This window comes from Gastrolobium bilobum, unplaced genomic scaffold, assembly GCF_033153095.1.
Source record: "Gastrolobium bilobum isolate Gb01-03AN ecotype WA unplaced genomic scaffold, APGP_CSIRO_Gbil_v1 utg26896, whole genome shotgun sequence".
NCBI classification, from domain to species: Eukaryota; Viridiplantae; Streptophyta; class Magnoliopsida; order Fabales; family Fabaceae; genus Gastrolobium; species Gastrolobium bilobum.
In genome coordinates, this window is record NW_026896222.1 from 32,854 (window position 1) to 177,032 (window position 144,179).

The following is a 144,179-nucleotide window of genomic DNA, read 5'->3' on the forward strand; positions in this document are numbered from 1 at the left end:
AATTTATTATGTATTAAGGGTTAATATGAGCATAAAATTGATTTAAAAATAATTAAAAGGTATGAGAATTATAAATAAAGTGTTATTTTATTCTCAGCAATATTTTCATAAAAATTCTTATATTTTGCAGTAATTTTCAGCTCAATAAAAAGATAAATTGGAGAGCTTAAGTGGATTTGTTTTTCTGAATCATATAATTGATTGAAAATCTTATTGAAGATTCTCTTGAATATTTTTAAGGAAATTGTTTCCTTTAAATATAAAACAGAAGATTTTAAAGATTTGGTTGGAGATTATAGTAAAGATTCCATTGAAGATATTATGGGAAATTAAAAGATATGATTTCATCACTATAAAAATGTGGCACATTCAGAAAGAAGGGAGCTTTTGATAGTTAGAGCTTTTGAACATTTAAGAAGAGCAAATCCTACTTTAGAGAGAGAAACACATTTTTCATGCTTTGGAGCATCGAGAGCGGTTTGAATTCAAGAACAAGCTGGGGGTTTTGAGAATTCTTCACGCCATCACACCCATAGAGTTTGGGGGATTTTCTTTACTTTCTCTTGTCTTTGATTTCGCTATGTTAGGCTAGATTTTTATGTAGTTAAAAGTAGATGGAACCCAATTGAATTATTATGTTTATGGATTAAATTGTCTCTGTATTTTTTCTTTTTATAATTGAATGAATTTATCAATGTTTAGTGCTTTCTATGAGTTTTCTCCTTGTAAATTGATTTAGGAAAATTGTATGATAATAGGGATGTTGGTGCATGAACCCTGATTTGATAAATTTATCATAATCCTTGTGATCTAAGGATAGACTTAGGGTAATTATGCAATCTTTAGATTCTTGTTGTTAATGCATGTTTTCTTGGGAAACAACCGGTGAACTAGGATTCTTTCAAGATTACATAGAATTAAGGTAACAAGGGATTGGACCTTAATTACTTTAGAGGAATCGATTGGCATTATATTAAGGGCGGTTATTTGATTGTTTAATCCATCACACAAGAAGATATTGGGGGAATCAAAACCTTGACTATGCTCTTTCTTGATTTTCAAAACCAAATTCTTTTTCTTTGCTTGCTTTAAATTATGGATTTGTATGTTCTTGATTTTCTTTCTTTTCATCTCAAATTCGATTGTCCAACTAAATCGTTGTTAGCGAACTAGTGCTTGAAAACCAATCATCGTGGGAACGATCTCATACTCAGTACACTATTATTACTTTTTTGGCCGGTGCACTTGTCGAAGCTGCAACAAGTTTTTTGCGCCAAAAATTATTACCAAGTGAGCTTTAAGGCGATCCACTTGACCATCAGGACCAACCTTAACAGAATAAATCCAGCAGTAGCCAACAACAAAATTTCTAGACGCGAGAAGGACCAGATCCCAAGTACCATTTTGATGAAGGGCACTCATTTCAAACATTTGTTAGCAATATTCTGAGCCATAAGAAATTAAGGAAAAAGGGAATAATTAGAAGAAGCCCATATCTGAGCCCAAAACTCCACTTATAAATAGATGCCTAGATTAACCAAACCAAATCACTTCCAATCCTCGACATTTCTCTTCTTCTCCTCTTCTCATCTGCTACTCTTTCTTCTTACTTCAAATTTTATATTTTTATTTTATTTTATTATTATATTTCTTTAGCTACCAACCGGGCTTCTCTCTTCCCAAATCGCTTTTCTTCTTGAAGTTAGCAAACACGGAGACCAGGTGTTCCTAGTTCTTAGAAATAGGTTAATTATATGATTGAGAACATCATTTGGTTTAATTTTTGGAACAGTGACAAAAATGCCAAGTTTTGCCAAATATTATGTGTGGCAAGAACATCATTGGGTTAATTATATGAATATTATTGAGAACATCATTGGGTTTATTCATACATCATTGGGTTTAATTATTGAGAATATTATGTGTGGTTGTAATTAATTAATAGTAATCTTAATCCCTAGGTAATCGTAGGTTATCTTTTATATGAAATTCGGGTGTAATCATTATCTTTAGGTAGTAATATATATTTGTTTTATTTAATCTTAACCCTAGAAAATAATAGGAATATTTGTAAAAATAATTATATTATTTGGGAACTTTATTGGGTTTTAATTCCTATGGAAAATTGATTATGTGCAATATGGTTGGTAAAAATCTTAATACTTTGATGGTAAAAATTAACTATGTGCGATATATATATGCAATATGAGTCTTCTTGAATAAATTATGATACCCTTGAGTAATCTGATATAGAGGATATATTAAAGAAGAAACTTTCTAAATAAGGATTGAATGTTTCTGATTATGTATAAATAAATTAATAGTGGGAGAATAGCTTTGGGATGATACCTCCTAAAGTGATGAACACAACTTTTAGGCTTTATGCCTCGATATTTATTTGATGTGAAAAGATATTATCCGTTCTTCTCAAAGTGGTATCTGGCAGGATATCCGGGATACTAGAAGCAACTTTAGGAAGAGGTGTGCATACTAGGAAGACATGTTTTGATAATGGCCAATTTTGTTTATATGTGACCGTCAGGATATCCGGCTCTCATGGTAGATTGGCAGGATCTCTAGGTCTACCATGATTCTGTTCCTACTAAATGAACTTAAGATAATAAATAATATTTGATTCAATATTGATATTTAATTATGTGATTATTATATTTGAATTATATAAATTATGTTTTGATTAGGATTACCAGCTTAGCTGACTGTTTGTGTTTGTCTTTATTTGGATGCAATGATCCTTCGGGGGAGCATATTTTTAGTAAGTCAGGTTGCAAAGAATGGGGCTAGCAGTGGGCAGTGAAGATAACAACTCAGAGATTTATAGCTAGCTCGATATTTCACATATTTTTATTTATGCATAAGACATGTTTCTTTTGGGTTAAAATTTAGTTTTTGGTTTTATTTTTAATAAAATAAAGCTAGTCTTGCACTTGTCTCTGTACAGGTGCGGTGGTAACATTTCCCTAAATCAATTTTAGATTAGCTTCCGCAGTATTTATGAGATCAAATAAAAATAATTATATGCAAATTTTGGCAATTATATAATTATAAGTATATTTTAAAATTGTTAGAAATTTGAGGGTGTCACACCGAGGGAGGAGATGCAGTCGGATGTGAGCCCATAAAAATATCTGGAGAACCATGTTGTAACTCATCAAGAGAAGAGATGAATGAAAGAGAGTCAGAAACATGGACTAGTAAAGGCGGAAGGTATTCAAAGGTGTCTGCAGGGAGAAATGACTGAACAGAATCAGTGTCCATAAGAGTAGTATAAGAGCCCAAAAAAGGAACTGATTCAAAAAAAAAGAAACATCTGCCGAGATAAAGTATCAACGTAAAGTCAGAGAGTAGCAACGATAACCCTTTTGAGACCGAGGATAACCCAGAAAAACACATTGATTAGACTTGGGAGCTAGTTAATCCAAGCCTGAACCGAGATGGTGAACAAAACATGTAGAACCAAACACATGTGGGGTTAGAGGATATAAAACTTGATGGGGAAACAAAATAGAGTGAGGTACCTGGTGATGAAGAACAGATGAGAGCATCGATTAATAAGATAGCATGCAGTGAGAACAACTTCACCCTAGAATTTATAGGGAACATTGTCATCAATTAACAAAGCACGAGTAGTCTCAAAAAATGGCAGTTCTTGCGCTCGGCTAAACCATTTTGTTGGGGTGTATAAGGGCAAGATGTTTGATGAAGAATGACATGAGATGAAAAAAATTGTTGAAACTGATTAGATGAATACTCACATGCATTATCACTATGAAAAGTACGAATAGGAATACCAAACTGAATTTTTATTTCATTAAAAAATAACTGAAAAACAGAAAAATAACTCAGAACGATTTTTCATTAAAAATAACCAAGTACATATGGAATAATCATCAATAAAAGTGACAAAATACTTAAACCGTAAAGTAGAAGAATGACGACTTGGTCCCCAATATCAGAATGGACCATAGATAAAGGAGATAAAGCTTGACAACTAAGACAGCTTGGGAACGTACTACGAGTATGTTTCCCAAACTGACAAGACTCACAATTTAAACTAGAAAGAGACAATAAATGTGGAACCATCTTTCGAAGCTTGACAAGACTTGGATGACCCAAAAGAGCATGTATAATGAGAGGAGAATCCACGTTGGAGCAGGCTGAAGAAGAAGAAGGAAACAATTGATATAGGCCATGAGACTCGCATCTTTGGTAATATCCTTCCCTTAACTACGATCCTAGAAGATGACAGATGTAACACCCCGTGTATACTCGGAATATTAACATTACATCGTATTAAACGGTGCTTAATTAAAAATTGCGGAATATTCTTTTTCTTTTCAATTATGACGTCATTATCAATTACCAACTTGATTACTTAATCAATTTCATAAAATATCGCCTGTATGTAAATTGCAATAAGACATCTACTGAAATACCTCAATATATAAATAAAGTGTGTATCTAAATCACGGTATTACATCTCGTAATCCGGACAATATCCTGATACATTATTACAACTCCAAAAGACTCAAAACATAAACAAGACATAACAATACTATGTGTCATGGACAATCCCCATGCTCACCAAATAAACATAGTAAACAACAAGTCTCAACATAAAACTCCAAAGCATAAACTGAAGCTATAAGCATAAAAGCAGCATACAAATCCAGCATCCAATCATGGCAGCATAATATAACAGCAATCTAACTCAGCTCCGGCCTCCTGCCGCCTGAGGTCTCAACATTACCTGACCCTGAAATAAGCATTCCCCAAACGTGGGGTGAGATCTCTAAACTATAAATCTCAGTAAGACAAGGGGTCCTCAAGGATCTTCCACCCCAAGCTCACTTACATGTGCAATATAAGTTCAAAAAGCATTTATATCATTATCAGTTCCAAAACTATGTAGTGCAACAGATATCTATGGCATGTGTGTAATCACTATCTACTGGCCAGAGAAATGTAGGAATACGTCTATTCCCTACATGTAGTACAAGGAACACCGCTTGCACCTCACCCACAGCCTCACCCTATTGTATGTTCTACATACTCAGGCTTACCGTATAGGTGGAACACCTCCATGCATATCAACAAGGCACTAACATACAATAGCTCAACAGCATTTCCAAAACATCAAAAGTATGTAACACAGCATGCATATACCATATCCCCATGGAACATGGTGGAACCACAACATGGCTAAACCGAGGACACGAAAGCTTACCTGTACCCGTATGCCCCTCCGACTCGAACTCGGTATCACAAGGGTCCACACCACAAATAGAATCCAATGCACTCACAGATCTGGTTCAATGACCATCATAGTATCAATATACATATTCTAAAATTCCAAGGAAATCGGATATTATTTTCTTTTTCATTTCGAACCAGAGATCCTTTTTAAAACATACCATTTAACTTATTTAATTTTAGATCATTATTATTTTATATATATATATATATATATATATATATATATATATATATATATATAACCACAAAATATATATTTATATATATATATATATATATATATATATATATATATATATATATAACGTCCCCTGTAACAATCATATAGGCATAAGCATAAGCATGCCTTTTGTTTATTAGCTTTCATTGCCTTTTCTTTATTAGCTTTCGTACTTCCGTTTCATTCACAGCTTTCGTTGTAACAATGTATAAGCATAAGCATGCCTTTTCTTTATTAGCTTTTGACTATATATATATATATATATATATATATATATATATATATATGTATATGTATTAAACTAATGCTTTCAAAGACCCATTTCTAAAATATGCTTTCTTTCAAGTTGGACCAAAGCCTGACCGATTGCTACAAAAGATTCAGACTTTCAATTTAAAAACTCACGCAACCGGAAGCAAATAGAAAAAGGTAGCGCACAGTGAAGCTATTGTAACAGTAACATATAACAAATATTATACTCAAAATTAAGGATTCATAAAGGGATAATTAAGTTTACCTGGGTTCTTTTTAGAACAGAAAAATGAAAACTTGAGAGGTTTAGAAAGCACTCAAATCTTCAACAAAGGGTTCTCCTTCAACACAACTAAAGCTTTAATGGATGGGTGGTGTTTCAATAGAAGAGAGGAAGAAAAAAATGGAAACTTTAGAGAAGAAGGCTAGGACTCCAAGAAACTCTAAAGAGAAGCCACACTCAGCCGCTGAGTTTATTTCAAAAAACACACCTTGGGTTTTGTGCCCAACTATTGTATTTATAGGCCACTTAAGGGTTAAAACACACAGTATTAGCTTTAATTGCTACGCTTAGCATTTTAATCCCAAACTCTGGATTCATAACCTACTCAATTTTACAAGAATTTTCATATTTTTATTATATTTTTCTGAGCACCTTTCCGGTACGTGCTTTTCATAGCCAGTATCAGTTTCTGGCATCAGTTCTCATTATTTGGACTTGAAACTCATTTTGCAAGTCCTATATATTATTCTAGTAATTATCATGCACTTACATTAATTTTCCGGGATACTTTTTCGGTACGCATTTATACCGACTAGCAGAACCGGTATCTGCACTTTTCTTCCGAAAAGCGACTTTCACCATTCTTAATCACTTACCAAAATTATTAAAGCCTCTTAATAAATATTAGGGTCAATTATGGAATCATTTCCTATTTTTACATAATTAATTAATTAAATACCTTAATTAACGGTGCAGGTTCTTACAACAGAGGTTTTAGTAAAGGAAATAACCAATCAATGGATTTTGTCAAACGACTAATAGAAAGTAAGTTAAAAGGAGAATCTGGAACATCAAGAACATGGTCCAAAGATAAATGAGGTAAAAGAAGAATCATGTTGATCCCACGGGATTAGACCAGAAACCCATTTGCTATAATAATAATAGGAAATGAACCAGTGGTACAATGAGTAAGGACTTATTACCGTAAATGTGATCAGAAGTCCCACAACCAAGAGTCCAAAGGCCTAGAGAGAGTAATGTAACACCCCGTGTGCACCCGATGTATTATCATACAATCGTAATGGCGTAGCTAAATTAAATGCGGAAGCTAACTTTTTCTTTTCAATTATGATGTCATTATTATTAACCGAGTTGATTACTTAATCCTTTTTTCAAAATATTTTATGTATGTAAATTGCAATAAATAACTAACTGGAATACCTCATATATAAATGTGTATCTAGTCACGGAACCACAACACGTAGTCCGGACAAAATCCTGATTCATTAAACAACACGAGTCTAAAAAAACAAAGCATAATCAATGTGGCATGGACAATCCTCATGCTCACAAAATAAGGTAACAAAGCCCAACATAGTCTAAACTCAAACAAAAACATAATGGCAATAAATCATGGTAAACAGCCAGGCATAAAAGCACAACATCATATATCTTAACTCAGCTTCGGCCTCCTGCCGCCAGAGGTATCAACCCCCAAGGTACCTGAACCTGAAAATGTGTCCCAAACGTGGGGTGAGATCTCTAAAAAGAAATCTCAGTAAGACAAGGGCTCCTTAAGGACTCTTCCGCCCCAAGCTCACTTACAAGTATATAATAAGTTCAAAAAGCTAAGTACAATGCATGAACATGTTGAAACAATATAATAATGACTATATATCCAAATACTCCAAAAGTCATGTACCACAGTTCATATCTCATGTGATGTATGCAAGTGCGGTTCAACTGGTCAGGGAACAAGATAGGATTTATGCACGTCTACGACCTATCTAAACATAAGGGTCGCAGCCTTATGCCTTACACACCAGGGTCGCAGCCTGATCATGTAAGTAATCAACATCACATCCATACATTACATCAACAGTTAAATCAACATATCTCAGGCATATATCAATACATATTTCATCTTTCTTAAAAGTATACATGCATATAAACCACCCTCCCATGGAGGTCGGTGGAACAAGCAACAGATCAATCCGAGGACACGAGTGCTTACCTGTCAAGCTAAACCCTCCCTCACGACTCGATGTCCAAAGGATCACAAGTAATAATAGTGTCCAGCAAGGTTATAAATCTGTTTTCATAACATTCATACTATCAATAAACATATCATTGTTTTTCAAATTTAAAAGGAACATTATTTTTTTTTCGTTCCGCTTACTGCAGGCTCTTTCCAAAGCCACAAGCACTAAACTGTCTTTACCATTTTCAAGACTAAAATTTCATATCTTTACCAAATATTCTAATATTTTCTATATTAAACTAGACATCCTAAGCTTTCCAACGATATACTTTATGTCTCAATCGGACTTATATAACTCCGGTTATGTTTTTCGCAAGGTGACTGCTGCAAACTGAATTTCTAGCAACCAAGTCGCGATTTCAAACTACCACTGCGACCAATCCACTTATCCAATGACTATGAAATTTTATAGGATTGTATTCCTATGTGTTAGCTTAACATAGGTTCAAACCTCACTCAACTTGGAGATATGTAGCTCGAGCTATCGCAATTTTACTAAACTAGGTCGTTGTTGTCACATTTGCACTACGTAATCGATTACCAAACAATGGGTAATCGATTACTCAACATGGTAACCGATTACCAAAACCGTGTAATCGATTACTGCGCATGGTAACCGATTACCAACAAAAATTAAGCGATTACCACGTGGGCAGAACAGAATTCTGCAGAATGTTTCTGCATAATCCGAAGTGGTAATGGTTTCTCATGATCCAAGGTTCGGTTTTTCATCAAAACAGATATTCCAAAGCATTAAACATGCATAGATTAACAACTTTTACCTTGATTAACCAAAGTTCCCTCATTTATTGACTTAAACAAGCTAAAACCATGGTTTTCAAGAGGAATGATCATGGTATACCTATGGGGGCTCAAACACAGCAGAACAATGTGCTCTTAGAGCTCTCAGATCTGTCCCAAGAAGTCAGATTACACAAGCCACGAATTGGTGACCAAAGCTTGGTCCTTTCTCTACCAAAATGGCACCTTGAAGCTTCAAATGCTAAGTAAATAGCCTCCTCCCCAAGAACTCAGAACACAGCCCTCGCACACTCAAGAAAAGAGGCTACCAAACTCAGAAATGCCAAGACTTCCACCCTCCCAAGGCTAGAGCACACTCATACAAGGAACTTTTGGGAAGAAAGCAAGAGAAAAGGTAGTCTCTTTGTGCTTCAATGGAGGGAAGAAGGTGGAGGAGGGTGGCTGCCACTCAAAAACTCAGAAAACCAACGTAAAGGGGTGGGAATTCTGACCTAGGGCCTTATGCCCATGTATTTATAGGTGCACTTAAGTTTAATCCCACTGTATTAGGACCAATAGCTACGCTTATCATTTTAATCTCAAACTTCATATTCTCAACCTAGCCATTTTTCTATGATTTTTCATATTTTTATTTTATTTTTTGCAGCACTTTTCCGGTACGTATTTTAACGCTGTCGCTATTAGTTTCGACACTTATTCTCATTATTTTGACTCTAAACTTGACATACTAGTCCTAGATATTATTCTAGTAATATATACATACTTTTTATTATATTTCGGGATACTTCATTGGTACGCATTTATATCGTGAAGCAGAACCAGTATCTGCACTTTTCGTCAGAAAGGCGACTTTCAACATTATTAAGTCCTTATATTAATTATCCAAGTCTTCTCATAATTATTCTAGGTCAATTATGGAATTATTTCATAAATTCATATTTAATTACTTAAATTCCTAATTTAACGGTGCGGGTTTTTACATGTAACTGAGAGGTCGCAGTAAAAAAATTACGAGTGGAAATAATGGATGCAGTAGGACCAGATGCTTGCTTCTCGGACCACCAAGTCACGAATTCATTAAGAAGAGCGGCAGAAGGTTGCGCAACAGAAGGTAATCCTGGAGAAGGAGCAATAGCCTAAGCCTGAGCAACATAAGCATTTCAAGGAGGCTTAAATGGAATCCTAAGCAAGGTAGACATCACATAATCCAGTGCAGGAACTATAGCAGACCCCAAAATTTGATCCCGATTGGCAGACAAATGGGAAGGTAAACCATATAAAATGAACAACATAAAAAGGGTATTGCGTTGTTATTGCTCCTTAGTAACATCACCAGTAAGGGGCAGAAGTACAATAAGATCATGAAGCAAATTCTGAGCTTTCCTCAAATACTCAGACATAGGACAATTGAAATTCCGAGGGGCAAAGGTAGTTATCAATTTCTGACACACACCATAGAGTCATTGTGTATCGTTGGTGTACAATGCCTTTGCCTGACTCCAAATAGCTTCACAGGTATTGGCAAGTCAAAAAATCTGCTTAATTGAAGGATGAAAAGTTGCTTGAATGAGACTGCACAACTGAGCATCAATCATCTTCCATCGTGTGCGTTCATTAGCCGCGATAAAGTCAGCCTTAGCAGTGAGATGGGATGTATAATATTGCCCATCCTACCAAAATCAAACATCTGACGACCAAGAATTATAGTTCGACCCATCCAATTTATCCACACTCAGCGGAGCAAGGATATAATTGAAAAAAATAGTAGACTCCGACTTGGGGGCAGTCGGAGACCCAGAAATAGAATAGATAAGGGAATCTATAATCACCCAACAAAAGAAAGATCAGAAAAATCAGAAAGACATATCACAAAACTAACCGATAGGAGGGATCTTTGCGTAAAAAAAATAATGTCAAAACACCAAAATAGAACCAGATCCAGAATCGTCATGGTGAGACGAGAAGAACGCCATGATGGGCCGAAAATCTGTGCCCATCTAAGCCCATTTTGATGGCAAAATACCATTCGTTCCCTCACCTGATGAGCAACTTCAGCACTAAAAACACATGTTTTGTATCTTTATGACAAAAAGACAGTGGGGAACGGAAGGTGACGTAATTCTTGGAATATATATAAAAAGGGGAATGGATTTGGGGCATTAAATACACCTGCTTCCCTCACTCAATCTTTCTGACCACTTTTCAGGAAATGGTGAAAAGAAATTTCCAATTAAGCACAAGTGGGCAACACTCAACCAAGGAGAAAGGTGCACAGCAGGGAATAAAAGGCTCCTATTGACCGAAAAAGAAAGCAAGGCGTGGGAGGTTCAGAAGTAAAGACAAATCTTTGCAAAAATTGTCCCATCCAGCCACGTGCGCCCCACAAAGCACTGTTCACACCGCCCCTTTCATGCAGTCAAGAAACCAACTCCAAGGAATTTACAAGTTTGTCATTCACTCTTCTACCTATAAATAGGGCGTTCCAGCACGAAGACAATCATCGAATTCCTAAGGGGCCGTTCCAGCACGAAGACAATCATCGAATTTACAAGTTTGCCATTCACTTTGTTTATTTTTGTAGTTTTTATTTGTACAGTTTTAACTTTAGTTAAGTGACAACACTTCTTCTTCTTTCTGTATCACCCACTTGAGACTCTTCACGAGCAAGAACCACCTTCTCCACTTTTCATTTTGTTGTAAGCAACTTGTTTTTATTTAAATACAAGTGTTATTTCTATCATTTCCACTCGTTATCTCCAAACTGAATCTCGGGTCTAAGGGACTTCAGTTTGGAATAATTATGTTTAAATTAGTAGCCATGGGCTAAACTATCTGTGGAATGGGAAAACTACAAAGTTCTTAAAAATTTATTTTTGAAACTCTTGTATTACAGCTTTTGTGTTTCTCTGGTTAAGTGTGCTATCTTCATTGTGTATCTTTGGAAATCGAACACATACTGAGAAAGGATCTTCCGTAAGGAAGGGATTTCAGACAGCTTAACCAGAGGGGGAAGGCAGTACTGTGGAAACAGTATTGTTGGTTGCCTTAGGAATAAGGGGCCACTTCGTTCACTTTAAGGTTCTGCACTAAGTACCTGTTGGAGTCAAGGGAGCAATAGGAATATGGAAACTTGTGAGCCATCTAGTCCATAAGCTGAGGAATCAGACGTTGGCAGAAAAGGAACTGGAACAAATACTTAAGTGTTGGGTCCTGAGTAGAGAAAATAATTATTTATGAATGGAGCAGTTGATCTGTTCCTTCTGTTATTATTATTTTTAAACCATCCACCATGTTTTCTCTTGACTATTGTTATTACTTTTTGTATCTTCTTTATTTAATTTTGTATCTATAAACCTCTCATGAATACTGATGTTCCTTCCCTAAACAAGAAGGTTGACATATATAACGAAGTGATGAGTTGTTTGTTGTCTGATTGAACCTACTGTCCTTGAGGAACGTTGTCAAGACAGTAGGGAACGTTTGACCAAACAGGTCAATTACTAACTTTTCTTTTCATTTTCATTCCTTATAAAACAGTATAAGACATTAATTAGAGTTCTATCCTCGTGGAAACGATAATCTGGGCATAATACTCCTATTTATTACTTGATATGTGCACTTGCGCACTTGGGTTGAACTAAGAGAACACTGGAGTTCTTTCTTTGTAAACTGAGGAACGTTTTCACCATACTATATTTTCATCCAACAGCCTCTAAGCACCCAACAAGTTTTTGGCGTCGTTGCCGGGGATAGATACACTAAATTTTGTCCATATTATTGTTTTAAAGTACATACATACACTGTATATTTCATTTTCATTTTTTTTTCTGTTGTCACATATTCTGTTGATCAATATTATCTTTTTTACGGTTTATGAGTGGAGAGTCTGAAACAGATTCTCCCCACTCCACTTAGATACTTGAGTTCTTCTTTGACCCTGAGCTAGAATGCACCTTACATAGAAGAAGGAGAAATCTCAGGGAAAATATTTTTGAAAACATGGCTGATCATAACAACAACAATGGTGACATCCCTCTTGAACAGAATTTCAGAACCGTGGCTGCTCCTTTCAGAGCAGACCAGAAAGGGGAGTAATCCTTCCTCCTATAGCCCCCAATTTTGAATTGAAACCCATCATGTTCCACATGATAAGGGAAGCTGGAGTCTTTCATAGACTCCCTGCAGAAGATCCTTACACACACCTCACAAACTTTCAAGATATCTCTGATAATTTTAAAGCTGAGGGTGTGACAAAAGAAAGTATGAGAATGAGGCTGTTTCCTCACTCCCTAGGCTCAAAAGAAAAGACATGGATGAAAACTCTCACCCCTGGATCCATACACTCTTGGGAGGAACTTTCTAACAAGTTCATAGAAAGGTTTCTCCCTATGTCTCGACAAGCTGATGTTAGGGCAGAACACTCTAACTTTAGAATGTTTCATGGAGAAAATATTTATGAAGCTTGGGAGAGATACAAGGACATCATCAAAAAATGTCCAAACTATGGGGTAGAGAGTTGGGAAGTTTTGCAGTCTTTCTATGAAGGCATTGATCATACTTCTCAATCACATTTAGACTTTGCTGCAGGAGGATATTTTTTTCACAAGTACCCTCGAATCCAGGTAAGAGATCATAGAAGGCACTACAGAAAGATGTCTCCAGTGGCCACTGGACAGGGTGAGTCCAGTAAGGAAGCCAGGCATGCTCGAACTAGACAAACAAACTGCCATGGAGTCTCAACTGGCCACACTGATGAATGAGGTGAAGAACCTGAAAGCTGATCAAGAATAACCAAGGATGGAAGTCTTACAACTCATAGCAACTGAGAGTGAACCATGCTCAGCCTGTGGTGACCTTCATGATTCAACAGACTGTCCATCTACTGCCTTGGTGTGTTATGCAGAAAACTTCGAGAACAGAAACTTCAACCAGGCTAGAGATAACCAAACTGCAGGTAGCAACAATAATCAAGACCCTGGAGGAACCATAGTGAAGGATCAGAACCATAATCTGCAATGGAGACCACCCATGAACCAAAGGCCATACAACAATCAGCAGCAGCAGTATCAACAAGGCAAAAGCAGTGGGAACGGAGCATATGAACCACAGAGAAAAACCAATTATGCTCCATTCCAAAGAGATGACCAACGTATCAACACCCTAGAAAGCTATGTCAAAGAATATGTCACCAGGAACGATGCTGTGGTCAGAAACATTGAGTCTCACCTGAGACAGATAGTTGCTAGCCTTAACACCAGGACACCAGAACATTTACCAGGGGATACTGAAGTTCCCTCAACAACCTCCCCAGAAACCTGAGAGGTTAGTAATATGTCTAGCTAAAGACATTAAACTAAGCGCTGACTGGGAGGCAACCCAGTGGATACCTTTGCCCTCTAACAATGAGCAAAGTTTTGGGGTGGTTAAACTTAACCACATAGCTCCCAAAATGGAGGGAACTTCTGATGTTCAACTCCAAGTCCAACTAAAATATGTTCCATTTCAGGAACGTAGTTTTGGGGTGGTTCAATAACCACATATTTCTATCAAATAAAAATTTAATTGCACACACCTTCATTCGCAATTTTTAAATAATTAGTATTTCTTTACCATGCAAATTCTGTTTAGAGTTCTTTTATTAAGTAGGTTTGTATTTATTAGGAATTAATTTATTATTATAGTATAGGTAAAAGACAAAGGGAACGTTCTCTGGCTTAGGAGATAAGAGTGACAAGGACACCTGTCCATGCTGAGTCACTTACATACACACAACCGTTATTAAATCTGCATTCATTGCAAATTTTGAAAACGTGCCCTGAAAAAGAAACTGTCTCCTCAGCCATTAATGCAACTTCTCCTACCCTATTCCCCTCTCTCCCACGTTTCTAACCTAAAACTGTTCCACCTCCTTACCACCATAAGAAGCAGTTGAATACCACTCACCCTGACCTTTCGTTCCATAACGTCCCCATTCCACCACCTCCTCAACTCCATGTCTTTAACCTTCATGTCCTGAAAAACCTCTCATTTTTTCCTCCCCTGCATGCTTATTTAAACTCGTCCCTTGTACTCTTCCATATTTTTCATTCTTTGCTAACCTTAGAAAATTTTGCTCGTATTCTCATTCCCCTCTGCATTGTGCCCTAACCTTCTTTTTATTCAACCATGACTAAACTCTCAGTGACAGTTACTCCTGTGGCCAGCCGTGATCAGGAGCCCGAAATCACTGAGGAGGTTGTTCATCTCTATCCAGAGAGGAACATCTCCATGAAAGACAAGGCTCATCTTCCTTCATTTGTGAAGAAAGCCTTGAACAGCCTGAAGTGGCTTCGGTTTGCCACTGACGAACGAGAAGTCAACATCTCGTTGGTAGGAGAGTTCTTGTACCATGCCAAGAGACTCCTTAAGGATAACACCCAGGATGAGGTAACTGTCAGGGGGAAGAAAGTGTCATTCTCCCCTTTTGCCATCAAGGAAGTACTCGACCTCTCCACCATTTCCAAATGCCCATACTAGGAATATATAGACAGCAAAGACATCTTGAAGTTCACAAGGGACGTTAAAAGCCTGATAGCTATCGAGAAACTTATCTACTCCAAAGGATCCCTCTGCAAGGCAAGCATGAGAGACGAAGCCAGATTCTAGGCTTTGTTTGCCAATTCTAACCTCACTCCCTCCACCCATAAAGCTATTGTCAAGTGGGCACTCCGGCTACAAATCTACTGCATTATGAGGAACATTTCTTTTGATGCAGTACCCCTTATCTATGGCAGTCTGAAGAGGGAGATAAAGAAGACCACTGTTTGTCTTCCCTGCCATATTACAGAGCTCTATCGAAGAGCTGGAGTGGAGACTTACAAGGATGATGAGCTGGTGACAGCCTTTGTCATCGATTCAAAGACCTGGAGTGGTCTGAGAAGCACCTACAATGAGACCAGCGAACCAGTCCCTGAGGCATTTAGGCATACTGATGCTGGTGATTTTGATGAAGAAGAGGGCTTTGAGGCCACAGAGAAGACAACCACGAAGGCCACCCCTTCAAAATCATCCACTTCTGCCTACACTCAGGCAAGAAGAACTATTCCACCTCCCACCAAGGTGAAGAAGGAAGCCCCTGCTGCTACTGAGAGAAAGCAGGGCAAAAATAAGTCCCCTTCCAAAGCTCCCCCAAGAAAGGGAGAACGTTCCAGTCAGAGGCTGCAGAGAACCTTCAGCAGCACCAAACGGTCAGAGGGAGCATCCTCTGAAAAACCTATCACCCTCTCTGACAAGGATGGGGACAGTGAAGACAATGAGCCTGTCTCAAAAAGGCTGAAGACTGGAGGAACGTCTAATCCACACCAGCTGCTAGGGAGCCATCCCCAAGTAGCTCTGCTACTCCATCTCCTGACATTCTGTCCCCTCCACCATCACCTGCTCATTCTTCACCACCACCAGTGATGCAACAATCCTCTCTTAGGCAACAAGAAGGAGAGGGAACAAAGAAACAGATGCAGCACCTGTTGCAGAAGAACAGGTGGCTGAGCAAGAGGCTCAGCCACAAAAGAACCTTGATAAAGGAAAAGGGATTTTGGTTGAATCCCCTAAAAAGAAAAAGCCAGTTGGTCCCAGATAACTCAGTCTGGGAGGGCCCCTCTCTTGTCCCATCATCCGTCCCGACACTTCTGGGGACAAGGCCATAGCAAGGGCTCTGGTAGAAGAGGAGGGCGTAGAAGTCCCTCTACTGATGAAGGAACAAACAACAACCGCCCCTTCTTCCTCAAAAACACAGGAGGTTGCTGTCAGGCAAGCACCTGAAGGACCTCAAGCTTCTGGCAACATCAACCAGAAGAAAAAGAAGCCATCCTCCCCCATTCCAGCAATCCCCATTGGCTCAAGGAGAAAATCCCAGATAGGGATTGCTGAACTATTTGAAATGTTGGGGAAGAAGATGGAGAAGTTGCTGCCTGAGATTCCATCCGTTCCTCAGATCAACATGATTGATACCACTGAAGAGCTGAAGGCTCCTGGGAACGAAATGGATCAACCCTCTTCTGCTGTCAATAAATTCCAGGAACAGCAGAGAACAAAAAGAGGGCATCTCCTTCACACCATCAGAGACAGCATCAGCAGCATCAGGACTGCACCATCTGCACCAACCTTGCAAGCTGTCAGGGACGAAATCAGGAAAGCATCAGAATCCCTGCAACTTGATTACTCCCTGCACAACACCAGAGCTGAAGAAACTCCTCTTTAAGAACACACAAGAACGAACAGAAACCAAAGAAGCTCTCAAAGCTTTTGGTACATATCTGGAGGGGAAAATCACTCAGTTGGAGAACAGAGTGCTGGATATGGAAGGGCAGCTGGTGCACATCCACAATGGTAGGATAATGATGAGATCCACCATTGTGCACCTCACTGCTGTAATCAGCGACTGATGAGTCTCCAATTTACTATGTATTAAGGGTCAATATGAGTGTGAAATTGATTTAAAAGTAATTAAAAAGTATGAGAATTATAATTAAATTGTTATTTTATTCTCAATAATATTCTCATGAGATTTATGATATTTTGCAGTAATTTCAACTCAATAAAGAGATAAATTGGAGATATCAAGTAGAGTTGCTTTGGATTTCTGAATCATTGAAGACATTATCAAATCTTCGTTTGAATATTTTTAAGGAAAGTTTTCCATTAAATTAAAAAGAGGAAGATTTGAAGGATTGATTCAAAGATATGATTAGAAATTCTATTGAAGATTTGATCAAGATTTCTAAACAAGGCATAAACTCTATAAATAGAGACCCAGACCTCATGGCAAACAATCTTTGGCTGGAGAGAATTCTTGAAGGCTCATGCTGGAGATCAGGATTTCGACAGAGTGGAAGACCGGAGATCATTGATTCTTCTTCTTCTTCATCTTCTTCTTCTTCTTTATTGCTTTTATGAATTCTTTTTATTTGAATTTGTTTAAGCCAGCTATGTCTGGCTAGTGTATTTTTGTAGTTAGGAATCATGGACCCAATGTGAATCCTTTATAATTTCTGTATTGATATTTTATAAGTTAATTAGTTAGTTTGTTTTATTCTACGTGGTTTAATTTTTCATATCCTGTTTAGAACTGATCACTCTAAATTATAGGGCTTTGAATGTTAGAATTCACAATAGACATATTGGGGTTTTAATCTGGACAAGGGTAGAATAACAATTTGTGTATGATCTTGACATAGGCTTACATAAATTGCAGACTCATAATTCATTTGTTTAATGCTTAATTCAAGAGGGATTACTAAGACATTAGGATTCTAATTGGATTAAAGGGTTAAAATCACTAAGACATTAAGGTTCAACTATTTTATAGAGAAATAATGAATTGTCTGAACAAACGAATTAATTAATTATAAAATACAATACAGGAATATAAGGGAGGAACGGAGGTGAAGTGCATCCTGGTTACATAATTTTTATAAATTTTTTCATCAATATTTTCTCACGTTCTTGATATCTTCTTGCATGCGTTCAACCTTAATTGTTTTTAAATTCTGTTTTTAAATATTATTTTATTTTAAAATTCTGTTTTAAAATTCCAAATCAATTACTCATCCAAATTTTCTCTTCCCACTTAAGGGGAATAGTTAAACTAGTACTTGGTGCATTAATCCTCGTGGAAACGATACTCTACTTAGCACTTTATTAATTGAAACGAACGGTATACTTGTCGATTTCGCAACAAGTTTTTGGCGCCGTTGCCGGGGATTAATTACGCCAATATTAAATTAACTTTCGATCTTTAAGATTGGACTTTTTTATTTTTTATTTTTTATTTAATTTTATATTTTTTACTTTTGACTTTAAAAAAAAGTTATCTTTTTTTTATCATTTTTTTATTTTTATTTTTTATTTTTTTTGAATTTTTTTTGAAATTTGAAATTTTTTATTTTTATCTCATTTTTTTATTTTGTTTCGGTTTTTTTTTAATAAAAAAAATTGTTCTTTATGATGTACTATTACCATCTAGCAGATGGAATATCACTTTACACTAGTAGTTTTGATGAAGTTCTTGCGTTGATCGCGAGAGTGGTTTACGACGAATACCAAGCACTCAAGGACCAGCCAATAGTTGAGCAAGAAGCTGAGGAGAAGTCATCCATTCTAGCTCAAGAGAATTATATAGAAAATGATGCACCTCTTCTCAAGCAACTCACTGAAGACGTTGAGGGAAATTCACACTTGAAGGATCAGGATGTGACAATAGCTACTAAAGAATTCAAAACCGAGGAGAAATCTACTATAGAAGAAGAACCTAAAGTTGAAGAATATTTTGAAGTAAGAGAAGAGCAAGAAGATGGAACATATAGGGAAGAGACCCCATCTTCAATGCAATTACCCTCCTACATTCTCATGACGAAACACTTGAATTGAAGGAGTATAAAACTGACGAAGATGCAGACTATGAGGAGCTAGAGATAAGATCTTCAAATGAGGAAGAATACGAGGAAGCTAATCTTGTGAATTCAATTGAGGCATGCAGTGAAAGAAGCACTAACACCTCTAGCCCCATGGTAGACATATAAGTTGAGCAAGCCTATTGTGATGTTGAGACTAATGCGAATCAAGTGCCAATGACCTTATTAGAGAAAATGGGAATAAGGCATATAAGATCCACAAAGATGACTCTACAATTGCCCGATCGCTTTGTTCAAGTGTTGGTTAATATTGCTGAAAATGTACTGGTGAAGATGGGAAACTTTGGGTACAGAGAAAATTTTGCAATCGCTGATATGGACATGGACCCTGCTTTTGCTCACCTTCTTGAAGAACCATTTTTGGCCACCACAGATGTAGTGGTAGATGAGCTAAAAGATGAGGCAACTCACAAGGTGGATGAAGACCAGGTAAGTATTAGTGCCTGTTTGGATCCTCTCTTTTTTAAGCTACAAGCTACTTATAAGCATAAGCTAGGCCAAACAGGTTTTGGGAAAAGCTCTTATAACGAAAAGCTCTTTTTTTTATAATGAAGAAAAAAGCTGAAAATTAAAAGCTCCTAGGAGGAGCTTTTTTTTAAGCTCTTATCTGTTTTTCTTGAATTGTGTGCTTTTTTTTAAAATAAAGAGTGATAAAGATAGAAAGAGATAATTTTCTTGAAATATGTGCTTTTAAGTAATTTTTAAGCTAAAACTTTTATGTAATTTCCAAACAGCTTTTAGCTTATTTTTTTAAGCTCTTTTTTTTAGCTTTAGCTTATAAGTAGCTTCTAGCTTAAAAATAAGAGGATCCAAACAGGCTTTTATTCAATTTAAAATTAATTCCTCATCACTTACAATTTTCCCTCAGATGTACAAGCACAATTTGTTGAAGACAAGGGAGATGGAAGAACAAAGCTTAAGAATCCTCATCTATTAAGAAACAAAAGCAAACCCGAGGTTAAGATAAAGAAATCCAAAAAGATGACTATGACCAAGGGAAAAAAGCCAGCTTTGGTTCTTTGCTACAAGCCACCTTGATCATCTGTCAACGTCAGGCTCATGATGTTAAACAAGCGCTAGTTTTAGGCAACCCAATAGTCAATTTTCTGTTTTATTCAATTTATCTTTAATGTTTTCTTTTTTCTGTTTTTAGATTATGGTTTGTGTATATCTCTTTTTTACTGATTAGTTGATGATTAATCTTTTTACTGTTTAACAAGTGTGTGTGTGTGTGTGTGTGTGTGTGTTCCACCTGCGCAGAATTAGCTTCACTCGACTAGTTTAGTTTGTTGTTGAGGACATCAACGTTCTAAATCTGGGAATTGGGGGCATAATATATGCGAGACCTGCTAACTGCGGAATCACACAACCGAGACATCTAACAGAAATTTTTTTGTTAAAAAGGGGAGATATTTTAACCTTCATTTTTTTATATATTTAATGTTTGCTGTTTTAATTCAATTATTCTTTTAATTTAAATTTTTAGAAAAAATTAAAAAACCCAAAAATAGTGAATTCCTGAACAAGCATTCCTAGATTTTACAAAGCTTACTCAGTGATTAAATAGATTAAATTATAAGAAGCATGATATCTATGGAGCATTTAATTGTTTTTATAATCTAAGGATGATGACTGCTCGTTTGTATAACTATTTTGGTGAAGATTCTTAGATAATGCTTGATGTGAAATTTTGAAATTAGATTCTAATTTGAATTATAACTGTGAGGATTTGAGCCTAAACAGAAATATTTTTTTTCGGAGAGGCCTCACTGTAGTAGTTTTCTAGAACTTGAAATATTTCTCTGGCTTGTATGCATTACTGACATGATATAGGCATGTTTATTCTTGTTAACTTAGAGCCAAATAGCTTATCTAGAAAGAATTCCATTGATAGCCCCTTTTGAGCCTTAGACCAAATTATTCAAAAACCTGATGAAAAATTACTTAACCATTTCTCCATTGACACACCTTGAAAGAGATTGAAATGCTGATCAAAGGAAAAATTCAATGTACTTTTCAAAAGAAAAGTTAAGTAAGTTGAAAAAGGAAACAGGAGAATGGTCTGCAAAAATACTGGAAAAAAATGCAGCTCAAAAGAGAAAAAGAAAGAAAATATCTGCAAATAAGGAAAGAAAAGAAAAATGTAGTGAAAAAGGGAAAAGAATCCCAAATTGATGAAATGTGGCAGAATTAAAAGACTGAGAAGGATTTACAAAAAAAAAAAAAAAAAAAGACTGAGAAGGAAGTAATGTCAAAAATCTCAGGATTTCAGTCTCTCAAATTAATCAGCCTCTGACCAAAAGATTCTTACCCCCAAACCAGGCCAAGTTATAACCTATCAAAGACCTTTTGATTAGTCTATGCATGTCAAATGAGTTCCTCAATCTAAGGAATTGAGAATATGATCAAGCCTATGGAATTACTGCTACACTGATGGAATAAGTGTGAAACCCTCAAACACTAGAGTGATGAGAGTTATATATATTTATCTAGTGAAGAACATTCAAGTTATGATCTGAATTTCTTGATAAAACTGAAAAGCATTGTTTAGAATTTTCAACAAGAAAGTTATAAATGCATAGCAGTCTGATCTCTTAAGATAATTGTGTTTCATGTTTTCTCTCCACAGAATTCATCATTGTTTATATTTTGATCTAGTACATTGCTGAGGACAGCAACGTTTAAATCTGGAAATTGTTTGATGAGTCTCCAATTTACTATATATTAAGGGTCAATATGAGTGTGAAATTGATTTAAAAGTAATTAAAAAGTATGAGAATTATAATTAAATTATTATTTTATTCTCAATAATATTCTCATAAGATTTATGATATTTTGCAGTAATTTCAGCTCAATAAAGAGATAAATTGGAGATATCAAGTAGAGTTGCTTTGGATTTCTGAATCATTGAAGATCTTATCAAATCTTCGTTTGAATATTTTTAAAGAAATTTTTCCATTAAATTAAAAAGAGGAAGATTTGAACGATTGATTCAAAAATATGATTAGAGATTCTAGTGAAGATTCTATTGAAGATTTGATCAAGATTTCTAAGCAAGGCATAAACTCTATAAATAGAGACCCAGACCTCATGGCAAACAATCTTTGGCTGGAGAGAATTCTTGGAGGCTCACGCTGGAGATCAGGATTTCTACGGAGTTGAAGACCGGAGATCATTGATTCTTCTTCTTCTTCTTCTTCTTCTTCTTTATTGCTTTTATGAATTCTTTTTATTTGAATTTGTTTAAGCCAGCTATGTCTGGCTAGTTTATTTTTGTAGTTAGGAATCATGGACCCAATGTGAATCCTTTATAATTTCTGTATTGATATTTTATAAGTTAATTAGTTAGTTAGTTTGTTTAGGGCTTTGAGGATTAGAATTCACAATAGACATATTGGGGTTTTAATCTGGACAAGGGTAGAATAACAATTTGTGTATGATATAGACATAGGCTTACATAAATTGCAGACTCATAATTCATTTGTTTAATGCTTAATTCAAGAGGGATTACTAAGATATTAAGATTCTAATTGGATTAAAGGATTGAAATCACTAAGACATTAGGGTTCAACTATTTTATAGAGAAATAATGAATTGTCTGAACAAACGAATTAATTAATTATAAAATACAACACAGGAATATAAGAGGGGAACGGAGGTGAAGTGCATCCTGGCTACATACTTTTTATAAAAAATTTCATCAATATTTTCTCACGTTCTTGATATCTTCTTGCATGCGTTCAACCTTAATTGTTTATAAATTTTGTTTTTAAATATTATTTTATTTTAAAATTCTGTTTTAAAATTCCAAATCAATTACTCAACCAAATTTTCTCTTCCAACTTAAGGGGAATAGTTAAACTAGTACTTGGTGCATTAATCCTCGTAGGAACGATACTCTACTTATCACTTTATTACTTGAAACGAACGGTATACTTGCCGATTTCGCAACAAATTTTTGGCGCCGTTGCCGAGGAAAATCACTCAGTTGGAGCACAGAGTGCTGGATATAGAAGGGCAGTTGGTGCACATCCACAATCAGGGGCGGACCTACATGGGGGGCTAGGGTGGGGCACCTCCCCCCTCTAAAATATGAAAATATGTTCTACTATATGATATGCAGCATAGTCTGTGAAGACAAAATTTTGAAAGTGCTTTTAAAAAGTGAAAGACAAGCAATGTTATTCATAAAAAAGTGTTTCACCCGTTCATTGTACCTAATTAGAGATAACTATTATTTACCAGATTCAACCTGCCAGCATATGGCAGGTTTTGTTCTTGGTCTGCTACCCTCTCCAATCAATGTGGAAAGCTGACTTTTTCGTTGTACACAAAGAAGAGTTCAGTTAGTAATGTATATATTCACTCTACCTATCAAATTTGTTTAGAATTTTATTTTATATTGATTGATTATCTAATTTTCTTTTTATAATCATTAAAAATTTGTACAGATTGTTATGTTAGAACTCACGAGAAGAGTATTTAAGTTTTGACTTTGTTGGCAAAGAAAAAAGGTCAGTAATAGTTATCAATTATTAGTTGGGACCAAATGCTAAAGATAAATAAAACATTAATTAATTTATTGTGTCTCCTGCTAAATGAGAAAATAAGATTCTGAAGAAATCAAAGAAAGTGCAATTATAACACCAGAAGGCATGAAGATAAACAATAAAAAATTGATCTTACAAACAAAATATAGGGTCTTAAGGCTAGTTCCTCATTGAAATAGAGGGTGTATTGCACCATTGTCACAAGAATCAAAAAAATTGACATTTCAACTAAAAAATTGGCAAGAAATTATGTAATTTTATTATGTTCTTCTTAACAGGTATTTTTTTATTTTTAGTGTGATCATCAAACCAAAACTGTCATTGTCTTTTTATAATAATAATATAACTTATCGCCCCCGTCATATAATTTCCTGGGTCCGCCACTGTCCACAATGGTAGGATAATAATGAGATCCACCATTGTGCACCTCGCTGCTGTGATCAGCGACCTACTGAAGGATGCTGAGAAGTGGCTCCCTGCAGCTGAAGTAAGAAGATTAAGAGAACAGCTCAGCAGGAGAACACCCACATAGGAGGAGCTGGATGCTGAGAAGGAGAATTCTGAGTTGGGCAAGAGAAGGCCCAAGTGAAAAGGAGAAAGACCCTCCTATTTTCTTTATTTTTGTATTTCTTTTTATTGCTTTCTGTTATTTCCTTTTATTTCTCTTTCCGTTCCCTAGCGTAATTTTTAATGCCTTTCTTTTTTAAATAGAAAAATCTGGATGCTGAGAAGGAGAATTCTGAGTTGGGCAAGAGAAGGCCCCAGTGAAAAGGAGAAAGACCCTCCTATTTTCTTTATTTTTGTATTTCTTTTTATTGCTTTCTGTTATTTCCTTTTATTTCTTTTTCCGTTCCCTAGCGTAATTTTTAATGCCTTTCTTTTTGAAATAGAAAAATCTTTTTTTGATCAAACTGTTTGGAGCATGCATCTCACTTATAGTACTGTGGCTGTGAAACTTTGAATAACCAATGGCATGAAATACAAAGTCACTAAGTAAGCATTCTTGTTCTTACTCTGAATGCCTGACATAGGAAAGGTCAAATGAATTTAATCTTCAGATTTTTGAAGAAGGCTGATTTGTGTGAACTAAAACTGGTGAGGAACGAAAAATGCCAAACACTTACTCATGAGAGCGTTCCTGAGGTGTCACCACAATGAAACTTCTAAACTTTCCTTGATGCCGGAAGTACTGCTGAAGATCAGGTGAATTTCACTAACAGGGATCAAACCACCAAACACTAACCCCTCACAATCATCCAAACACTTTTGTTCCCATTCACACCACAGCTTTATCCCACACACTCACATTCACTCACAGGTCAACAAAAAGGAGCAAGGAACAAATCTGAAATGAGCACAAAGGACAGAAAGAAAGAAAACAAAGAAAAAATGGGGACAGCCATTCAAAAGAATTCAAAAGAAAATACCAAAAAAGCTTCCTCCAAAAGGAGAAACAAGGTATAAAAGGCAAGGTGTTCCCTCAAACAGAAAAGTCCAACTCTGGAACAGAAAAATTGAAGCACGTTCCTTGACTCAAAACTTGTAATCATTCCACTTTTAAAACCCTTCCATCAATCCCTTTCACACATATCCTTGAGATGGAAGACACCTGCACTTCTTAGGAAAGCAGCAGATAAGCACCAACCCTGAGTGATAGTGAGACAGAAAATCAGCAGTCATCACTTACCTGGGAACAAATTCTTTCTACTCATTACCTATGAAAAGTAGTTCAATCTTTGAGAAAGTTTATGATTACTTGTTGGCTCAAGTTTCTGAACTTGAGCTATTCTTTGAAATTGAGCAGCCTAAGCCACTATTTCTGAGTTGTTTGAGGACAACCAACAGTTTAGTTTTGGGGTGTTTGATGGGACGGAAATTTGTGCCCATCTAAGCCCATTTTGATGGCAAAATACCATTTGTTCCCTCACCTGATGAGCAACTTCAGCAATAAACACACATGTTTTGTATCTTTATGACAAAAACACAGTGAGGAACGGAAGGTGACGTAATCCTTGGAATATATATAAAAAGGGGAACGGATTTGGGGCATTAAATACACCTGCTTCACTCACTCAATCTTTCTGACCACTTTTCAGGAAACGGTGAAAAGAAGTTTCCAATTAACCACAAGTGGGCAACACTCAACCAAGGAGAAAGGTGCACAACAGGGAATAAACGGTTCCTATTGGCCGAAAAAGAAAGCAAGGCGTAGGAGGTTCAGAAGGAAAGATAAATCTCAGCAAAAACTGTCACATCCAGCCACGTGCGCCCCACAAAGCACTATTCACACCGCCCCTTTCATGCAGTCAAGAAACCAACTCCAAGGAATTTACAAGTTTGTCATTCACTCTTCTACCTATAAATAGGACATTCCAGCACGAAGACAATCATCGAATTCCTAACGGATTGAATTCCATAAGAAGAGATCACTTAGTTTATTTTCATAGTTTTTATTTGTACAGTTTTAACTTTAGTTAAGTGACAACACTTCTTCTTTTTTCTGTATCACCCACTTGAGACTCCTCACGAGCAAGAACCACCTTCTCCACTTTTCATTTTGTTGTAAGCAATTTGTTTTCATTTAAATACAAGTGTTATTTCTATCCTTTCCATTCGTTATCTCTAAACTGAATCTTGGGTCTATGGGACTTCAGTTTGGAATAATTATGTTTAAATTAGTAGCCATGGGCTAAACTATTTGTGGAATGGAAAAACTGCAAAGTTCTTAAAAAGTTATTTTCGAAGCTCTTGTATTACAGATTTTGTGTTTCTCTGGTTAAGTGTGCTATCTTCATTGTGTATCTTTGGAAATCGAACACATACTGAGAAAGGATCTTCCATAAGGAAGGGATTTCAGACAGCTTAACCAGAGGGGGAAGGCTGTGGAAACAATATTGTTGGTTGCCTTAGGAATAAGGGGCCACTTCGTTCACTTTAAGGTTCTGCACTAAGTACTTGTTGGAGTCAAGGGAGCAATAGGAATATGGAAACTTGTGAGCCATCTAGTCCATAAGCTGAGGAATCAGATGTTGGCAGAAAAGAAACTGGAACAAATACTTAAGTGTTGGGTCCTTAGTAGAGAAAATAATTATTTATGAATGGAGCAGTTGATCCGTTCCTTCTGTTATTATTATTTTTAAACCATTCACCATGTTGTCTCTTGACTATTGTTATTACTTTTTGTATTTTTCTTTATTTAATTTTGTATCTATAAACCTCTCATGAATACTGATGTTCCTTCCCTAAACAAGAAGGTTGACATACATAACGAAGCGATGAATTGTTTGCTGTCTGATTGAACCTACTGTCCTTGAGGAACGTTGTCAAGACAGTAGGGAACGTTTGACCAAACAGGTCAATTACAAACTTTTCTTTTCATCTTCATTCCTTATAAAACAGTATAAGACATTAATTAAAGTTCTATCCTCGTGGAAACGATAATCTGGGCATAATACTCTCATTTATTACTTGATATGTGCATTTGCGCACTTGAGTTGAACTAAGAGAACACTTCTGTTCTTTTTTAGTAAACTGAAGAACGTTTTCACCATACTATATTTTCATCCAATAGCCTCTGAGCACCCAACACGCCGCCAAACCGGAAAGGAAGATGCACCTTGAACGCGTGTGTGAGAGCGAGTGGGGAATCGATTAGAGGTGGGACCGATGCAGACGAGCACGTCGGTGGGTGGATCGCCGAAAACGTCCACCGGATGGTGGTGGTTGATGACGGAGATGCGATGGCAATGGGGTTCTGACGTCTGATCACGGAGAGTAAAGTCCAGCAACAATGAAAATATGATATAAGAAGGAAAGAAACGTCCATAAACTGACAATGAGACAGTGTACGGAAATTTTTTGAAAAGACGATGACCAGTGGGTTCACCAAAAAAAATGGATCAAGGTTCCTTTTGTTAAGCTCTAGATACCATATTGAATAACGAGATACGAAAGGAATTGTGAAATAATGTGTATTGAACAGGTACAGGTGTGTACAATATATAGAAACCTAATAGGCTTAACCTAGACTTAACCTAAATACTAATAAGGAAATATATATTTAATATTATTTCCAACAATAATAATTCAATAATTTAACATGAAAAAGATTCTATTATATAGGAAAGTAGGGATAAATGGTGACTTGTAAGAGTTCTTTCCAATTCTCCCTAACAAACTATAACAAAATATATAGAGGTATAGAGTTCTTCCTTTGATGAATAATTAAAAAAGTTCTAAATTCAAATATCCAAAAGCAAAGAATTTATTTATTTTTTTAAGGTCCAGGGACTATTTTGAGGGCCCCGATGACGATCTCGAGGAAAGAGGTGGGAGATAAGAGAAATAGGAATAAATAACTTTTTTAGATATTGAATCCATTACTTTCACTAGGGGTTGTTTGATAGAGGAAAAAATTTATTGTACTAAAAATTGTGATTTTCAAAAATACGATGAGAAAATAATTAAATAAGTTTCTCAAGAATATTACAAAAAAATTATTTGGTAGATTAAAATATTTTCAAAAATCCGTTATATTTGATTGATTGTAAAATATTGCTGAAAATATTGAATGATTTTACAAAACTAACATTATCCATCGTTTTCATTCAAAAAAAATTTCAATTTAAAATTAAAATAAAACCAATGTTTCAGCACAGCGAATTTAATTAGACACATGAAACTCCTGAGAATTGAACATTTAAATAACCAAAACATCTCAGATGTATACGTGTATTGCATAAAATCTCATCCTTGTTCTAGGTCGATAGTCTTGCACTCACGTATAGACATGCTGGAAAACTAAATTTCAAGCATAGACACCAAAATCTGCAAAACCAAAATGTTCATAAAACCCATATGAAAAAAATAAAAATTCCAAATTTCAACCAAACAATGTAAAAGATTCCAAATTCTAATCAAACAATTTCAACTCCAATCAAACAAAATCGCAGTAAACAGCACCCGAACTAAAACCTACAGTGCTTCAGAACAATGCAAATTTTAAAAATCAATGCTTCTGAAGCAATCCCGCAGCAAAGAAACGACGGTGCACCGCCATCGGCACTCAAAAAAGACGAAGATTGAGTAGGAAGCAGAGAAAAAGAGAGGAATGAGATCAAGGAAGAATATTGAAATGGAAAAAGTTGTGTCCCGAGGAGAGATGAGAAGTCCTGTACCACAGGGTACAATTGTCTGAAAAATGTTGTCAAATTTTCCCACCATCCGGATTCTATGAATACCAGTGGTATTTTTTGATGGAAAAATCCTTCACAAAATCAATTCCCGACATTCTCAGTTTGGAAAATTTTCAAAATTTTTGTACCAAACCTGGGAAAATAACATTCTCAAAATCACTTTCCCAAAAATCCAAAATAAATCTGCCTACCAAACACGGCCCGAATGTTTCTTACTTTTACAAATTGAGCTACTATATGGGGACAATTCAAAGCATCTTTTTGATTCTCGCTGTCAAATAACAAGAGACGAGAGGAACATTAAAATAAATTTGTATATTGAATTGATTTAAGAGAGTACAATATATAAAGAAATACTAATGGGTTTAAGCTCAGACCTAACCTAAATCCTAATGAAATAAAGAAATAGATCTTTACAAATAATAAAGATATCCTAAAGATATTCTTTCCAACACTCCCTCTCAAGCTGGAGCGTACAGATCATAAGCAACAAGCTTAAACAAGAAAGACTAAGAAACATAACATCAAAGTAAACAAGCGGGGGTTGTAACAACTCTACAACTCACCCTAAAGAAAAATCACAAACATAATAAACTAAAATAAACTATTATCTATATCTCGAATAATCCCCCTCAAGATGGAGGTACACTTCATCTTGGGAAGAAAGAAAACTAAAATGATGTTTCATGGAATATAAGTCGGAGAAATCGACAGCAAATCAACTGGATGGAACATCAGTCTGAAAAGTTGGAATAGACATCAACTTAAAGGGCTGGGAAAGACATTGCTGCAATTGGGATACAAGCCGGTGGAGCCATTTTAACTGGAAAAATCTGCGGACTAGGCAACAACTGAGAAAGACATTAGCCAAAAGGGTTGGGAAAGACATTGCTGCAACTGGGATACAAGTCGATGGAGCCATTTTAACTGGAAAAATCTGCAGACCAGGCAACAACTGAGAAAGACATTAGCCAAAAAGGCTGGGAAAGACATTGTTGCAACTGGGATACAAGTCGACGGAGCCATTTTAACTGGAAAAATCTGCGGACCAGGCAACAACTGAGAAAGACATTAGCCAAAAGGGCTGGGAAAGACATTGTTGCAACTGGGATACAAGCCGACGGAGCTAGTGTAACTGGAATAGTCATCGGACCAGGCAACAACAGATATAAATGCTCCCCGAAGAAGAAGAAAACACAACCAAAAGAAACAAGATTCGGCCGTAGAAGAAAAGATGATGCTGGCAAAGGAGAGAGACGCGGTCAGAGGAGACACGACCGGAAAAGAACGCATGGCCAAAAAATGAAGAGATACAACCAGAGTATGGGGATATGGACGTCACCAATAACGAGGTCAAAACCCCAAAACAATATCAGATAGTCTTGGAGAGAGAAGAAAAATCAGACCGATTGCGGTCAGAGATGATGCTCCAGGGCCAAAAGGACAGTAAAAAATAGGAACATGAGCAGATAAGCAGGGACGACGAGAATTGCTACTGTCCAGATGCAGAGATTGTTCTAGCCGGTGGCGATGGAAGCGGACAGAAGGCTGGACGGTGGCTAGACACGACCGGGAAAGAACGCGTGGCCGAAAAATGAAGAGATACAACCGGAGTATGGGGATATGGACGTCACCAAAAACGAGGTCAAACCCCCCAAAACAATACCAGATCCAGAACCGTCTTGGAGAGAGAAGAAAAATTGGGCCGATTGCGGTCAGAGATGATGCTCCAGGGCCAAAAGGACAATAAAAAATAGGAACATGAGCAGATAAACAGGGACGACGAGAATTGCTACTGTGCAGATGCAGAGATTGTTCTAGCCGGTGGCGATGGAAGCGGACAGAGGGCTGGACGGTGGCTGGGTCATCGACGGTGACGGAGCACAACACTTGCAGCGACGAAGGGAGGAACGAGAAGAAGAAACTAAGAGAAGCGAAGAGAAAAAGAGAAAGGGAAAAGTTGGAAAAGTCAATCCCTCATGGTGGGTGAAACCTCTCTACTACCATATTAAAATTATGAAAAAGAGTAAGGAAAGGCGGACAAGGATTCCTCTCATTAGGCTTTAGATACCATGTAAAATAATAAGAGACGAGAGGAATATTAAAATAAATTTGTATATTGAATTGATTCAAGAGAATACAATATATAAAGAAATACTAATGGGCTTAAGCCCAGACCTAACCTAAATTCTAATGAAATAAGAAAAAAAATCTTTAAAAATCCTAAAGATATTCTTTCCAACACTCACAAAAGCTCGAATGATAAGAGCTATATATGCATATACAGTTTAAAGTGGCAAAAAAAAAAAAAAAAAAACTAAAAAACACTTTTATCAGCAATTAATTTGAAGTTGTCAAACCCTTTCAAGCTTGGGAACAAGGTAAGTTTATCTATCATTTACGTGTGAATAACATTACAGTTGTTAATAAATATTATAGTTTCAGAATGACTGACTTTTGCATTTCATTTATAATAGACGTAATAATGTTTTGGGTAACTAGATTAACTAAAGATTACCTCACTTCAATAAAGGTAGTGTAATGCATCGGCTCACTCAGGCGTAGTCCATTAAGCCAGCCTTTAATATTCATGTAAAGAGTTATATCTCTGTATTTTTAGAGTAAGACAAATGTTATCTTATGACAATTTCACGCCTCTAGTATACATATTTCATACATCACATGAGGATACTTGCCTCACACCTAATCAGGTCCACAAAAACAAACATTATGGTTTTCTCTCTTTCATTATTGGAGAATTTTCTCCACATATAAATACCTTTTATTATCATTGAGGATGCATTTTTTGCACAAGCATTCACATTGTTGTTACTCTCCCAGAATACAACCACAAAGCCACCATTCCACATTCCCCTTGATTCTCAACATTTGTGTGACACCCACTTTTGATAACTTTCCTATTGAGCTTACGTCTATATCTATGCATCACAAAATAATTTTTTTTTCTAATTTAGTTATTCTTTATTTTACATATTACTCCCTTGTGGTTTAATATCTATTTCAACTTATACTCTTAAAAGTTTACTGTTTATTTTCACAGTATACTAGAAGAAAAAATACTTTCAAGGGATAAATTCCGCATATGTTAAAATTGTCGTTATAATTATTTGAGATGGTAACATTTTCAAGTTAAATTAAAGTTGAAGAGAGTTAAACAACAATAATAAAAAAATTTATAGTCCAGAACAGACAATTTTATGTTAGTGTGCTTTTATTCTCTGTAACAAACTGAGAATAAGTCAAATATATGATCCACATTTTTTCAGCAACAGTCGTCTAGGTCAAATAAATAAAAATTCATGTTTATTTTATAAAGGAATAATTTTAACCCAAAAAAAAAAAAAACAAGACACACTCCACCAAGAATTCTGATTCAGTGATTTTAAAAATTGTAATGATAATTAAAGGTTTAAAGTAGATTTAGCCTTTATAATTTCCACTAATTTGGTTTTGGTCCCTATATAATCCTTTTTCTTTGGATTTAAGTCCCTATATTTTTACTTATATGTTTTTTGGTCCCCACCATTGCGTATCAGTCCCTGTATTTGTATGTGGCAAAGCATGACAACCCGTCATATGGGCTCGTTTAACCCGTCACAGATATGGCGGGTTGGGTTGAGACTCCCAACCTTAAGCTTGCCCCGCATAAGTGCGGGTCACAATGGATTTAACAAACAACCGCTATAATTAACTAATTAAAATAAGGGTTTGGTGATTGTATTAAATGACATAAATTATATCATTTTAGGAGAGAAATAGACACAGAAAAATAGAAATCATGGAAGAGAGAAAGTGGGTGGTTTTTTTTAATTTAAAATTTAAATAATTTTTTTTTATGTGTCTGTCTCTCTCTTAAAATGACAGTGTTATGTCATTTAAAATAAAAAGTAAACACCATTTTTGGTCCATGGCAATATCTACGAAATCCTTTTTAGTCCCTGGCAATAAAAAAGGACCAAATTGGTCCCTAAAATTATGAAAAAAGGGCCACATTAGTCCTTATGTCAACTCCTCCGTCACTAACGTGGCCCTTTTTGCATACTGTTAGGGACCAATTTGGTCTTTTTTTATTGCCAGGGACTAAAAAGGATTTCATAGATATTGCCAGGGACCAAAAAGGGTGTTTACTCTATAATAAATGACAAACATTTTTCCCTTAAAAATAAAATACAATAAAAAATAGCAACCAAATTAGGAGAAACAAATCTGCACAATGTAAGGCCATATTTGAAAAGAGATATGAATTTATATTGGACATACATACAACAGAACTGAACCACGAACAGATTTAGCCTCTTTAGGAGCACTGATGATCCTGACAATTGTGGAATAAACTAGCAGCTTACCACCCTAATCTTTTAAAATAATCAACTTCTCTATAATATACTTCTATGGGAAAAATATTGACTGGTCTAACCCTTCCTCAAACAGGTAAAGTTCTGCACAAATCACCCTTCAGAGTGCAGAAGCTGCCACGCAGCTGGATTAAAAAACCACTCTCCATTAAACCCCGACTAACGAGGGTGTTGTTAAGAAAAAAATAAATATCATCATGTGCTATCACCTTCATATTCTCTCTTAATGATTTCAAACACAAGTTCATTCCAAGTATCTACTGGACCTGGCATGCACCAGTGTAGGCAATCCTGAGGTGGTGGCCTTCCATCAGGGCCACGTTTTGTAATCTTGTTAGGGTCAGTGTTCCTGTATGGTCCAGGATGACCATCATGCCGGTATTGAAAGGCTTTGGTAATATCCATTAATCTCATCTTTGATCTATTTGTTGCCTTTTGTATAGCAAGATTAAAACCTTTAATCTGTTGCTCATACATTGCATTGGTGTGCTCATTTTCCACCAATTCACCAAATGCAAGAGGCTTAGTCTTCCCAGTGCATGATCCGCCTGTGTTCCATGCACCTCCCTCATAATGATCGGGTGAATATGAACGCAAAATTGTAAGCCCTGTATAATTTGGATGTGTAACAAGAGCAGTAAAAATTGTTTCAACAGATATACCAAAGGCTTCAATACTGTTGATCTTCATAGGCTTAGACTTATCCGGCCACCACAATTGTCCTCCCACTATCTCATTGTTCAAAATATACACAGACTGCTTGGCAAACCAATGGCCAGAAGAAAGAACAACCACATCAAATTTTGGGATAATTTCCATTAACTTCTCTTCCGGGGTATCGAGATAGAGCTTCTCCACCCCAGCTGGAGCAAAATCAAATGGTTCAGAATTGTGTTTGACAAGCCATGAGGACCATATCCGGATAATCATTACAGATGCAGACTTAAAATAATATCGCTGCATGTCACGATTTCCACGATTCTTGGGTTCCTCTACCTGAAAGTACCATATTTTGCAGTTAAGCATCTCACTATGAAAAAAAGGATGCAGACAAACACAAGCATCAAGCAAACACGTAGAATTAGATTATATTATACATAACATCATGCAAACAACATGCGTTAGATAACAAACATAACATGAAAACAAATCCTGACCTAATAACTAAACCAAAAGTTCATTCTTTTAAAGCTGATATGAATATACTTGATCTCACTTAAAGGAAGGCTTTATCTCTTTAGCATGCAAAAAATCCACATAAATCAACAAATAAGAATTAAACCATTGCTCCAAGATGTGTAAAAGTTATAATCGGCCTGCAGGTTTGGCAGTTGATAAGTAGTAAGAGGAGTTTTATAAAAGTTTCAAATCTAAGTTAGGGTTGCATGTATCTGCAACTAGAATGTTTCTTCATTACTTAAGCATACAAACAGTAAGAGAGTTAAACTGTTTATGTAGGTGATGCTAAACAAAGCCATAAATATGTAATGAGTATAAACTATAATATAAACTACATCCTCATGTCCATTCAAGAAACATGAGTAGCTATCCCATTTAGTTTCTCTAAAATAATTATTATCCAAGTTCTTCCAAGATGGCAAGCAATTTCCAGTGGATTGTGTGTCAGTGTCTCTCATTTGTTGTCAAGTAAAGTGCATTACCTACCATTTCATTATGTATCTTGGGCAACCATATGAATAACCTTATAAGTAATTAGTATACTTTGTTTATGTTGAAAGTATGGCTATGCCAATTTTAAGAAAATTCGTAATCACAATGTTACACAGCAAATACGAGAAGATATTACCAACGATATATCAGCAAAATAAAGACATTTTTTTCTTCCATCTTGGAATCATTCTATTTGTCATGTAAATCAGATCAGTAAGGAATAATGAAAATAACCTGCCAGAGAATACACAGCATTGATTCCATTTGGTTTCTGGCCACTGAATCCCCAATGAAAGCCAATGTCTTGCCTCTCATCAGCTCCAAAAACTTCCTAGGATCAAATCGTGGGAGGTCACACTGAAAGGGCTTCCATCGCCAGTTCTCATAATCTTTGTCAGGCCTACCATTACCCTGGCAATTCTCCATTTGTGTCAATACAGGGCACGAGTCGTTTTTGTATAACGGTTCCGATGGATCGTATATCCAATTTCCATGGTACAGATCACAGCCTACATAACAAACAACGGAAAAAACCAGTCAAAAAACTGAGAAGATATACAGAGAATTTCAAAGAAAATCATTAGAAAGAAAAGTGGTTATACATATTTTCTACGTGAAATTCTTACCTAACAAGAACAAGTACTACAATTTACAAATGTTGAGCACATGTAACTGATAAAATGAAACTACCTACATTATGGCTCCATTGCATTTCCAAAAGAGAACAAAGTAAAGAAAACCGAAACAACTTAAATGTTTGTAAAATAAGAATGGTAAATAAAATGATAAATTGAAAACAAGTTTGTGCAAGCCTGAAAGGCAACAGAAAATGCAACCTGAATTAACAGAACCAGCATAGGATTCATTATTTGGCTTGTCAGATGATGCAGGAACTGCTGTTGGTATTGAATCTGAAGGAGGCAGAGAGGTATCATTTGATGTTGTAAATAAAGTGCTGGAGTTATTCACCAAAGCTGCAGAAGTAGGTTCCACAATTCCAATTTTACCAGTCACATTGGAAGAATTGGTTCCAATCACTTGAACAGGTGCATTTGAAGCCAAATCAATTTGTGAATTGGACTGAGCAGGCAAGCTACTGTTAATCACATTTGTATGGTTGCCAAATGGAGTCACAGATTCTTGTGAACTAGAAGCCGCTGCATCCGAAGTTTCTGGTAATTTTGGAGAAGCAGATTCACTTAAGGGTACTTGTGAATTTGATTCAGTATCAGAGTGTTCTATCTTTGTATCAGTAGACAGGCCATTGGAAACTGTGGAAGGTGGCAGATCAGGGGGTGCTTTATTATCTACTAGATCTAAACTTGCATTGGAGGGAAGATCAAAATAAGTTTCAATGATTGGAGAGACTGATAAATTAGAATTTTCTGAACTCTCTACTACACCATAGAAATATCCCTGAACTGTGGAACCAATAGGGTATGATACAAGAATCCAAGAAGCAAAAATCAAAAATACTGCAAGTACTCCAACTGAAGCTACAATCCAAGAAAGAGGTCTTGGATGGGAAGAAATTTTGGGGGAACCTTTGAGTGTAGCCCAAGTCATGGCTTTCATATAACTTATCTAGCTTGACACTAGACCCTGAAGCATGAAGGTTTTCAAAACCATAGAAACCATCCACAGTTTAGTACAACACAGCTTCAAACAATGAATACCAATACCATAACATCAATCCCCAAGTACAAACCTGTTATACCCACAAAGAATGAACAAAAATCAAAGAATGAACATTACTACAAACTATATGAATGAAAATGTGCTAAAGTAAGAAATAATCAGCAAAAAAGTTCGCACTTGAAAAACTTACTCTTGTACCCCCCATTAACATAAAAACGAAAATCATAAAATAAAGGATCGAACTTTAGCGTCAAAACTCAGACCCCACCAGGAAAAACACGGTTTTTTACTCAAAATTGAAATCCCCAGAAAGGAAAATGAACAAAAACCAACAGGGATGATTAAAAAAGAAGAAGACGGAAACAGAAACCTAAACCTGCGTGTACCATGTTTTCAAGGGACTGAATCTGTATGCGAATTCAAGCTAGCAAGTTGTGGTCCAAAGAGTTGAGGAATTTGGATGAAACCAAGACACTTTTGTCAATGGTTGTGATGCTCGAGATTCACGTTCAATAGATTACAAAGTACAAACTACAAGCCTAAGCACAAGCTCAAACTCTCGAGGCAAGCTTATATATATATTTTATTAGTTTATGTTGTTGGATACGACAGTGTAATAATCAATTAGTGTTACTATCAATTAATTGATGTAACGGTTATATTTATTTTTATTTTTGTATGGTTATGATTACTCATATTTAATATTTATATTTATTTTTACCTATGGTTATAATTTTTTATATTTAATCCTTTCACTTTAAATATGGAAAATCATAATCATACAAAGATGAAAATAAATATAGCCGTTAGATCAACATAATCTATCTAACGGTAAAATTAATTGGTAGTAATATTGATAGTAACACTAATTGATTGTTACAATATCTTTCCCCCAATAATATTATAAAATAAAAATACAAATTATCAAGGTAATTTTTTTCTCTCGTCCATTTGGAATTTTTTTTTTTTTATCAACAAATGTCTCAGAACTTGAACCACTGTATTTTTGGCAGGTCAATTCCTTATTAATTTCTAGGATCCAAAACTGAGTCATCATTAGACCAACTAGTCTTGCATAACATGAAAATTATAGTCATTGATACATCTAAACATTGAACCAGGGACGTTATTGCTAATTCCATTTTGATTGTTTTTTTTTCCTCTAACTAATTTGAATCTGGTTTAATGAATTTATTTTGGGAACAAATTTAAACCTGAAAATCAATTTTTTAGCACTCAAAGCAATAGATATTGATAAAGTATTTCAATTGATGCAAATGTTTTGAACAAGGCTTAACATTTTTATTTATTCTTTTGATAAATCAACTGTAATTTTATGGGAAATAATCACGTTCGAGCCGAGAACATTCACAATTCCACGTCATGATGGACCAATTCTTCTAAATAAAAAATTTTATATTCACAAAAACTTGAACACAAAATTTACATTTTATTTGCAGAGTTTCAATTTTCTCTTTTTTATCTTGTCTTAGAAATCACCGTTTAAGGTTAAAGTGGCGATTTCATCTACTCTTTTAGTTGGAAACAGCGGTGTTAACTTTTCAAAGTGTGTCTTACAGCAAACAAGGATTGAATTTCTCAACTTTCCCATTTTATAAAAGGACAAAACATAAAAGAATGGGGAAAAAATAAATTCAAACAGTGTGGTATGATTTTTATTTTATTTTTTCTCCCAGGCTTTGGGCAGAAAAATAATCAAAATATAGCTGGCATGTTCTCAATTGAATGGTGAGCTATCGGTTAAGATGGTGTGGTGGCACTTCCTCTAATTGATGTTTTAGGAAATGAATGTTAATCTTGCTACAAATGTTTCATTGTGGAATTTGATTCTTCTTTGAAAATGGAGAAAACATGGAAAGGGTTGATGTTATACACATTAAAAAAGTAACAAACATGATGAAATCAAAGATTAAATGTGATAAATGCCAATCTCTTTCATAAATTCTAAAATGGTGATCTAATTAAGATGGAAAAGGGAAGTCAGAATCAAAATTTAATTGTTTTTCCTATTATTTCTCTCTTTTCTCCCCAAAAATTGCTTGTCAATTGATGATGACTTGGGCAATATGCAACTAGAAAAATAAATAATTAGAGAAACGTTTAGGATAAGTAGAATTATTTCACATCAAACCTCAATCGAAAATGCATGGCCTTTAATGGAATTGGCAATTCTTTTTTCCAATAATGAAAAGCAAATGTAGTACTAATTTGGAATCCTTTTCCATGCTATCAAATGTGATATTCGAACTTCATTCTTAGTAAAAGCATAACCCCGACATAAAGAGGGAGAAAATTGAACTTAATAGATTATTGTCAAATTATCGTTATTGTTTGTGTATTCCCGCATTCTTTCAAAATGTTAATTCTGACCATGATAAGAATTAATCAACACAAAATAGGGGGAAAAATTAATAAAGTATTAATTAAATAAAAAATTATGAAAACATAATATTTTGTAATTAATGTACGGATCTTGATGCCGAAAGCGCATAGAAAATGTAGCTAAACAGAAAGTTGAGATTTTACAAAAGAGTAATCACCCTCTAGTTCTCAATTTTAATTATCAAAATAACAAAAATTTCAATTTCTAGAATAAAGGTTATAAGCACCCTTAGGGATGTGCATGGGTCGAACCGAACCGAATTTTTTGAAAAACCGAATCAAATTGGTTTAAATGGTTCGGTTCAGTTAGAAACGATTCGGTTCAGAACCAGTTCGAGTCGACCCTATTTTGAAAAGAAAAAAATTTAAAAATTTAAAAATAAAGTTATAAAAATCAATTTGATTTGGTTTGAAAACGATTCGATTCAGTTCGATTCGGTTCGATTCGGTTCGGTTCAAAATGGTTCGGTTCTTAAACTGGTTATAAAAACTGATTCGGTTCATGAACTGGTTTTTAAAATCCGATTATTTTAAGGGTGGTTCGGTTCGGTTCATGGCTTGGTTCAGTTTTTTGGTTATTTTGCACATCCTTAAGCACCCTTTTATATACTAATTACAAATTGATCCAAAATTCAAAAATCTATAATTCTAAAAATAAGGGAAATTCCTAACATAAATATAATGGTAACTAACTTTTAAAAATAAATAAATAATTACAATTAAATCATTCAAAACACATTTCAAATCTTAGATCTCAAATTATATCCAATGTGTTGCTTTTTTTTTGTCAAACAAATCACAATGATATTTGCTGCTTTATTGAGACTTAGATTTGATCATAATTTGTTATATTTCAAATCACTATTTTTTCAACAATTGGGCTATACTTATTGGGCCACAACTCTGGTTGACTCTGAATTTCTTGAATCAATGGTTATGTCATGTGCAATGAGCCAACTGTAAGTGCATCATTCTTCTTTGCTAAAAAAAGATTCTACCTCGAATCTTCTTTATCTTCACTGATATCAATCTCTTTAGGTAAAAACTCAATGGATAATTCTTTCTCTATTAGATCTTCAACATCAAATTCTCCATTAGATTTATCACAGATCAGATTATCATCATAAACTGAATTTTTATCATAAGATAGATAATCATCATCAATCGGATAATCATCATAAACTGTGTTATGATCGTAGACATCAAAGTCAGGAATGTTGATTTGCATCTCGATATCTTGAAAAGTGAATTGAATTTCAGGTCGTACTTCCTAATTTTGTCCTTGGGTTAGAATCATCAAGGGATTGACATTCTCCTCTTCGTCATCAGATGCGTCCTCTAATTCTATTCATTCTTCAGATTGAAGGCCTAACTTTGTCCACCCAAGTCGTTGCTCCAAATGTTGGATTTTCATGTTATGTTCCTCTATAAGTTGTCGCTTCAAAATTTGGATTTTCTGAGAATGGGCCCTTACGAGTTGTCACTCCAAATCTTTAATTTTACTGATATGCATTTGAACAAGTTATCGCTCCAAAAATTGGTTTTTCATGCTCTGCACCTCCACAAGTTGTTGCTTCAAATCTTGGATCCGCTTTCTGAGCTCTTCATTTTCTATGTCACGCGGGTCTATCTGACACGGTTGTCTGTCTTCTTTATGAATGAATCCTCGCCCCTTGCCTTCACAACTATGCCATCAAAGACCTCTACAATTTTGTTTAGCCGTTAGTTGAAGACAACCTAATTCTCTTATGCCAAAAGCGCATAGAAAATGTGGCTAAATAGAAAGTTGAGATTTTACAATAGAGTAACCATTTGGTTCTCTATTTTAATTATCAAAATAACAAAATATTCAACTTATAGGATAAGGGTCATAGGCACCCTTTTATAGACTAATTATAAATTGATCCAAAATTCAAAATTAGAAAATCTAAAATCCTAAAAATAAGAAAAATTCATAACATAAATATAATGGTAACTAACTTCCAAAAAATAAATAAATAATTATAATTAAATCATTCAAAACACATCCCAAGTATTAGATCTCAAATCATGCCAAGTATTAGATCGCATAGATAAAGTATCGACGTAAAGTGGGAGAGTAGCAACGGTAACCCTTCTGAGACCGAGGATAACCCAGAAAAACACATTTGTGAGACTTGGGAGCTAATTTATCCAAACCTGGACCAAGATGATGAACAAAACACGTAGAACCAAACACATGTGGAGTTAAAGGATATAAAGCTTGATGGGGAAATAAAATAGAGTGAGGTACCTTATGATTGAGAACAGATGATGGCATGCAATTAATGAGATAGCATACAGTAACTATAGCATCACCCCAGAATGTGTATGGAACATTGTCATCAATTAACAAGGCACGAGTGGTTTCAACCAGATGGCGATTCTTGCGCTCGGCTACACCATTTTGTTGAGGTGTATGAGGGCAAGATGTTTGAGGAAGAATGCCATGAGATGAAAAGAATTGTTGAAATTGATGAGATAAGTACTCACATGCATTATCACTACAAAAAGTACGAATAAGAATACCAAATTGAGTTTTTATTTCATTATAAAATAACTGAAAAATAGAAAACAACTCAGACCGATTTTTCATTAAAAATAACCAAGTGCATCTGGAATAATCATCAATAAAAGTAACAAAGTACTTAAAACCCAAAGTAGAAGAATGACGACTTGGTCCCCAAACATCAGAGTGGACTACAGAAAAAAGAGAAACAGCTTGACGACTCGAAAACGTACTACGAGTATGTTTCCCAAACTGACAAGACTCACAATTTAAAGTAGAAAAAGACGATAAATGGGAAACCATCTTCTGAAGGTTTGCAAGACTAGGATGGCCCAGACGAGCATGGATAGTAAAAGGAGAATCCGCAGTGGAGCAGGCTGAAGAAGAGGAAACTAGTTGATAGAGGCCCTGAGACTCACATCCTTTGATAATCTCCTTCCCCGAACTCCAATCCTGAAAGATGACAGAGGTTTTAGTAAAAGAAACAACACAGTCAATGGATTTGGTCAAACAACTAACAGAAAGTAAGGTAAAAGGAGAATCGGGCACATATAGAACATGATCCAGAGATAAATTAGGTAAAAGAAGAACCGTGTCAATCTCCCTTGATTGGACCAAAGACCCATTGGCCATAGTAATAGTGGGAAAAGAACCAGTAGTACAAAAGGAAGTGAATAAGGACTTATTACCAGAAATGTGATCAGAAGCCCCAGAATCAAGAGTCCAAGGGCCTATAGAGTGCAACTGAGAGATGCCAGCAAAAGAATTACCAGAGGGTGCAATGGATGCAGTAGGTGGGCCTGATGTTTGCTTCTCCGACTTTTGTTCAGCCAGAGTCCCAGAAACAGAAACATTGGAGACAAGAGGACCCATAATCAAAAACAAACAAAAAATCAAAAAGGACAGATCACACAACTAACCGGTAGAAGAGGAATCTGTACGTCAATGCAAAAAGAGGTCCAAACACCAAAACAAGACCAGATCCAAAACCTACGCAAGTAGACGAGAAGATCGCAACCAGCCACGACCGGAGAGGAGCCTCCACGCGCCGCCGGAGTGAAGGAGAGTGGTCGAACTGTCACGCGCGCGTGAGGGCTCGTGTGACCTTGAAATCGGACGGGGCCGGTGGCGTTTGAATCGCGCGGCTGAGACGAGCACGGAGGTATGTGGATCGCCGGAAACGGTGACCGGACGGTGGTTCTGGACGAGTCATAAGTTGTATGCGAGAGAGAAGCGTCCAAAAACTGACAAGGAGACAGCTCCGAAAAAAATATATATATTAAACCACGATGAACAGTGGGTTCACCGGAAAAAAAAAAATTTCAAAGTTCCTTAGGCTCTTGATACCATGTTAAATAACGAGAGAGTGAGAGAGAAGAGAGGAACATTTGAAATAATATTCTGTGTGTATTGATCTAATTCAGAGAGTTACAATATATAGAGACTCTAATAGGCTTTAAGTGAAAGGCCCAGACCTAATTACAATCATCATAATAACAGACTAATACAATCAGCATAATTACAGACTAATCAACATAATTACAGACTAATCATATCTAATTATATTTAATATATTCTAACAATAATTTTCAAAGAATGTTGTATGCAGTGCAAATAAGGTCACTTTGTTGCATTTTTCTTCAACACATGTGATTAAAACAAAGGTATAAGTTGATTTATGAAGAAAAAAAACTATAACATTATTTATCGGTTAAAGAACACTATTATATCCTTATGAAACATTGCGATGTAACAAACATTTTCTCACAAAAAATATCACTGTGAATTACTTAATTTCAGTCTATAAAGTCTACTTCAATTAGATTGTGAGATGAATTACTCAAAATATGCGTAGCTGAATCTTAAATAATTGCAATAAAAAGATAAAAATGAACACTTAAAACTTATAACAGGGGTTTTTGGATGACGCACATGGATGAAGTATGGTTGAACCTAATATTATTGATGGGGATCTGGATTGAGGTGTTCTATGCGATATGATTGGGATTGTTTGGCGAGACAGTTGAGCTGGTATAAGAGTCCTAGGGCAGTTTGAGGGGGCTAGATATATCTGCAAGATACTCTGATGCTCAAGTCAGATCAAGGTTCAAGGAATTCACGTATTGATGTATAGTTGATTTTGCTTGGGCTCAGTGCCTCTGTATTTATAATGAAGGGATGCCTTGCTTGAGCTGCTGGTAGCGTGTGTTAGAAGATGAAAGATGACATACTTACGCAGGATGGACGTGTTCTCTTTATTGTTAAGTAATGGTTTTTGAGCTTGTTGGGCCTCCACACTGATGATGTTTCTCCCCCTCAGTAATGATCAAGGGGGGTTCCCTTCAATATAAATAATAGGTGATACTATAGTTGGGCCAAATTATTTTATCCACAATTAAAGATATCAGGTGATTTGTTACACTTTTTATGGGATATATTTGTCACATGATTACAATTAATTAAATCTCCTGATTTACATCCACTAATTTCTCCAAAACTTCACCCTCCAAGTTGAGGCAAATATGTCAATCAAACTCAGCTTGGCAATGATGTTTTGAAAGGATTTATTTAGGAGAGCCTTTGTGAACATGTCTGTTAATTGGTCTTCGATTTGGATATATGGTGTTTCAATAATCTTAGCTTGAACCTTTTCTCGAACAAAATGGCAGTCCGCTTTGATGTGTTTAGTTCTCTCGTGAAACAGTTCAAGAAAGAAAACTTTAATTGTTCAGTTAATTGTCCTAACAAAAAGATTAAGATAGAAATAGAGTTAAGTACTTACCAATTATTTGTGTGTTTATAATTTTCTACTACATATTATTTGTATACTCTATATCGTTAATACAGTTCAATGATTCCAACAAATTTTTTTTAATTAGTTCTATTGCTGAAGTTGGAGACACCTTGCTGGAGAAGGAGAATTTATGCATGAACAAAGCTGCTGGGGAAGAAGTTGTGTAGCATCAACATTGTTCTGGATATTGTTGAACTATATATTTGAGAATTATTAGACAATTAGGAAATATGTAATTTCTTAATATTTATTTGACATTTGATTGAAATTTTTTGGATGATTATCTAATGTTTAACATGAGATTAAACATTAATAATTTGGCATTATGATATTCATTATAATCAAAAAAATTTGTGTTTGTTTTTCTTCTTCGTCTTCTGAAGTTAATCTTCTACAATAATTAATATATAATAATTCGTTTATTACTTGAAATTTAGAAATATTTATCATTTTGTTTGATAATGAAAAGAAGTTTAATAAAATACATTTATGATAAACCATATATCTTCAACTAAAAAAGAAGAGACATATTCTCCATAGTAAAACTTTATTTGTCATTAAATTTTTTATTATTTATGTGTCTACACTTCAACCGTTTTCTTTTAGGGTTTAAATTGTCTCATTTTATAGGAGACAATTATCTTATGCTAGCGAGGCATAAAAAATTGTATCATTCTTTTTTTATTTTTAAAATGATGGGACTCATATTTTATTTCTATGACATGATGTAAGCTATCTTCTATTAAAGGAGATTAATAAATTCTTTTTTTTAATTATTTATTTTTTAGTTTTTTTTTAAACTACATGTTTGTTTTCTGAAAGTTATCAGGAAAGTTATTCTGCATCCTGATTATTTTCTGAAATCTCCTGATATTCTTTTTCGTCCCAAACCTTGTTTCAACAACTGATTCTTCATCTTCTGTAAAGTGGGGAGTGATTCTAAGGGAATATTATTGTAGATTTTTGAAGTAGTGATGTAACATTCTTAGATCTATTATAGATACCATTCAATATTAAGTTACACATCTTTTATCTATTTTATCTTTTAATTATTATTTTAATAATTATGTTGAGAAACACTTTTCTTAAAATTTTATTTAAAATTGACGTTAATTTTATGATAAACAAAGTAACTTTATTTAAAATTTACGTTAATAAGTAGTTAAATGATGTTACAAACATCTTTATTAATGTATTTGATGGGTTTTACTTGAATACTTCTGGTTGTCAACAATTTCATTACATATATTTCATTCAATAAAATAATATTTATTTTAGTATTTTATAAGAATTATGTTGTAAGAAAAGTGATTGTGCAATGTTATAGAGATTCATTCTGCGTGTCCTAATTTTTTCTTTTTTTTTAAAAAAGTGTGAGCCCCACAAAATATTACGTGTGTAAGAAATTTTGTTACGTCACGGTTGAATACGACAAATATAAACCCCTTTATTTTATTATCTGACCTTTACCTTCGCCATTGATATTCTGTCCTTAAATGTTACTGTTCAAAATTTTACAAATTCAAGCTCACAAACTGTGAAATTCTCAATTGAAGTTCTCAGTGTCAATACCCTTTTGCCTTTCCTCCCTCTCTCTCTCTCTCTGAACTGTGAAATTCTCAATTTTGTTTCTTGTTCCATTCCATTTGAAGATGAAAGCAACCTCTTCTCTTTTCTCTATTCATTTGGTTCCAATGGCTTTCATTCCCACATCCCATTCAAACCCAAACCATACCCTCTCTCTCACTTCACTATTTGGAACCAGGATTATTACCCTTAAACACTCTTCCACTTCAACAACCCCTTCTTTTCTTCCCAACAAGAATTGCCGTGCGACATCAGCAACCGTGTCGTTTAGCCTCCCCATCCCGTAAGTTTCTTCTAAAACACTTAAACACCGATGGGTTTCTCGAATTTTCATCTGGGTCACCTCCAAGTGCCTTAAAGTTTCTGTCTTTTTTCCATTTTTGCAGGAAACCCCATTCGGGTACACCCGAGAAAATCCCAAAGTGAGTTTTTTACTCTTGTCGTATATCAATGGTGTAATTGGGCTGTGTTGTGTATGTTGTGTGTTTGAGGGTTGTGCTTGTTTGTTTGGTTCAGGTGGTCAGCAAGGGCTATTAAGTCTTATGCAATGGCGGAATTGGAAGCGAGGAAGCTCAAATATCCTAACACAGGAACCGAGGCTCTTCTCATGGGGATTCTAGTTGAAGGTTTGCTACAATGGGTGTCTTTTGAATTTCAGTAATAGCATGCTCAATGCATTTTAGTCAAAGTGCATTTTTTTTCTACAAATACTTTAGTTTTCTATTTATCTATTTAGTTATTCAATTTATTATATATGTTATTTTATTGAGGACAAGCCTTGTAGGAGCGGTAAGGTTGCTCCCGGTAACTGGAAGGTTCGACTTTGGAAAATAGTCTATTTGCAATAATACAATAGTAAGGCTGCGTAGAATCGACTCTCACCTTTATTACCACAAGCCGTGGAGCTTTTTGCAGCGAAATTTTTGCTTTTATATTATTTTATTCTTATTTATTATTTATTTTTCCTTAATCTTGATTTTATATGGTTTCATTGAATGCAAATGTCAACTAGTTTGGGCCAAAGGTGATGTTATTGTTGCTGAAATAAGTGCTTTGGCATTGAACTTGTCTAATTACCCTTAATTGAATGGCAAATTTGTGTCTTTCAAGTTTCAGTAATGGCTTGCTTAATTCCGTTTTGCAGTGAGTTAAGTGTGTCAGGCACTGGACTTATCTGATTGCCATCAATTGAATGCATTTTGATGTGTTCCATTAGCTTCATTTGTTATGAGTTCATTTCCAATCTGAACGTGTGCATGCCAAAATCTATTTTACTGCTTATAGGTAAGAAAAGATGTAAAATGACTAATACTGTGATGTTTTCTAGCAGCTGCATAGTTTTCCTTTTCTCCCACAAGATTTACTTGGAATATCTATATTAAGATCGGCAGTGGAGTTGTGATTCAAATTATGGGTGGTGAATATTGTACTTCATACCTTATATATGGGTCAAGTTGTTCTTGAATTTGGACGAAACTTTATCTGGTTAGTTGTGTTTTGCATATTAGATTCAGCACTTGCAGTTTACTTTAAGCGGTAAAACTGGATTTACAGACTGGAGAGTGTAAAATGGCAATAGTTCTATGTCAAAGAGATGGTTCCTTCGTGCATGGTTTACCAAGTAGAAGGATAATTTAGAGTATTTGGTGGTTTGAAAAAAGAGCAACACTCACATTGGATACTAAATGATTTTTCTTTCCTACTGTGATTTTAAGCATACTCTTAAAAGGTGGATGGGTTTAACTTTGAGCAGAAATGTTCAATCATAAATGTAATAGTTCTAATTTTTGGCCTATCATACATAGTTTTTAATAGAATTTAGTTACCATACTTTATATCTTCCAATTATCAATTGGATTCAGGCTTCTTGTTATATTGATATATACATAGGTCTGTCATTTTTATAAATTCACAAGATCCTTCTTGAAGCTTGAATATCTCCTGGGGATTAAATACCCTATTTGGCTATGTCATATGGTGTATAGAAAATGACTCATACTGACATGCATTTGCTCCAGAACTAAAGAAGTATCCCATTATATTCTCAATTTAAAAACATTGCTTGATCAGAGAAAAAGAGAGGGAAAAGGAAAATGTTACCTTCTGTTTCGTCCTTTCAAATGAGTTGTGGGTTCAGCAATAATGTGTCACGAGCTAGTTTTAGTCAAGTTTAGATTCATTTAAGACGACCGTTTTACTTGTAGCTTTTCCCTTTACTGTGTGAAGAATTGTATACATGTTCCATTCTTGTTGAAGAAAATGGGTACTGTGTACATGGCAGTGGTTGGTTCCTTTGCCTCTAAAAATGGTAGATGTGGTAACCTAAATTAATTGTGCTAAGCAAAATGTGGCATTAGAGTAATAGAATCTATTATCATTTTTCATTTCTTCTAGTTATAATAAAGTCCTCTTTAAATTTTGTTGGCAATCCTGCGGTATAGATTTTTAAAGGCAGTTTATGTTAAGAAGTTGAATCTGTTCCATAGGTATCTGGCTGTGTACCTTTTGTATACCCTGGAGAACTTAATCAAATTTTGTTGTGCTTTCAGGAACAAGTAAAGCTGCAAAATTCTTAAGAGCTAATGGAATTACTCTTTTCAAAGTACGTGAAGAAACAGTAGAGCTACTTGGGAAATCTGACATGTATTACTTCAGCCCTGAGCATCCTCCATTGACTGAACCAGCTCAGAAAGCCCTTGATTGGGCGGTTGATGAGAAATTGAAGTCAGGTATGCACGGTTTCCACAATGACGTGTCCATGTATCAGCTATTAGTCGTCTACCATTTTTTTTTTCCAATTGATCAGCTAGATTCATTTTTGAGTTTGGAATGTCACATTTTCAAGTGTTGTGCCCTTTTGTGAGTTACTTGATGCTTGAAATGAAATTATTGGTGAGTTTGCAAGTTAAAGTAGAAAGATGCTTTCGGTTGTCTTGTGCCGCTTCTGTTAGAAAGCTGGTGTATGGAAAATGATTTTAAATATCTTTTTTTCCTCATTAAGGTACTGTGAAAATTTGGTAATATGAAAACCTCATCAAATGAATCCAGCTTTAGGTGTATATCTGTTAAGCTTCAGCCATGTCCATAGTTTGCTTAAGTCTTAAGTTATGGCTTAGTTAGTGAACCATCTCTCTATAAAAGTAAATGCTTATCAATGCCCAAGCCATTGCCTGATGTATTTGTAGTTTGACCTTGTGATGTTGCATTTGTACAATATTGATCTTTATCTTGCTTCTTAATAATCTTTACTTGATGTTCTCTCTTGGGTATTTAATGAAATTATGACATAAAATGTAGGTGAAGAAGGGGAAATAAATGTGACTCATTTACTTCTAGGAATTTGGTCACAAGAAGAATCAGCAGGTCAAAGGATCTTGGCTGCTTTAGGTTTCAATGATGAAAAAGCTAAAGAACTTGCTAAATTAGTAAGTCTCAAGTTCTGTTGTTTTTTTGGCTAACTGACTCCTCAATGTTAATGTAAATATGGTTTTTTTTTTTTTTTTTTCTTGTTTCTTGTAGATTAATGGAGATGTTGATTTGAGTTACAGGAAGCAAGCTTAACAATTTTCTTGCGATAATGGTTGATTGATACCTGTTGACTATTGGGGTTGCAAGCTCCTCTAGGGAAAATTAACTATTCTCTTCCTCAAGTTTATCAACAAGTGCCTGCGTTAATGTGCTTTAGACTTTTGTGTCAACACTGTTGTAACCAATTGGAGATGATGCATTTCTCATTCTTTTTTATGAATATTTTGGGGAAGTCAAATTTTTAAGCAATGTGTGATGGTTGAATTGCAGGCTCACTCTGCTTTATCTCTCTCCCTTGTAACGTTTTCACCCCTTTTGAATTTGAGTTGTATCTGTACCATTTTCCTAATGGGGGAATTTTTTTATTATTAAGTGTGACAGACCGTGTGTATCCAAAAATATCACTCTAGTCCATATTTGAGTGCAAAGAACATACAAGTATACAAGTGGGTTTAATTATACACAACATTTGCAAACAATTACATTTAACTAAATCGGTTTTATAAGAGTTATGTTGTAGGAAAAATGATTGTATTATGTTATAGAGATTCGTTTTGTGTGTCGGAGTTTTTTTTTTTTCTTTTGGTTTTAAAAATTGCGGGTCTCATGAAATGTTGTGTGTGTAGGAAAGTTGTTGTGATTATGTTAAATGATAGATGCAAAACTCTAATTAAATTTAGGTCTAACTACTTAAAGTATGGGATTGAACAAAGAGTTTAAACAAATGGCCCTAGGCAAACATGCCTTTCGGCCTAGGCCGTTTTTAGGAGGTCATTGTTTGAATAAAAAAATTTATGTTATAGGAGAAATTTTATTTCTCTTGTTGACACATGAAAGAGGTGGGGTTCTCTGAAAACATGTGGGACTCACTTGATTTTAAGCCTATTTTGACTTAGACAAACTAACGGGTTTGGGTAAGGGTGTAAATGGGCCAAATGGCTTGTCAGGAACTTAAGACTTGACTTGTTTTAAGTTTTTTGACTTGACTTGACTTGTTGTTTAAGTTTTAAAAAGAACTTGCTTACTGTAAAGGACTTTAGGATACACCACCTCAAAAGCTAGCTCAAAGGGTGGGAGTGCCCAAGGTCTTATAAACTCCACATTAGTTGCACATACAACCAATGTGGGACTACATATCTCAACACGCCCCCTCACACGAGAGTCCATTGGGCTTGAAGAGTGGACAATGCAACAGGCCCAGCCTACCTGTGCTAAGAAACTCCACAAGAGAAAGTGGGGGACGGCGAGGCTCTAATACCAACTTAAATGTAAAATAATATGTTGTGTATTGATCTGTGTCAGAGAGTTACAATATGTAGAGACCCTAATGAGCTTAAGTGAAAGGCCCAAACCTAATGCAATCCTAATACAAGCAGAATATTAACGGATAGGATTGAATCTAATCATATCTAATATTCTAACACTAATGTGGAGTTTATAAGACCTTAGACACTCCCACCCTTTGAGCTAGCTTTTGGGGTGGTGTATCCTAAGGTTCTTTACATGGTATCAGAGCTCTTTCGTTCTGGGGACCCTCGCTTCCGCTTAGAAACCTTGTTTTTGCTTTAAAACCTAAGCCCACTGCTTAGGAGTCCTCTTTCTTGCTGTGCGTCTTTCCGGCAAGCCTTCTAGGGCTGTAAACAGCCTCTGGGTGATTTTTCCAAATGCGTCAGCACCTCCGACGACCACCGGAACCACCGCCCGCCGTCAGAATCACTGTTCAGGCCACCGGAGACTTTTTTCGGCGACTTTTCCGACCAAACTTCACGCGATCAGGACCCTAACTTCCTGGCGACCAGGTCTGTGGTGGTCCGGTCAGCAACGCATCTCCCACGCGCCGTCACGTGCCACCTGTCTTCTCTGCGCGTGGGCTTCACGCGCCACCTTCTGCCGGCGCGTGAGCACTATTCCGGCGGCTTTTTCCGGCCGGTCTTGGACAGAGAAGCTCGTCTTCTCCTCCTCTTTCTGGATCTGTGGTTGGTTCTTTGTGGGTCTGACTTTTTGTGTGCACCTCTTCTTGATTGGTGATCAGGTTCGTTTCTCTTTATTCGGTTTATATCTTTGTGATTTAATACTATGGCAGCAAACTCTCCTATTCATTCGGAGGTCAATTCTCCATCTCCTCCTGTGAGAAATTCTCTCAATATCATCTCTACCAATATTGGGTTCATTACCTCTTCAAGATTGAAGGGATCTGTTAATTACAAGAACTGGGCCACCTCCGTTCGAGTTTGGTTCTTTGGACAAGGATATGGGAACCATCTCACGACTAAGTCTACCGATGTCCCTAAGGAGGACAAGTCTGATTGGGAGAAGATTGACAACCAGCTTCTGAGTATCCTCTGGCAATCCATTGATCCGATTGTCTTGGATATCTTTTATTCATTTCAAACTTGCACTGAAGTGTGGGAGGAAGCAAAAAACCTCTACACTAATGATGTTCAGCAGCTATATTTCATCATCTCTCAGTTTATGGAATTGAGCAAATCATCTGACATTCAGATGGAGACATATATTGGCAAGAGTTCTTTGATGCAGGCATATTTGGATATGCTGCCTTACCCTACTGATGCTACTGCATATCGGAAACAAGTGGAACGTCTCTTTATGGTTGCCACACTTTCTGGCCTTCCCGAAGAATATGATAATGTTCGTGATACTATCTTGACTAGTGGGGAGCCTGATCTATCCATGACGTATCAGCGTCTTCTGAATTTGAATAAGAAATCTGCTCTTGGATCGTCTTCTGCTGTTGATTCTACTGCTCTAGTTTCCCGTATTGATTTTCGCGGGCATATTGGAGGTGGACGTGGACGTGGTAGAGGCCCAGGAGGCCGGGGCCCAGGAGGACATAGCCCAGGAGGTCCAGTCGGGCGTGGTCAGCGACCTCGTTGTCATTACTGTCAGCAACTTGGTCATTATGAGGAACGCTGCTACACAAAGTATCCTCACATGCGACCTTCTTTTGCTGCTAATGTAGCTCAATCGGATACTGCTTTAAATGGTTTAGTCTCTCTCTCCTCTGAAGAATATGCAGCATTCCAGGCCCTTCTCAGGAAGTCCTCTCCTCAATCTCAGGCCTCTGCTTCAGAAACTGGTAATCCTGTTGCTTGTGTTTCTCATTCTGCATCACTTGGTCCTTGGATATTTGACTCAGGTGCTACTGATCACCTCTGTGGTAATAAGGAACTCTTTTCTTCCCTTACATATTCTGATAATTTACCCTCTTTTACTCTTGCTGATGGGACTAAGGCCCCCGTTCATGGGATTGGACAAATCTGTCCAACCTCCTCATTGACCTTGACATCTATCTATTACATTCATCACATCCCTTATAATTTAATATCGGTTAGTAAATTGATCAATTCTCTTAATTGTATTGTCACATTCTTAAACCATTCTGTTTCTGTGCAGGACCCGGGTATGGGGAAGATGATTGGAGTGGGCCGTGAGTCACGGGGTCTGTTCTACCTTCATTTGCCGAGTCCTTCAGTTGCTTGTTCTCTCACAGAATCTCCACAGCTCATCCACAGTCGTCTCGGGCATCCTAGTCTTGCGAAATTGCAGAAGATGGTTCCTCTTTTATCCGGTCTTCAAACTTTAGATTGTCAGTCATGTCAGCAAGGAAAGCACATACGTTCCTCCTTTGCTAATCGAGTCAATAAACGAGCTGATGCTCCTTTTTCAATTATTCATTCAGATGTTTGGGGTCTTAGTCGTAGTGTGTCTATTTTAGGTTTTCGGTATTTTGTCACCTTTATTGATGATTTCTCCCGTTGTACTTGGATTTATTTAATGAAAAATCGTTCTGAGTTGTTTTCTATTTATCAAAAGTTTTCTGCTGAAATTCATACTCAATTTGGTGCTTCTATTCGTATTTTACGTAGTGAATGCTAAGGAGTATGTTTCTGTTGACTTTTCTTATTTCTTAGCCACACAGGGTACTTTACACCAAACCACTTGTCCTCACACTCCACAATAAAATGGAGTAGCTGAACGTAAGAATAGACATCTCATTAAGATTGCCAGGACTCTTCTTATTCACATGCATGTTCCTCTTCACTTCTGGGCTGATGCAGTCCTTGCTTCTTGCTTTCTCATCAACCGCATGCCTTCATCTGTGCTTAATAATGATATTCCTCATAACTTATTGTTTTCAGATGTTCCTCTCTTTCCTCTATCCCCACATGTTTTTGGTTGTACCTGTTTTGTTCATGATCTCACTCCTGGTAAGGATAAGTTAACATGCCTTTAAATGCATTTTTCTTGGTTATTCTCGTCTTCAAAAGGGTTATCGCTGTTACTCTCCTGACCTCAAGCGTTACTTAGTTTCCGCGGATGTCACCTTTCTTGATCAACAACCCTTTAATTCTATCCCATCTCCATTGTCACAGGTTGATCATGTTCTTCCTGTTCCTTTTCTTGACTTGTCTTTGCCAGATGCAGGTGCTTCTACTCCAAATAAGCAATCACCTATTGCTCCAGTACCTGAGGATCGTCCACTTCTCACTTATCAGCGTCGTAAGACAGTTCCTCCAGTCGACTCGACCCCTGCTGACTCATTGCCCTCTGCAGTTGATTCTTCCCCTCCGGATCCTTCACCAGAGGCTCTTCCCATTGCTCAAAGAAAAGGTACACGTACTACTCGTAACCCTTATCCTCTTTATACCTTCTTGAGCTATGATCGTCTTTCTCCTCCTCATTTCACCTTTGTTTCTAGTCTTTCTTCTGTTTCTATTCCTAAGACCACAGGTGAAGCACTCTCCCATCCAGGATTGCGCCAAGCGATGCTTGATGAGATGACCGCACTTCATACTAATGGCACTTGGGACCTTGTTTCTGCTCCTCCAGATAAGTCTATAGTTGGTTGTCGCTGGGTGTTTACTGTGAAAGTTGGACCTGATGGCCATGTTGATCGTCTCAAGGCACGCCTAGTTGCCAAGGGTTTTACTCAAATCTTTGGCCTTGATTATAGCGATACATTCTCTCCAGTCGCTAAGATGGCGTTCGTCCGCCTATTTCTTGCCCTTGCTGCTGTTCGTCACTGGCCACTCCTTCAACTTGACATCAAAAATGCCTTTCTTCATGGTGATTTACAAGAAGAAGTTTACATGGAGCAACCACCTGGTTTTGTTGCTCAGGGGGAGTCTAGGAAGGTATGTCGTCTTCGAAAATCCTTATATGGTCTCAAGCAGTCTCCTCGAGCATGGTTCAGTCGCTTCAGTTCTGCTGTACAGGCGTTTGGCCTAATTCGCATTAAAGTTGACCATTCTGTATTCTATAGGATTACATCTCCTAACAAGTGCATCTATTTGTTAGTCTATGTTGATGACATCATCATCACCGGAAGTGATCAAGACGGAATCCGTCAGTTAAAACAACATTTATTCAGTGCATTTCAAACAAAGGACCTTGGGAAGCTGCGTTACTTCTTGGGAATTGAGGTGGCGCAATCTAGACAGGGCATTTCTATCTGTCAAAGGAAGTATGCCTTGGATATCCTAGAGGAGACTGGTATGTTGGGGTGTAAACCAGTTGATACACCCATGGATCCTAATGTTAAGTTATTGCCCAGACAGGGGGAGCCGTTATCTGATCCTGGACGTTATCGAAGGCTGATTGGGAAGCTCAATTATCTTACTGTGACTAGGCCAGATACTTCTTTCGCTGTTAGTACGGCTAGTCAATTCCTTGATTCCCCTTGTGATTCACATTGGGATGCTGCTGTGAGGATCCTCCGATACATCAAAGGAGCACCAGGAAAAGGTTTGTTGTATTCGGATTAGGGAAATACAGAAATTTGTGGTTACTCAAATGCCGATTGGGCAGGATCACCCTCGGACAGACGCTCTACTTCTGGTTATTGTGTCTTCTTCGGAGGAAACTTAATCTCATGGAAAAGCAAGAAACAACCTGTTGTTTCCCGATCTAATGCAGAAGCTGAGTATCGTGCAATGGAAAATACTACCTGTGAGTTGATCTGGTTAAAGCAGTTGATTCAGGAGCTTCTTCTTTGTGAACAGAAACAACCCATGACACTCATCTGTGATGCGTGTCTTACTTTTTTTATTGCTACGAATATGAATGCATCGATTTTTGGGTGTATCTTTCACTCATAATATGATGCGTGTCTTACTTTTTTTATTAAATTACTCTCTCACCTTATTTTAAAATAAGTTATTTATTAATGATTTGACAAAAGTAAAATACATGTCATATTGTGAGTGGAAGATGCACCGAAAATTCAGTGTATTCGTAGCACTAAAGATATTCTCCTTGTTTGAATATTAGTTTTTTAGTTTTTAGAACAAAATAATAAAAAGATCTTTTAATAAGACCTGTTTTGTAATTTTTTTAAAAAATTGTAATTATTTTTTTTATTTTTAAAATCCAATTTAGAGAATATAATGTCTGAATTATTTTTGTTTTGTATTTTGAATTTTAACTTTTAAAACAAAATATATGTTTTCATAACTATTCTATCTATAAAATAGTTTTAACAAAAAAAGAAGAAGGCAAAACTCACAGATACAAAAATAAAAGAGAGAACAAATACGACATTGAATTCTTATAATATTTTAATTTTTTTTTTAATGGATCTCATTTTTTTTCTCTGAGATAGATATTACTATTCTGACATTGGTGCAGAAAAGTAATGGCCAAGAAAAATACCATAACACAAGCATACGGTTGTTTTTTAGGAAACTAGAACCATGATTTTGTTTAAATTTTGGGAATATCATTTCTACTTCGAAGACAGAACAAATATTTTCTGCCACATAGATAAAAGCATAGAGAGAAAACAAAAGCAATGAGATAGAAAGCATATAATGGGGTTCAATTTGTGTCTCTGCTCCATAATATTTTCTCCAGTAGAAATGATATTCCCTTAAAAATTATGTAATTTCCGTGGCATTGTAATAATTATTTTCATATTTAGATAAGGCGAATACAGCTTTGTTGTGCGCATGATTCTCTTTCAGTGCTGAAAGTGACACTCACGGAATCAGAACGAACCCTCATTCCCGCCAAACGCAAAACCCTAATTCTGGGTTTAAGCTTTTGAGAGTTCAACTCTGATTTCTCAGAGCATCGACGATGAGTTTCGCAGCATACAAGATGATGCAATGTCCCACCGGCATCGACAACTGCGCCGCCGGATTCCTCACCCATTCCCCCGCCGACTTCGTCCCCCGCATCCCTCAGCTTCAGTCCGACGATATCGACTCCGAGTGGGCCCCGCACCGCCGCGACCTCGGCCCCCTCCCCAACCTCGTCGTCACCGCCGCCAACGTCCTCGAGGTCTACGCTGTCAGGGTGGTGCAGGACGATGCTGCCAAGGCCAACCCTGCGGCTGATTCCAGGCGCGGCGCCATTGTTGACGGCGTCGCTGGGGCTTCGCTTGAGCTCGTTTGCCATTACAGGTTTGAGCTCAATCTCGCCGTGCTGGAATTTGGTATGCGAGTTTGAGAAATAGGTTTTGATTTTTTTTATTTTCGTGCAATTGATTGATTTGATGGGGTACATTGTGGATTGAGCTATGGTGATTTAGTTGGTTATTTTCAGCTTCTTTAATCTGCTGAATGTACTGATCAAGTTAATTTGAATGTCTTCAAGTGCAATCTAAATATAGCTATGCTGCTGCTGGAACTTGAAATATGAAATTTATGAATTTTTTTTTTTTTTTTTCTTGGGGACATTGTGGATTGAGCTATGGAAATTTAATTTGTGATAATCAAATGGGTTTCCTCAATGATGCTGGCATATAGATTTGGTTGTTTTCAGCTTCTTTTATCCGTTGCATTTCTAGAGTTGGGCGTGGATTTAGAATGTGAAATTCATGAATTTTTGTACTTGTTTTGTTTTAATTTTTTTTTTCCTGATTAATGGGTACATTGTGGATTGGGCTATGGAAATTATAATTATATTTCCTTGATGATAATGGGATATGTCTTTGGTTATAAGCTTGTTTAATCTGTTGAATTTAGTGGTTGATTCAGGTATCTAGCATCTACCTCACTCCTGCTTTAATACTTGTGATTCAGGTTGCATGGTAATGTTGAAACCATGGCTGTGTTGAGCATTGGAGGTGGTGATGGTTCAAGGAGGAGAGATTCTATCATCTTAACTTTTAAAGATGCAAAGATTTCAGTTCTTGAGTATGATGATTCTATTCACGGACTTCGTACTAGGTGAGCGGGTATTTTTAAATCAGCATTTGAACAAACATTTTTTTTTCTGTTAAATTATATTCTTAATTTCTTATCTTATAGTGCAATATTTGGTTTTGCACTTCTGTGCACTAAAACTTAGAAGGTTCTTTAATGGAAAGGGTGGACTTAGAGGTGGCAAAGTGGGTGCCGTGCCCCGCTTTTGAAAGTGGGTTAAAAAACTCGGCCTGCCGGGCCAAACCTATTTTGCATTTAAAAAAGAAGAAGAAGGGGTTAGGCAGGGTTGTAAAACTCGGCCCGCCAGGCTAAACTCGTTTTGCCACCTCTAGGGGTAGGTACCTCCTGGAAAAATATACCTTCAAATTTGTTAAGTCTGATTAAGAGTGGTTATATTATATCCAATTTCATTGTATTCTTTCTCGTTGGTTGGTATTGAATTGGTTGCCTGAATTATAGAGAGTTCCTATTTGAAATGATATGGGTGGGAACATTCTAATTCTACTTGGTAGGATGGGACGAGGTGTATTTGCCTAATCAAGATGTTGTATTAGAAATTTGTAATTGAAACCTTTTAATGTGACCTGTGTAGGGAAATATCTTAGGAATTTTATTGAAGAAGATTGATTTATGAAGGCAGTGAAGTTGAAATGCACTGAAGGCATATAATTGTGTCTTCTAATGAGTGATTTTATAGGGTTTCTTTGACAGCTGTGTTGTGGGATTGGAGGGCTTTGTAGTGTTGAAATTGTCTTTTTCCTTTGCTTTTTCTTTTATTTTTTGTTTGTCTTGTGGATCTCTTATCCTCATCCATTTCTTTTGTTTGTAAAGAGGAAAGATGAACGAGGGTAGAGGTGGCTATATCAATTGGATGACATTGGAGTCATGTTAATCTTAATCATATCACACAATTTTGGAATTTTGAAGTTAATTAGGTGCTGTTCAGTGTTGGTTGGGATATTTTGTGGAGTTTGTTTTACTTCAAGGTGCTTAAGATATAAATATTTTTATTTGGATTATATATGACTGCAGTGGTAAGTCCGCTATTGTCATGTGGAGGGTTGGAATTTGGAAGTTGTACAGGAATTGCATAGAGGAGGCTGTTACCAATTCTTTTCATTTGTTGTTTAGGGGCCAGGGGCATTTGATATAACTTAAAACATCTAATGCATTGACTTATTGTATTGTCAGTTGAGAATGAATAGAAATGTCATTTGCGTCCATCCCTGTGGTTGCAAATGATATAATTCTCCTGTGGCACCAATAAGGAACAACGAACCTACCGATTTAATGCGGTTATATATTAAAAACCGAATTACATTCGTGATCATTCTTTAGACAATTCTCTTCTCCTTTTTTGTTTTTTTAGTTTGTATGTGTGTGTGGCACCTTAAAGCTAATGTTATTTTATGACTAACTGTTTTTTGGCAACATTTTGTTTGATTAATTTGTGAGGTACTCTTTGCTAGATTATGTATATATGGAGGCTAGAGTATATCTCTTACCTGTCAAAGGATGAGGCTTATCTGTTGTCTTTCACTCTGTTTCTACTTTTTAGTTCCTTGCATTGTTTTGAGGGTCCAGAGTGGCTTCATTTGAAAAGAGGCAGAGAACAATTTGCAAGGGGTCCGGTTGTAAAGGTTGATCCTCAAGGCCGGTGTGGTGGAGTTCTTGTCTTTGATTTGCAAATGATAATACTAAAGGCTACTCAGGTTTATCCTCTATACTTTGTCAATATAAATTTTTTGCAGTATCTTAATTTTTTATACTTGATTATGTGAAAAAAAGAAATTATTAGCAAGAAAGAGGAGAATAAGTAAAAAATGCTGCCTAAGCTGTCCAATGTCTGTGCATATCTGAAAGGGGAGTTAGTTGAAACAGTCATTAGTTCCCTAAATGCTGATTCACGCTTTTCATTCAACTTCTTCGGTGGACAGTAGGATATGGACTCAAGATTCCTATGTAGTCTATTTGCAGTTGCTGGTTCTATTTTAATTTCCTCACCCATTCTCCAAAGAGGGATAAGTCTGTTCTTGCAAACCCACTTTGGAAGTACAAGGTTCCATCCAAGGTGAAATCTTTCGTTTGGATTGCTGGACTTAAAGAATAAATACAAATGATTTGTTGTAGATTTGCAAACCACACAAAGGATTCTCTCCTAATGATTGTGTTTTGTGTCTTTCTGCTCAATTATTTTTACAGCAGTGAGAGTGGTGCAGACATTTTAGTTTTAGTATAATTAGGTAAAACTGGATCTTTCCAGAGAGGATTTTGGAGCAATTTCTCATGTCATTTTAGTGGTTTTGGTAGGAGTAAAGATGGCAAGGTTCCTTTGCTGTGTACTATGTGTGCAGTGATTTAGTGCCTTTGTTTAGAGAGAAATGCCAGAATTTTTATGGATAGTTTCTTACCACTCTGCTCCTTGAGATAAGGTGGTCTTCTCATCTTCTTTGTCTTGCGTGGCTAGTGGTTTTAGGCATAATAAAGTAGAATAAGAATGGGAACCAAGGGACATTACCAGGTTACTTAAATTCCTGTTAATAGTTTTCAAGAACAAAGCTACAATGCAGAAAAGCATAATTCTACTAGTACAAGCTTAAGAATCAGGAAATCTTAATATAGAGTCGGAAATGAAGCCTCAATCCAACTAACTGTATGAATTTTAAAGACCCAAGCAACTAAACTGTGAATTGTCAAAATAAAATTACATCATAAATTAAGACAAAAGTCATAAATATTTCTCCTCATATTGCAATGGCATTGCATAGAATAGGAGCTATTCCATATTCTATTGACCTCAAAACTATCAATATGTGAGAAAGACTGTTTTGAGCCATTTCATAATAAAAATACTTATTTTTTGTCATTAACTATTAATTCTTGACTGATCTGTCGCATGTCTTTCTTTGAATGGTCAACTATTGAAAGATTTGCTACTTGTATGTGTACTACTGAAGCAACACCTTAGCTAGAATGCAATTAACTACAATTGTTATAACTTAGTGTTGCATTCTGTGATCCATTTAACTACTAAAATCGGATAGAATGAACATTAAACGTGATTCATTTTCTTAGTGTATTTTCTCATGGTAGAGTTTTTTTGTTAATTATATTTTTGGCTGTCTTTTAATTTGTTTTATTTATCTATTATTGCTGTCAGGCTGGTTCTGGTTTAGTTGGGGAGGATGATGCCTTGGGTTCTGGAGGTGCAGTTACTGCTCATATCGAGTCATCTTATATGATTAGTCTCCGTGATTTGGATATGAGACATGTAAAGGATTTTACATTTGTTCATGGTGAGTCACAGAGTATTATTATTTACCATTTTGTCACTTAAGTATGTATTTATAAATGGCAATGATAAAAATACTAGTTTGAGGAGTTTGAATTTGGATTAAGTTTTTGATAAAATGGAATCATGGCTGTTGCTAGTAACATTAATGTTAATTCTACCAAATAGAAGTTTTTTTTTTTTTTTGGGGTGGTGGAGGGGTTGCAAGGCCTAAGCCTAAAGCAACAAAATGAAAATAAAAAGGAACCATCTCTGGCAAACATGTATCCACCATATCAGCAATAATAAGCATGGAGAGATCACTTGAAGGGACAGGAATATCATGAAACCCCGGAGAAAGTTGGTACAATAAATGTTCAGCTAGTGCTGCTTCTGTATAAGGAGTGAGGTATTGTAATGTAGCTGGAGATTTTGCTGTTTCAGCTACAGGTGATTGAAATTGGGCTCATATCTTTAATCCAGCCATATCCAATGTGACAAAAAAAAGATGATGAACTGAAGTTTGCCTTACTGCACAACATAAAAGTTTTATTCCTCTGATTTTGACACGTCACAGTTGACATATTATTATTATTATTTTTAAAAAAAGAGAATTTAATTGTATGTGTTGCTTTGCTGAAAATTTGTTTCGGAGAAAAATAATAAATCTTAACGTGGAATCTCAGGATTTTATTTCTAATACAAATGAATTTGCACATTAATTCTTTAGTAAACAGAATAATAGAATATTGCCTTCTATACGCATGCGCTTCAGTCCATTTATACACCAAAGAAAGAGACCAACTTTACTTTGTGGTTATAATACATGGTTCAAATGTATGATTTATACAACTATATAAGCATTTATTATGTTTGTGCATATTAAAATATTGACTGTTGGTTGGGTCAAAATATGTTTCTTAAATTCATTTTCCTTCTTCCTTAGGAAACTTTGGCTGAATTAATGTACAATTATATGTTTGGCTGAATTGACTATATTATAATGTATGATTATAATAAAAATATAACTGATTGTGGTGCTTTTATTTCATTTCTTGTTTATCTATTTTCTTTGGCTGAAAACATATTAATGCACGTAAGTTTGTGTTATTTTTTGTTTAGTGGGTCTTTTGAATATTGATTTAACTTATTGTATAGGCTATATTGAACCTGTGATGGTGATCCTGCATGAACGTGAGCTTACTTGGGCTGGGCGTGTCTCATGGAAGCATCATACTTGCACGATATCAGCACTTAGTATCAGCACAACTTTGAAACAGCATCCACTCATTTGGTCAGCTGCTGTAAGTTCAATATAGATGCCTAGATGGCATTTCAACAGTTGACCACTTTGTTAAAAAGCGACTTTGGAAAATTGGAAGATTTTAATTGGAATTTTTCCCCCTCCCCTTAATATATGTAAGATAAGCTGGAGTATTTGAAGTTATGGTTGGTTTAATTAACCTGCCCATTGGTGACTGTTATCCATTTCTTTTGTATTTAGCTTTTTCTTGGTATCTTGTCATACTTCTTGGTTTTGCTTGCTCTTAACTTATAGGCAAACAAGATGGTATGTGAGTAGTGTCTATTATGGTATGTTATCTTTTTTGTTTACTATTTACTGGCTCTTGAGTGTGAGATCTTTATTGTAAGTGGTTAATCAAGGTGCATATACAGAATTTATAATATTCTGAATGATATTTCCTCATGGATGTCACACATATCTCCAGAGTCATGCATCTTTTTACTTCTGCTAATTGCCGCCCCCCGCCCCCCCATTTTTAAGATTAAATTTTCTTTTTTAAATTGTGTTGTCATAATCGTCTTGTTCAGAATCTCCCCCATGATGCCTACAAGCTCCTTGCAGTGCCCTCACCAATAGGTGGTGTTCTTGTAATTGGTGCTAACACTATTCATTATCACAGTCAGGTAAATGTGTGGCTTAGGCATAATTATACAATTTCTATAAATTGGAAAGATATGTGAACAGATTTTTTTTTGGGCGCGTGTGTGTATTGTATTCCTTGATTTTATAGTTTTTGGTTTAGAAAAGAGATAGGCAATAATCTAATTATATAGGTTGTTTTTGCAGTCTGCTTCATGTGCATTGGCATTGAACAGCTATGCTGTTTCGCTTGATAGTAGGTGGTGATTCTCTCTCTCTGTCTTGTCCTTCTCATAAAAAAGAAAATGAAATTATAGGCATGTATTTTTACAATAATTTGATATTATCTCTCTCTTTTCATTCAATGTTTTGACTTCCCCTTATGATGCACATTGATTAACTTTCTCCTGTTGTATTTGGGTTTTAACACTTATTACCTCAATTAATTCCGTTTTCTTTATCTATTTGTTCCACATGTTATGGTGGTTTTTTTGTGAAAATTGTTTTGATGATGATGTTCCTAGTGTGCTACGTTTTTGTGTGCTCCTTGGTTCATCTGTAATTATATATTTATTTTTAAGTTCCATTCATTGTCAATTTCATTTCAGTCAGGAGATGCCAAGATCAAGTTTCAATGTGGAGCTTGATGCTGCCAATGCAACTTGGTTGTTGAATGATGTGGCCTTGCTGTCAACAAAAACTGGTGAACTGCTATTGCTTACTCTTGTTTATGATGGAAGGTATGTTGTTAGTCCTTTTTCATCTCCTTGGTTCAGATTCTTTATGTTGTAGGTCGTATGTTTGTTTAGCTGTTTGACAGCTAATTGACTTTGATTAGGATTATATTCCAACTGACATAGGAATATGACTTTTACTTTGGGAAAGGAGAATCTTAATTTTGCTAGAACTCCAGATAACTATTTTCAACATTAGAAATCTTTCAATTTTTTCTTCCTGTGCTTGGACTTATATTTGTCTCTTTCTTCCTCTCTTTTGTCTTTCTATCATCTTATGCTACTTGTATGAAAGTGGAAGTTATTTCAACTGAAGGCTTTATCTGGTTTCTACACTCAACAGTTTTAAAATTTTTGGATCAATGGGAACCAAATTTAATTTGAGTTTTTATCGTTTGGTCTATAGTAGATGGGTGGAGGAAAGTCAATTTTAAGAATTCTAGTGTAAACAGCATAATGGTAGAAGAGAGTAAGAGAGTTGCTGTTTCTTCCCACTTGCAATCGTTGATGCAGTGCAATGTGCTCAAAACATTACAAAACGCAATCATGACTGAACCTTCTATATACATAAAACTACAAATATTTTTTTCATTTTCAGGGTTGTACAGAGACTTGATCTTTCCAAATCAAAAGCTTCAGTTCTGTCATCTGTAAGTTTGAAAAGTCTTATATATTGTGCTAATGTTGTTATAGATTTGAATCTAGCCTTTACATATTAGTTTTCAGACTGTGTTTAGCTTCTTGAATGTCTGCAAAATTTTTTTTAGGGTATTACGACAATTGGAAATTCTCTGTTTTTTCTCGCCAGTCGATTAGGAGACAGTATGCTGGTGCAATTTTCTTGTGGATCAGGTGTTTCAATGTTGTCATCCAATCTAAAAGAAGAGGTGCATATTGGATATCTTGAACTTCTTTGCTTCCTTCTTTTGATATATTCTTTTTCTAGCAAACTCACTGTTATCTTTAGCTTTGTTACTTCTGTGTTCTCTTTCTGTAAAGTCATTTATAAAATATTCTCCTGCAATTTTATAGGTTGGTGATATTGAAGCAGATGCTCCTTCAGCAAAGAGATTGCGGAGGTCACCTTCTGATGCTTTGCAAGATATGGTTAGTGGTGAGGAGCTCTCCTTGTATGGATCTGCTCCAAATAGAACAGAATCTGCACAGGTACTGTTTCTATGCTTTGAGGAAGGGTCACAGAGGAGATTAAGTGGGCATCTTAAATCTTTCATTTGTTCATTAGCACGTTCCTCATTGACTTTACTGTGGTGTATTGTGAAATTTTTAGGCTTATTAAATTTACTGAACTGGTTATATGTTGGCTGCAGAAAACCTTCTCGTTTGCAGTGAGGGATTCTTTGATTAATGTTGGTCCTTTGAAAGACTTCTCATACGGTTTAAGAATAAATGCTGATGCAAATGCTACAGGGATAGCCAAACAGAGTAACTATGAATTGGTCAGTATTTTTGATTTATTACTTTAGTAATTTAATGCAACCATTATTAACTTCCTTAGATTGAGAAGGAAGGAACTGGGGGAGGAGGTGATAGAAACAAACAACCAGAGAGAAAATGGAAACGAGAAATAAAAATAAATTTCTGAAGAAATGTAACTTTGTTCTAATTCAATGTTCTGAGAATGAGTTACACTCTTGTAGGATCAGTTAAGACAGTTACAATAACTGTCTTACCTGAACCCGAACTAATTCAATAGCAGACACAGATTCTGTTACTGTGAGCCGAGAAACTCATTGACTCTGACTTCTTTTGCAATGAGCTTGACTGTCATAATACACAGGTGTAGTACAGCATCTTTTCTAGCTCCGCCCCCCAACCCAAACACACACAAAAAATAAATCGGTGATTGAAGGAACACTGAAACAAATCAACCACTCTGAGTTTGTCCTTTAGACAGTAAAACTGAAGCTTAAGTAGAGACATGGAAAGACCATTAGCAATTTGATCTCGGGCTGGAACATAACAACCATGATAGAAACAAGTTGTCACAAACAAAGAAAATATCTAGTTCCCCGTGTTTGGTGCGAGTGTGAAGAACTGGATTGTGAGGTAATGCTGCGGTGCTCAAGTTGTCACAATAAATGACGTGGCCGGGACTGATTCTAGCTAGTGATACCATGATAGAAACAAATGACCACAGAGAAAATGGAAACGAAAGATTAGAGAAATTTCTGAAGAAATGTAACTATGTTCTAATCATAGTAGTCAATAGCGGCGCTGTTGCGCCGCAAGCCGCGCCAGATGCGCTTCGTGGAGCTTCGCCGCAACCATTCTCGCCGCGCCGCACCAGATCGGCCAAATCTCGCCGCAACAGTGCTTTTTTATGGTTTTAACCCTAACCCACTCTCCTTTTCTGCCTCTCTATTGTGTGTCTCTCTTCTGCCTCTCATGCTCTCTTTATTGCGCTTCTTTCTTCCCTGCTCTACTTCTCTCTTATAGTATTGAAGTTCAATGCGAAAGCCATGAACGAAGAAGCAAAGCTTTGTGTGAGAGAAAAAGTGAGAGAGAGAGAAGATAACGGAGAAAAAGAGAGAAAAATAGCAATAAAGAGAGAGAACAGATGAAGGAGAAAAAGAGAAACTGTGAGAGAGAACGGATGAAAGAGAAAAAGAGAGAAAGTGAGAAAGAAAGAGATTCTGATCTATCTTCATTCAAAGAAAAAAAAAAGTACATTTGTAAAAAAAGTGATCCACAAGTCACGGTAACCAAGTAACCTGGTTACAGTAACAGAGGGTAAAACTATTTCTGCATCCAAAAAATAAATGCATCATCAAAAGACACACACACACACACGGGAACGGATCCACTTAGCACAAAAAAAGTTCACACACACACACACACACACGGATCCACTTAGCACAAAACGGGAACGGGAACGGATCCACTTACCACAAAAAAAGTTTACAACTCTTACAATCAATTTAATCACCGTTGATTTCCGTCAATCTAACGGTTATAATTTATTGGGAATTAATAGCATTTATTGTGTCACATTTATTAATTCCCAATAAATTATAACCGTTAGATAATCCACTTACCACCAAAAAAGTTTACAACTCTTACAATCAATTTAATCACCGTTGATTTCCGTCAATCTAACGGTTATAATTTATTGAGAATTAATAGCATTTATCGTGTCACATTTATTAATTCCCAATAAATTATAACCGTTAGATTGATGGAAATCAACGGTGATTAAATTGGTTGTAAAAGTTGTAAACTTTTTTGGTGGTAAGTGGATCCTCCCCCTATATATATATGTAATTTGTTTTTTAATATATATATTTTTTCCGCTATTTTCGCAACTGTAACCTGCAATAACGCTATAGCGGTTTTGAGGGTTGGCCGCATCAGGCCGCAATCCGCATTTGATAACTATGGTTCTAATTCAATGGACCATGACCTAAAGCTCATTGTGTCTGTCATAGTTCTGTTATACTATTCATTATTTTTGTTTCACATATATTGAGCCACTATGCAGGTGTGCTGTTCTGGTCACGGAAAGAATGGTTCTCTATGTGTTCTTCGACAATCAATTCGCCCAGAAGTGATTACTGAGGTTTGTCCATGGTTTTTATTGGTTATGGATATGTTTTTAATATATTAAGTGTGTCTAATCTTGATGCTTATATTTATGAAATAATTTTTAAGTTTCTCTATACATCTACTGGAACTTTTATTTTTGGTACTATATCAATAAGATGGTAAATTAAATCCATTATTCTCAGATACACCAATTACCAAACATGTGATTGTGATGTACTACTTTGACCTGTCCGGTTGTATTCTTGCAGTTTGCCCAATGATCTATAGGTTCTCTTATGATCCCATTCACAAAAGTTGCAATGTGTTATGGAACATTTACCATTTTTGGCATAATGCATAATTTCAGGTTGAACTTCCTGGTTGCAAAGGAATTTGGACTGTTTATCACAAGAGCACACGCACTCATAATGCTGATTCTTCTAAGCTGGCTGATGATGACGATGAGTATCATGCATACCTTATTATAAGTTTGGAGGCTCGAACTATGGTAATTTCTTTTAGTGTGTTTGATATTGGAAGGATAAGCTATGATTCATAACACGTTCAATAAGTTTTGATTTTGATGCTATTTGTGGATGGAATTTCTTGTCAAATGACTTGGGTGTAAGGAAATCAAGTATTACATCAGTTCCTAAACTAAAAGGTATGGACATAAAATCAGGGTCCTTATAATGTTTTAAGATCTTCCCTATTGCTGGCCAGGAGATTTATAGTTGCCAATCACATATATGACGTATAAGTAAAAGTCCCAGTCAACGCAGCATTTCAGACCGGTATATGCATATATGTAATCTCAAATATTTTAAAAACGTGTTTAGTGTTGTAAATATTAGGTCTTTTATTATTATTAGTATTTGTTGTATTGGGCCAAGCCCATTAGGTCAAGAATTAGGTTTTTTAGTCTCTATAAATAGAGACCTCTTTGTATCAGATTAATACACAATTCAATAATATTTCAAATACCCTTTTCTTTCAAGTTGGTATCAAAGCTCTCGATCCTGAGGGCTCTGCTTCCGCGCCTATTGTCTTTAGAATAAGAACCTTTTATTCTTTTTGTCTCTCCGCCACCGGATTTTTTCCCGGGGACCTCTTGGACCGAGAAGATCTCTGTTATACTGGATCTCTGTTACTGTTCATCGTCTCTGTTACTGTTCATCGTCTCCATTATTCTTCATCACAAGACAGCATCTGTTCATCACGATTGGACCCTTTCCCGGTGGTTTTTCAACTCCGAATAGACCCAGAAAGAACCGCACTCACCGGACGACGTTGATCCAGAAATTTCAGACTGGACGGCCACCGCACGCCCCACACGCGCCGCCCCTTCAACAGCGAGTGAAGCCCACGCGCAGCCAATCTCACCGGCGCGTGAGACCATTTTTCCGGATCGGACCACCGCGATCTTGATCGTCCCTTCATCCTCTTTCTGGATCTGTGCTCCTCTCTTTGATCGGACATCGTTTGGTATTTATTTGTGATTTTTTGTCTTCTTGGAGCTTTTCATTGACAATTTTCTGTGCAGTATGGCCTCTTCTCAAAAGAGTTCTTTTTCAAAATTTTATGATGGTACCTCTTCTAGACCTAAGAGAGATGATCGATGGTGTTCTTATTGTAAAAGAACAGGTCATATCAAGGATTTATGCTTTCGCCTTTATGGAAAGCAAATTGTCTTAGAAAAGATGGCAAGGATGCGTGGTCAAGCGCATTTTACTTCTTCTGAAATAACCTCTGCACCTAATGAGACCCAATCTGCATTTCGTCCAGATGAGTTGGAACGACTCCGAACCATTCTTGATTATCTGAGTAAGCCATCTGATACTAGTGCTTTGGCTATGACTGGTATGAGCTCCAAAACTCATTCTTTCATTTCTTCATGTAATGATTTTAAACATTCTTGGGTTGTTGATTCTGGTGCTACTGATCATATGGCTTGTTGTGCTGACTCCTTTATTTCTTATCATCCTACCATTGGAACTCATACAATATCCATAGCTGATGGCTCACATACATCAGTTGCGGGTTCTGGTGACATAAACTTACAGCAGTCCTTACATCTTAAGGATGTTCTTCATGTTCTTAAACTCTCCACGAATCTTCTTTCTATTCACAAAATTACAATAGATTTGAATTGTACTGTAACCTTCTTCCTTACCCATTGTGTTTTTCAGGATCTCGCCACGGGAAAGACGATTGGTAGTGCTAAAGAGCAAGGTGGACTGTACTATCTGGTGTCACAATCTCCCGCAAATAAAGTAACAGATCACACCTTCATGTCTCATGGTCAATCAACTGCTAATTCTTTAATTTGGCTGCATCATAAGCGTTTGGGTCATCCTCCATTTAGTTTACTCAAATCTTTATTTCCGTCATTATTTTTGTCTAAGTCTGTTGAGTCTTTTCATTGTGATGTTTGTGAATTTGCTAAGTATCATCGTGTGTCTTTTCCTTCTAGTATTATTAAGAGTGTTGAACCTTTTGATCTTATTCATTCTTATGGTTGGGGTCCTTCTAAGGTCCCTCATTCTTCTGGAAATAAATGGTTTGTTTCTTTTATTGATGATTGCACTCGTGTAACTTGGGTTTACTTAATGCGTGAAAAGTCTGAGGTACCACAACTGTTCTTTCAATTTTATAAAATGATTGAGACTCAATTTTGTAAAAAAATCAAAAGACTAAGCACAGATAATGGTACTGAATATGTCAATCACTCTTTTTCCCAATTTATACAAAATCAAGGTATGATTCATGAACTTACTTGTGTAGACACCCCTCAACAAAATGGGGTTGCTGAAAGGAAAAATCGTCACCTTCTTAAAGTTGCTCGTGCCTTACTGTTTCAAACACATGTACCCAAATGCTATTGGGGAGATGCCATTCTTACTGCAGCGTTCTTGATCAATCGTCTACCCACTCGGGTTCTCGATCATGTAAGTCCTATTCACTCCATGACTTCTTTTTTTCCTTTTGTTCCAACTTTGCAAAGTCTTCCTCCTCGAGTGTTTGGGTGTGTTGTCTTTGTTCATATTCATAAACAGCATCGCAGTAAGTTGGATCCTAGGGCTCTTAAATGTGTCTTCCTTGGATATGCTCCTGATAAGAAGGGCTACAAGTGCTATCACCCTGGAAGTCGGAATTTTTTTGTTTCTATGGATGTTACATTTCAGGAATCTGAGTCCTTTTTCCAAGGTCCTCATCTTCAGGGGGAGAATAATTCACCAGAAAACTCATCACCTTCCTTCTTTGAATATTCAGTGTCTACTCCTTCACCTGTGTCAGTGTCTCTTCCTCTTGTTCCTGTTCCTAATGTGTCTATGTCTGATCCTCCTGTGACTGATCCTCCTATGACTGATACATCAAGTACACCAGAGATACGGAAGATTGTAACACCTGAATTAGTATATCAAAGAAGGAAATAACCCACATTGCCTCAACAACAACCTCAATCGTCTGAACCACTGGTAAGTCCTGAATCTCATATTTCTGATCATGATGTTAATACTTCTGATGACTTACCCATTACTACTGCTTCTGATGATTTACCCATTGCTTTAAGAAAAGGAAAAAGATCTTGTTCCAAGAAAACTTGTTCTTCCTGTCCCTCTTGTACTCAATACCCTATCTCCCATTTTGTTTCCTCTGCTAATCTTTCTGTGCAGCACAAAAGCTTTGTTTCAGCACTAGATTCTACTTCAATCCCAAAATCAGTACATGAAGCTTTGAAAGATGGGAATTGGGCTCAAGCCATGCAAGAGGAGATGAATGCATTGGAGAAAAATAAAACATGGGAGGTTATTGATAGACCCAACGGAAAGAAAGCAGTAGGGTGCAGATGGGTTTATGCCCTGAAATATAATTCTGATGGCACTCTTGAGAGATACAAGGCTCGATTAGTCGCCAAAGGTTACACTCAAACCTATGGCATTGATTATGAAGAAACCTTTGCTCCAGTTGCAAAGATGAATACAGTGAGAATCTTGTTGTCCCTTGTTGCCCATTACAATTGGGATATAAATCAATTTGATGTGAAAAATGCTTTCCTCAATGGGGAGTTAGAAGAAGAAGTCTACATGGAAATCCCGCCTGGTTTTGATTCTGTGAAGGGGGAAAATAAAGTTTGTCGATTAAAAAAGGCCTTGTATGGATTGAAACAGTCACCTCGTGCTTGGTTTGGAAGGTTTACTAAGGTTGTGATGACCTTAGGATATAGACAGAGTCAAGGAGATCACACTCTTTTCTTCAAGCACTCCCAAAATGGGAAGCTTACTGTGCTCCTTGTATATGTTGATGATATTATTATCACAGGTGATGATTTTGTGGAGAGACAGATTCTGCAGACACGACTTGCCTTTGAGTTCGAAGTCAAAGACCTTGGGAAACTGAGATATTTCCTAGGGATAGAAGTAGCTCATTCAAGCAAAGAGATTTTTATCAGTCAGAGGAAATATGTTTTGGATCTTCTCAAAGAAGCAGGGAAGCTCGGGTGTAAACCCTCTAATACTCCTATTGAGCAGAATCACAAGATAGGCTTTGAAGAGGAGAGTCCTCCAGTTGATAAAGGACAATATCAACGGCTAGTTGGAAAATTGATATATCGGGCTCATACTAGGCCAGACCTAGCTTATGCTGTTAGTGTTGTCAGTCAGTTTATGCACGATCCAAAGGAGAAACACATGCAGGCAGTAGAGAGAATTCTTCTGTATCTTAAAGCTACTCCTGGTAAAGGATTGTTATTCCGACGTGATGGTAATCTCTCTTTAGAAGTCTACACTGATGCTGATTATGCTGGATCCGTGACTGACCGTCGTTCTACCACTGGTTATTGCATGTTTCTTTGCGGTAACTTGGTGACATGGAGAAGTAAGAAACAAGATGTGGTTGCCAGATCAAGTGCAGAAGCTGAATTTCGAGCTATGGCTCAAGGCATTTGTGAGTTACTGTGGCTGAAAATTGTACTTGATGATCTCAAAATAAAATGTGAGGGACCTATGAAGCTGCTATGTGATAATAAGTTCGCTATTTGTATAGCTCATAATCCAGTTCAACATGATCGGACTAAACATATTGAGGTCGACCGCCATTTCATCAAAGAGAAACTTGATAGCGGGTTGATTACCACTCCATACATTCCCACTGGGCGTCAATTAGCTGATCTGTTGACAAAGGGACTTCCTTCAGACAGATTTCAAGAACTTACTAGCAAGCTGAGAATGATAAATATCTATTCCTCAGCTTGAGGGGGAGTGTTGTAAATATTAGGTCTTTTATTATTATTAGTATTTGTTGTATGGGGCCAAGCCCATTAGGTCAAGAATTAGGTTTTTTAGTCTCTATAAATAGAGACCTCTTTGTATCAGATTAATACACAATTCAATAATATTTCAAATACCCTTTTCTTTCAAGTTTTAGCAATGCTGCTTTTGAGGTTTATTTGAATTTTTCACTATTTTATTATCAATTTTCTTAAAAAATATATTAAAGACCGGTATTCATATGCTGACTTATTGGTCTATATTCTGTAAGCAACGTGACATCTAGTCCTACCTTCTATCTTTTTCTCTGTATTCACCTTCCCATGTACTTGTCATATCCATTTCTATCTCCATTGCCTGACTGCCAAGTCTGCTTTCTTCACCCTGTGCACATTGTGATGTTTGCTGACAGTAGGAGAGGTATTCAATTGAGGCTGTTTGGCCAGTGCCTATGAAATTATGATTTTGATGGTGGATTCTTGGGAAAATTAATTCAGATACAACCAAAAACTTAATTTTTGGACAATAAAAGAAAATTAATAAAATAAATAAATAATACTGTGATTGATAACAGCTGCATAACGAGCTCCAACAGCAAATTTAAACCAAACCAGATAGATATTTTGCATGTTATATGCATACCTTCTGAACTCTACAGTTGCCGGAATCACTTTGCTTACAAATACAATGACTCTTGTTTTTTGGCCTGTTATAATTAGGTCCTAGAAACAGCTGATCTTCTGAGTGAGGTTACTGAAAGTGTTGACTATTATGTTCAAGGAAAAACACTTGCTGCAGGGAATTTATTTGGAAGGTGGGTCTTTATATCAAATTTGATTTTTGCTTATTGCTTTTGTGGATACTAAGGAAGTGTTATCTGTTTATGGTTGGTTGTTGATGTTTCTGTATGAATAGAATTTAATTACAAGATGGGTCATTATCTGAACTTGCTTTTTTGCTTTCTGCTCTTGGATGTTTACCATTTGGCTGGGATTTTATCTGTTTCTTGTCAGTTATTGATTTTTCTATTGACTGTTATGACTTGATGGAGAAACAGAAAGTGTGTTTACATTGTTGATTTTGTTTCCTTTATGTCATGTTGTAGCCTATGTATTGTTGTAGTAGTTTTCCATTCTGCTGATTGCAAATTAAGATTATAGGGATATAACTAATGCAATCCTGGTTTTGTTCATAGGCGTCGAGTTATCCAAGTCTATGAACGTGGTGCTCGAATTCTAGATGGTTCTTTTATGACCCAAGATGTAAGCTTCGGATCTTCTAACTCTGAATCTAATTCTGGAACTGAGAGTGCTATAGCGCTTTCTGTTTCTATAGCTGATCCATATGTCTTACTCAAGATGAGTGATGGAAGTATTCGACTTTTGATTGGAGGTAAATTTTTGGTTACTTAGTTATTGCCAAATAAATTATTTTTATCAACTTTAGTAGTTTCTTTTCATAGTTTTTCTCATGATCAATTTGTCCATACTTTTTTTGTTGGTTATACTCTCTGTTACTTATACTACTTAGTCTGAGAACATAGTGCAAGCATATGTAGATGCTTCTGAGAAGCAGTCTAATATCTAATTGCCCTATTTTTTTTTGTTGTGATTCCTTTTTTTCCCTATTCATTTTAATTTACAGATCCTAGTACATGCACCATTTCTGTCGTTTCTCCGGCTACATTTGAGAGCTCAAAGGGATCAGTTTCTTCATGTACATTGTACCATGATAAAGGACCTGAGCCATGGCTAAGAAAGACAAGTACTGATGCGTGGCTTTCTACTGGTGTTGGTGAGGCTATTGATGGCACTGATGGTGCAGCTCAGGACCATGGCGATATTTATTGTGTTGTTTGTTATGAAAATGGTAGCCTTGAAATATTTGATGTGCCCAATTTCGTTTGTGTTTTTTCTGTGGAAAATTTTATGTCTGGAAAGAGCCACCTTGTTGATTCTCTGATGAAAGAGGTGCCAAATGATTCCCAAAAAGGGGATAGAGGTTCTGATGAAGTGGTCAGCCAAGGCAGGAAGGAAAATGTACCAAATATGAAGGTTGTAGAGCTGGCCATGCAGAGATGGTCGGGGAAGCATAGCTGTCCATTTCTTTTTGGGATTTTGAGTGATGGAACAATTCTTTGTTACCATGCTTACCTTTATGAAAGTCCAGATGGTACTTCTAAAGTTGAGGATTCAGTATCAACAGTAGGACCTGTTGGCCTTAGCAGTTCTAGTGTTTCCAGGCTGAGAAATTTGAGATTTGTTCGTGTGCCCTTGGATGCATATGCCAGGGAGGACGCATCAAATGGATCCCCTTGTCAACAAATTACTATTTTCAAGAATATTGGTGGTTATCAAGGATTCTTCCTATCCGGATCAAGACCGGCTTGGGTTATGGTGTTGAGAGAACGACTTCGTGTTCATCCACAGGTAGGAACAAATTTACCTTTATGTAATTATATGTTTTAGCTATTCAATTTGGTTGTGATATAATGGCCTTTTTACCTACGTTCTTGGATGATTCCAATGAATGACATTTTTAAATGCGCATCACCTTTATTCACTGTAAAATGTGTTCAGTGAACTAGAACTAGACATTTGCAATAAACTGAATGCTTATTCAAACCATATAAGATGCCTGATGTTTGGAGGAAAAATATGCTTGTGCCTATTTACAAAAACAAGGGAGATATCTAGAATTGTTCTAACTATAGAGGCATTAAGCTTATGAAGTTGTGGGTGAGAGTTATTGAACATCGTTTGAGGAGAGAGACCAAGGTTTCTGTAAATCAATTTGGATTTATGCCAAGAAGATGTACCATAGAAGCATTTTCTCGATGCAACAATTAATGGAAAGATATCGAGAAAAGAAGAAGGACATACATATGGTGTTCATAGATATTGAGAAAGCATATGATAGGGTCCCAATAAAAGTTTTATGGTAGGTTTTTGAGAAGAAAAAAGTACCATCAAAGTATGTGATGGAACCTTATTTGATATATATAGGAATCAAAAAATAGTTTAAGACAATGACAACAGCAAGACAAATTCCTATCATAGATAAGAGGCACTTAACAATGGCTAACATAGCCTTGAAGGAAAATAAAATCAGAACCTAAATGAAAGATAAACCGAGACCTCAACTCACCCTCAAAGCCAACATACCTAGGCTTCAAGAGATCCTTTCCCAAACCCCCACTCCAATTTCTCTCAATACATGCATACCTCACTACATATACTCACTCATCTTTTATCTTACTTAGAATATTCTAGAATAACTAACTAACTGACCCACTAACTTTTAGGCCCATCAGTATGTAAATGCAATCAAGGATATGTATGATGAGGCTACTACATGTGTGAAAGCTTGTAATGGAACATCAAGTTATTTTCCTATCACGGTAGGTGTACACCAAGGTTCGGCTTTAAGTCCTTGTCTTTTTGCTTAGTGATAGATGAACTAACAAAAGACATTCAAGAGGAAGTCCCGTGGTGTATGCTTTTTGCAAATGATATTATGCTTATTGATGAGACTAAAGACGGTGTTAATAGGAAACTTGAATTGTGGAGAAGTACTTTGGAGTCTAAAGGATTCACGTCAAGCCGGAGCAAGACTGAGTATATGAAGTATGAGTTTTCTCTGGTAAGAGACGGAGATCAAGACCCCATGCATCTACTTGGTCAAGAGGTACCCAAAAAAGATGCTTTTAGATACCTGGGATCAATTTTGCAAAAAGGTGGTGAGATTGATAAGGATGTAAATCATAGAATTAGAGCAATATGGATGAAATGGCGGAGTGCATCTGGATTTTTGTGTGATTGCAAAATTCCCCTTAAGCTAAAAGGAAAATTCTATAGAACAACAGTAAGATCTGCAATGTTATGTGGAGCTGAATGTTGACCAGCAGATAGGCAACATGAGCATAAAATGGGAGTAACTGAAATGAGAATGTCAAGGTGGATGTGTGGTTATACGAGGATGGATAAAATTGAATCTGAAATATATTGTATATTCAAGTGTGTAAGTCTGTACAAGGAGGCTCTCTATTTATAGAGACTAAAAAGACCTAATGGGATGACCTAATGGGCCAAGCCCACAATCTAGACTATTCTAGACTATTCTAATAATAATAAAATAATATTATTTCTAACACTCCCCCTCAAGCTGGTGCGTATATATCAAAAACTCCCAGCTTGTTACAAATATGATCTATTCGGGGACCACTAAGAGCTTTAGTGAATACATCCGCAAGTTGATCATTGGAATTGACAAATGCTGTCTCGATCTCCCTTGACTGGATCTTTTTTCTAACAAAATGACAGTCAATTTCTATATGCTTGGTCTTCTCATGAAAGACTGGGTTAGAGGATATATGCAAAGCGGCTTGGTTGTCACAAATGAGCTTCATAGGCCTTTGTTCACAGAGATGGAGTTCCTTCAGCAATTGTCTCAGCCAGATGAGCTCACAGGTTGCATTTGCCATTGCCCGATATTCTGCCTCCGCACTGGATCTGGCGACCACAGTTTGCTTCTTACTCTTCCAAGAGATCAAATTTCCTCCGAAAAGAACACAATACCCTGAGGTGGATCGTCTATCTGAAGGAGAACCTGCCCAGTCAGCATCTGAATAACTAGAGATCTCTGAACTCCCTTTATTTGTATATAATAAACCTCTTCCTGGCGCCTTTTTAATATATCGGAGAATTCTAATAACTGCATCCCAATGGGAGTCACAGGGAGAATCAAGAAATTGACTTGCAACACTCACTGCGAAGGAGATATCTGGCCTTGTCACAGTAAGATAATTCAATTTTCCAACTAGTCGGCGGTAGCGACTAGGATCTGGCAGTGGCTCCCCTGTCCTGGTAATAACTTAACATTGGGGTCCATAGGTGTATCAATGGGTTTACAGCCTAACATTCCAGTCTCATCTAGGATATCCAGTGCATACTTCCTCTGACAGATGGAAATGCCCCGCCTAGACTGTGCAACTTCGATCCCCAAGAAATATCGAAGTCTGCCAAGATCTTTGGTCTGAAATTGATTGAATAAATGCTCTTTCAACTGATCAATCCCGATCTGATCACTGCCTGTAATGATAATGTCATCAACATAGACCAGGAGATAAACGCACTGGCCAGAAGAGCTATGCTGGTAAAAGACAGAATGATCGGCTTTGCTTCTGATTAAGCCAAAGGATTCAACAACTGAACTAAAGCGGCTAAACCAGGCCCGAAGAGATTGCTTCAGGCCATATAAAGATTTCCGAAGTTTACATATCATTCCAGAACTCTCCCCCTGAGCAACAAAACCTGGTGGTTGCTCCATATAAACTTCTTCCTGCAAGTCACCAGGTAGAAAAACATTCTTAATATCAAGTTGGAGAAGAGGCCAGTGATGAATGGCGGCAAGGGCAAGAAACAGGCGAACAGAAGCCATCTTAGCAACAGGAGAAAAGGTATCCCCATAATCAAGACCAAAGATCTGTGTGTATCCCTTGGCCACTAAGCGAGCTTTAAGGCGATCAACAGTGCCATAAGGACCAACTTTAACTGTGAACACCCATCGACAACCAACAACAGACTTCCCGGGAGGAGCACGAACAAGATCCCAAGTGCCATTAGAGTGAAGTGCCTGCATTTCATCAAGCATCGCCTGGCGCCACCCTGGATGAGATAGTGCTTCACCTGTGATTTTAGGGATGGAAACAGAAGAGAGACTAGAAACAAAAGTAAAATGTTGTGAAGAAAGTCTGTCATAACTCAAGAAAGAATAAAGGGGATGAGGATTTCGAGTGGATCGAATACCTTTCCGAAGGGCAATGGGAGGAGTCTCTGATTGAGGATCCGGAGGAGAAGAGCCGACGGGAAAGGGCGATGAGTCATCAAGAGGCAAAGTCGGAGGAGGTGCAGGCTGACGACGCTGGTATGTGAGGAGAGGACGATCTGCAGGTATGGAGGTAATTGGTTGCTCCTCTGGAATAGGGGCACCTGCAGCTGGTAAAGACAAGTCAAGAAAAGGAACAGGAAGGACCTGATCAACTTGTGACACTGGAGACGGAGTAGAGTGAAAAGGCTGCTGATCAAGGAAAGTGACATCAGCAGAAACGATATAACGCTTGAGATCAGGAGAATAGCAACGATACCCTTTTTGAAAACTGGTATACCCAAGGAAAATACATTTGAAGGCCTTGGATGTCAACTTGTCTTTACCTGGAGTAAGATCATGAACAAAACAAGTACAGCCAAAAATATGTAAAGGCAGAGGATAAAAAGGTGCTCCGGAAAACAAAATACTGTGGGGAACATCATTATTTAGCACAGAAGAGGGCATGCGGTTGATAAGGAAACATGAGGTGATAATAGCATCTGCCCAAAAACGAAGTGGGACGTTTATATGAATGAGAAGAGTACGTGCAGTTTCAACTAGATGTCTATTTTTACGTTCAGCGACTCCATTTTGTTGTGGAGTGTGGGGACAAGTAGTCTGGTGTATCGTCCCATGTGTATCTAAAAATTTAGAAAATTCAAGAGACACATACTCTTTTGCATTATCACTGCGCAAGATTTGAATAGAAGCACCAAATTGAGTTTTTATTTCTGCACAAAACTTTTGATAAATTGAAAATAACTCAGAACGATTTTTCATTAAATAAACCCAAGTGCAACGGGAGAAATCATCAATAAAGGTTACAAAATACTGAAAACCCAAAACTGACATAGTCCGACTCGGACCCCAAATATCAGAATGAACAATTGAAAAGGGAGCAGCAGCTCTTTTATTGACTCTACTAGCAAAGGAAGAACGAGTATGTTTTCCCTGCTGACAAGACTGACAATTCAAAGACTTAAGACCTGACAAAAAAGGAACCATATGCTGAAGCTTCGAGAGACTTGGATGACCCAGACGGCTATGGAGAAGCTCAGGAGACTCTGTGAGAGAGCATGCAACTGGAGCAGAGGGTGCATGCAGATAGTAGAGACCTCGTGACTCACCGCCCGCTCCAATCGTCTTCCCCGTACCCGGATCCTGCATAGAAAAAGACTGTTTAGAAAAGGTGATAGAGCAAGAAAGAGAATGGGTCAATTGACTAACAGAAATTAAATTAAAAGGAATGCCAGGGATGTAATAAACAGAGGTTAAAGTCAAGAAGGGAGTTGGTTTGGCTTGCCCAATGCCACGAGCAGGAGCCTTGGTGCTATCAGCAAGAGTAACAGAGGGAAGATTATTAGAAAAGGTAAGGGAAGTAAAAAGATCCTTATTACCACAAAGATGATCAGTAGCACCTGAGTCTATTATCCAGGGTCCAAGAGACGATTGGGAAAAACAAGCAACATGATTACCAGTATCTGGAGCAGGTGGCTGAGAAGAACTCTTCTGGAGAAGGGCCTCATAGTCTGCAGCGGAAATAGTCACTGATCCGGTAGAGGGCGGCACAACATCTGTTTGAGCAAAGTTCATATGTGGTGGCTTCAAGTGAGGGTACTTTCTATAACAACGTTCTTCAATGTGGCCCAGATATTGGCAATAATTACACCGAGGCCTTTGTCCTCGGCCTCCCTGTCCATACGACATCGTCTGTCCGCGCCCGCCTGGGCCATATGATGTCATGGGCCCGCGACCGCCTTGTCCGCGGCCACGACCACGACCGCGTCCACCATTGTTCCAATTACCACGAGAGACTAAAGCAGCAGAATCAGACAAGAGAGCAGTAGAGTCAGTAGCTGTGACGTGTGCGGGGGCCACCTTATCTTGAAGATTCAGAAGGCGCTGAAAGGTCTGGGATATGCTGGGAATCGCAGTACTAGTTAGAATGTTCTCACAAACACTTTCTAATCCGTCAGGGAGACCAGAGAGAGTCACAACCGTAAAGAGACGCTCCACTTGCGTCCTGTACACTGTAGCATCCGCAGCATGAGGTAACAGCCAAAAATTCCTGCATCAAAGAACGAATCTTACCAACATAAACTTCCATACGAGCTTCGGGTGATTTGCGCAAATCCATCATCTGGGAGACAATGGAATAAAGTTGTTGAATATCATTGGTGTAGAGGTTTTTGGCTTCCGTCCACACATCATAGCAGGTCTCAAAAGGAATGAAAATATTGAGAAGAGATGAATCAATGGATTGCCAAAGAATACTGAGGAGCTGAGCATCAACTTTCTCCCATTCAGTCATCTGATCTTGGGAAATATCAGTCTTCTTAGTGGTGAGATGTTTGTCATGGCCTTGACCGGTAAACCAGATCTTAACGGAGGTAGACCAGGTCTTGTAAGTGGCAGATCCGGTCAATTTCAGAGTTGTGATAGATGGAATAGCACTTGAAATGATGCCGGAAGAATGTTTACTGGTTCCTTCCATCAGGAACAGCGATCAGACAACCAAAAAACTGTAAAAAATTACGCGAAAAAGGAACAAAGTAGCGACTTTTGCACTGGAAACCCTCGAACGGAAGAGACCCACAACGATCGGTCACTGGATCTGGAAGGAGGAGGCAGAGGCGAGCCTGTCTGCCTTGGTTTGGTCGGAAAAGGTGGCCGGAACAGTGCACACGCGCCGGAGAGAGGTGGCGCGTGAGGCCAACGCGCAGACAGCTGTGGTGGCGCGTGGAGGCGCGTGCGGCGGCCGTTTGGGACGGGTCTTGGACAGAAATGGTCGCCGGCGTGAGGGGATCCTGATCGCGTGGTTTCTCGCCGGAAAGGTGGCCGGAACAGTGATGAACAGTGACAGAACAGTGTTTCTGGTGATGTGAACAGTGTTTTCTGGTCAAATAATGAAGGAGGATGACGATCTGAGATCGAAAAAGGGTCTAACAATGTTCGGAGGGTTGAAAAGGGTTGCCGGTATGATGCACGGCGGTAAAAAGGTTTGCCGGTATGATGCACGGCAGTAAAACGAAAGGAAAAGATATATATATGCGGAAGCAGAGCCCTCAGATCGAGAGCTCTGATACCAAATTGAATCTTAAATATATTGTATATTCAAGTGTGTAAGTCTGTACAAGGAGGCTCTCTATTTATAGAGACTAAAAAGACCTAATGGGATGACCTAATGGGCCAAGCCCACAATCTAGACTATTCTAGACTATTCTAATAATAATAAAATAATATTATTTCTAACAGATAAGATAAGAAATGAAGATATTCGACGAAAGGTAGTAGTACCGGTGACTGAAAAGATGAGGGAACATAGATTGAGGTGGTTTGGGCACGTAATGAGACGACCCCTGGATGCTCCTGTAAGAACAAAAGTTTGTTACCAAGAGCTCGACACAAAGAGAGGTAGAGGTAGACCGAAACTTATCTGGGGAAAGGTAGTTAAACAAGACTTAATGGAGTGGGATATAGATTGGCAGACGGTGTGTCTTAGGACAGATGGAGAAAAGCTATAAGTAGGGTGGAAGGTTAGACCCGTTGTTATCCCTATATTCCAAATGGTCCCTTTTTAGTCCTCCTCCTCTTCATCCTCCCTCCTTCTTTTCTCCTTCTTTTCTCTTATCTTATTTCCCCTTCCCCTTCCCCATTTCCTTTTTTTTTTTTTCAATCTCCTCGTATCTATCATTGGGTTCTTCTACCACCGACCCCAATTAGCTTGGGTTAAAGGTGCTGTTGATGTTGAAGTTGTTATTCAAACCATATAAAGGTTATGCAGCATGCTTTCATCAATGGGCATAGCTAATATGTTGGTTATTAAGAACTATCACCTAACAGGATTTGCATAGGACCTAGTATTATATGCAACTTATTTGACTTACTGAACACTTCTAAAATGATATGTGACATTAATTTCATGTGATTCAAAGCAGAGCTTCTGCTGCCTGTGAGATAGCTGCCCCTGGTGAGCATGAGACACTCACTTTTGCAATAAAGAACTGTGATCTGGTTCTTCAGGGGTTACACATGTATCCCCAGCTTCCTACAATGTGTTATCTCAAAACAAATTACTAGCTTCTTTGAGGGTTTGAGGCACGTGTCTTGTGCCAGATGAAATGTGCCTTGCTGCTCATAACCACACTGCAAGGGGTTGAGGGATTGTGTTGCATTCTGCTGCCCTATCAATAATTGTTCTATAAGCATAATTGTATTTCATTCATATTAAGTTTCTTTTAGAATTTGCTTGTTTTATGAAAGTTCTTTTGAATAGTCTCTTTAAAATTCTGCATAATGGACGAGGTGCATGATATAATTTCTTTTTAATACCTTTTAGTCCATTTCTTTACATTTTTTTATTATATCACCTTTACTCGAGATGATGGTTGATGTTTCCTGGTAATCCTGTCAGATCTTGCCAGTTAGTGTAATAGGCTCCGGAACAGGCATTACTGCAATTGTGAATGCCACTGTTGTACAAGTTGTAATATGCTGTTGATTGGACTGCATATACTGTTTGAGTCGTCACAATGGATGATTGCATTTTTCTGGCTTGGTTTTAATATGTAAAGGACAAAATTATAATTCATTTTGTTCATATTTCTTCAATATGTCATTTTGTTAATATTTCTGACGTAGAAGAAATTTGACAAATTGTCTTACTGTTTTCTTGTGTCAGCTATGTGATGGGTCTATTGTTGCTTTTACTGTCCTTCACAATGTGAACTGCAATCATGGACTCATATATGTTACATCACAGGTACAGGGCGGTACTTTCCTTATAGTATAATTTATCACAAACTAGATTTATAATTGCTGACTTTGCTTTTTGCATATCTTTTTTATAGGGTGTTTTAAAGATATGTCAGTTGCCTTCTGGCTCAAACTACGACAGCTATTGGCCTGTACAGAAAGTGGGGGTTTTCTCCTCAAGTTTATGTCCCTTTTCCTATTACAATCTTATTTTTCCACCAGATTTAATTTGACCTTTTCTAATTTGTGATATCATCCTTAGATTCCACTAAAAGCCACTCCACATCAAGTAACTTACTTTGCAGAGAAGAATTTGTATCCGCTTATTGTCTCATTTCCTGTAAGGATGTTGCTGTTTTATTTTTTTCAATTTTGTATTTGCTAGTAATATTCGTGAGCATAATTGGTAGGCTTACTAGGTAATATTTATTACACTTTTAATAATAATAATAACTATTCTTTGTGGTTGGAATCTTGAACACACAAAAGGCTTACATTTATGAGTTATTTCCGAATTTTAAGCTAAGAATTAAACAACATAAACTAATCATGCTCTTAAAAGGTTCTTTTTCGATTAGCTGGTATCTTGATCGGTAAATTGTTCTATCTTGTTCATATATTCCTTATTAAAAAATGTATATTTAGGATCTACTTATGAAGTAATCACTATTGTATTAATTTTTCAGTGCATTTGAACCCCATCCCGATTCATTTGAATATTTATGTGATTGACAGTTGCTGGTTATTTATATTATTTTGATGGCTTGGTGATAAATGGTTTTTCCTACTCAACTGGATGACTCGTGCTTTTAATTGTTATTATTATAATTTAGATGCAACAACTCCTTGTTCTTCTTCTTTTGATTTGGAAGTAATGCATCTTTTTAATCATTCTCATCAGGTTCTTAAGCCACTAAATCAAGTTGTTTCTCTGGTTGACCAAGATGTCAACCATCAGACTGAGAGTCCGAGTTTGAATTCTGATGAGTTTTATACTATAGATGAATTTGAGGTTCGTATTATGGAACCAGAAAAGTCTGGTGGTCCTTGGCAAACAAAGGCAACAATACCTATGCAAAGTTCTGAAAATGCCCTTACTGTGAGGATGGTCACCCTGCTGGTAATTTTTTTCCTTTGGTCTGAAAGCAAGCTGAATGCTAGATATAGTAATGCACTTGAGGATGCTGATTGATGCTCAACCTTGTTAATTTCTCTTTGTGAGATCTATCTTAATTGTAGAATACAGCCTCAAAAGAAAATGAAACGCTTTTAGCCATTGGTACTGCTTATGTGCAAGGAGAGGATGTTGCTGCAAGAGGACGTATCCTCCTGTTCTCTTTGGGGAAAAATACTGATAATCCACAAACTCTGGTATCTGTAGGAATGCATTCTTCTTGAAAAAGTGACGAAAATTGTTGTCCTTTTACTATAACTGTTGTCTTCATTTGGACATTAGTAAATATTCGTCTTCTTTATAGGTTTCAGAGGTGTACTCGAAGGAATTAAAAGGTGCTATATCTGCCTTGGCTTCACTTCAGGGTCATCTATTAATAGCATCTGGTCCAAAAATTATTCTGCACAAATGGACTGGCACTGAGTTGAATGGTATTGCTTTTTTTGATGCGCCACCATTACATGTTGTGAGCTTAAATATTGTAAGTGATATTTCCTTAAATCTTTTATCATTGTAATGAAATGGCCAATGGAACAATGGCATGCAAAGTTTAGTTATTTGCATCTATCCTAAATCTTCCTAAGTTTCTCTTATTGAATTTGGTAGTGTCGTTGGATGCTTAATCTTCCTAAGTTTAGCTTAAATATGTTTCCCAGTTGTTTTTAAGAGCAATAATCTTTGGATGCTTAATATGATAAAAGTGGCAGAGAGGAAAAAATAACATAAATGAGAAACTCAGATAACTGGATGTTATCATATATATATATATATATACCATGATGCACCGCCGACACGTTAATTCTAAAAAATGTCATATTTCGACATGTTGGGACACGTTTTGATATTAAATAAAAAATGTAATATATATAATATAATTTATATTTAATACATATAACAGTCCATAATAAGTCATATAACCAATCAAATATTAAAATTTCATAACATAAATATAAACAAAAATAATTTTTCGTATTTTGTTAATTTTTCAGGTCAAATTTCATAACAGAAAAAAATTGATTTATAATTTTTTTTATATTTATTTAATAAAATAAAATTAAGACTTACAAAAAAAAAACCGTGTCCGAGCGTGTCGGAGTGTTGACCGCGTGTCGGAGAGTTGACTGTGTGTCCCAAAATGTTGACTGCGTGTTGGTGTCCTACACGCAATTTTTTTTACAAAATGCATGTCCGTGCTTTTGAGTATATATATATATATATATATAGGGAAGTCATTTTTTCATGTTGTTGGAGATTTGCTTTCTCATGCTGTGAGACATCGAAATCCGTGCTATCCTCTTTTTATTTTTTTAATAAGTGATGGACTTCACCACTTGTTGTGTCTATGGCATAGAGATGCCACCTCATGTGACATGAGAAAAGAGAAGGCCATATATTTATATATATATATATATATATATATATATATCTTTTGATTAATACTTATTAACTTTTTTGCAGGTAAAGAACTTCATCCTTATTGGCGACATCCATAAAAGCATATACTTTCTTAGTTGGAAAGAGCAGGGAGCTCAACTTAGCTTATTAGCCAAGGATTTTGGTTCTCTCGATTGTTTTGCAACAGAATTTTTGATTGATGGAAGTACTCTAAGTCTCATGGTTTCAGATGATCAAAAAAATATCCAGGTTTGTCGTAAGATTGTGTGGTCATATATTGTTTCCATTTATTTGTTGAGATGTATGATTACTTTTTTAAAAAGATAAAGGGCAAACCCCAGTGCAATGTGCATAAGGCTCCCCGACTTTGCAAGAGTAAGAGTGAGTGTTGGTTGTATGTAGCCTTACTCTTACCTCTTACATTTTTGCAAAGATGATATTTTCTAGACTCAAACCCTTGACCTTCTGGTCACAAAAGAGAAAATTTAGGGCTGCTCCAAGGTTCGCCCTCTACTTTTTTTAAATGATAACCGGTTCAAAGACACTAAATTCTTGTAATTGAAAGATTATGTATTCTGCATAATATAAAATATAACCTGCTTATTTATTTTTCCCGTGTCTAAGAATGTTTTGTAAGCTGTAGAGAGAGATTAGATATGAATTTCTTCTAGTTTAACTTAAATTGGAAGGTGCAGCTTGACTAAAGACTAAGCCATGTCCCTCATGGTGCTGGTTTTTTGTTTTGTGATGTTAATTATCTAATTTGAAATTTTAGTCGCTCTCCTTCCTGGCTTGGCTGGCTTATATGTAGTATTAATGACAAAGAGGAGATAAACAAGGACAAACTGAATTCATATACTGAATATGAAATAATATGTTGTGTATTAAACTGATACAAATAGTTACAATATATAGAGACCCTAATGGGCTTAAGTGAGAAGCCCAGACCTAACCCAAATCCTAAATAGGAAAAGAATATTTACAAATAAGAAATCAATCTATACATATTATATTTCCTATTCTAACACTTCCCCTCAAGCTGGTGCGTATATATTATGGGCACCAAGTTTGTTACAAATGTATTCAACCTGAGGACCTCTAAGAGCTTTAGTGAAGACATCTGCAAGTTGATCATTGGAGTTGACAAAAGCTGTTTTGATTTCTCCTGATTGAATCTTTTCTCGAATGAAGTGACAAACAATCTATATATGTTTGGTTCTCTCATGAAATACAGGATTAGAGGATATATGTAGTGCAGCTTGATTGTCACAAATGAGTGTCATGGGTTGTTTCTGTTCACAAAGAGGAAGCTCCTGAATCAACTGCTTTAACCAGATTAGCTCACAGGTAGCAATTGCCATTGCACGATACTCAGCTTCTGCACTAGATCGAGCAACAACAGGTTGTTTCTTGCTCTTCCAAGAAATTAAGCTTCCTCCAAAGAAGACACAATAGCCTGAAGTAGAGCGCCTGTCTGAGGGTGATCCTGCCCAATCAGCATCTAAATAACAATAAATTTCTGTATTTCCTTGATCGAAATACAACAAGCCTTTCCTTGGTGTTCCTTTGATGTATCGAAGCATCTTAGCAGCAGCATCCCAATGAGGATCACAAGGGGGGTTAAGGAACCGACTAGCCGTACTAACAGTAAAAGAAATGTCCGGCCTAGTCACAGTAAGATAATTGAGCTTCCCAATCAACCTCCGATAACGACCAGGATCAGATAACGACTCCCCCTGTCCGGCAATAATTTGATAGGAGGATCCATGGGTGTATCGTGTATCAACTGGTTTACATCCCAACATACCAATCTCTTCTAGGATATTTAAGACATACTTCCTTTGACAGATAGAAATGCCCTGTCTGGACTGTGACACCTCAATTTCTAAGAAGTAACGAAGCTTACCAAGGTCCTTCCTTTGTTTGAAATTGACTGAACAAATACTGTTTTAACTGACGAATTCCAGCTTGATCACTCCCAGTGAGAATGATGTCATCAACATAGACTAACAAATAGATGCACTTATCAGGAGATGTGATCTTGTAAAATACAGAATGGTCAACTTTGTTGCGGATTAAGCCAAAAGCCCTTAACAGCAGAACTGAAGCGACTGAACCGTGCCCGAGGAGACTGCTTGAGACCATATAAGGATTTATGAAGTCGGCACACCTTGCCAGACTCCCCCTAAGCAATAAAGCCAAGTGGTTGCTCCATGTAAGCTTCTTCTAAATCACCATGAAGAAAAACGTTTTTGATGTCAAGTTGAAGGAGTGGCCAGTGACGAACAACAGCAAGAGCAAGAAACATGCGAATAGACGCCATCTTAGAGACCAGAGAGAATGTGTCACTATAGTGAAGGCCGAAGATTTGAGTAAAACTCTTTGCAACTAAGTGCGCCTTGAGACGATTAACATGGCCATCGGGTTCAATTTTGACAGTAAAGACCCAGCGACAACCAACAATAAACTTCTCTGGAGGAGCAGGAACAAGATCCCAAGTGCCACTGGAATGAAGTGCAGTCATCTCATCAAGCATCGCTTGCCGCCACCCTGGATGGGAAAGTGCTTCACTTGTGGTCTTAGGAATGGAAACAGAAAAAAGACTAGAAACAAAGGTGAAATGAGGAGTAGAAAGATGGTCATAGCTCAAAAAAGTATAAAGAGGATAAAGGTTACAAGTAGTATGTATACTTTTTCTTTGGGCAATGGGAAGAGCCTCTGGTGAAGGAGCCGGAGGGGAAGAATAAACAAGAGAGGGTGATGAGTCAGCCAGAGTCGAGTCGACAGGAGGCATGATTTTACGACGCTGATAGGTGAGAAATGGACGATCCTCAGGTATGGAAGCAATAGATCGCTCATCTGGAATAGAGTTACCTGCAGCTGGTAAAGACAAGTTAAGAAAAGGAACATGAAGAACATGATAAACCTGTGACAATTGAGATGGGATAGAATAAAATGGTTGTTGATCAAGAAAAGTGACATCAGCGGAAACAAGATAATGCTTAAGATCAAGAGAATAATAACGATAACCCTTTTGAAGACGAGAATAACCAAGAAAAATACACTTAAAGGCTTTGGATGTTAACTTGTCCTTACCGGGAGTGAGATCATGAACAAAACAAGTACACCCAAAGACATGTGGGGATAGAGGATAGAGAAGAGCATATGGAAGCAACAAGTTATATGGAATGTCATTATTAAGCACAGATGAAGGCATACGGTTGATGAGAAAACAAGAGGCAAGGACTGCAGAGTGAGATCATGAACAAAACAAGTACAACCAAAGACATGTGGGGATAGAGGATAGAGAAGAGCATATGGAAGCAACAAGTTATATGGAATGTCATTATTAAGCACAGATGAAAGCATGCGGTTGATGAGAAAACAAAAGGAACCATCTTCTGCAGTTTTGAAAGACTGGGATGACCGAGGCGACTGTGGATGAGTTGTGGAGATTCTGTGAGAGAACAAGCAACTGAAGGGCGAGGCACAACCAGGTAGAACAGACCCCGTGACTCACGGCCCACTCCAATCGTCTTCCCTGTATCAGGATCCTGCACAGAAACAGAATGGTTTGAGAAGGTAACAATGCAAGTAAGAAAGTTGATCAATTTACTAACAGATATTAAATTGTAAGGGATGTCAGGAATGTAATAGACAAATGTCAAGGTCAAAGAAGAGGTTGGACAAACTTGTCTAATCCCATGAATATGGGCTTGAGTGGTATCAACAAGAGTGAAAGAGGGTAAATGATCGGAATAAATAAGAGATGTAAAGAATTCCTTATTACCACAGAGGTGATCAGTAGCACCTGAGTCAAATATCCAAGGACCAAGGGATGTAGAATGAGAACCACGAAACAAGATTATTAGTTTCTAAAGCAGAAGGCTGAGACTGAGGAGAAGCCTTCCTGAGAAGGGTCTGGAGTGCTGCATAGTCTTCAGAAGAGAGAGAGACTGTACCAGTTGAAACAGTATTTGATTGAGCTATATTAGCAACATGAGAGGGTTGCAGGTGAGGATACTTTGTGTAACAACGCTCGTTATAATGACCAAGTTGCTGACAATAATGACAACGAGGTCGCTGACCACGTCTTCCCTGGCCTCTACCACGACCACGACCACCTCCATTGTTCCTGCGAAAGTCAGTACGGGAAACAAGAGCAGTGGAATCAACAACAGAAGATAATGCAGGAGCAGATTTCTTATTGAGGTTCAAAAGGCGCTGATACGTCATTGATAAATCAGGATCCCCACTAGTCAAGATAGTATCACAGACATTATCCTATTCTTCAGGAAGACTAGAAAGTGTGGCAACCATAAAGAGACACTCCACCTGTTTCCTATAAGCAGAAGCATCAGTAGGGTAGGGCAACATATCCAAATATGCTTGCATCAAAGATCGACTTTTGCCAACATATGTCTCCATCTGAGTGTCAGATGATTGCGCAAATCCATAAACTGAGACATGATGGAATAGAGCTGCTGAACATCATTAGTGTAGAGCTGTTTTGCTTCCTCCTACACTTCATTGCATGTTTGAAAAGAATAGAAAATATCCAAAACGATTGGATCAATAAACTGCTAAAGGATACTTTGAAGCTGGTTGTGAATCTTTTCCCAATCAAATTTTTCTTCCTTAGAAATATCAGTAGATTTAACTGTGAGACGTTGCCCATGTCCCTGTCCAAAGAACCAGACTCGAACAGAGATGGCCCAATTCTTGTAATTAACAGAACCCTTCAGTTTGGAGGAGGTAATGGGCCCAACATTGGTGGAGATGATACTTGAGGAACTTTTGGTATGACGAGGAGGGGAATTGATCTCCGAGTAAACAGGAGAAGGTGCTGCCATTAAAATAAATCACAAAGGTACAGAACCAAGTGAATAGAAACTAACCTGATCGCCAATCAAGAAGAGGCACACACCAAAAGTGAGACCCACGAAGAACCAACGACAAGATCTGGAAAGAAGAGGAGAGGGCGAGCTTGTCTGTCCTGGAACGGCCGGAAAAGGACGCCGGAACAGTGCTCACGCGCCGGTGGAAGGTGGCGTGTGAGCACCATGCGTAGAGGGAAAAGGCCGCGCGTGGATGCTGCAACGGTGGTGGGTCTTCCACAAAACAAGGTCGCTGGAGAGAGGAGGAGCTGATCGCAGGTGTCCCAGCTCAAAACGTCGCCGGAAAAGTTCTCCGGTGACCGGAACATCGACGAACAACAATTCTGGTGGCGGACGGAGGTGCTGACAGGTACATAAATCATTTTGAAGGGGTACGCAACTTAGATGACTTGCTAGAAGGACACATGGCAAATAAAAAGAGAACACCTAAACAGTGGGCTTAGGTTTTAAAGCGAAAACGACGTTTAAGCGAAATGGAGGGTCCCCTGAACAAAAGAACTCTGGTACTAACTTTAATATGAAATAATATATTGTGTATTAAACTGATACAAAGAGTTACAATATATAGAGACCCTAATGAGCTTAAGTGAGAAGCCTAGACCTAACCCAAATCCTAAATAGGAAAAGAATATTTACAGATAAGAAAGCAATCTATACGAATTTATATATATTATATTTTCTATTCTTACAACCTATACTCTGTGCGTGTGCGCACGTGTAGACACACACACGTGCATAATGTTTTGAAAAATAAAAAATATGGATACGAGAATTTTCTTGCCAAATGGTGAGCTATTGGGAATTTCAACTGTGCATTCTGCTACTGTTCCTTGTACCATTATATTCTTTTTTCTTAACTAGGTCCTTTTGTTATTTTTAACTTTATTAATCTTCAGAGTCCTTCCTTAGTAAAGCATATTAATTGTTATAAATCTTATCTGATTCGTCTTAAAAGTTGCTTTCATTTTGTAAAGAACCAATTCAACCTAAAAGCTTAAACTGTTAGGTGAGGGCCTCTTTAATGGTTTATATTATACTCTAACACGCCCCCTCACACGAGAGCCCACTGGGCTTGAAGAGTGGATAATGCACAGGCCCACCTACCTGTGCTAAGAAAATTTCACAAGAGAAAGTGGGGGCGGTGGGAATCGAACCCGGGACAGGCTATGATACCAAATTAGAATATATGAATGTATTGTATTCAATTGTATATAGAACTGTACAAAACACCTCTATTTAAAGAGGTTAAATGACCTAATGGGCCAAGCCCAAATAACCTGCTAGAATAACAGAATAATAAATAATACAATACTATTTTATATTATATTATTTCTAACACTTCCCCTCAAGCTGGTGCGTATATATCATAAGCCTCCAGCTTGTTACATATATGATCTATTCGGGGACCTCTCAGAGCCTTGGTGAAAATATCTGCAAGTTGATCACTGGAATTGACAAATGCTGTTTCTATCTCTCCTGATTGAATCTTCTCTCTAACAAAGTGACAATCAATTTCTATATGTTTGGTCCTCTCATGAAAGACTGGGTTAGAGGATATATGCAATGCTGCTTGATTGTCACAAATGAGCTTCATGGGCTGCTGTTCACAGAGATGTAGTGTAATATCCCAGAAAAATAGTAACAATAATAATAATAATAATAATAATAATAATAGTGTATATGTGTGGTGTTATAGGCATTGATTGCTAATAGTGTCTCATAATTTGACTTTAAAATTGTAACCTTAATTAGTGTTCGTTTTAGTTGTAACGTTCAGCAGTTATGGTTGGTTATCATTTAAATTAGTAAATGACAATAATTATTTTTATATAATTTTGTAACCATTTAGATATTATAATTAAAATAATTATGATGACCTTTTATTTTACCTGCAGTTTTTATAACTAAAATAAATGTGATGACCGTTGATATTACCTGTAGTTAATGTTTCAGTTTCAAAATTACAGCTATAAATAGGAGCTTAACCAAACCAAATCACTTCCAATCCTCAGCATTTCTCCATTTATCTTCTCCTCTACTTTCTCTCTTCTTACTTCAAATTTTTATTTATTTTATTTTATTATTATTTTCCTTTGGTTACCAACTGCTTTTCTTTTAGAAGGTAGCCAACACGAAGACAAGGTAATCCTAATCCCTAGGTATTTGTACGTTATCTCTTTTATATGAAATTTGGGCATAATCCTTATATGTATTCCTAATCCCTAGAGAGTCAAGGGTTAGCTTTATATTAATTTTTGTTTGATGTAATCTCGATGCTTAGGGAACTATAGTTTTGTTTTATATTAAATTTATTAGATGTGATTCTAATCTTCATGGAATAATCAATTAATTTATTTGAAATTTATGTAATCCTAATCCCTAGGTGCTCTTAGGTTAGTTTTATATGAAATTTGCTGGGTATAATCCTAATGCTTTAGAAATAATAGATTAACTTTTATACGAAATTTTGTCTAATGTAATCCTGATCCTTAGGGCATCTTAAATTAGTTTTAGATGAAATTTGGTATACATAATCCTCTAGGTGATCATAGGATAATTTTATATTTGTTAGTAATCTTAATCCTTGGAAAATTTTAGGATGTTTTCATGTATTATATGTAGCCCTTAGGGAATTTAAATTAAATTATTTTAACCTCTAGAAATTAATTGGATTAATTATTGGACTTTGGCTTTACTCTAATAGATGTGAATATTTGAATTCTGATTTGGAAAATTATGATATGATGATTGGATTTGGGTTTTACTCTTTGAATTCTGATTTCGAAAATTATGATATGATAATTGGATTGGGTTTTACTCTGGTAGATGTTGAATATGAACATTATGATATTTTGGATAATGGATTTGAAAATTATGATGGATTTGGAAATTATGATATTCTTGAAAAATTGAATTTGGAAATTATACTCTTGACTAAATTGATGTGGAAATTATGAAAAATATTTGGGAGAATTTTCCAATTATAATTGAATTTTATTGATTGTATGTGATTGCAATAAATAATAGTGGGAAGATATCTTTTGGGATGGTACCTCGTGAAAGTGATGAACACAACCTTTGGGCTTTATGCCTTTGATATTTATTTGATGTGACAATGATGTTTCTGTTCATCCCAAAGTAGTATCTGGCAACAGGGTTTCCCAGGGTACTAGTAGTAACTTTGGGAAGAGGTGTGCACACTAGGATTTGATATTTTGATGATGACCAATTTTGATGATGACCAATTTTGATGATGACCAACCTTTTGTCGGAGTGTCGTGTTGTGTCACGTGTCGTATCAACTAGTTCTAAATTTTATGTATAAAACAAAGTCTCTGATTTTATTTTAAGAGTTATGAATGTAATAGAGTTAGCCTTGCACTTGTCCATGTACAGGTGCGGTGGTAACATCACCCCAAATTAGTTTTAGATTAGCTTCCGCAATATGTCTATGATAATAAATAAATAAAACGTGAATTTCTGCAATTTCTTTATTATAATAATATTTCATAAATTGTTAGAAATTTGGGGGTGTTACATGTAGTTCCTTAAGCAATTGTTTTAGCCAGATGAGCTCACATGTTGCATTTTCCATTGCCCGATATTCTGCCTCTGCACTTGAACTTGCGACCACAGTTTGCTTCTTACTTTTCCAAGAGATCAAGTTTCCTCCAAGGAGAACACAATACCCCGAGGTGGATCGTCTGTTTGAAGGAGAACCTGCCCAGTCAGCATCTGAATAGCTAGATAACTTTGCATTCCCTTTATTTGTGTATAATAAACCTTTTCCTGGTGCTCTTTTGATATATCGAAGAATCCTGATAACTGCATCCCAATGGGAGTCACAAGGAGAGTCAAGGAATTGACTTGCTACACTAACTGCAAAAGAGATGTCTGGTCTTGTCACAGTAAGATAATTCAACTTTCCAACTAATTGGCGATAACGACCAGGGTCTGCCAATGGCTCCCTCTGTCCGGGTAACAGCTTAACATTAGGATCCATAGGTGTATCAATAGGTTTACATCCCAACATACCAATCTCATCTAGGATATCCAGTGCATACTTCCTCTAACAAATGGAGATGCCCTGCCTAGACTGTGCCACTTCGATCCCTAAGAAATATCGAAGTCTGCCAAGATCTTTGGTCTGAAACTGATTGAATAAGTACTTCTTTAACTGATCAATACCAACTTGATCACTGTCAGTAATAATGACGTCATCAACATAGACCAGGAGATAGATGCACTGGCCAGAAGAGCTATGCCTATAGAAGACAAAATGATCGGCTTTATTTCTGTTTAAGCCAAAGGATTGAACAGCAGAACTAAAGCGACTAAACCAAGCCCGAAGGGACTGCTTCAGGCCATATAAAGATTTTCGAAGCTTATATACCATTCCAGAATTCTCCCCCTGAGCAACAAAACCTGGTGGTTGCTCCATATATACTTCCTCTTGCAAGTCACCCTGTAAGAATGCATTTTTGATATCAAGCTGTAGAAGAGGCCATTGATGAATGGCAGCAAGTGCAAGAAATAGGCGAACAGATGCCATCTTGGCAACAGGAGAAAAAGTATCCCCATAGTCAAGACCAAATATCTGAGTGTATCCCTTGGCCACCAAACGAGCTTTGAGGCGATCAACAGTGCCATCAGGACCAACTTTGACAGTGAATACCCATCGACAACCGACAACTGACTTTCCAGGAGTAGCATGAACAAGATCCCATGTGCCATTGGAGTGAAGTGCTTGCATTTCATCAATCATTGCTTGACGCCAACCCGGATGAGAGAGTGCTTCACATGTGGTTTTAGGAATAGAAATAGACGAAATACTAGAAACAAAAGTAAAATGTGGTGAAGAAAGTCTATCATAACTCAAGAAACTATAAAGTGGATGAGGGTTACGAGTGGATCGAATACCTTTGCGAAGGGCAATGAGAGTAATTTCTGATGGAGGATCCGGAGGGGAAGAGTCGACAACAGCAAGCGGTGAGTCAATAAGGGTCAAATCCGCTGGAGGCGTAGTCTGACGACTCTGATAGGTGAGAAAAGGACGGTCCTCAGGGATGGAGGCAAGGGGCTGCTCCTCCGGGATAGAGTCTCCTGCAACTGGTAAAGACAAATCAAGACAAGGAACAGGAAGAACTTGATCAACTTGTGTTATCTGAGATGGGATAGAATGAAAAGGTTGTTGATAAAGGAAAGTGACATCAGCCGAGACAATATAACGCTTGAGATCAGGAGAGTAGCAACGATACCCCTTTTGAAAACGAGTATATCCAAGGAAAATACACTTGAAGGCTTTGGATGTTAATTTATCTTTTCCTGGAGTAAGATCATGAACAAAGCAGGTACATCCAAATACATGTGGAGGTAGAGGATAGGAAGGTGCTCCTGGAAATAAAACACTATGTGGAACTTCGTTATTGAGTACGGAAGAGGGCATGTGATTGATGAGAAAGCAAGAGGTGATTATAGCATCTGTCCAAAAACGAAGTGGAACATTCATATGAATTAGTAGGGTACGAGCAGTTTCAACCAGATGTCGATTCTTACGTTCGGCCACTCCATTTTGTTGTGGAGTGTTTGGACAAGTGGTCTGGTGTAACGTCCCACGTTTCTCCAAAAAATTAGAAAACTCAAGAGACACATATTCTTTTGCATTATCACGGCTCAAAATTTGAATAGAAGCACCAAATTAAGTATTTATCTCAGCACAAATTTTTTGATAAATTGAAAATAATTCAGAACGATTTTTCATTAAATAAACCCAAGTGCAACGAGAGAAATCATCAATAAAAGTGACAAAATACTGAAAACCCAAAACAGACATTGTTCGACTCGGACCCCAAATATCAGAATGAACAATAGAAAAAGGAGCATCAACTCTTTTATTGACTCTATTAGCATAGGAGGAGCAAGCGTGCTTTCCTTGCTGACAAGAATGACAGTCTAAAGACTTAAGACTGGATAAAAAGGGAACCATATGCTGAAGCTTGGAGAGGCTTGGATGACCCAGACGGCTGTGAATTAACTCAGGAGACTCTGTGAGAGAACAGGCTACTAGAGAAGGTGGTGCAATCAGATAGTAGAGACCTCGTGACTCAATGACTGCTCCAATCGTCTTCCCCGTACCCGAATCTTGCAGAGAAAAGGATTGTTTAGAGAAGGTAACAGTACATGAAAGAGAATGAATCAACTGGCTAACATAGATTAAATTAAAAGAATGCCAGGTATATAATAAACAGAACTCAAAGTTAAAAGGGGAGTTGGGTTGGCTTCCCCAATTCCACGAGCAGGAGCCTTAGTGCCATCAGCAAGAGTGACAGAGGGTAGGTTATTAGAATAAGAAAGTGAAGTGAAGAGATCTTTATTACCACAAAGATGATGAGTAGCACCTGAGTCTATTATCCAGGGTCCAAGAGATGATTGATAAAAACAAGCAACATGATTACCAGTGTCTTGAGTAGGATGCTGAGAAGAAACCTTCTTGAGAAGTGCCTCATAGTCGGCACTTGAAAGAGTTACTAATCCAGTAGAAGGTGGTGTAGCATCAGTTTGAGCAAAGTTGGCAGTCAGTGGCTTCAAACGAGGGTACTTCCTATAGCAACGTTCTTCAAAATGCCCAAGATTTTGGCAATAATTGCAACGAGGCCTCTGTCTGCGGCCACGTCTGCGACCGCGTCCACTGTTCCAATTGGAATCACTGGCTCGAGAAAAGCTTAAAGGGTGGATAATGATTTATATTATACTCTAACATGCCCCCTCACACGATAGCCCACTGAGCTTGAAGGGTGGATAATGCACAGGCTCACCTCCCTGTGCTAAGAAAATTCCACAAGAGAAAGTGGGGGCGGTGAGAATCGAACCCGGGACAGGCTCTGATACCATATAAAGAACTTTCTGATACCATATAAAGAATTAATTCAACCCAAAAGCTTAAGCTGTTAGGTGAGAGCCTCTTTAATGGTTTATATTATACTCTAACACATTCCATAGACAAAAGCTTAAACCTATGTGTGGGGAATTGGCTAGTAAATTAAAGAAATCATGCGACTTGGGATGTTAAGTTCATCAATGATAAATTCTCTTACTAAATTTTTTTGTATGTGCCCCGCTGGTTTCTTCTCTTAAAAGTATCCCTTCCCCTCAGTTCTTTTTATATTTGTATTTTGCTCTTTTTGTCCATTTACCTCCTTCTCTTCCTTGTAATTGTGGCTCATTAATGTTAAGTAGGATTTCTTATGCCCCTGCCCCATTTACCTTCTGTTCTTTCTTTCTATTAATACATTCTTTCATCCAAAATAAGAAAATTGCTGCTTCCGAGTGAAACGTGAAAGCTGTAGTTTTGTATCATCCTTGTTGAGTTTGTTGTGTATATTTTTATTTTATGTCTTGGCCTTTTTGTTTAGACATATAACCTTTATAATGTCTGGAAGCAGATTTTTTATTATGCACCAAAGATGTCTGAGAGTTGGAAAGGACAGAAGCTTCTTTCAAGAGCTGAATTTCATGTTGGTGCTCATGTGACTAAATTCTTAAGGTTGCAGATGCTATCCACTTCTGATCGAACTGGTTCTGGTCCAGGGTCAGATAAAACCAATCGTTTTGCCTTATTATTTGGTACCTTGGATGGCAGTATTGGTTGCATTGCACCTCTTGATGAAATCACATTTCGTAGACTGCAATCTTTGCAGAGAAAGCTTGTTGATGCGGTACCCCATGTTGCTGGCCTAAATCCAAGAGCTTTCAGACAGTTCCGTTCAAATGGAAAGGCCCATCGGCCTGGCCCTGACAGTATAGTTGACTGCGAGCTGCTATGCCAGTAAGTTTTATCTTCACCCGAACATTATTGTATATGCTATTGAGAAACGGATATCAAACTTTGGGACTGTTAATCAAAATGAAAAAAAAAACAAAGTAAGTTATTTCAATATTTGTTGAAGAATTGTGTTTTTGCAACAAGAAATTAATGGCCATATAAAATGCATGAAATCTGCATACTTCAAACAGAAATGGAACTTGAGTTAATACCATCAAATCTAGGTATTTTTTTTTTCACTTCTATACCTGGTAGGTACAGACATTACATTTTTTGGATATTTATATATTTCATTAATATGCTGGTTCCTTGTTTTGAAATGTAAAATCTGCCTTGGTCTGCTTTGTTACAGTTATGAAATGCTTCCATTGGAGGAACAGCTTGAAATTGCTCACCAGGTTGGAACAACTAGATCACAGATTCTTTCAAATCTAAGTGATCTGTCTCTTGGAACAAGCTTCCTGTGAACACAGTCATCTTTTGTAGATCAAGGAACATTGCTGCCCATGTCTTGCCAAGTTCTTTTCAGTTACTTATTTTGATCCAATTGCATCTTATGATCAGAATAAGTGCTTTTTGCTATGTTGAAGGCTTGGGTAAGTATTAGATCGTAGCCAAACTATCTTATTGTCCTTGCAAGCAGTGAATGCAGTCTTTGGACAGTGATATCCAAAATTGAATCCAATGTAAGTTTCATTTTTTGTATATCAAAGGTCAAATTGTCTTTTCCCTTCAACCTGGGGTCATATGGTTATGTTTATCTAGAGTTGGGAGTAGGAGTCTTTCTATATGCCCCAATGGGACGAGGTGTATGTACCATGAATTTTGTTCACCCAAAGAAGAAAGTAGGAAAACTGAACCACTAGAGCTCAAATATTCTTTTCTGTATGTCAGCATTAAGAATTCTCAGTAACATTATGTAATTAGTCTTTTTTCTTTCTTTCTTTTTCTTTTTCAAATCAAAATATGATGGATTAGTTACAAATGGCACTTCAATATAAATATAATTGATATATATGCGTTCTTATGGAATAACATTAAAAGTTGAATTATGGAAGTAATTTTGCCTACCAAATGTCTTAGTTATACGTTATACATAATATATTGGACGTTTATTTGTTTTTATCATGGATGCCGGTGCAGGGGACAGCCATTGATACATGTGTGTGCTTAAGTCATGTATTGTATTAAAAGAACTTCTTCATTAATGAAAATTAGAAAGACACTGACCCATAAACTCTTTTTTGCCCGAATGAACGAACTTGAGTAATATTACGTTCTCAGAATGATAGTAGGTTACTTCTGGAATCTATCAAATTTTGATTTAGAATTGACCTTATTCTTCGAACAGAAATCAGTTGCAACTGCTAACTCTACTCCAATGATAATTTTCAAGTCAAAACTAGTAAATATTATTGCCTTTTAAGAACATAGGACAGATTTTCTTTTTTATGTAACACCTGCCACTCCCATGCGATTTATATTTTTCTTAATCATTTATCTGTATATGGTTTTTTTATGCAGATCAACATTTGGCACCGTTAAAAGTTGTGTTAACAGGTACATTGTATCCCTTGAATTCTAAAAGAATGTAGGTTAGTGATAAAAAAAAATAAAAGACAAAAATAAATTATAAGTAATAAGTGATAAAAGAATAATTTGTCATATAAAGCGGACCCTCGTATAGAGGAACCAAATCTATGGTATCACATGCTCTAAATTTTATTTTAAGTTGGTCAATTTTTTTTTAAAAAATATATCACTTAAAAATCCAATTTTATTTATTTTTATACAGTGAAGACCAAAATATGTTACTCTTGTTTTACATTGATAATATGTATGATTTGGTTCCATTCGAATAATAAGCAATACCGCGTTTAAGATTGCTCGTTTTAAATATATTACTAGACGCATACTAACCTTACCAATTTCAGATAACATGTTGTAGCCATTAACCTAATTAAAGTGATAGTTGAGAACGTTCGGAGTTGAGTCCACAAGTGTGGTTGTTCGCTGGTGAATTCCTTATACTAAAAAATAAACATGATTGTGTAGCTGCCACAGTTCCACAATGCCTTATCCCATTTGGACTGTTTTAGTGAAATCTTTGTAGGTGTAACCCATTCCGTTGATTAGCTTTTTCAATATTAGTGTGGCTATTTTCATACACGACAACTTAAAGTCGAATATGACACCGAGTTAGGCAGGTTCTGATCGTAATTGTGTGAATCCATAAGAAATTCATACACATTTGAAACACATGCACTCAAATATTGAAATATATATAGAAATAATTTTAATAATATTTAGGCGCATTTTTATCATAAATTTTGGACATGTCAAATATTAATTTAATTTTTTTTGGGTAGAACATGTTAACAAAATACTTACGGAATCATATTCATATACTTTTACAATTATTATTATTATATATATATATATATATATATATATATATATATATATATATATGAGGCATGATATTCTTATACCGGTGTAAGAGTTAGAATTCTTACACTCAATCTTGATCATTGATCCATTTATATCTATTAGAATATAAAAATAACACTTGTTGTAGTAGGGATATTTCAGTAAATAGATCTTTATTATTCAGTAAGGATAGTTTTGTAAATAGGCTATTGCCTTTCAGCTTACCTGTACTTCTATATAAAGCAATATGTTCTACACTAACCAAAAATGATTCAATACAATGACAAAAGCACATTCAGTTTCTCTCTCTTCCTTTTCTCTGAATTTCTCTCTCTCTCTCTTACGTTCATCTTCTTTAAATATCCAATGGCTCACATTACTAAAAAAATTAAAGCCCTTAGATATAAGTTAGATCAACAGACAAGATTAAGAGTGTAATTTACACTGGTGTAAAATGATCCTGATATATATATATATATATATATATATATATATATATATATATATATATATGGGAAAAATATTTCTCCGGCAACTTGAGATAAGTTTATCTCCGGCCACCCCAAAACTACGTCGTTTTGTTATTTATTTTCTTATATTAATTGATTCACCTTTGAATGGTTATGATTCATTTTTTCTCTCTCTTCCTTTATCACCATTGATCCATTTTTGTATGGTTATGATTTAGTAGCCGAAGATAACTTTATCTCCGGCAGCTTGAGAAATGATAAGCCATATATATATATATATATATATATATATATATATATATATATTGAAATAATTTATCTATTGTACAGTGGTGGACCCAGAAAATTATATGATGGAGGTCTACTGTTATGAAAAGACAATTCCAGTTTTGGTTGGAATGATCACGCTAAGGATGCAAATACTTGCTAGGTCAAAGAAGATGAACGTAAGAGAGAGAGAGAGAGAGATATATTCAGAGAAAAGGAAGAGAGAAGCTGAATGTGCTTTTGTCATTGTATTGAATCATTTTTGGTTACTGTACAACATATTGCTTTATATAGAAGTACACGTAAGCTGAAAGGCAATAGCCTATTTACAAAACTATCCTTACTGAATAATAAAGATCTATTTACTGAAATATCCTTACTACAACAAGTGTTACTTTTATACTCTAATAGCCCCCATCAAACGCAGGGTGGATGAATCAGAAGCTGTGAGTCAACCACCGTGAGTTTGTCCCTCAAAGAAGCAAAACGAAAGGCATAGATGCTCTTTGTGAGAGTGTCAGCTATCTGATCCATGGCAGGGGACATGACAGACACGGATTTCATGAGCCAGAACACGCTCTCTGACAAAGAATATGTCTAACTCCATGTGCTTGGTTCTGGCATGAAGGACAGGATTGTGTGATAAAGAAACTGTACTGAAGTTGTCACAGAAAATGAGAGGAACAGTAAACTGAACATGTAGTTCCTGAAGCAAGGATTTAAGCCAAAGAATCTCAGCAGCAGCCAGAGCCAAGCTTCGATATTCGGCCTCAGTGCTAGAACGAGCAATCAAAGTTTGCTTTTTGGACCACCAAGAGACCAAGTTAGAGCCAAAGAATACACAAGCTCCGGAAGTAGATCGACGATCATCTGGATCTCCAGCCCAGTCAGCATCACAGAATGCTGTGACAGTGAAGAGGTGACTGGGATGGCAAGGTTGAAGAAGCATTCCATGATGAAGAGTCCCTCTAAGATACCTTAAAATTCGCTTAACAGCACTCCAATGTTCATCAAGAGGTTCAGCCATGAATTGGCATGCTTTATTCACAGCAAAGATGATTTCTGGACGTGTAAGTGTTGCATATTGCAAAGCTCCAACTATGGAACGATAGAATGAAGGATCTGAATAATAATGAGATCCATATTTTGAAAGCTTGCAACCAGATGGAAGAGGGGTAGAGATTCCTTTAGCTTCAGCCATGTTAGCTCTAACAAGTAAATCCCTGATGTACTTGGATTGAGATAAGATGAGAGCTCCAGAAGAGGTTTTCTGCACTTGAATGCCAAGGAAAAATTTCAAATCTCCAAGATCTTTGAGAGCAAATGCTGTATGCAGCTGCTGTACAAGGGACTGAATGATAGTTGAATCACTACCAGTGATGATTATATCATCTACGTAGACCAAAAGAAATACACAGTGAGCAGATCTGCGGTATATGAACAGTGACGGATCACATCTACTGGCTGTGAATCCAAACTGCAGTAATGAGCTTTTAAGCTTGTCAAACCAGGCCCTTGGGGCCTGTTTCAAACCATAAAGTGCCTTGTGAAGCCTGCAAACAAGAGATTTGTCAGATACCTCAAAACCAGGAGTTTGCTTCATGTATACCTCTTCTTCAAGAGTGCCACTGAGGAAGGCATTATTAACATCCAGATGTTGGAGTTTCCAGCCAAAGGAAATAGCAACTGTGAGGATTGTACGAATAGTGATGGGTTTCACAACTGGTGAAAATGTTTCAGTGTAATCAAAGCCAGCTTGTTGAAGAAAGCCCTTGGCCACCAATCTGGCTTTGTATCTATTAATGGAGCCATCTGCATTCTCCTTTACCCGAAAAACCCACTTACACCCAATTGCTTTTCTATGAGAAGGAAGTGGAACTAAGGTCCAAGTGCCATTAAATTGGAGGGCATTGAACTCAGATTGCATAGCAGAGAACCAAGCAGGATTGGATAATGCTTGTTTAGTGGTGGTGGGTTCAAGGGAAGTGTGCAGTATTTGAGGTAAATGAGAAGTTTTGGAGTGGGTAGTGATAGAATGGGTTGGAGAAGAATGAAAAGGACCCGAAGGGACATATTCAGAACCAGAATCAGAGGGAGTAGAAGACAAGGATGTAGGACTAAGAGAAATATTGGTGGGTGGGATAAAAGGAGAACCTGACCTTGATACAGATAAGGGGAATCATGCTGCTGTATGGAAGAACTGTTGAAAGGACTTGAAGATGCAGTAGCACTGGATACTGGAAGAGGAGAGTTGTGTTCTGGTATAGATGAGAAACTGCCAGAACCGGATGAGATTGGTGCTGAATTGGATGAGGCAGCAGCTGAGCTTGGCAATGGAGAAAGTGCAGGACCAGTAGAGGAAGATGTTGGTGACACTGAGGGGATTAAATTGGACACTGGTGGGTAAGTAGTGTTTGGAGTGGTGGTGGGATTCAAATTAAATCAAGAGGGATATGGGAATTTAGACTCATTGAAAAAGACATCTTTTGAAATAAAAAGTCTCCCAGAAGAATTAAGACATTTGTATCCTTTATGATTAGGTGAATAACCCAAAAAGATGCATTCACTGCTTCTAAAATCCAATTTGTGATTGTTATAGGGTCTTAGAAAAGGGAAGCATGCACATCCAAACACTTTGAAGGAATTATATTGTGGTACGGCTTTGTGAAGTTTGGTAAAAGGAACCTCAAACTTTAAGGCAGCAGTAGGAAGGCAGTTGATGAGATAAACTGCAGCAATAAATGCATGATCCCAAAATTTAATGGGTAAAGATGCATGTGCCAGTAATGCGAGACCTGTCTCTATAATGTGCCTATGTTTTCGTTCAACCACTCCATTTTGGTGATGGGTGTGAGGACAGGCTATCCTATGAGCTATACCAAGTTGTTTTAGGTGTTGATGAAAGGGACGAAACTCTCCTCCTCAGTCAGTTTGTGGGGCTTTAATAGAGGACTGAAACTGATTTGAAACCATAGCTTGAAATTGAGTGAAAATTGTGAAAGCTTCTGACTTTTGTTTTAAGGGATAAATCCATGTGTATCGAGAATGAGCATCTATAAAGGATATATAATAGGTAAATCCCATGGTAGATTTAACAGGGCCAGGACCCCTTAGGTCACTAAACACCAAGTCAAAAGGATTGTCATAAATTGTGGTTGAAGAGGTTGAATGTAATCTGTGAATTTTACCCAGGCAACAAGCTGAACAGAACTCAATATCAGTTTTATTTGGAATGGGAATATTACAAGACTTTAGAATAGAAGCAAGAGCCTCAGTATGAGGATGTCCTAAGCGATAATGCCAAAGAGAGTACATGTATTGAGATCCTACAACTTTCTCATGACCAGAAACAGAATTTGCACTACATTTTGTGGTTACATTCAAACAAGTATTACTAGAACTAGTACTCAGAGAAACTGAGTTATAAGAAACAGAATTGGGAACACATTTCTGACTTGAGTGGTGAGTAAGGTTGACTCCATGAAAACTATATAGACCATCTGAGCCCAAGGTGCCCTCCAATAGCACTTCATGTGATACCTGTGATTTCACACAACAAGTGAGAGGATGAAATTCAAAATATACACCATTATCTCTGGCAAATTGACTAACACTGATTAAATTTTTGGTGATGGAAGGAACAAGAAGTAAGTTGTGAAGATGTAAACGTGTGTGTGAGTGAAGTGGAGAGGCAAAGGAAGAATAACCAGTGGCTTTCACTTGCAGACCTTGTCCATTCCCTATCTAAACCTGATCAGCACCAGACAATTGTGTGCTCTGCAACAGATTCTGGGAATTGGCAGTGACATGATGAGAAGCTCCTGAATCTGGATACCACTCAATGGTTTGAACGTTTGATGGAGTAGGAAGAATTCCTTGTCCTGGAGTCTGTAAAGCAACATTACAGTGCTGTTGAGCAGCAGTGTGAGGTTGATTTGTGGTGAGCAGGGCTTGTGGTCCCATAGCATTTGCTGGAGATCTGATATACTGATATAATCTTTGAAAGGAAGGTTGGACTGGTATGAAGTATTGAGGAGCTTCAGGTTGAGAAAATTCTGGCACAAAATTTTCATCAAATCTATGCCAACAAGTTTGAACACCATGTCCAAACTTATAGCAGAGTTGGCATTGAAGATTGCTGCGACCACGAGCTCTTCCTCCTCTATTATTTCGACCATATGATCTTCCTCTGCCTCTTCCAACATTACTCTGAGCATCATAAGGCTCAGGATTGTTTGTATGCAGCTCTTGATTTTGCTGTAGGACATCAAAAAGAGGTCTGTTAGATCCAGATCCTCTAGATCCAGTAGTTTGCTCCTCAGTTTGTTTCAGGACAACATTTATAGTCATTGAATCTGAGAGGAGAGTTTCGTTTTGTCTTGAAAGCATCATTTCGTGTGACATGAGTTCAACTCTCAAGTCAGTGAGAGAATAAGGATTTTCACGCGCCCTGACTGAGGTCACGAAGGCATTGAACTCTGGAGGAAAACCAGCAAGTGTGATCTCAATTTGTTCTTCAGCTGAAATAGGACTTTTGATGGCCTTCAGTTCATCACAAAGTGACTTGAGACGTCTCAGATATTCTGCAACAGATCTTCCACCTTTTTTATGGTGTGAAGTTCAGATCTGAGTTGGTGAGCCTTGGATTTCATCATTCCTTGAAAAAATCTATGGATCTGCTCCCATGCTTCATGTGCAAGACTAACACCAAGTATTTCATTCAATATTTCTTCTGAAATAGTAGAGAGAATCCACGAAAGAAGCATCTGATCTTGTCGTAACCAGTCAATATACAAAGAATTAACAGCTTCATCAACACGATCTTGCTCAGATCTGTACTGAGATGGAATTTTAGGGTTAACTAGAAAGTGATGAAGTTGATGAGAGATGATTACAGGTTCTACAACCTGATTCCAGAGGAGAAAATTGCTTTCTGTTAGTTTAACAGAGACTTGATGATTGAACAGCGACGGAGAAGAAGAAGACGAAACAGAACGTTTCTCCATTGTCGCGTTTCCTGCTGAAGTTGCGTTCTCAGTCGAAGATATAGATGCTGAAGCGGAAGACATGGCTAATCGATTTGTATCAGGCTCTCAGAGAGAGAGAGAAGGCTCTTGATACCATCAAAGAAGATGAACGTAAGAGAGAGAGAGAGAGATATTCAGAGAAAAGGAAGAGAGAGAAACTGAATGTGCTTTTGTCATTGTATTGAATCATTTTTGGTTACTGTACAACATATTGCTTTATATAGAAGTACACGTAAGCTGAAAGGCAATAACCTATTTACAAAACTATCCTTACTTAATAATAAAGATCTATTTACTGAAATATCCCTAATACAACAAGTGTTACTTTTATACTCTAATACTAGGAAGAACCTAATAAATTTACATAATTATTTTAGACAAATTTTTTTTGCTATAATTTTAGTAAAATATATCATAATATTTTGCCTCCGATGACGGTAGTCCTATTCACCATTTGTTTCAATGAAGAGCTAGCCTTAGGGCTATACTCCGAGCACAAAGTAGCTGGAGAAGATTGTGTGGGGATACCTCCAAAGTATCTAAAAAAAAAAAAAATCCCAATATTTAATTTATTTGAGTTATCTATATTTCAATCATCTTAGCATAGTTTAAGAAAAATCTAGACTTAATATAAAGTTATTGGGCTCTATATCATATAGACCCAAATAATCATGTTACCATAAAAGCAAAAGAAAACCATGTGTTGTTCATCCTTCAAAGGCGTGCCATTTGGATACTTCACTCGCTAAGTTATAATAGCACTTTATCGCGTCTCATTCCTAATCCTTCAAGGGCGTGCCAATTTTTTTTTTTTTCAGATTTGGGGGGGGGGGGGGGGGACCCTACCTAGGATTTGGTCTTGAAAGGCTAAGCTTGTGTTTAAGAGCATGTTTGTTTGGGCTTTTAAAAAAAGTAACTTGTATCTCTTCCTTATTTTAAAAGTGCTTTTTACAAAAGTTAAAGCTATTTATATTTTTATAAAAATATTTAATTTTTGAAACAAATATTTGACTTTTGATTTCTGCTTTTTTTAGAAGCTAAACTTTTTAGCTTCTAAAAAAAATAGGTTTTTGGCTTTTTTTGTGACTTATGTTTTTTTTTTAAAAGCAGACATCCAAACGAACTTAAAGTGAGAAGTGCTTATTTTCTTAAAAAAGTAACTTTTGAAGAAAAAAAGCCCATCCAAACGGGCCCTAAATTTGTCTGACTGACCTAACTTGTAATCTATTATGAATATAACTATCGACATGTGACTTAATTTATTTACAAAAAATAAAAGCTTGGTTTAGTCTGTTAAAAAAAATAAGATAATTTTTTTTATCCAAACAGAATATACGATCAATAGCACTAATAATTTCACAAAGATTCATAACAACCCAAGCCAACTTACCGAAGGGGATTATTACACACTCTAAAAGAACTCTGAGTGAGATAAATAAATATTGATTGAAGCGCGTGAAAGTGATAAAATCATAGAATCTAAAATAATCAGCAAAGTAAATAAATAATAATAATAATACATTCATTTTTTTTAACTATTACATATGAAAAATGAACAGTGCCAGCAACACGGGAATAAAAAAATGCTAAACCTCCTCTGCAAACAAATCAAGTTAACATTACGCAAAAAAATATCAATAATAGCAAGATCGTGCGTACCGTAGCTTTGGAGGGTTTAATCGTCCTTGAGGATCCGACCCTTGTAAATTAGATTTTGTTGATTGATGGCTTGAGTGAGTTGGGCGCGACGATGAGAGTAAAAATTAAGTTAGTATAAAAAATAAAAAATGAAAAAAGAGAGTTAGTAGGCCGGCCTAACGGGCTTTAAGGCCGGATTTTTGAATTGGAACCTAAGGCTTTATTATTAAATTAGCTTTTGTACAAGTTTAAGTCTGGATTCAACAACCAAAACACACAGATCAAACCATGCCTACACGAGCCAGGCCAAAGGCCCCTGGATCTTTTAGCGCCCCTAAATCTAGCCCCCATGTAGGTCTGCCTCTGTAAATGAAGTACATTTTGAAATGTTTTTACTAGATAATAATTAATAATAAAAGTTGTGTTTCATAACCATGGAGCTCTACATCTACATTAAGCAAAGAATATTTCAAATTTGGGGACACGCTTGTTTTAGAAATATAAGTCTAGAAGTAATGGTTTGTTGGTCAAGGTTTCATAGTTTTGGTAAACTGGTCTTTCAAAATCAAAACAACCTTTTGTTAAGGAAACTAACATTTGAGTCCGAACTCTAAATACGTAAGCGCCTTGCTTTGTTTAAGAAAGGAAAACTCTATATATTGAGGTTACTTTACAATTAACAATCATTTTCATGGGGTCATATTGGTTTATGTGGATGGCGTTTCACTGGGTTTTATGCCAATCCATTCACATGCATGTTGATGTTACCAATGAAACATGCAGATGAATTTAGTCATAATATGCCAAAAAACCTTTTCATCTTTCTAAACAAATAGTTTTAGTAGCAGTGTTAAACCCGAACTAATTTTAATCAAAATTGAAAAGTTCAAGTTGGAAAAAAAATCAAAAAATAAAGTTTTTTAATTAAATTGAGTAGTTTTTAATTTAAATTTTGAAACTAATCCAATTTAAACTAAAATTATATATAATGCTTTATCTACAATATTACTTTTCTCACACGCTTATTTAATAGTTCGTCTGAATGAGTTTCTGCGTATGAGTATAACTGTATGAAAGAGCAAGTGACAACCATATCCATCCAAAATTAAAAGTTGCACACAGAGATGACTGTTATAAAACAACATCTGGCGATTTTGATGGCTCATGTCTTCATGTCCACTGCTACACATCTTGCTCATGAGGCATGCAATGAGGTTCAAGTTGGTGATGCTGTGGAAGATGATGTCTGTGATGGCCATTTACACGAGGATAATTGATTGACATTTTAAGATCTTTTTATACATTTTGTGAATAATACTTATTGGTTGATATTGTATTTTTGATACATTTGTTATTTTTTTTTTTACAATACTTTTGATCATTAAGACTTCTTAGCTATTTTGTTATGACAATGATGATTTGTATGGTTATAATTATTTTAAGTTTAAGACTAGCTTTCATTGGTAATATGACTTAGATGATTTATATTATGATGATTATCATGTATAAACTTTGTTACAAAAAATTCGAGATTTATTTTGAGATGAAATTAGGGACGAAATTTTTCCGACTCTAATAAGAACAAACAAATTTTGTCCGTAACAAGGATAGATAAATTTCGTCCCAACTAGAGATGGAAAAATTCCGTCCTTATTTGAGACAGAAAATATCCTTTCCTGATTTCGTCCCTATTAGGGACAGATATATTTTGTCCCTATTTGAGACGAAAAAACCCTAATTCTGTCCCTATTAGGGACAAATTATAATTTCCAATGGATCAAAATTGTTGACAATATTAGGGACAAAAAATATATATTAGAGATAGATTTTATTCCGTCTCTATTAGGGGCGGAACTAAAATTTCAATCCCAAAATATTAGCTAGAAGCTATTTATGGACAAAAATTTTCGTCTCTAATTTACTTAGGGACGAATTTATGACTTTTAGGGACATAAATTTTTCGTCCGTAATACCAATTTTTTTAGTAGTGATTATATCAGTAGTTAAACCTAATTTTGTCTTTTAGTTTGATAGACTTTCGATTTGGATATGGATTGAATTGTTGACAATTAGTTAGGACTTGTATTTGTTAATTATATTATGAAGACTTCGGATTTGTGTGTATCAATTATATATAAAATTTTTTTGTGAATTTTTCGTTATTGAAACAAATTCTAATTAAAATCTAAAAGACTAATCCAATTAAAACCAATAATGTAAATTGGATTAGATTATATCAATTTTTACATTTTGAATAGATTTGATGGCAATCCTTGATCAAATACCATTAAATGCTCTCATTAGCATGCGAAGTATAAGTCATACCCAACACCATTGTGCTTTAGCCTCTACGTTTTCAAGAGCTTGAGATACCTCTATCCCGAAAGTAGAGCCTGTGCTTAATTTTAGCATGATAACATTATATCATTGTTGATGTCTTGAAGTTGGGTGTTTAACTTTTTTCTGATAGCATTCATAATCAAATTTAATTAATCTTCTCATGATGATTTGGTTTGGATCAATTATTTTGATTGTCATCCTTATTCAAAAATTCCACATTGACCTGTGTGATGTTATTTCTCAAGTCCTGGCAGAATTCTATAGCTTTAAGTATCATATTGAGATTCCTTATTTGTTCAATATGAGATGTAACATTATATACCCATTGGAAAATGGTGTCCTTGTTAAGCTTGTTCTTTATCGAAGAAACAATTGAGGAATTGATACTACAATGAATATGCCTCTCTACATATAACTAGATGATTATCAAGTCTTGTTTGTGTCAACTCATTTAATTATTTTATTTGTCTCAAGTTAATTGTATCAGCTAATTTTTTGTCATATCTTAAATTTGAACCATTTACTAGAATTGCCACCTTCAATTTTTTTATATTTATTTTAAATTAATAACATTGCCAATACATGTCTTAAAGAACATTTAGATTTTGGAAGTATAGAAAATCAAAACGGAGATGAAATGTGGCAAAATGAAAAAAAATTCTTTCCTTTTGTTTTGTTGTGTAAAAAATGAAAAGGTTTTATTAAGACTTGGGACATGTTATTTTATCTACTTTTTTTCTACTTACTTTTGTCTACCACTTTCCAACATCATTAGATTAAAATCTCAAGAGGAGAGAGAAAAATAAAAGTTAGTTGAGATTCTGATTTAACAGTGTTGGAGAGTGGTAGACAAAAGTAAGCAGAAAAAATGTAGGTAAAATAACCTATGCCCTTAAGATTTAATAATAACAAACTATTTAACCATCCCAACTTTCAAGAAATTATCATTCTTATCATTATAAGAGAGAATGATAATTTTAATGAATATATAATCAAAGGTTTAATGAATTTGAGTTCTTTTCAACACACCAATACACACTCTAATCATTAAAAACAAGCACAGAGAAGCTGTTAGGATATGACCTAACAAGAAGAAGACAGAGAGCTTTAAGAAAGAAAGGAACGAAGTGTATATTTCTGATACCCATTCTCAAGTTACAAAGAACTATATATGTTCCTACTGAGTTTCCAATCCCTCCACGTATTACAGTTACTAAGCAAAAATTACACAAGTGTCCCACTATCTATACAGCTGTCCCACTAACACTTCAACATGTTATTCTTATTACACGTGTCCCATACACATCGTAAGCTAAACTACATAACCCTTCAATCTAACTGAAGGGTGTCTTTCCCTGGTTGAGTTCCGTCTTGTAACATTCCCTTCCCCTTCAAGCACGACCTTGCCCTCAAGGTCCAAGGAGGGATAACAGCGCCGTAGGTGTTCCTCTATTTCCCAAGAAGCATCTTCAGGAACCGAATTGGTCCATTGAATCAGAAGCTGATGCTGAGGATGTCCTCTGATATTGACCACGCGATCTGCCAAAACAGCTAGTGGCACTTGTACCGGTCTATTGTCCTCTGTTAATGCTGGAATGGGTACTGGTTGCTTATCTAGATTGCCACGAAATGGTTTGAGCAAGGAGACATGAAAAGTAGGGTGAATTTGGCAGTGAGGAGGTAACTGCAATCGATAGGCTACACTTCCTATCTTCTTTTCGATTGGATAAGGTCCAAAATAGCGTTTGGCAATCTTGTGATTAGCACGCTTTTCAACTGATACCTGCCTGTAAGGTTTCAATTTAACCCAAACTAATTCTCCAACTTCAAAGGAACGATCATTCCTATGTTTATCACTCTACATCTTCATTCGGTTGCGAGCTTGCAACAAATGGGCTTTGAGCCGTGAGAGGATCTCATCTCTTTGCACCAATAAGGCCTCAACTGCCTCCACCTTTATTAATCCCCTAGGACACGGAGGAATCTGCAATGGTTGCTTACCAAATACAGCAGTGTAGGGGGTCATTCCAATACTTGAGTGCACACTTGAATTATAATGAAGTTGTGCCCATCCCAAGAATTCTGTCCAACTCTTTGGTTTTTCATGGCAAAAAGAACGCAAGTATTGTTCAAGATATCGGTTAGTTACCTCGGTTTGACCATCCGATTGCGGATGATATGCAGAACTTGTGTGCAACGAGGTTCCACTCAACTTGAATAGCTGTGACCAAAACTGGCTCAAGAACACAGGGTCTCGATCAGTCACTATGGAACGTGGGAAACCATGAGTGTAAACTACTAGCTCACTAAAGAGCTTGGCCACCATCGCTGCTGTAAATGAGTGAGGTAGCCTGCCAAAAATAGCAAACTTTGACAGCCTATCAACTATAACAACAATGGTTGAATAACCGTGAGACATAGGTAATCCGACAATGAAATCCATTGACAAATCTTCAAATACTCCTTCTGGCATGGCTAGTGGCTGCAATAACCCACTTGGTTTGGCAGTCTCATACTTCACTTGTTGGCAAATTATGCATTGAGCCACAAAGTTCTTTACATCTTTTCTCATGGAACTCCAATAGAAGGTGGCGGACAACCTTAGAAACGTACGTAAAACGCCTGCGTGTCCTCCAATTGGGGAAGCATGAGCTTCATGAATTAAGTCAGGAATCAAAGAGGAGGTGGGACTTAACAAAAATCGATTATTATGGAACAAGACACCTTCTTTTACAGACAAGCAACTGTCCATTCCAGGATCAGTATTAATTCTCTGGTGGCATTGCAACAAATATGGATCCTGGGAATTCTGCTTCCTTATTTCTTCAAGGATGTTGAAAACCGGTGCTGAAATCATAGTATGCAAACCGCAATCTTCATGCAATCTTGACAAGGCATCTGCTACCAAATTACTACTGCCTTTTTTATATTCAATTGTGAATGAATAGCCAAGTAACTTACAGAGGTATTTTTGTTGTTCGTTTGTCTGTATAGTCTTATTCAACAATTCCTTTATGCTCTTATGGTCGGTCCTGATCACAAAAATAGAACCCAACAAGTATTGCCTCCAACGTTTCACAGCAGCCGTGATTGCATATAGTTCACGCACATATGTAGAAGAATTAGCCATCTTCACTCCCAGCTTTTTACTGAAGAAGGCTATAGGTCTGTCTTGTTGCAAGAGTACAGCCCCAACTCCACTATTCGAAGCGTCAGTTTCTATGGCAAATGGGAGAGAAAAATTCGGTAAAATCAATACTGGAGTTTTACTCATGGTCTCCTTCAATTGCTGAAATGCTAAAGCTGCTGCCTCTGTCCACAAAAATTCATCTGAGGCTTTTAACAAATCTGTTAAGGGAGCAGCGAGCATGGCATAATTCTTTACGAAACGACGGTAATACCCAGTAAGACCCAAGAATCCCCTCAATTGCTTCAAATTACCAGGCAAGGGCCAATCCAACATGGCTTGAATCTTCTTCGGATCAGCATGTACACCTTGATTGGAAACAACATGACCCAAATATTCAATGGACACAGCACCAAATGAACACTTAGACAGCTTCACAACAAATTTGTGTAGTTGTAAACAATTTAGGGCAGTCGCTAAATGCTTCACATGATCATCCATAGATCCACTGAAGACTAATATATCATAAAAAAAAAACAATTATAAATCTGCGCAAGTAAGGTTTGAACAACTGATTCATCACTGCCTGGAACGTAGCTGGAGCATTGGTCAGACCGAATGGCATGACTAGGAACTCATAGTGGCCCTCATGAGTCCGAAAAGCTGTCTTCATTACATCCTGAGGCAGCACCCTAATTTGATGGTACCCAGCCCTCAAGTCCAATTTACTGAAAACCTTTGCTCCTCCTAGCTCATCCAAGAGCTCATCAATGGTAGGAATTGGAAACCTATCCTTCACAGTGATGGCATTCAATGCTCCATAATCAATACACATTCTCCAGGTTTCATCTTTCTTGCGCACTAAGAGAATAGGAGATGAAAAAGGACTTTGAGAGTGTTGTATGAACCCAGCTGAAAGTAATTCATTCACCTGTCTCTCGATTTCTGTTTTCTGGTGGTGGCTATAGCGGTATGGCTTTACATTAACTGCCCTTGAACCTTCCTCTAGATGAATGGTATGATCCCTTCCACGAAAAGGTGGTAGTTCTTGTGGAATGTGGAATACAGTTTGGTACTGCCACAGAACATGCCACAATTTCCCAGGTATCACATCCTTGATAGCTAGTAATTCATTATCGGAATCTACAAGGCTGCTCTCTGCTTGTTGCAATAATGCAAGGCAACTCAGCTCTCTCCCATTGTTATGGACCACCACCTGTGCTGTTGCATAACCCTTTGTGTCTCCTTCCAATACAATTTGTCTCCCTTGCCAATTAAATTCCATGGAAGACTTAACATAGTCATGAGTGACTTTGCCAAGTGTCTCCAGCCACGGCATTCCCAACACAATGCTAAGATCACATAACTCTAGTACCCAGAAATCAATGACGAATTCATGACCTTGCAAATTAATCAGAACCTTGAGACATTTTTTATCAGTAGACAAAAATTCTCCATTTCCCAAGAAGACTCGTATCTTTTTGGAACGGGTCATGGGCAATTTCAAATCACATGCTACTTGTCTATTTAGGAAATTATGAGTGCTCCCAGAATCAATCAACACAGGAAACTCACAATTCTGAATTGTTGTGGTAAAAACCAAGGATCGTGTGCCAGAGTGGTCAGGCAAAGCATGTAGTGCACCCTCTGGAGGATTCTTAGTGGTTTTGGTCGAATGCCACACAATTTCCTCCTCCTCTTCCAATCCATCTTGAACTTCATCCACATCCCCCACCATCAGAAGCAACTTATTCTTACATCTGTGCTTAACATGCCATTTCTCCTCACAATAATAACAAAGTCCCAATTCACGCCTTTTGTGCAAATCTGCATGGGAAAACTTCTTCATATTTGTAGGAGCAGGTAAAGCCAATACTGGACTAGATGCATTGAACTGAGGCACCGTGGGTTTAGGAAGGGTTATTTGAGGTACTGAAGACGTGCTCAGAGAGGCATTCCCTACTTCCTGAGAAGGAAAAGACTTCGAACCAAATTTCCTACCACAATTAGAGAATGAAGCGCGAAGCTCTGTATGATGATCATCATAAGCCAATGCTTGTTGCATCGCCTGATGCAACGTTAATGGTGACCTGAGTTGCACTGCGCTTCGTAACTCAGGTTGGAGACCGGACACAAAAAAACTCAAATACAAATCATCATCAAGCCCTGGTACCTGATTGAGCAATATCTCAAATTGCTGTATGTATTCACGCAGTGTACCCAATTGAGTCAATTTAGAGAGTACTCCCTTCAAATTTGTATAAGCAGAGGCTCCAAACCTTTCACGCAATAACCTCGTCAATGCATTCCAAGAACTGATCAAACCGCTGTTATACATCCACTGGTACCATCCAGCTGCCATGCCTTCCATACGTAACCCCGCCATAGGAACTTTGAACTCCTCGGGAATTTGCTGAAGAACAAAAAACAATTCTGTTCGAAAAATCCAGTTGTTAGGGTCTACACCACTAAACACCGGAATCTCTAAGCGAATCGCCTTGGAAATGTTTCGTGCATCCAATTGTGGTGGAATCGGTGGAGTGCGAAAAAGAGGATCTCGATTGCGTGCATCCATGGCCAGAACGGTGGTATTGAGTTGCTGTAATTGAGAAACCATGAGCGCTATCTGATTCTGATAATCATCCAAACGCGTTTCCACACGGGAAAGTTGTGATTGATTGTCATCCAAGCGCGTATCAACACGTTGTTGGAACGAATTGAATTCCTCGGCAAGATCCTGGACACGCATTTCGTCGAACAGGTTGGGTTCAGATGAAAGCACCAGTTGTTAGGATATGACCTAACAAGAAGAAGACAGAGAGCTTTAAGAAAGAAAGGAACGAAGTGTATATTTCTGATACCCATTCTCAAGTTACAAAGAACTATATATGTTCCTACTGAGTTTCCGATCCCTCCACGTATTACAGTTACTAAGCAAAAATTACACAAGTGTCCCACTATCTATACAGCTGTCCCACTAACACTTCAACATGTTATTCTTATTACACGTGTCTAGGGGTGGCAATTTATGACACGACCCGCCAACCCAACCCGAACCCGACACGAAATTTTCGTGTTCGGGTCAACCCATTTATTAAATGGGTCGTGTCCGGGTTGAAGAAAAACAACACGAAAAAATTCGTGTCGGGTTACAGGTTAACCCGCAAACCTGCCGACCCGCAAAATTATAAGGATGTTCTGGTAATTTTATGTCATGGTATAAAAACTAAATGTTAGGGTTTTAACTCTTCTCTCTCTTCACTCTCCGCGGCCCAACCCTTTTCTCTCTCACTTCCAAAGTTCAAACACTCAGCTACTGATCTTTCTCTCTGTTGGCGATCTCTCATATGTCTGCAAACCTTCTTCCACCTCAACCAAAAGGTACGCATACTGTCCGCAAATTTATTAAGTCTTCTTTCATTTTTTTGCTTTATTCACTTTTGTCGTTTTATATATATATATATATTTTTTTTTTTTTGTTCCTGACTTCCTGCGAATGAAATCTATACCCACCGTTGCTTTACTGAATATATATATATATATATATATATATATATATATATATATATATATATATATTCAATGGATCATGTTTCACGGATTCAATTTAATTTTCAAAATTTGTGAGTAACCCACCGTATATTGTTATGCAGTTTTCACAGGTTTCAATTTTAAAATTTTCTTTTTAAAATAAAAATAAAATAAAATAATATATCACATTCCTTTGTTATGCCCACCGTATGGCTGTGCTGGTTGTTAGTTATTTGGGTTTTATTTGTTATATAAATTTCTTATCTATATTATTGTTATTATTTGTACATGTAGATGGATTTTGAATCACAAAACAACGCTGAAATGATGGACCAGGAGGTTGATGTTCGAAATGCAAATGTTGAGGATGCTAATAAAGTCGGTTCGTGTCGGGTTCGTGTTGGGTTGGGTCGTGTTGTGTGGTGTAAAAACAGGTTGTACTCAAATTCGGGTTGTATCGTGTCAACCCGTTTAATTAACAGGTCGTGTTCGGGTTCAGTTTTATAACACGAATTGTTAATCGTGTCGTGTTCGGGTTTAGCTTATTCGTGTTCGTGTCAGAACCAGGTTGACCCGAACCCGACCCATGAACACGAATTGCCACCCCTACACGTGTCCCATACACATCGTAAGCTAAACTACATAACCCTTCAATCTAACTGAAGGGTGTCTTTCCCTGGTTGAGTTCCGTCTTGTAACAGAAGCCTTTCGCATTTGTATTACATATATATTGTTAACATGTAAACATAACCATGTAATGCACCATATTTATAATGGAAAACATTTAGAAAAAAGAGAGGGTAATATATACTTTCCAATCTCTTCAAAGTTTTGATCCATTAGCAACACAGTTAACAATAATTTCTTTCCGTCTTTGTCAAATGCAATACTATAAGATAAACAATGAACTACTCAAAGCACATACGCCCAATACACTAGGGCTTACAAAAGCACTTTTCAATATGCGACACCAAACACTTTTTTTTTTAATCAAATATTTATCACTATCACTGAAAATCATATATTAACATCAGATAGTTTAGCTAGATTGTTATTATCCAAACCTTCTATATAAGATTATAAGGACACTTAAGCCAAACAATAAAAGGACTGCATAACCCTAAACCCTACTCTTGTAAATTTAGATAATCAAAAATATTTTTGAAGGGCCTAACAATAGCTAAGCATAATCCATTTACCATTTTCTCGCGTGTGCTGTGGTTCATGCACGTGGGTCTGATTGAATAATTTGGTCTACCACGTATGTCTAATGATGATGACATACGTGCACAATATAGTTCATCAGTGGGGCCAAAGGAGAAACAAAAAAGAAAAAGAGATGGGTTGAAGAATGGTATGAGGAATGAGAATCATTCCCTCATTTGCCATGTTTCTTCGTTCAGTCTTTTTGCTATTTTTATTTTTTTTTAATTTGAGGACCATTTTCTCAAAGGAATGTCTACCTAAAGTGGAACAAAACTCCTTTAATTCTGATAAATAAGATGACATAATTCATTAACAGGTGTTTCCCTAGCTTCTCAATATTGCCATGCATATCCCCCATTAATCCCCAAACAAAGTATACATCAATAAAAAAACAAATTAGTCAAATTTTTATTTTTATTTATAATAATTCTCTCATGACTTGCTTTAAGTCATTTTAAGCCTAAATTTCTAAAAGCATTTTTACTTAGTGGGATATCAATATGGCACACATTGGTCACCATTATATATATATATATATATATATATATATATATATATATATATATATATATATATATATATATAGAATTTTATAAAAGTTATGTTGTAGGAAAAGTGATTGTGTTATGTTATAGAGATTCGTTTTCCGTGCTATAGTTTTTTTTTTTTTGCGCTTCTAAAAATGCTGGCCCCACAAAATGTTGTGTGTGTAGGAAATTTTTTGTTGTCATGTTGCATGATGAATGCAAATCCCATATATATATATATATATATATATATATATATAGAGAGAGAGAGAGAGAGGGGCGCGGGGCGAGGGGGGGGGGGGGGGGGGGGGGTTATTACCTCCTTCGTATTTATGTCAGTTTTTAAATTGAGCATTATTTGTAAAAAAATTTCATCATATAATTAGGGGTCACCCTCTTTAAAATTTATAGAAGTATTTAGTTTGTGACTTGTGAGTATGATTTCTATTTTTCTAGTCATATGATTAGATGTAACTTCAAACAAAAATATATATATCTTATAATTTCACCCGCTCAAAAAATTTCTGACTCGCCATTGACTCCAAACTGAAGATGATTACACAAATATGTTTCTTCTATAACCAAAGTAACGATGAATATTATATAATAAGTTTCAGCATATGATTAAACAGAGGAATTAATACAGCTAATCAATTCTTAGGTCAACTTCTATACTGTATTTGTCAATATCTCATTAATAATACTCATTAATAATGCAAGATGAGGAAATCACATGAACTTATGAATGTAATGTGAACACATAATACATATTAGACCCATAATTAGGGGCTAGAAACAATCGAGTCACATAAGTCAACTTCAACATATGAATTTAAAATTCTTTTAGTTCATTAAATGATGGTAACTCATTTGGCGCATGAGAGCTGAGCAAGTAGGGGTGAGAACATATGTTCAATCCTCCATAGTACCATCTTTGTGAGGGATTTAAAACCTTAATCATGAATTCGTCCCAAACAAGATTGCCTCCCGTGGAGGATACATGTGATTTATATCTAAAAAATTAATTTTTTTTTATTCAGTTGAAAAAATTTAAAATTGTTTATTCTTCAATGTTCTTTGTAATTTCTATTTTTCTAACCACTGGGACTCAACAATTATTGAAGAACATGCTAAAAGGTAAATCCCTTCTCCTTCACCATTTTAGTAAATCAATATTATATAGCTCCCAACCAACTATATAATGATAATGGTTAATTAATAAACCAATTTTATTATGTAGCATGAAGAGACACTCATCAATGAGATTTCCTAGAGCCGAAAGTGTGGTTGAAATGCTTAACGGATGCTAAGATTTGTTATTTTCCCATAGCTCTCACACTAATATGAGGTTTGATTGTGTATGGATTTCTTTAAACATTGGTGTCCCTATCGCAATGACATCATCTATTGCTCTTTGAACTTCTGGAAAATTAGAGTAATCAAGAGATGCAATGTTCTCAGGACCTAAAGTGCCATAAACATCATACAACATCATCACCCACTTACAAGTATGTTAGAACACTTCACATTTCTCACCCTTTAAGAATATATGCTTTTGCATAGCATAAATAGAGACTTAATGAACACATAGCAGCTAGTTTTGACCTTAAAAAAGGCAATTTGCTCATCATTTCTTGCTTGGATAATTGGTTGTCTTCGTGGCAGCATGCATGGTTGCTATAGCCCCACGCATGGTGCAACATATATACACTATTTTGAGTGATTATGAATGTGCACCCAAAGCACTCACTCCCCCTTCCCATTTTCAAACTTGGTGGGTGCATTGAAATTTTGTTTGGGTCACTGTTATGCGGTTAATTGCAAGGCCTAAAACTAAAAGCAAAACACAGTGTAAGTGTGTAACACAGAAACCTCCAATACTAAGGTGATTTCAACATCAAAATGGATGGTGTAATATTTATTTCTGTTATTGAAAGTTTGAATTACTCTTCAACGTTCAAAGAACATTAATATAATTATAATTATATATTAACATTACTATTCATTCTTTTTGGCGTATATATCTATGTAGGATTTTATTAATCTCCTTTTACATAAGATAGGTATCTTATGTTATAGAGAGAAACTAAGTGGGTCCCACCATTACAAAAAGAAAAAAGAAAAAAAAAATGAGGTGCGAAAATCGAAGTGAGAGAAAATGAGATAAGTTACCTTATGTAAAAGGAGAGTAATATTTCCCATTTATGTATGTGTATTGACGTAAAAAAATAGTTGCACAGCAGAAATAGGTTAAAATATATTCTTATCCATATATATCATGTTAATTTTCAGTTTAGTCTCTTTGTAGAAAAGGTTTTAAATTTAATTTCTAAGCATATAATTGTTTCCAATGGTGTTCTTGTCGTCTGTTGTTGTTATAAATTTATAGTACCGTAAGATTAACATGAAGATACTGTGAAGTAAATGGATCAATTTGAAAATATCCATCACATATAGGTACCAAATATGTATTATTTTTGGTTTCTATATACAAGATGCTCATTTTTTATTTGGTTCCTAATTCCTATACTTCATTATGTAATGACATCAGAAACATACAGTGAGGATCAAATTTAAAATAATAGTGCGTATGTGAATTAAATTGAATTCGCTTTTCATACTATGATTAAACTAAAAATAAATGTCAGGTATAAAGTCAAAAAGTATATTTCAATTAATTAAAAAAAATAATAAATATGATTGTTGCACACAACAACAATCTCGCGAGTCTAATAAAGTTGAAGGTGGTCGGCAACAATCTCGCAAAAGTATTATAAAGTTGAAGGAGAAAAACAAAAGGAAAAGAAAAATTAAATGGATGAGAATATGAGATCATAGTTTTGAGATTCAAATGTTATGTCACATTAATTATTAATGGACAAAAGTGAAGTGGATATAAGTGGAAGAATTCATGAATTCAATGCCTCAAGATTTTAGGTTAAGATGTGATGTCGGACCTACTTAATATGGTGGTGTAGCCTTAACCAATTGGTGGTGATTCCCCCGCCACGAATTTCTCTTGGACTCACCTGACAATGTGAATTTTTTTTTTCAGCGGTGAGAATAACTTTTGAAACACACACACACATATATATATATATATATTAAGGAAATAGTTATATTTGCAAATTTTTTGTTTACAAACTAGGGAACAGATCAACTTACCACCAAAAAATTTACAACTCTTACAACCAATTTAATCACCGTTGATTTTCGTCAATCTAACGGTTATAATTTATTGAAAATCAATAACATTTATTGTGTCACATTTATTAATTCTCAATAAATTATAACCATTAGATTGATGGAAATCAACAGTGATTAAATTGGTTGTAAGAGTTGTAAACTTTTTTTGTTGTAAGTAGATCCTCCCCCTACAAACTATATTATGTACTCCTCGAAGTACTAAGTTACACTGTGCACTTCTGATAATACATAATGTAATTTGTAAAAATTTATAAACGGATCCTTCACGATATTATAATCATTAATAGCTTTTTTGGGCTTCTTACATATACTTCATATATAACCCAAAAACAGAGAAGCGTAGCATAACTTGCATGCTAGTATACTCATATCAAAGATGATACAAGGGAAAATTTCTATGTAGCCTACCAACGTTAATTGTATGCATTATTATCTTTGTATATTTATAAAGAAGTTGTTTTTCATCTTTAAATTCTTAACATTCCGATCACAAAAAACAACCTTTCCAAAAAATTTCGTTTTTCTTTTTAATCAAATATATAAGCTGTTAAGATCAGAACTGGTAAGTGGTCTTATTTTTAAGTTGGTCAGATTCCCAAAACTATTAGGAAACTTCCTTATGTTGAACATTACTATATTTTACATGCAATATATGGAAAAATGAGCAAGCAGTGTTGTCTCTTATCCTCCTTCGCTAATCCCCACTTAGAGAAGAAATCTTCCCTTTCACTTTTTTATGGGAATTGTCTAATATTCTGCTCATTGTTCCATTAACTATATATGATTCATATATGTTTCTGTGATAGGTTAATATGATCAGATGTACTTGGGTACTTGGATGTCGGTAGAGAATCTAATATCTTCCTAGATTTTGCAAATGGGGTGCTAGTTCATTGCACACACACAAAAAAACAAGTTAAGATCCATATTCTTTGTCTTTCAAATACTATCCCTTGCATTCATTATAATTGAATACTGATTAACATTATCTTGGTGATAGTAAAATCAGATTCCGATTACAAATAAAGATTGAGTCAATTAGTCATTCTTCACATGACAAGTGTTACAATTCTAGCTTGCAGTCAATGAATGCAAGAAAATAGGGAGGCTTCTTTTTCCAAAATTTTCTTGGATACATCTATTTTCTCTGGGATTTAGCAAAGTTAATTTTGTTGTTCTTTCATTGCATATCCCTGTGCTTCTGGTCATAGGCTACCCACAAATACATGAGAAATGTATTATGCAACTACCAAACACACGTGAATCAATTGGTAAATGATTGTTTTAACTTCGTTAGTGGTCATAAATTCAAATCCTTAGGAACGCAACTGTAATAAAACTTGATAGAGAAAGCTTTGTTGCGAATGTGATTTACTTTAAGCTTTGCAGTTGTATTAAAATGTACTAGAAAAAATTGGATGCACATTAAATTGAGGGAAATTTCAGGATAATGAATGTGAGAAAATAGATTTGAGGCAAGCACAAACCAGTTGTCTACAAATGAAAAAAATAAAATAAAATACTTGCTGGTTTCCCAATAATGTAAGGCTCTTTTATTTTTACCATTGTGTACAATTTTTCATCCCATGTGCAGAAGGGTGAGTAAAAGGGTATAATAATAGAACTGGCACTCTGTCTTTCTTGGACCAGAAGAGAAAATTTATTCAATGTGTTAAATCAAAGAGGGAGGGAATGCATGACCTTGCTTTCTCTAAAGGCACCAATATCAATGTAGAATGGACTCATGGATGCCTATTCATTTTCCGACAACTCAACATAGAAATCCTTCACTGCCCTTCCATTGGTTGGCTAAAGACATGGCAAAGTTTAAAAAGAAAAAACCCTTTGGAGATCATTTATTAGAATAACACCCCTTCTTCCTTCATGCCCTTCAATGCCTTCACTCTAACTTTACTGTCTTTAATTACATGCATTGCTAGCTTGCACAAGAGGTGAGCTTAAAGTAACGGTAACGTTGTTCTTTGTGATCAGAAAGTCATGGATTCGAGTCTGGAAAATAATCTCTTTACAAAAAGAAATAAAGATAACACTATATAATCTACCCTCACTGTCGAAATTTGCCCTTTGTCAACTTGCACAAATTGACTTTCCCTCACAACTTAATTACCAAAAACTGCATAAAAAAATTGCATTCTAGATAAAAAATCTTTAGAGCATTTGATGACTCCCAATTTCTATAAACCTGGCCAGCACACCTTTCCCACTATCCATGTGACGTGAATGAGTGAGCTAGTGGAGGGGTTTTCTTTATATTTCCACCACCAAAAATCAGCACTATGTCTATGCTATTCTGAATTGTATCATTCTTTAAGGCGTACGCCACTATCTAGATGTTTTTATTGCCTTTCTGCATCTCATAGCTATTCCAAGTCAAACATAATCAATTATCCACACTAAGCACTGCTTTCTGACAAATTGACATTACTTGTTTGCTATATAATTATTTGATCTATACACTGTTCCAAACGCAAAACATTTCTAACATAAGCTTTATTAGATGTCATACTTTGTACGCCAAATTTGGATGGATGTGAAAGTGATATTTAGTTGCACAAGCATTTGTGAACAATTATAGTGGAATTTAAAGTGTTATATATTGGATTATGTTTTATTTTCCATGATGATTTCACAATTCTTGAATAATTGAATTTGCTATAACAGAGTGGACCTTGGACCTCTAATTAAGTATTAAGATACAAGAAATAGCAGTCAATGGAATTGATGAAGGATCTTTGGACCAATGGAGACAGAAATTTTTTAAGCCAAAAAATTGAGAATTCTACAGCTAATTATCACTAACTTAGTCTATGAGATCACTAAACTGTCAAGTTTTCTTTTCCTTTCTTTCTTTCTTTTTCTTTTTTAATTAGGTATGCATGATGCATGTGAGAGGGAGAAACGAAATTCTTAATTAAAACATGAAATCACAGAAAAGAAACAAACAAATCAATGTGAACAAAAATATAAATTTCAAAAAAAGAAAGAGCCAATAATGACATGACCCTTTACCCTTATAAACTATAGCAGCATCTAAGAAAAAGTGTTTCTATGCATCCAAACACAATAGAAAAGGTCTCTTTTACCAACTAAGAAATAAAATAATACAACAAAAGTTTTTCAAAACCCAAAAAAGTTAAATAAATCAACCAGGTGCATAAACACCAATCCCCACACCTTCAACACCATTTATAAAGCAAAGAGCTTCATCATGAGTGAAGCTTCTACGCGCTTTTGTAGCGACTGTATCTTAACCAGAATTGACACTAAACCAATCAACCCTCTGACGCCACAATCTACCATACCCAGCCACTACAAAGTGCATGTGGCTCTAAACTTTAAATACTTATCCACACTTGAACTCTTTCCCCTCTCTTTCTAATTACCCCTTTATACACATTCTGGTGTCACACTCTCTTTTATCCTCATATCTCTCTCTCTCTCTCTCTCTCTCTCTCTTAACTGAAGCAGCAACGCCAGCATCTATCTTTCAATTATTTCTCTCTTTCTCTTCCATGCATCTTCACAAACACATGGTGCTCGTTACTTAGCTCTACCTCAAACCCATCGAAATCCACATACCCACCAAGGAAAAACTACGACCCATTTCACCAACGTCGATATTCTTCTCTTCCCTAGAAGAAAAATCGAATTTTTCCATGGCCCTCGAAACCTGGCTCATCAAGGTGAAAACCGCGTTATCAAACAGCTTCGACTCTGTTCGACCCTCGAAGCCGAAGAATTTGCTGCTGAAGAAACCGTCGTTGTCGTCGAAACCGAAACACGTCGGAGTTTTGTCCTTCGAGATCGCCGGCGTGATGTCGAAGCTCCTCCACCTTTGGCAATCCCTCTCCGACGACAGCATCATTCGCCTCCGAAACGACGCCATCGCCATCGAAGGCGTTTGGAAGCTAATCTCAAACGACGAGTCGTTCCTCCTCGGCCTCGCCGTTGCCGAGTTCGCCGACACCCTCCGACTCGTCGCTGACTCGGTCTCCCGACTCAGTCACAAGTGCCACGACCCCACCCTCCGATCCTTCCACCGAGTCTTCACCGAGTTCGCTGACTCGGGCCGTGACCCGCACTCATGGACCCTCACAAGCTCCAAGGAAATCGAAGCAAAGCACAAGAGAATGGAACGTTACGTGACCCACACGGCAACGCTGCATAGAGAAATGGACGAGCTTTCAGTTTTGGAAAGCGCGTTGAGAAAAGCACTTCACAACAACAGCAACAACAACAACAATGATCACAACAATGATGTTTGTTCACTTGGAGGGAAGGAACACCAGAAAGTTTGTGATTTTCAGCAGAAGATTTTCTGGCAGAAACAAGAGGTGAAGGACCTAAAAGAAAGATCTTTATGGAACAAAGGTTTTGATGCCGTTCTTCTGTTGCTTGTGAGGTCTATTTTCACTGTGTTAGCAAGGATTAAGGTTGTTTTCGGAATTGGACACTGTAAACCTTGTTTGTCTCGTAGTTTGTCAGCTTCAGCTACTGTTTATCCCTCTGATCAAAACCCTACTTCTTCTTGTATCTTTGTTTCTGGGCCATTGAAAAGCTCAAAACTTGAGGAGAATAAGGAGGATTTGGGAAGTGGGTTTTTTGAGTCTAATTGCAAGTTGTTGAAGCCACCACCAAGTACATTAGGTGCTTCAGCTTTGGCTTTGCACTATGCCAATTTGATTATAGTGATGGAGAAGATGATAAAGTCACCCCAGTTGGTTGGTGTTGATGCAAGGGATGATTTGTATGCTATGTTACCAAGCAGCATAAGATCATATTTGAGGTCAAGGTTGAAAGGTGTTGGGTTTTCTGCTTGTGATCCTGTGCTTGCTGGTGAATGGAGGGATGCATTGGGGAGAATACTTGGGTGGTTGTTACCTTTGGCACATAACATGATCAAGTGGCAGAGTGAAAGGAGCTTTGAGCAACAGAATTTGGTTCCAAAGACCAATGTGTTGTTGTTGCAGACTTTGTTCTTTGCAAATAAGGAGAAGACAGAAGCTGCCATAACTGAGCTTCTTGTGGGGTTAAACTATATTTGGAGGTTTGAGAGGGAAATGACTGCTAAGGCATTGTTTGAATGCACCAATTTCAATGGCTTGTTAAGCTTGCGTAAACCCAGCTAAGAAGATGGGTTTCTTTTTTTTTCTTTTTCCTTCCTCTTTGTGCCTTAATGAGGGTTCTAATTTTGTCTCTTTTAAATTTTATGGTGTTTGATTTTAGATAATTGAACTAAGTTCAGATCCTTGAGGGTTTGTTTTGCTGCTAACCCAGGTCTGTATATGGAATATAGATGTATGTAAATGGTATATGAATTTTGAGTCAAACCTCCAAAGAAATGCATGGGCTTAATTTCATGATTCATAGATTCCGTAATCATGTGAAAATATTCCTAAAGTTCCGTAATAATTTTATATATCATCAACTACTATGTATTGATACTTCAATTAGTGGAGTTTAATCAATTTATTGTTGTTAGTTTAATCAGCTCTATGCGGTTCATGTGTTGAAGTATTAAACTACGAATTATAATCAATCCTCCCATATCTTGGTGACATTAATTTCATACATATATTATTCAGGGTGGAGTGGACCCTAGCTACTATTATTGAAATTAATATTTGAATGTAGCTAGAATAATTTTTTCTACATCTCGCATGGAAATTGGGAGGGGAGAGGGGACATTTCGCCCCTCTCTTGTTACCAGATTAAAGAGGAGGGGTTTATATAATTGCAAGAACAAAATTTTGATGGATTGTTGGTATAATTTTTTTTATATTATTTAATGTTATCTTAATATTTTATTTAATGAGTATAATTATATTAATTAATACATTAAATGTTAATAACATGACAATTCATCTTTAATGGTGGTGAATTGATTATTTCAGTAAAAGAAAAAGATAATTAAAATTGGCAACGACCAAGAGAAATTGAAGATATGACTTGTTAAAATCTTTGAGATAATAAGTTAATTAAACTGGCAAATCAAAGATTTGAATCCTGAAATTGCCACTTTGGAGAGAGCTTTACTTAATCACCATCCCTAATATGCAAAGTTAGTCCTATAGCTTTTGAAGTTATTTATAAAGTTGAAGACCTAAAATTAAATATTTTCTTATCTATAGACATAAAAATAGTTATATAACACACAAGCACATGAATATTGCTATAGTCCCCCACCCACACCATTTATTTTTATTTTTTTATTCAAGCATTTGAGATCCGAGCATATTCATTGAACTCCAAGCTCATTGATTAACAATATAAGAGTCAAGTTAGTTAAGCGGTAAAATGTATCATTTTTTCAAGCTGCTCCTAGGTCTCCCCTTTATGTTACTAAATTTCTCTCTCTCTCTCTCTCTCTCTCTCTCTCTCTCTCTGTGTGTGTGTGTGTGTGTGTGTGTGTGATTATTTTTAGCTGTTTTTTTTTTAGTGCTTTTTCCTCTCTTGTGGTGCTTTGGTTTTCTTTTTCAACGTTTTGCTAATAAGGGATGCTGTGTTCTCTCTATTTTTCCCTTACCCTTCTTACACTTTTTAAATTTTTTAATAATTTTGTCATAGATCTAAAAGATCTTGAATTTTTTTTTTTTTGGTATAAAAAGATCTTGATTTTTAAATAGATTTTAAAATGTTGGTTTCGAATTTCTTGATCTATGATGCTCTCAAAGTTGGCCTGAAGATGCGTAATATGAGAGAGAGGGAATATTGGAACAAAATTCTATTAGCCATAGTGTAAGAAAGAAATATTATTTGCAGCAAAATCAAGCCACCCTATCCGATGGAGATCACTGATAGCGGTCGCATACTTTGAAATTATATGTATCTAAGACTTTTTAGTTCTAATGAGCAAAATTACAAATAAAAAAGATGTGATATAAAAATCAAGGCCATGGTGCAAGAAAGAAATATTATTTGTAACAAGAATAAGATGCCCCAAGCTCAATGAAGAAAACTGGTGTAACTTGGTGGAAAGAAGAAATATTGCTTATAATAAGATTAAGACACTTTGAGTTGAATGGAGAAAACTAATGTAACATGATGATTCGTCTCTTTTATTTTTCTTAATTTTACTGGTAAGATTTTATGAAGAATATAATATTTTTTTATTAGGAGTTGTTCGGTCCTGAAAATACCGTATTGCTATACCGTATGGTATGCGTTCAGAGATACTGTATAAACTGATGTATACTTGGCTTATAGCCGATGTCCCAATCACTGCGCACAAGCAATAGGCTTATAGCCAAGAGGTGGGTGTGTGCACAGTGTGGACAGTATTCGTAAATAGGTTAAAAGTGTTTACCTGGGGTCCTTAGCTAAGCTCTTATTTATAAGGATTACTTTCTTAGGATTGAGCCTTTTGAGCTTTCTCAAGTGCAATAAGATTTAACTCCCTTTCTGTTGGGATGTGATCCTTATCTTATCTTGTGCCTTTTGGTTGTTGAGAGACTTATGACTCTATCTCTTAGTAGATTCTTGAGTGGGTAGTTGGGATATGATATTCATATCCATAACAGAAGTGATCTTGAATGCATCCCGAAATATAAAAATCATTAACAACTTGAGATTATATTGTTTTACCTGATATTAGAGTATATGTGATCACGTAGTTATAAGTTTGATATTCATCACATTTTATTTTCTAGTAAAATTAAATTAGTACATATGCAAGCTTGATACATTGTCCATCCTTCAAGGTATAAATGAGGTAAATATCCCCATTTACATTAACATTGTTAAGGCAATGTGGTTTAATTGTTTGATTAAATTAAGCAAAAGCATCTAACATCTTATTTTATCGTTCATATTCGTTGTGGTCTTGAAAGGTGTCCATTTTCTTTTTTGTAGACCGTTTGTTCGTATCCTTTGTTATTTTTTAGTTTCAATTTTTTTTTATGAACTTGAGGGAGACAATCGCCTCTTCTAGCCTCTCCATGAATCCACTGGTGATCTCTTGTATATATATATATATATATATATATATATAAAATTTTTTTCTTCATTTTCTGACCTTTTATTTGGCCATGCCTAAAGAGTTCATCGAAATTAAGATGGAACATGACTTTATTTCCTCTATAACTAAATAAACTTAAGTGAAAGAAGAAAATAAGGGAACATTTTGAACATCTTGAGATCTATGAAAAGAGGTTCTCAAGGCATTTGACCATTGTTGCCCCCATGTGGTGGTGGCAACTTGATGCAAGTGGGCCGAAACATGAGTGAGTTACATGATATGAAATGCAATTGCAACTCCCCAGTTCCAAGCCAGTCCAAAGAATTGTAGAATCCAAGTTGGAAAGCCCTTTTTATCTCGATGCAATCAACCACAATCTGCCAATCTATATATATAGCAACAAAAGTTCATCTCTACTCACATTTATCGTGAATTAACATTAGAGTTAAGTTTTTGAGTTTCATTTTAATTCACTTTCTATCATTTAATCACGTACATGAAAGATAAAAAAGAATTCGATTTATGTACTTCATTAAAAGAATAACAATGCTATTTGATGAAGTTCTTTTTTACGAAAGTTATCATTATGGGCGGAGAGAACTATGTGATCATAGTCAATTTCTTTACATTGTAAAAAAAAGAAAAAAGTAAACTCTTTCTATCTAATGATTAAAAATAGAAGTATGTTATATTTACAAACTGCACTATATACTACGGGTAGTATATGCTCAAATAGTATACTATGATGCACGGACACGGACACGGGACACGACACGCCGACACGTTAATTCTAAAAAATGTCATATTTGGACACGTTGGGACACGTTTTGATATTAAATAAAATTTTTAATATATATAATATGATTTATATTTAATACATATAAGAGTCCATAATAAGTCATATAACCAATTAAATATTTAAATTTCATAACATAAATATAAATAATTTTTCGTAGCTTGTTAATTTTTAATGTCAAATTTTATAACAGAAAAAAATTAATTTATAAATTATTTCTTTTATATTTAGTTAACAAAATAAAATTAAGATTTAAAAAAATAAAAAAAAACAAAAAAAAAATGTGTCCGAGCGTGTCCCCAAATGTTGACCGCGTGTCGGACGCGTGTCCGAGCGTGTCGGAACGTGTCCGTGTGGACACGTGTCCGACACGTAAATTTCAAAAAAATTTGCGTGTCGGTGTAACGGAGATAGTATATATTACCCGCAGTACATAATATAGTTTGTAAACAAGAAATTTGTAAATATAACTCTGCTTTTAAAAATAAAGTATAAAGAATTATGAAGTCTATTAAGGAAGGGAAACTTCCTTCAAGGGAATCAAGAGAGTCCCTTAAAGTGTCAACTTATTTTACAAATTAAATTGAATTTTAATCCATTTAAAATCTTAAATTTAAAAATAAGTTTCTAACAAAATATATACTCTACAACAAAACATTAGTTATTTGTTGATGATTTTTAATTTTGATCATTTATTAGTATTAAAATTTTAACTAATATTCAATCATGTAATGTAATGGCACATCATAATAACTTACTAGCATATTCAAGTTCTCTACATTAATGAAAAATCAAAATCTTTGTCGATAACTATGGAACTACACGAGGCCTATACTCTAATAGGCCCAGTTAGGGGTAGCAGGAAAAGGAAGCTAATGCAAGTAAAGGAAAGAGGCATTAATTGTTATCAATCCTAATACAACAACAATGAACCTATGCACGGGCCTTCAGAAGAGCCACCAAAGGTCCGGAATTCCAATACCCTTAGGTAAAACCTATAAGTAAGAGGTAAAACCTATTACCTTTAGGTATGGACACCTTTAATCTCTTACTATTATGTTGTCATTGTGCACACATACAATCCATTTGGCTAACGTCATTACTATCAATGTATAGTGATCTACTACCCTCAAAGGCATATAATCCATAAATACCTGAGAAAGCATATAGATCCGATATTAATCTTACTAGTCTTGGACTAGACATCTCTATCTTCAGTACAGAACATTAACATCGTCTGTGGGAAAAGTAAATTCCTACTCTAACAACAAAATATGGTGAATACCAGGAGTAATAGCAATCTGCTGCCGCCTCGACAAATCCTATTTTGATGGAGGTGGATTAACCTCCCAATGAACCTGATAGCGGCAATTCACCTGATTATGATGTTGTACGCGTCAGTGACGCCATCTCGGACACGACTTCCACCTCGGTACCCAATCCTTCGGGTCAGCCAACATCTCACCAACCTACTCTTATGCCACACTAGTAGCCCCCGACTGCAGATGTAGATACTCGACTGCACAAAGCACCCTCAATTCCATCTTACGAAGGCTGGAGGAAATGGAAAATCGCAATCAACTCCAGAGACAGGAGGATGCTAGCAGGATGCAAGAAATGGAAGAGCGATTGCTGCAGTGGAGGAATCTAGTGCGCTCTGAAGGCCAAGTCCGAGGTGAAGGACATAGAAGAACAGAGAAAAATAGAGACGCTCACCACGGCAAAAATGCCGATAACAATGTTGAGAATGAAGCCAGAAATGAAAATGAAGTGGACAACTGGCTCTAGTTTAGGAGCAATGATGGCCAAGGTAGAGATGATCAGAGCCTAATTGTGAATGATGACCAAGATCAAAATGACGACAGACTAAGGAATGTGGAACAAAACCGAAGCGAAGCTGGTCGCAACCGGGATGTACAGGTTCATGGCCATGGTGAAGCAGGTACATATAGAAGAAAATATCGTAAGAGGTAGTACAACAATAGCCCTTCCACGGATGAGATCATGAACGCGCCTTTCCCAGAATAATTTGACTTGGCATATTTGCCAAAATATTATGGGAGCCAGGACCCCTCGGCCAACATTAACAATTTTGATACATATATGTATATAAAGAAAATTGACGAGCCGATCATTTCCCGAATATTTGCAACAACTCTGATGGGAGTCGCACAGACATGGTTCTCGACACTGTCGGTAAACTCAATTGGATCGTTTGAAGAGTTCGGAGACAAGTTTCTGCTGAATTTTGCTATAAGCAAGAAGCACCCAAAGTTCGAGCTCCAATTAGGAAAGATGGTACCCGACAGGTTCCATGATTACAAGAGAATATTCATGTTCACCTAATTCTAGTCGGGTTGGACGAGTCATCTTGGCTGGCAAAATCAATCTACAAGGACCCAGTCAGAACGTTGGAAGAGTTCAGAGCCCGGTCGAAGAAATACTTGGAGATGGAGCAGATGAAGATAGCAAATGCAATAAGTAAAGAAGCTAAGGGCCTAAGAGCGTGTTTGTTTCGCCTTCTAAAAAAAGTAACTTTAATATCTTCCTTATTTTAAAAGTACTTTTTATAAAAGTTAAAGCTATTTATATTTTTATAAAAATATTTAGTTTTTGAAAAAAATATTTGGCTTTTGACTTTTGCTTTTTTTAGAAGTTAAAATTTTTAGCTTCTGAAAAAAGTAAGTTTTTGACTTTTTTGTGACTTCTGTTTTTTTTAAAAGCAGACATCCAGATGAACTAAAAATGATAAGTGCTTTTTTTCAAGAAAAATAGCAGCTTTTTGAGGGGGGAAAAGCCCATCCAAACGGGCCCTAAGTTGGAGAAGGAGAAGCCTAACTAAGAATGAAAAGAAACGACATGGAAATAAGAGACATTCCGATTTTTTAGGTAGAAACTAAATGAACATTTTTGGTTAGGAAGATACGAAAAGTATGCCCCGCTCAATGTACCGAGATCCTAAATTTAGAGGGGGGGTAGCCTTGACCGAGATGAAAAAAGTAGAGTGGCCAAGACCTGTATACAATAAAACTGGAATAGATCGGTCAAGATATTGTGCGTTCCATGATGGACCTGGTCACACTGCTGACTAGTGCTGGGATCTGAGAGATGCAATAGAGAAATACATTAGGGAAGGAAAGTTGCACCAGTATATGATCAAATCACAAGGATGGAAGAATGACATAGAAAGCAGAGAGGCCATAGTAAAAGCAAAATCCCAATAACAGAAAAGAAGAGGAAGGATAACAAAGGAAAAAGCAAGAAGACAGAATCAGATAATGGCGAATTTTCCAAAGCCGAGTTCAATTGTAGTGTGATTAGCGGAGCTTTGGGTGGCGGAGGAGACACGATAAGCACCAGAAGAAATTACCTCAGAGAATTGCTTTCGGTTAGGGATTGACCAAAATTCAAGGAAGATCCTAGCAAATTGGAACCCTTACTCTTGTATTTCACTAAAGAAGAGTTAAAGGATGTGGTGTTCGGCCACGAGGATGGCTCGGTTATCAAAAGTACCTTGGTAAACTGTCGGTCAGAAAAATATTCATGGATCTCGGCAGTTGTGCAGATATCATCCTCTGGGACGCATTCAAAAGGATGGATTTAAATGAGGAAGACTTGAAACCATGCAAAAGATTTTTGATAGGCTTTAATGGAGAGAATACCTCGCTAAGAGGTTACATTGACCTCAGGTTGAACTTGGGGGCAAAGGAAGCTTTTAAGTCGGAACGAGTGAGGTTCATCATAGCTGACTTCCCATCCCCATATAATATAATCTAAGGAAAACAAATAATTCACAAATGGGATATGCTTGTTTCTACCAAGCATCAAATGTTGTATATGGTGAACAACAAGAACGAAGTGGCCACCATCAATGGAGATCAAAAGAAGTCACGAGAGTGTTATTTTGAAGCCGTTAAAGATACTCAAGGCAGACCATCTTCTCCACCTTGGATTAGGATTGGAGATAGAGCAGGAAGAAGAGAATATAGTCGCCAGCAGGGAAAACCAGTGAATATGGTTGAACTGGACATAAGAGAAGAAGCTACGATATCGAGACCGGTGCCGGATGGGGATCTAGAAGATCTTGTTCTAGGTTAGGAGCCTGGATAATCTACCAAAGTCGGTAAGTCGTTGGACCCGGATGTGAAAACAAGATTAACAGAGTTTTTGAAGAACAACAGGGACGTGTTTGCTTGGAAGTCATCCGAAATACCTAGGATCGACCCAAATTTTTGCTGTCACAAGTTATCAGTTTATCTTGGTTCCACTCTTGTAGCATAAAAGAAGAGAAAGCTAGGATCGGAAAGGCATCAGACATTGGATGAGCACATAAAATAGCTTTTGGAGGATGGATTCATAAGAGAGATACAATATACCACGTGGTTGGCTAACATTGTCATGGACGGTAAAGAAACCTAGTGGAAAGTGGAAAGTCTTCACGGACTAAACTGGCCTCAACAAGGTGTGTCCTAAGGATTCATATCCAATGCCATACATAGATCAATTGGTTGATAATTCTTCCAGTTTCTGCCTTTTATCCTTTATGGACGCGTACTCCGGATATAACCAAATCGCCATGCGCCCAACGATCAGGAGAAAACGACCTTTATCTCAGAGAAGGCAAATTATTGTTATAATGTCATGCCATTCAGCATAAAAAAAGGCGGGCGCAACTTATCAAAGAATGATGAACCGAGTTTTTGAAGATCAACTTTGAAAAAATATGGAAGTATATATAGATGATATGATTATCAAGTGAATAGAACCAGCAATGCATGTGCAAATTTAGCTCAAACTTTCGCGAAGATCTGAGCTCACAATATCAGGCTAAACTCGGTGAAATGTGCTTTTGGAGTCACGGCTGGCAAATTCCTGGGATTTATGGTGACTCACAGAAGAATGAAGGTCAATCCCGACAAATGTAGAGCCATGTTAGAGATGGAGGCTCCTAAAAATAAAAAAAGAAGTGCAACAGTTGATGGGGAAGCTTGCCTCCCTTACTAGATTTTTTCCAAGATCAGCAGAGAAAGCTCTCCCATTATTAACTATTGAAGAAAGAAGCAGAATACGATTGGAACCCAAAATGTCAAGCCGCCTTAAATGAAATCAAGAAGTGCCTAGCAGCCCCATTAGTTTTATCCAAGCCAGAACCTGGAGAAACCCTGGTGTTATACTTGTCTGAAGGAGAAGAAGCAGTAAATGCAGTATTGGTACGAGAGACAGAAAATGGCCAAGAGCTAATTTATTTTGTTAGCAGGGCTTTAAAGGGGCCTGGACGAAAACATTAAAGGCTTGAGAAAGTACATTTTGCTTTGCTTACCACAGCAAGAAGACTCTAGTCATATTTCCAAGGGCGCCCCATTGTAATTCAAACTAATTAGCCCATCAGACAAGTCCTCCACAAGCTGGATTTAGCAAGGCGGATGACGAACTGAACTATTGAGTTGTCCAAATTTAACCTTATTTTTGAAGCTCGACATACCATCAAGTCCTAGGCGATAGTAGATTTTGTCATGGAGCTCACTCCAACTAGCGAAAAGGACTTTGGGCAAAATAACATTTGGAAGATTTACGTAGACAGATCGTCCAATACAAAAGAAAGTGGAGCTGGGATAATGATTGAAAATCTGGACGAAATATCAGTAGAGAATTCCTTATATCTAGATTTTTTGACTTCAAATAATCAAGCAGAGTATAAGGCTTTGATTGCCACGTTAAAGAAAGCAAAAGAATATGGAGCAAAGAAAATACAAGTATTCAACGATTCCCAGCTCGTCACATCTCAAATCGAGGGCAAGTACCAAGCAAAAGGACTATTGATGGAAAAATACCTAAGCAAAGTAAGAGAACTCCTAGCCGAGTTTGAAGAAGGTGCCATTAGCCACATCTCTCGCAAGAAGAACTAACATCGATATCAGTTCCATGGCCATTCTACAAATGAGATATAGATCTGCTGGGACCGTTCAAAGCGAATGAAGGGAAACTGTGATGGCTCATCGTAGCTATAGACTATTTAACAAAATGGATAGAAGCAGAAACAGTAACCACAATCATCTCGACAAGAGTCCAAAGATTCTTTCAGAGGAATATCATTTTTAGATTCGACACCCCGGCTGAAATTGTCACTGACAATGGAACCTAATTCACGGAAAAGAAATTTCAAGAGCTGGTGGTTGATTTCCATGTTAAACATTGCTTTGCATCAGTGGAACACCCACAGTTCAATGGTCAAGCTGAAGTCGCAAACAAGATTATTATAGACTGACTTTGAAAGCGACTGGACGATGCCAAAGGAAATTGGGTCTAACAACTATACTTTGTCCTGTGGAGATACAAGACATCCATCTAGTCCACAATGGGAGAAATTGCACTCAAGCTAAACTTATAGATGCAAGGCCATGATCCCAATTGAGCTAGGGGAGCCGTCTTGGAGAAGGATGAAGGCCCTTTAAAAAGAGGAAGAAAGAACATCGAAGCATCGGCCATAAAGCTAGATTTGCTGGATGAAACAAGAGTCACGACACATTGTCGAGATGTGGCTGTAAAATAGCTTATCGTGACCAAATATAAGAAAAGTGACACCAAGATCGTTTAAGAAAGGCGACTTGTTACTCCGAAGAGCAGATATCGAAAACAAGAGTTAAAGAGATGAAAAGCTGGCTGCAAATTGGGAAGAACTTTATCGGGTGAAAGAAAAACTCGACAAAAAAGCCTACATCTTTGAAACTTTAGAGAGAAAGCCCATCAAAAGGACCTGGAACACGGACAAGCTAAAACTATTCTACAGCTGAAAATTCAAGTTCCAATTGAAGATTGCTGATTTTATTTGATACTTAGGCGAACTTTTGCTTTGATAGGGACAACTTAAGTTGTCGCAACCGTATCGCGACGTGACGGCGAAAGAATATTGAATGGTTAAAATAATGGAGTCGCCACAAGGTTTATTTAGGAAAACATTGGAAAAACCTTTTTTAAAGACAACTGGTCTTTGAAAACAAAAGAAATGGATTCGGGAGTCAATTACGAGTAGGGAAGGTATTAGCACCCTACACCGTCCGTTAAAAAAACGGTTACCTTATATTAATTGTGCAAATTATTGATAATATTTTAAATATTTATTTCACCCTAAATAAATAAAATTGATCGTTAGAAAAGAAAACTAATTTTGAAATTTTATTTTTGTGCTTGACGGGAAGAGTCCCGCTCCGACGTATCCCTCGGTACAATAGGGAACTCAAAGCTACGTCGTTCTGTAGAAAATATTTGTGTGTTGATTGATTTTAATTTTTGAAAGTAATTTTAAAGAAAATTCATTGGAAGGTTCTGGGCTTGAAGGTTTCGAATTACCAAGCTGTCACAGCTAAAATAATCCGAAACGATAATTGTAGGATTAACAAGCTGTCTCAACTCAGCTAATCCATTTTTAATAAATTAAATTTCATGTTATTATTTTCATTATTGTGAATTTTAAGATAATTTTGAATGAATTTTGAATCACCAAGCCGTCACGGCTAAAATGAGTCAAAATAAAATACACGGGGTTAACAAACTGTCACGGTTAAATTACCCCTTTGTTGAAAATCTTAATGTTTTAAGTTTCAATAACAAATTTTAGATAAATTTTGAATCACCAAGTCGTCACGTCTAAAATGAATCAAAAGGTTATGTAAGGTTAACAAGCCGTCACGGCTCAGCTAATCCTTTTAAAATAAATTTCATGTTACTATTTCAATTATTTTAAAATAGATTTGAATGAATTTTGAATCACCCAGCCGTCACGGCAAAAATGAATCAAAAAATATACACGGGATTAACAGACCGTCACGGCTAAGTTAACCTTTTTTATAATAAACTTGAGGTTATTGTATTATTTTAATAAATTTTCATAAAGTCTAATTATATTATATAAAAAAAATGATATTGTAGCGCACTATACACTTAAGATATAAAGAGATGTTAGTGTGATTTACTGGACAAGAAAGAAAAAATAAAAAAATAAAAAAATGCTAGTGTGCCGTTAATAATATAACTCATAATAAGGCAACTTTAAATAAAATCAAAATTAACGAGAACATAAATGGAATCATAGAAAACAAGATGGTGTATGTTGTTATCAAGATATCTCCACTAGTTATTAGTATCATGCATGCTTATAGATCTTATGTCTAGTGATCCATGAAAAAAAATATTAAAATATTCCACTAGAAACATAAGCTCGCAGGTTTGTATGTTTAGTGAGCCACTAAAAGCATTAGAATATTTTCGCTAGTGCACCTAAAAGCCAACAAGGTTTATGACATCTTAGATAAATGAATCAAATGGTTATGTAAATGCTCAAACAGTACGTCTAAAAAAGGGTGGCAAAAACATGACAGCAATAGAACTCTATGTTGGTTTATCATTCTTTTAAAGCTTAATATGAGTCAAAAAGAAAACTTTAAACCCAAATGAAAAAAGAACCTGAGTGGGGGTATCAAAGGCAAAGATCCTTGTGGCAATGGTCATTCACAGTGGAAAATATCACAAGAGATATGCTAGACAGATGGTAGAGCGAGGTGGTGCGCGTGACAGCGGCAGCAACAACTGTGGTGTTAGCTCTCCTCAAATTCTTTTTGTTTTTTTTTTCTAAGTCTTTTCCTTTCTTTCTCTTTCTAAAAATTCTTTGGGTTTTAGAAATCTGCTGTCTTCCTAAAAATCCCTCATTTCTCTCTTTCAGTACTTCTATTTTAGCACTACCTTTCCTTTCTGAAAACTTCCCAACCAACCCACAAAAAAACCACCCATTTCACAATCAAGGTCTTCGATATTTATAGAGTGAGGGCTGATTTTTTATTATTTCCCTTACCTCCCTGAACACGCCTCCCCTGCTCTTCTTATCCTCTTCCCTCGCCCTCCTAAACACATCACGTGGGGTTGTATATGGAGATCAACAAAATGAATTGACAAGCGATTGTTTGATAGTCGGTAAACCCAAGGATGACGGTTTCAGATATAGGGCAATTAATGCACCTTATGGGTAAGGGATGGGGCATGCAGGTTATGGGTTCTACGATGGAAGTGGTCAGACCTGGCATGTCAAGATGATGAAGGGATGGAGGTCACGTGGAGCAGTGTTTATTTTATTTTATTTTTTTATTTTTTATTTTTTTATATATATATATATATATATATATATATATATATATATATATATATATATATATATATATTTGTGGGAGGACAAAATTAAGTGATTACAAAAGTCAAATATATCTACAAACTCATGTAAACGATTCATTTCTTTTGAATAAACGAGGAAATATTCATTGCAATTTATCTTTGCAAAATTAATTAAAGCATAATGGCAAGGTGACCCGTACTCAAGAAGGTAAATTTCATCAAAATAATTCTGATCAAGTCGAAACCTGTGAAAGCCATAGCATGCGAAAGCTAGGTTAAAACAAAAGGAGATATAGCCTCGAGATTCTGGCAAAATTATGTCTAAAATCAGTATAGCCACGATATACAAAGCTGGGCTAAAATTAAACCCGCTTTCGTAAATATGACTCTGCGTCTAAGCTGAGTTCAAATAAATAAAGCTAAGGTATGCGAAATTGATCTGATATAATAACGGAATTTCAAATATATGAATAAAATGGGTCTCTGTCCGACTTCCGCCACCACTTTAAAAAATGAGCTTTTAAACTTTTTGAAGGAGTCAGTGAAGACCGTAAAGAGTCGCATCTTATAACGACCCTGGATATTTGTCCAACCTTTCCTTTTAGGTGGTTCAAAACCAATATGAGATGTATATACACTAAAATGTGAAGAAAAAATGGCACAGTATTGTGCAATGTCAGAGACGCGCACAACTGCTCAATAGCTTTCATATAAGCCCAACCATTGGGATGAAAGTGGGATAGGGCTAAGTGAAGATGGTTTAGGTGGTCTTTTTGGAATTCAGTGAATGGAAACTGAAGACCGACCTTTGTAATCAAAATATGGTAGAAGAAGAAGAAATGAGTTTCTTCCGTGTTCCTCACTTAGCTTACAGGATCATCCTCAGTAGGAGGAAAGACATCATAACCTACAGGATTACCAATAGGGAGCCCGACTTCGTCTTCAGGAATAATGTCTGACATAATTTTCAACACTTCATGAATAATCCAGGGATAATAGGATACTAACTTGTCACAAGGAGGTTCATACCCTGACTCAACGAAGGTTGTTCAGCTTCTACCTCTGCAGAAGATGACGCCATAAAAACCTAGAATAAGGAAATCTAAGATCAGAAAAATGACACACACACACACACACCTGAATGGCTGAATCAAAAGAGCTACTATTAGACAAGACTTGATATCTCGTCAAAGATTGTAATAGGGTGAATCGCGTCTCCAGGAATTGAATCCAGCTTCGGAAGACCTTTTTGATGAGGATAACTAATCAAAGTAGATTCAGCTAGAAAATCCAAACCGAGCTCAACGAGCTTAGAACTCAGATAAAAACAAGTAAAGCATGGTCCAATCTCAGTCCCTTTAATCCGAATCAGAAGATCTCAGATTAGGAGTCATATAAGACCCTTTGTTTTCCCCCATTAGGCCCTCTGGATTATTGTCACGAGAATCAGAGATATTTAAGGATTTTAACCTCGGATGAATTAGAGCAATCGAATTCGCAGGAGACGAAATAACTACTTCCAAAGAACTTGCATAATTTCCACCCCGTCCAAATGGTCGAAAAATACCTCGGCCCCGGTTTGCAAGTGGGCGAGAACTAAATTTCTTTTTGCTACCTCCACCATGACAACCTCGAAGCAGTAATGCTTGCTTCTCTTTCTCGGTTCAGTCTATGCCCCAAAACCAGTATCTCAGACTGGCAGAAAGGTTTTGTAAGAATTCTTTAGCATTTTCCTTCATCTCTTCGCATCGGCCAAATCCCCTTGGGCATGTCAACCTACCTCAACCTCTCCCACTCATCCTTTCTAACACTCTCGTGTGTAAAATTTTAGGGGCGGAATGACCCTACAAATTATCTACCAAGAAATCAAGCTTCCCATAAAAGGAAGGAATCAGAGGTACCCAACAACTCTCAATCACACAAAATGCTAATTTAAGATACAAATGACCAAAAAATGCATCAAAGTCCTAAATGAGAATATTACTTTTGAGAAGAACAATATACATAGGAAGGAAGCAAAAATCATAATACAAAGAAGTTTGTAAAAGAAGGAAAGGGTGCCGAAAGGTATCTATTCGAAGGAGCAAAATGGAAGCTTTGAAAATTAACGAATCTTCAAGAAGGAAAAAACCCAGAAACCAGAGAAGAAAACGAGAGGAAATATGTGAGATGTTGTGGAATAAGAAGAAGTTGAGGAATGTGAAGAAAAAAAAAGGAAATCGAAAGTTAAACGTGTGAAATGAAGGGGTAGGGGCAAAAATGTCAAATCAATATTGACAAGATAGTTTAAGCGACATTCAGACAACAACATTAAAAGTGCACAATGCACGAAGGCGGCATGCGCGACTCAAGGCACGTCTCTCTAATTAGCGAGCAACACATGTAAATTTGAAACCACCAAAATAAAATGGAAAAACGCAATGATTAGACTTTATATCCCGGATCCATGATCTCAGAAATGGTACAGTTTCAAAGAAAAGCACAAGTACACGAATCGAGTCACAATCCAGGATCGAGAGCTCACGGTCGAGTTCCCAACGTCAAGCAACATATAAATGGGTTCAAAGCTCGGCTATAAGCAAGCAACATTGAGTTGAAATAAAAACTTGCCCATCCCAAATAATTAAAGATATAATATGGCACTTGTCTTGAAATACGAAGACCAGACCCATTATAAAATGTTACATTCTATTCATCTCGGCGACCCGAACTCTCAAACCACTGGGCTGGGGACAAAGAAGTTATTTCTCGAAACTGAAACTTGACGATGAAATCAACAGAGCCAATATAGCAGCATAATTGGCCGAACTCAAATGAAAAAGATGATGTCACAATGTAGTCAGTAGTAGGAAATGAAAACTTGGATACCCGGCCACTCTAAACATGGGCGAGAAATCCAATCTGGGATCTTAAAGCCAGTCCCATGGTTGTAGAAATGGCATAACGTACTCCTCGGTAACCCGAACACCCATACTACCAGGATGGGGGCAATTGTTATGGACCTACACGAAGCTCATACTTTGATAGGCCCAAGAAGGGGCAACAGGAAAAGGAAGCTAATGCAAGTAAAGGAAAAAGGCATTAATTGTTACCAATCCTAATACGACAGCAATGAACCTAGACACGGGCCTTCAGAATAGCAATCAAAGGTCTAGAATTTCAATACCCTCAAGTAAAACCTATAAATAAGAGGTAAAGCCTACAAGTATGGACACCTTTATTCTCTTACTGTTAAGTTATCACTATGCACACACATCACCCCTTTGGCTAACGCCATTACTATCAGTGCACAATGATATACTACCCTCAAAGGCATCTAATCCATAAATACTTGAGAGAGCATATAGATTTGATATTAATCTTACTAGTCTTGGATTAGACATCCCTGTCTTTACGATAAAATAATAACAATTAAAAATAGTTATAAAGTGTAGTAAAGAAATAAGACTTCCTTATCAAACCATGAAGAAGATCTCCTTAAAGTAGTCCAATAATTTTACACATTAAGTAGAATTTAATCCATTTAAACTTCAGATGTTTAACAATTCTTCAAATTATTAAGTATAATATAAGGACATAAACTCTACAAAAAAAGGTCTAAGTAAATATTAATTAAAACAGAAGAAATCAATACGGCTAAACATTTCCTAGGTCGACTTCTTTTCTTTTCTTTTTTAGGAGAATTTCATAGGTCGACTTCAATACTTTTTCTTTTCCATTTTGATCGGAAGGTCAACTTCAAAACTATTTGGTCTTACCTCAAGAAAATTCATTAATAAAATGTGTAAAAGGTGACAATTACGTGGACATATAATTATAGGAACAATAGAGTTACACAAGTCAACTTCAACCTTTAAATATGAATTTATTTATTTTTTGTTTCGGTCGTTAAAATTTCAAGATTCTGTTTACTCGGTCTGTGAAAAAAAGACACACTTATATATATATATATATATATATATATATATATATATATATGTATATAGGGAAAAATATTTCTCCGGCAACTTGAGATAAGTTTATCTCCGGCTACCCCAAAACTATGACGTTTTATTTATTTATTTCCTTATATTAATTGATTCACTTTTGAATGGTTATGATTCTGTTTTTCTCTCAATTCCTTTATCACCATTGATCCATCTTTGTACGGTTATGATTTAGTAGCCGGAGATAAAATTATCTCTGGCAGCTTGAGAAATGATAA

General features: G+C 36.5%; 4 protein-coding genes and 1 long non-coding RNA gene across 9 annotated transcripts; 3 read left to right on the forward strand and 2 right to left on the reverse strand.

Moving 5' to 3' along the window:
• Positions 1–4,492: 4,492 nt before the first annotated feature.
• LOC133298316 (uncharacterized) lies at positions 4,493–6,219 on the reverse strand. Its single transcript, XR_009749782.1, has 3 exons — positions 6,012–6,219; positions 5,246–5,325; positions 4,493–4,774 (listed from the first exon to the last, which is right to left on the reverse strand). It is a non-coding gene; the product is annotated as an uncharacterized LOC133298316 (long non-coding RNA).
• A 26,998-nt stretch (positions 6,220–33,217) lies between these two features.
• On the reverse strand, positions 33,218–37,176 carry LOC133298321 (protein YLS7-like). Of its 3 annotated transcripts, none has more exons than XM_061497585.1 (4): positions 37,037–37,176; positions 35,849–36,720; positions 35,247–35,521; positions 33,218–34,337 (listed from the first exon to the last, which is right to left on the reverse strand). In XM_061497585.1, the coding sequence occupies exons 2-4, from the start codon at positions 36,585–36,587 to the stop codon at positions 33,537–33,539; spliced, it is 1,815 nt and encodes a 604-aa protein (XP_061353569.1). In that variant the 5' UTR covers positions 36,588–36,720; positions 37,037–37,176; the 3' UTR covers positions 33,218–33,536. The 3 variants fall into 3 exon arrangements, with proteins under 3 accessions (XP_061353569.1, XP_061353571.1, XP_061353570.1); XM_061497587.1 differs by having other exon boundaries at positions 37,027–37,176; XM_061497586.1 differs by lacking the exon at positions 37,037–37,176 and having other exon boundaries at positions 35,849–37,007.
• Positions 37,177–45,909: 8,733 nt separating this feature from the next.
• Positions 45,910–49,915, forward strand: LOC133298322 (ATP-dependent Clp protease ATP-binding subunit CLPT1, chloroplastic). Of its 2 annotated transcripts, none has more exons than XM_061497589.1 (6): positions 45,910–46,244; positions 46,348–46,383; positions 46,478–46,587; positions 48,511–48,690; positions 49,259–49,386; positions 49,510–49,915. In XM_061497589.1, exons 1-6 carry the CDS (start codon positions 46,027–46,029, stop codon positions 49,537–49,539), a joined length of 702 nt encoding a protein of 233 aa, XP_061353573.1. In that variant the 5' UTR covers positions 45,910–46,026; the 3' UTR covers positions 49,540–49,915. The 2 variants fall into 2 exon arrangements, with proteins under 2 accessions (XP_061353573.1, XP_061353572.1); XM_061497588.1 differs by having other exon boundaries at positions 49,481–49,911.
• Positions 49,916–56,412: 6,497 nt separating this feature from the next.
• On the forward strand, positions 56,413–99,255 carry LOC133298317 (cleavage and polyadenylation specificity factor subunit 1). The gene is made up of 26 exons (XM_061497580.1): positions 56,413–56,913; positions 57,535–57,681; positions 59,216–59,369; positions 60,818–60,953; positions 62,087–62,232; positions 62,762–62,857; positions 63,021–63,073; positions 63,422–63,553; positions 64,146–64,197; positions 64,315–64,434; positions 64,580–64,714; positions 64,876–65,004; positions 67,047–67,124; positions 67,458–67,598; positions 73,080–73,174; positions 73,556–73,752; positions 74,005–74,789; positions 82,910–82,990; positions 83,079–83,144; positions 83,246–83,323; positions 83,885–84,103; positions 84,223–84,354; positions 84,462–84,638; positions 85,616–85,801; positions 97,893–98,275; positions 98,625–99,255. The coding sequence occupies exons 1-26, from the start codon at positions 56,588–56,590 to the stop codon at positions 98,737–98,739; spliced, it is 4,359 nt and encodes a 1,452-aa protein (XP_061353564.1). The 5' UTR covers positions 56,413–56,587; the 3' UTR covers positions 98,740–99,255.
• Positions 99,256–125,463: 26,208 nt separating this feature from the next.
• On the forward strand, positions 125,464–127,303 carry LOC133298323 (protein PSK SIMULATOR 1-like). Of its 2 annotated transcripts, XM_061497591.1 has the most exons (2): positions 125,464–126,040; positions 126,119–127,303. In XM_061497591.1, the coding sequence occupies exons 1-2, from the start codon at positions 125,720–125,722 to the stop codon at positions 127,190–127,192; spliced, it is 1,395 nt and encodes a 464-aa protein (XP_061353575.1). In that variant the 5' UTR covers positions 125,464–125,719; the 3' UTR covers positions 127,193–127,303. The 2 variants fall into 2 exon arrangements, with proteins under 2 accessions (XP_061353575.1, XP_061353574.1); XM_061497590.1 differs by having other exon boundaries at positions 125,464–127,303.
• The last annotated feature ends 16,876 nt before the right edge of the window (positions 127,304–144,179 follow it).

Excerpts from the sequence above, each read along its gene's own strand:
- LOC133298322 (XM_061497588.1), top strand. The coding sequence starts at position 46,027 with ATGAAAGCAACCTCTTCTCTTTTCTCTATTCATTTGGTTCCAATGGCT. Across the intron at positions 46,588-48,510 it reads CATGGGGATTCTAGTTGAAG|GAACAAGTAAAGCTGCAAAA; the intron begins GTTTGCTACAAT and ends TTGTGCTTTCAG. Across the intron at positions 48,691-49,258 it reads TGATGAGAAATTGAAGTCAG|GTGAAGAAGGGGAAATAAAT; the intron begins GTATGCACGGTT and ends CATAAAATGTAG.
- LOC133298323 (XM_061497590.1), top strand. The coding sequence starts at position 125,720 with ATGGCCCTCGAAACCTGGCTCATCAAGGTGAAAACCGCGTTATCAAAC.
- LOC133298321 (XM_061497585.1), bottom strand. The coding sequence starts at position 36,587 with ATGAAAGCCATGACTTGGGCTACACTCAAAGGTTCCCCCAAAATTTCT. Across the intron at positions 35,522-35,848 it reads TGCTGGTTCTGTTAATTCAG|GCTGTGATCTGTACCATGGA; the intron begins GTTGCATTTTCT and ends TTTGTTATGTAG. Across the intron at positions 34,338-35,246 it reads TGCTGTGTATTCTCTGGCAG|GTAGAGGAACCCAAGAATCG; the intron begins GTTATTTTCATT and ends TGGTACTTTCAG.
- LOC133298317 (XM_061497580.1), top strand. The coding sequence starts at position 56,588 with ATGAGTTTCGCAGCATACAAGATGATGCAATGTCCCACCGGCATCGAC. Across the intron at positions 64,198-64,314 it reads AAGCTTCAGTTCTGTCATCT|GGTATTACGACAATTGGAAA; the intron begins GTAAGTTTGAAA and ends AATTTTTTTTAG. Across the intron at positions 73,753-74,004 it reads TATTCGACTTTTGATTGGAG|ATCCTAGTACATGCACCATT; the intron begins GTAAATTTTTGG and ends TTTAATTTACAG.